The sequence below is a fragment of the Pelodiscus sinensis genome, chromosome 6 (genome assembly GCF_052426305.1).
Source record: "Pelodiscus sinensis isolate ZL-2025 chromosome 6, ASM5242630v1, whole genome shotgun sequence".
Taxonomy (NCBI): domain Eukaryota; kingdom Metazoa; phylum Chordata; order Testudines; family Trionychidae; genus Pelodiscus; species Pelodiscus sinensis.
Window position 1 is genome coordinate 129869428 of NC_143057.1, and position 114993 is coordinate 129984420.

Sequence of the window (114993 nt, forward strand, 5' to 3'; positions counted from 1 at the left end):
CCAGTCCCCTACCCCCACAGCAGGACCCAGCACCATCTACACCATCCCTGACAGGCGTCTGTCCAACCTGCTCTTCAATATCTCCAGGGATGGAGAGTCCACAACCCCCCAGGCAATTTATTCCAGTGTTTAAGTAGGAAGTTTTTCCTAATGTCCAACCTAAACCTCGCTGGCTGCAGTTTAAGCCCCTTGCTTCTTATCCGGTCCTCAGTGGCCAAGGAGAACAATTTTTTCTCCCTCCTCCATGTGAAACCCTTTTAGATACCTGAACACCCCTGTCATGTCCCCTCTCAGTCTTCTCCTTTCCACACTAAACAAGCCCAATTCCTTCAGTCTTCCCTCCTAGCTCATGTTCTCTAGACCTTTCATCATTCTTGTTGCTCTTCTTTGGACCTTCTCCAATTTCTCCACATCTTTCTGGAAATGCAGTGCCCAGAACTGGACACAATACTCCAAGGGTATGTCTACACTACCACTCTAGTTCAAACTAGGGCGGTTAATGTAGGCAACCGGAGTTGCAAATGAAGCCCGGGATTTGAATTTCCTGGGCTTCATTTGCATAAAGCCGGGCGCCGCCATTTTTAAATGTCCGCTAGTGCGGACTCCGTGCCGCGCGGCTACACGCAGCATGAACTAGGTAGTTCGGATTAGGCTTCCTAGTCTGAACTACTGTTACTCCTTCCGTGAAACGGAAGCCTAGTCCGAACTACCTAGTCCGTGCTGCGTGTAGCCGCGCGGCACGGAGTCCACACTAGCGGACATTTAAAAATGGCGGCGCCCAGCTTTATGCAAATGAAGCCCGGGAAATTCAAATCCCGGGTTTCATTTGTAACTCCGGTTGCCTACATTAACTACCCTAGTTCGAACTAGAGTGGTAGTGTAGACATACCCCAACTGAGGCCTAACCAGCGCAGAGTAGAGCGGAAGAATGACGTCTTGTGTCTTGTTCACAACACTCCTGTTCATGCAGCCCAGAATCATGTTTGCTTTTTTTTGCAACAGCATCACACTGTTGAATCATATTTAGCTTGTGGTCCACTCTGATCCCTAGATCCCTTTCTGCCATGCTCCTTCCTAGACCGTCGCTTCCCATTCTGTGTGTGTGAAACTGATTGTTCCTTCCTAAGTGGAGCACTTTGCATTTGTCCTTATGAAACTTCATCCTATTGACCTCAGACCATTTCTTCAGTTTGTCCGGAACATTTGAATTATGACCCTATCCTCCAAAGCACTTGCAACCCTTCTTAGCTTGGTGTCATCTTCAAACTTCATAAGTGTCCTCCCTAAATCACTGATGAAGATTGTCACGTTACTGGATCTTGAGGGGAGCAGCCAGATCACTGATGCACCCATAGGTGGGGGTGTTGGCCCCAAGAATGGTATAGAAGGGGGCCATGTGAGGTATTGAATAGAAGCTACTGTCTGCTGATCCTGTGTACGCTATTTATGTGAGTGTATAATGTCTGTGTGTGTAGGTAGGAATCTGTAATCTGTGTGAAGACTGAATATTTCTCTGAATGTGGTTGAGCATCGGGCTGAGCCTGACCTATGGACATGCTAATTAGTGAGGCCCTATGGGACAATGGCTCTCAATGGGCCAAGGACACACCTAAAGCAGGAGGGCGGAGGCCTAAGAGCTGCAGCAGAGAGAGGCTGAGGGCCAGGTGACCGGCTGCGGCCAAGGAGAGGCCAGGAAGGAGGTATAAAGAGGCCATGCGGGGGACTCCATTTGGTTCACAGCTCAGCACTTCATCCCAGAGGCAGCACTGCAGGGATCGAAGAGCCCGGAAGACCTGTGAACCCATCCTGATGCTAGGATGTGCAACAAGGACTTTTAAACCAGCAGCTGCAACATCTCTGCTAGCGCCTGCATCGAGAACTGGGAGATTCGATGCATGTAACGTACTATCCTTTAACAGCCTCACTCTCATGCTTTTCTTTATTGTAATAATAAACCTTTAGTTGTTAGATTCTAAAGGATTGGCCCAATGTGATTTGTGGGTAAGGTCCAGAGGGTAAATTGACCAGGGATCTGTGGCTGGTTTCTTGGAACCGGACAGAACTTGTTCGGGGTAGGTGGGATTGGGTGCTAGGACCCCCCCACCTGTGTATGAGGCCCAGGGCCATCTGGGGCACGGATATTGCTGGGGTGTCGGAGTGGTTTTGCTCAGGAGGCTTCAGGCAGGCAGCTGAAGCGCTCTGTGGGACTGGTTTGCGGCCTGTTTGGAGAGGTCACCAGTCTGGGGGCTGTAAGGAGCCCCAAAGTTGAGCAATTCGCCCTGAGCGGACGCCCTCAGCTGTGCCCAGACACGGCCCAGTCTGTCACAAAGATATAGACCAGAACCAGTCCCAAACCAGACCCTGCGGAACCCCACTAGTTATGCTCTTCTAGCCTGACTGTGAACCATTAATAACTTCTCTCTGAGTATGGTTATCCAGCCAGTTATGCACCCACCTTATAGTAGCCCCATCTAGGTTGTATTTCCCTAGTTTATTGATAAGAAGGTCATGCAAGACCATATCAAATGCCTTACTAAAGTCTTGGTATACCACAGCCACCGCTTCCCTCTTATCCACCAGACTCATTAGCCTATCAAAGAAAGCTATCTGATTGGTTTGACATGATTTGTTCTTTACAGATCCATGCTGGCTGTTCCCTAGCACCTTGTTATCTTCCAGGTGTTTGCAGATGAATTCCTTAATTACCTGCTCCATTATCACAGGAATCTCCCTGTGCTGACGGATGACACGAGGAGCCTGGAAAGCCTGTATTGGGTGGTTTAGACACAACAAGCCCTCGGCAGGGGGGTTAGACTCGATACCCTGGAGGGCCCTTCTAGCCCCATGATTCACCTGTCTGCTTTGTCTGGTTTTCCACTCCTGCAAGGAGCTCTACACGGGCATGGTCTGAGAACTGGTTAAAAGACAGGAAACAAAGAGGAGCAATAAATGGTAGGTCTCTACATAGAGAGAGGTACCTAGTGGGGTCCATACTGGGACCTAGCCTGTTCAACTTCTTTATAATTGATCTGGATACTAAACTGCTCAGGATAGTTAAGATCAAAGCAGACCATGAAGAGCTTCAAAAAGATCTCGCCAAGCGATGTGATTGGGTAACAAAATGGCAAATGAAATGGAATGTGGATAAATGTAAAGTAATGCACATCGGGAAAAATAATCCCAACTCTACATCCAATATGATGAGGACTAATTTGGCTACAACTACTCAAGAGAGAGATCTTCGAGTCACTGTGGAGAGTTCTCTGCAAACATCCACTCAATGTACAGTGGCAGCCAAAAAAGCAAACAGAATGTTAGGAATCTAAGAGATATTAAGACAGAATATCTTATTGCCTCTGTATAAAACCATGGTACACCCATATCTGGAATACTGTGTACAGATGTGGTCACCTCATTTAAAAAAAAGAGCTATAGGCATTGGAAAAGGTTCAGAAAAGGACAACAAAAATGATAAGGGGTTTGGAGCGGGTCCCATATGAGGAGAGGTTAAAGCGACTGGGACTTTTCAGCTTAGAAAAGAGGAGACTGAGGGGGGATAGGATAGAGGTCTGGTGTGGAGAAAGGGAATAAAGAAAAGTTATTTCCTTGTTTCTATAACACAAGAACTAGGGGTCACCAAATGAAATGAATAGGTTGCAGGTTTAAAACAAACAAAAGGAAGTTTTTCTTCAAGCAGCGCACAGTCAACCCGAGGAACTCCTTGCCGGAGGATGTTGTGAAGGCCAGGACTTTACTGGGGTTCAAAAAAGAGCTAGATATAGTCAAGGAGGTTAGGCCCATCAATGGCTATTAGCCAAGATGGGCAGGAGTGGTGTCCCTAGCCTCTGTGTGTCAGAGGCTGGGAATCGGAGACAGGGAAGGGATCACTGGATGATTCCCTGTTCTGTTCCCTCCCTCTGGAGCACCCGGCATTGGCCACTGGGCAGTGGATACTGAGCTAGACGGACCGTTACTCTGCCCCCAGTGCGACCGTTCTCATGGGCCGCCTACAGAGCGAAGCTAGTGGGGCCCCATGAAGGTATCTGCTCGTGTTTGAGCAGTTCCAGGACTGGGGCCAAAGGCTGTCGTTTCTTTGGGATGGGTGTGACATGGGGGGGGGGCTGTCTGCTCTGTGACCCGGGGTCCCCCTGCGCTGCTCTGTGTGATTCCCACTGACTCACGCACATGTGGATTAGCCCACCTGATAACAAGGCTCTTTCCCCAGGGGAGAGACAAAGGGAGGGAGGCGGAGATGAACACCTGGTTTGGAGCAGGGTCTGGGAGCCAGGAGTCTTGGGCTGGAACAATGAAGGAAACAGACTAATGAGGGGGCTGGAATCTAGGGGCCCAACGGCCCCATCTCAAGGGGGCTGAGGCATCCTGGCCCAGACTCCTGTAGACACGTCACGTCTGTGCTGGGCTGTATCCCGGAGAAGCAATAAACTCCCTCTGTTCTACTGGCTGGCAGAGTCTGTTCTTGCTGCAACGGGGCTGCAGGGTTGGGGGAACCCCGACTCGCCGTCACAACAGGACCTTTCTTTCCCTAGAGAGCCAGGGCCCCAAACAGCAGGAGACCCAGGTGCTCCCAGAACACAGAGGGCAGAGAGAGGGGGTCGCGCCCATCTTGGCCTTTCCTGGACTGAAATGATTCCGGGGTGTGGCCCGGGGAGAGCTGAGATGGTGGATTTAGCTCAGCTACGACGCCAGGTTTGTAACTCCCCACAGCTCCGGCTCCGGCTCCGGTGTGCAGCCAGGTTCACCCGGGGCCACCAGGAAGGGCCCATCTTTTCAAAGGTGGCCCCTGCTTGGGGGTGTCCAACTCGGGACACTTAAGACATGAATTCCAGAGGTGCTGCAGGTGAAGGCCACGGGCACTCCATGGGTGGCGGGTGAATGGCAGCTCAGGCAGACTAGCCCCTGCCCCCTTCCCCGCTGCAACCCAGAGCACACTCACCCCACCACAGCCCTGCCTTGGGCTGCCCCTGTCCCTCCAGCCCTGGGGCACTAGGTGGGCAGCGCACATGTACCCCAAGTGGCACAGTCCTCTCCCGCCCTGAGCCCCAGGAGGGTGGCACATCCTCCTCACCATTCAGCACCAGAGCACTGGGTGGGCAGGTGGCACATACACTGGCTCCAGCTGCCCAGAGTCCCTGGCTACAAGCTGGCCCCCACTCGCCCCAGCCCCAATACGCCCCCCTGCCCAGGGGAAGAGCCATGGAGTGCTGGTGGGAAGCAGGAGAGGCCTGGGGTGGAGTGCGGTTGGGGCCACACCAGGCTGTTTGGGGGGGCTCAGCCTCTGCCAGCCTTTAGTATCCACCACCCACGCTCAGCATCTTTTGGTTTAAATATTAACTGAGATGCTCGTGTAATCATGTCACCAGGGCCTGGAGTTTTATGGGAAAATCTCCAGTATTGTGAGACGCCAAATAAAACGGGTCTATGATGCAAACCAAATGGTGGGAGTTGGCAGCCTGGAGCGAGCCGGCACAAGGTCCAGCTGCGGGGGAGAGGGAAGGGAGGTGGCAAAGCCGTGAAGCGGGAAGGGGGAGAAGCAGGGTGGGCGGAGGGGTCAGGCCACGCTCGGGTTGGAAGCCGCACACGGAAGGTGACAGGGACAGCTGATGGACTGATAGGGCCCTGCGCAGGATTTTCACTGGGCTACGCAGTACCAGCTCCCGGACTCCCTCTACCATGTGTAGGGCAGCCAGATGGTTTCAACAGAAATACCGGACACACTGGCCATTGCATCCCGATCTACGTCACCGGCCAGTGCGATTTTCAAAATGTGTTTCCCGGACAGAACGCTCAGACTCTGGACTGTGCGGTTCAAACCCGGCCCCTGGCCACGCGACAGTGGCGGCTTCCAGCGTTTGAGTCCCGTGGGGCGGTGGAAAGAAACGTGGACACAGGCCAGAGAGCCCCAGTCAGCCCCCCCCATTTATCCTTTGCCGGTTGGGGCCCCCAAGGGTGCAGGGGCCACGCTGCAGCCGAGGCTCCTGGTACCCTGGTGCTGCCCCAGCTGCCACCTTCCCTGCCCCACTCCTTGGCCCCCCACGTGGCTACAGCCCCCCCATAGGATGTCACCCAAAAAAAGCCCATTGGACCTAGGGAAGAGGTTCCCCTTCCTCTTTAGTGACGTCACACTTCCCCCTCTCTTCCTCCCCGGTGACGTCAGAGGATCCCACTCCAGTGATGTCACAGGACTTCCAGAAGATTCCCTAGAGGGATTCCACGGGCAGCGTGTGGCAGGAGCCAATGAAAAGGCGCTGGGCGGGATGTGCAAGAGACAGACTGGCCAATGAAAGGCCGTTCTGGGCGGTCCCGGGTTTCTCCGACCAATGAGAGAGGGTGGAAGGCGGGCACTAGAGCTGATCGATACAGAGATGAGCCAATCGCGCCCTGAGGAGGAGCCAGCGCGCCGGGCGGTTCCCCTGGGCGGTGCTACAGGGAACCGCCCCCCCGTCCTGGCCAATGACAGGGGAGGGGTGTCCGGATTGGCAGCTGCCGCGGCCAATGGGCGCTCGGGGGCCGGGCGAGGCGCTGAGCGGGGGCGGGTCCGCACGTCAGGCCCGGCTGGCTCGGGGGGAGGCGGCGGCGGAGCCCAGCGAGCGCGGCGCCCCGGGACGGCCGGAGCGGTGAGTGCGGGGCCGCCGGGCCTGGGGGTCCACGTGCCAGGGGCCCCCCCCGCCGGGTGTCAGCCCCCCCCGCCGGGTGTCAGGCCCCCCCCGGCTAGAGCCCCCCCCTCGTGTCAGCCCCCCCCCCTGTCAGCCCCCCCGCCTGGAGCCCCCCCCCGCGTGTCAGCCCCCCCCCCCCCGCCCGGCAGGCCCCCCCCGCCTGTCAGCCCCCCCCCCTGGAGCCCCCCCCGGCTGGAGCCCCCCCGCGTGTCAGCCCCCCCCGGCTGGAGCCCCCCCCGGCTCAGCCCCCCCCCGGCTCAGAGCCCCCCCCGTGTCAGCCCCCCCGGCTAGAGCCCCCCCCGCGTGTCAGGGCCCCCCCGCCTGGAGCCACCCCCCCCCCCCCCGCGTGTCAGGGCCCCCCCCCCCGCCTGGAGCCCCCCCGGCTAGAGCCACCCCCCCGCGTGTCAGGCCCCCCCCCGCCTGGAGCCCCCCCCCGCCCCCCGGAGCCCCCCCCGCCTGAGCCCCCCCGCGTGTCAGGGCCCCCCCGCCTGGAGCCCCCCCCCCCCCCCCGCCTGGTGTGTCCCCCCCGCGTGTCAGGGTAACTCTTGGCTGGTGTTGCCCCCCTGCCTGGTGTCACCCCCCCGTGTGTCAGTGCCCCCCCTTCTCCCGTGTATCAGCCCCCTCCGTGTCAGGGCCCCCCCCACCTGTTGTCGCCCCCGCGTGTCAACCCCATCCGCCAACGGGTATGGGAGTGTCAGGGCCCCCCCAGGCACATACCTGGGATTGGGGGGCAGGACGGGGTTGGGTGTCAGGGCCCCCCAGGCACATACCTGGGATTGGGGGGGCAGGATGGGGTTGGGTGTCAGGGCCCCCCAGGCACATACCTGGGATTGGGGGGGCAGGACGGGGTTGGGTGTCAGGGCCCCCCCAGGCACATACCTGGGATTGGGGGGGCAGGACGGGGTTGGGTGTCAGGGCCCCCCCGGCACATACCTGGGATTGGGGGGGCAGGACGGGGTTGGGTGTCAGGGCCCCCCCAGGCACATACCAGGGATTTGGGGGGCAGGACGGGGTTGGGTGTCAGGGCCCCCCCAGGCACATACCTGGGATTGGGGGGGGCAAGACGGGGTTGGGTGTCAGGGCCCCCCCAGGCACATACCTGGGATTGGGGGGACAGGACGGGGTTGGGTGTCAGGGCCCCCCAGGCACATACCTGGGATTGGGGGACAGGACGGGGTTGGGCGTCAGGGCCCCCCAGGCACATACCCAGGAACGAGGGCTGGGGCTGGGTGTCAGGGCCCCCTGGGCACATACCAGGGAAGGGGTGGAGGGTGGGGGTCAGGGCCTCCCAGCCACGCAGTCCCCGGAGGGGAGGGTGACAGGTCTGAGTGCTGGGCGCTCCTTACGGCTGCCTGTTCCCTCCACATATCCATTGCAGTTGGCAGCGTGTTGCCCTGTCCTGGGCCCCTCCTCCCCCATCCCGGGGCTGCTGGGGGCCTGCTCTTTTTGGGAGCTGGAAGTGGCTGCCAACGGTGACATGCCCTGGGCTGCGTGGGAGGCTGTGGCAGGGAAGGGTTAACTCGTCACTGCGCTTCCATCCCTGGACCCTGTGTTCCAGCAGCGGTTCCGTGCGGGGGAATGACATAGCAGGGGGGCTTTCTGGGGGCTGGGCTGTGTGGGAACCAGTGATGATTCATTGGTGTAGTCATGACATTTCTAGCTGGATACTCCAGGCTGGCAGCCAGCCTGGGCACTGGTGGCTCTCCCTGCCCCGGTACAGTCTTGCTGAGGCTGTCTTGTCAGCCTTACCAAACTTGGTCTTGCTTGCTGGTATTGGGCTGCGGGTGACTCTGTTCGGCTGACATGCCCGCAATTCTGCTCTTCTGGAGTCGCATGGAGAGGTACCTTCTGGGCTATTATTTCTCTCATTCAAAGATTGTGATCTATGGCCAAGACGTAGGGTGAAGAAACTTTTGTGTTTAGTTGCACTCCCATGTATCGGTGTGGGGCTGCCTGTCTGTTCTCCTGGATTCCTTAGGGGTGTCTGGGTCTTTCCCTGGCCTGCCTTGCTGATCCGTGTGTAATCCGTGTCCTTTGTGTGCATGAAATAACAATTGTTCAGCCAGCGTGAAATTGTCCCAGTTCTAAAGAGCTGGTGGGTCTGGGTTTCTCTAGAATTCAGCCGTTTGTGTTGGATTCTGCCGAGGGGACAGAACGTTGCACGTTGTTTGGGGGGGGGGTTGTTTTGTTTCATTGTTTGTTTGGGAGGGGGGTTGCTAATTTGCAGACCGTTTTATATCCAAATGTACAAAGTGCTGTGCCTGGAAGTTCCAGTACTTCAGTGCCAGTCCCAGCCCTGTGTCAGCGCGGAGTTAACAACTGAGGAAAGTCAGGGACTTCCTGGGGGCAATGACTTAATTTCAGATGCAGTATTTTCTCAGGTGAGGCAGGAAGCAGTGAGCGTCAACTGTCTGTTACATGAGTGACAGCAAAGGTCGTTCTAGCTGTCTGGTGTGTGGAAAGGAAAATCTTTGTTTATTATCCCGCGTTTGGTCTTTTATCTGCGAGATCCTGCATGACAGGGGAACAACTCAGTGGTACTGGTAGCTGGCAGCCAGAGCAATAAACATATGCAGGAGGGTGACTTTGAAGAAGTTCTGTGCTATCCAGTCTGCAAGACGCATCCCTCAGGTGCCCCAGTGCTGGGCGCGTTAGAGATGCGTGGGCACTTGGGAGAGTCCCTCTCGGAAAATGTCCGCACGCCCTCAGGGAGAAGGGACGGAGCAATGACCGTAGCGTGCTGGCAGGTAGGGGACAGGCACTTGCTAAGCCTGGAGTCAAACGGGAGGACATGGAGGGCCATAATGCTTAATGTGTCTCTTTTCTGACTTAAAAAGTGTCACTCGCCCTACTTTTCTCTGTCTCTGATTTGTCCTTGGGGTACAGTGGCACTGACGCAGTCGAGCTGTGGAACAATTAATTTGTGGTGAAGCCGAGGGCTGGTATATTCCCTGCTCGAGGTGGGTCCACCCTCTTGCCTGCTGAACTGCAGAAGGGGCTGTGTCTGAGAAGATGAGGGTGACTGACCAGGTCTGGGGTAGAGCAGTGCCAAGGTCGCTCGATCTGTTGTGACACCGTTTCTAGATGAGGCGGGTGTCCGAGCTGGCTACGAGCGGGTCTCGCTCTGGGTGGGTTGCAGGCGGCGTTGGAAGGACTAGTGCTCGTTCAGTGTCAGGAAGCAGCAAGAAACCAATGAGGGAGAATTGCGGCTTGTCAAGTGACTTCATTGAATGGTTTCGTCCCCGTTCTGTAGCGGGGAGGGGACTGCGCACAAAGGAAAGCTTTTTCTTGGCAAGCAAGGAGGCTGCATTCTGAGCCACTCTGCTCCCTTTGAAGTCCTGTTTCCAGCCACTGGCTCTTCCCGCCTTCCCGTTTGAGAGCTGTGGCGGCTGCTCTCCGAGCGGAGCTCAGCTGGACTCCAGCGCTGTCGTGCTGGATGGGAATGCCTCAGTCTTCCTGGAGGCATCTCTTCCGCTGTCAGAATAGCCACGGGAGAGCGGGGCGCCTTGCGGTTCCTTGTACTCTGAGCGAGTCCTTCTCTTCTCTCCATCCTGGACCGCCGCGGCGGCAGAGCAGAAGCCAGTTTGGTAACTGTCAGCACCGAGGGTTGAAGAATTGATTGCCAGTCTGATGTTCAAAATAAAATTAGAGCCTTTAAAAATGAGCGCTTGGACTTTGAATATGTTTGTAAAGTTTCGGTAAGTCGGTTTACCTGTCTCGTGCGTGTGTGTTCTCCATCAACGCTCATTCATGACGGCAAACGTGTTACCAAGCAAAGAGCTCTCCATCAGCACCCATCTCTGTCCTGTGAACGGGCCTCTGACGTCAGCTGTCATCATGTCATGAGCACAGCATTAGAAGTTAGGGGGTGGGAAATGGGACGGCATCCTCCATCCAAGGAGGCTGCTGCGTTGCATGACCCGAATAGAGCGATTGGATCGGACGACTAACACCCAAAGGCATTCATCCGACCCTGGAGGCAGTGCTGTCCATACCATGCTACAGGCCAAAACCAAGGTCTTCAAAAGTGACCAGTGATTTGAGGCAGCTCCGTTTTTGGGTCGCCAACCTGAACTTCCTTTAAGGGGCCTGATTTTCAAGGCTGGGTGTTCAGTCATTTCTCACTCCAGTCCAACCCGCAGAGTTTCAGCTGGGAACCAGCGGTTCAGCCAATGAAATCGCCAGTCTGGTTTGAAAATCTTGGTCCACGGTGCCCCCCAGCTGGTTCAGAGAGCGTGAAGTGGGCATCTGGAATAGGATGTGAATGACTAGTCGACTAACCGCTGCTGCCCGTTTGCTGCCTCTATCAGAAAGAGGCAGCAAGGGTTGGAGGAAAGGTGGGGGTACTTCAAAATGGCAGGGCCGCGTGGAGCTTGAGGCCACACCTTGGGCTCCACATGGCGCTGCCGCTTTGAAACGCTGCGGGCCGCTCGGGGCCAGAGGTGTCCCCGGGCTGCATACAGTGTTTCAAAGCAGTAGCACCGTGGGAAGCCCGGCTGATCCTGGGTTCCACGTGGCGCTGCCGCTTTGAAACGCTGCAAGGAGCCTGATGCCGGGCTCCCCGCGTCGTTTCAAAGCGGCAGCGCCACGTGGAGCCCAAAGTCAGCAGGGGAGAGTCCCCAGCTGACCCCGGCTCCATGCAGCACTTATGCCTTTGAAGTGCAGCAACAGCCCTAAGGCATCGACTATTCGATTAGTCAGTTACTCGCTATTTAACATCCCTACTCTAGAACGTGTGATCCAGCAGAATCTGACCCAGGCGTTGTGGAACTAGGCAGCTGATTCGGGGAGGGTGGGAGGAGAGCGAATGTGGGGTTGGAGTCGTGTTTTATCAACGCGCATGTGCAGTGTTGCGCCAGGAATGTGGCTAACTCACTGAATGGCCTGCCAGGTTCTGTGGTGTTCTCCGAGGCTGCTCACGTAACCTGTGCTGGGCTGGGCTCCTTTCTGGGGAAATCGCTGCTGCTGCTGCTCTCTCTCTTGCAAAAGCTTCTCTGAGCGTGGGCAGCAGTCAGACACAAGACTGCAGCTTCAGAAGCTGCTGCGCATTCCCCCCCCATGCGGGCAGTTCGGAAGGCAGCCGCAATAGGACCAGAACCCAGTGATTACCCATGAGAGGAGGTTCTTGTGGGCTGCCGCTGTACGGTCTGGGGAAGGGCTTCCAGGTCACTGTCCAAGAGTAGAAGCTGGCTTTAGCATTAGCAGTTCTGAAAGGCTGCTTGGTAGAGGTGCAGTCACGCGGTGGTGGGACCAGAAACTAACACACTAGCCAGAAACTTAGAAGCTAACAGCCTCTTCAGTTACAGCCATCAGGGTCCAATTCAAGGCTTGCAGGCTCCCTGCTTCGGGGGGCAGGAAGAAAATAGCTTCCCTTTCTGTGGCTTGCTCTCCATTGGTTGGGTGCATGATGGGAAGTTTGTCTCCCTCTGAAGCGTCTGAGCTGGCCGGCTTGTCTGTCCAGTTTGTTTGCAATGCAATAGTAGCTGGAAGCCGCAGTGCTGGACCGAGAGCCCAGTACAGACCCAGCGAAAGGGCAGCTGCACCTACTGAAGGTCAGGCGTGGTCGTGGGGTTGTCATAGGCCTCACTGCAAAGGAGAGCTGGACGGCGGGCACTGGCCTGGGGAGGGGCAGCATGGGGGAGAGCCCAGAGGGGCTTGTCTGAAGATTTCGCGCATGGGCGATGAAGGCCGGCAAAGCTGGCCAGGCGGACACAGGAGCCGACATCTCGTTGGTGAATCAGAGATGATGGGTAGGGAGGAGAGACCCGTGAAAGGCCTTGAAAGTGAAGGCAAGTGCTTTATGCTGGCCAGAGAGCGGGGAAGCCGGCAGAGGGAGGTGGCCTGGCCCAAGCCAGGAGCCACGAAAGTTTCCTTGGCGGCATTTTGAATTGGTGGGAGCCAGGGGAGTGTCCGAGCCAGAAGGGAGGATGCTCTGGGAGTCTGATTGCAGATGCCGAGAGTTCGGACAAGGCTTTGTGTGTGTGCATGGAGAGGAAAGGCGGCGGATCAGAGGCCTTCCCGCGGCGGGAGCACCTGCGTCCCGAGGAAACACGCTTTCGGCTCGGTACCGTGGCTCATTGCGGGGTCCCCCTTGTACGTAGGGGGCCCCAGGCCAGTGTCGTGGGAAGGAATCTGGTAATGCCTGTGTGGGTTGCGCTGCAGGTGCCGCTAGCACAGGAGTGGGAATGCTGTGCGGGTGTATTGTACGCAAACGTGCTGGCATTTAGAAGCGAGGCTGGGAGAATGCTGTGGGATGCTCTTTACGCCCCCCTGAGGCCTTCTTGTGTGTCTAACAATAGAACGCCTACGCCACTTGTGTGCAGGCCTGCGATTCGGGGTGTGCTCCCAGTGACGGCTGCTGCTGCACACGGTAATTCTTGCCAGTATAACCGGTGAACAGGAAATCGGTTCGGCACTCGGGTCCTTCAAACTCGCTTCCCTGACTCGGCCTCCAGACCGTCGCCACTGAGGGAGCAGGGTGTGTCCACGCATGCGTACGATGCTCTGTGTGTATTTGGTGGGCGTCAAGGTGCATCTACACTGCACCGCAGGTCGAAGCAAGACGCAATACGCACGTTGTGGAGCGTATTTCCAGGTTATTTCGAAGTGCGGCCCTGTCTGCACAGCACGTGTTTGGAAATAAGGCGCTCTTCCAAAACGCCCCTTGCGCCTCGCAGAGTGAGGTTTCCAGGGCCGCCGGAATTTTGAAACAACGTGCGCGCTCAAAGGATGCGGAATAGCCATCGCGGGACGCCTCCGGTATCCCGAAATAGCGCTGCGGTGTAGACATAGCCGAGGGGCACAGATCTCCGTGTCTTTTAAAAGTTGGTCCCTCCTGCAGGCGCGGAGGTGTGCCTCTCCAGGGGGCAGGCCGTTGGGAAGAGACGTCTGAGAAATGTAAACTTTGCTGAGCCTTTGCCGTAACGCCTGCTCAGGTCTCTGAGCACGTGTGCGTCCCTCCAGCTGCTTTCGCCGTGAGCCTGACAGCCTTCGCGACTCAGCGTTTCCTGCCCCCGTCCCTTTCCTGGGTTCTGGGCCAGCGAGGCGTCCTATGCCTCGGGTCCGGCATGGCCATCTCCTTGCCAGAGACCGTGACTCCAGGGAGCTGACTTGGTTGCACGGGGTCAGGCTATGAGACCAGGCCATGCCTCGGGCTGCTGATATTTCTGACTCGTTGCAACGCTCTGCCTTGTAAGGATGTTAAATTGCAGTTACCTGGTGAATCGTGTGGTCGATAAGGGGCCGCTCTGCAGAGCCCCAGCCGGGGTAGTGCCAGGAGCCGGGACTGAGCAATCCTGGCTTGTACCGGCTCTGGGAGCCACCCGCTCTGCGGCTCTGCATTTCAAATGTAGTCAGAGCCACTGGGTTCTCACTCCACGTAAAATACAGCGGCGCGGTGTCCTGGACCAGCACGAGCTGGAATACTCGGTCCCGGCTCGCACCAGATCCAGCAGCCCCTCTTCGTGGAGGCCAGGGCTTGCCAGGGGCAGGTGTGTGGGTGTGTGTGTGTGGCGGGGGGACAGGAGGCACCTCAGAGATGGAGAGAAACCAGGTTTTAAGCCAGCTGCCCCCAGCACCAGCTCCTGCCCCCCCCCCCCCCCCCCCCGTCATACAGAGGCAGCAAGGGGGGGAAGTGAGTGGGGAAGTGCTCTCCCCCACTGTGCTCCCCCAGTAGTGGCACAGCCGCCTGCTCGCTACCATCCCTGTTCGCTGGTTGCAGACTCTCTAAGGCAGTCGCAGCCAGGCTAGCAAACACGTTATAAATAACTTCCCACATCACCCGAGAGCTGTGTCTAACAGCTTCATCCTTTGTCTCCTTTCCATACAAATTACAGCTCTGCGTGGTGAGAAGCGCTTCTCCCCAGCTGAGCGCCAATCGCTCCGCAGAACAAACCGTTCCGAGTTCCTCTGAGGTGAGCGACCCAGCGCCGAGGCAACGGGCCACCTCCCCTTGCTTTGGCTTTTGGGTCAAGTGCTGCTTGGGTTTGGCATTCAAAATTCACAGCCTTCCCCGAGGGACCCAGGCATGCCGAGGGTCTTACTAGCAAAGTCACGTGAGGCAGCCGCTCTTGGGAGAGGGGCTGCTCAGTTTAGACTCCCCTCCCCCGCGCACCCCCCAGCCCCGTTCCTAGGTGGGGAGAACTCAGGTAGGTAAGGCCGTGTCCTTGCGTGACCTTGTTAGTCATGGCAGCCAACTAATCGTGCTGTGCACCAGCTCCGCAGTTTGTACCCACGAAGTTCAGTACGCATCACAAAGGAGAGCATCACAATCCCCATGTCGCAGGTAGGGAAACTGAGGCACAGAAAGGAGAGCCCCAGGCCTGCCTCCCGATGCCCTGCTCTGACCACTAGGCCTGCTGAAATGTGTGGCAGGGTCCAGGCTTGGTCCCTTAACAGAAAACGAGTGAGGTGTAAGTTGGGCAAAGCCGTTCAGGTGGGAGTGAGGTGAAGGAGAGCTGGTCGGAGCTGGCGTTGGGAGGTCTGGGGAGGGTCTCCAAGCCTGCGGGGCGACCGTGGCGTTACAGGGCACTGTCTGTCTCCGTTCAGGGAAAAACCGTAAACCCCAAGGCCAGACTAACACGGCCACCCCTCTGACCCTTCCAGGAATAAAGACTCCACTGGCGGCAACATCGCGGTCATGGGAAAGGATTATTACAAGACCTTGGGGCTCCAGTCGGGGGCAAACGAAGATGAGATCAAGAAAGCGTATCGGAAGATGGCCCTGAAGTACCACCCCGATAAGAACAAAGACCCCAGTGCGGAGGAGAAGTTCAAGGAGATTGCCGAGGCCTACGACGTCCTGAGCGACCCCAAGAAAAGGGCCGTCTACGACCAGTATGGGGAAGAAGGTAAGGGCCTGGCGGGGTAGGGCCTGGGGAGCCGGTGGCGAGTAAGTACCGAGTTAGCAGCACGGGTTGAATTGTGCTTCTGTCAGCAAGAAAGCGCTTCTGCGTTAAACACCAGAGCAGCGAATATTCACGGGCGTGGGCGCGGTGTCCGGAATTAGCCCCGTGATTCATCCCAGCCTCGGAAACCAGGTCACTACTACCGAAGCTGGGAGAACAGGGCACCCAGCGGTGCCACCTCTCCTCCGAGCCAGAGTTGCTTGGCCCAATTCTCTCTGGGGCTGGTTGCAGCCAGCTGTCAGCCTGCGATCCCAACTCCCGGGCCCCGTCTGGCGCCCCAGCCCTCGTGGGACGGAGAAGCCGGTTGGGGCGGAAGAAGGCTGCCCGGGGAGCTAAGTGAAGGCCGTCGTACCACTCGGGAACGAAATGGGCGCCCCTGTGCTTTGCGCCCCGTTATACCGAAGGCTGACTCGCCCCGAGAGCGTGGGGATGGAAGGGGTCTCTCCTCCCGCAGCATCCCTCTCCGACTGCCCCTTGGTGCACATTCTCCAGCTACACACGCTCTCTCCCTGGGGCTCAGGGTGTCTGTGCCTGAGCTCACACTGCCTTCCTGTCCTTTGTTCTTGCTGCTTGCGGGTACAAGCTGACCTACATGCCTCGCAGCCTTTCCCGGTTTCAGAGGCTTGTTTGGAAGCCAAGGGGCTGCCTGTTGTCTCCGTGCTGGGAGCTGTTCCACCGCGTGCAGCCTTATTAGTAGAACTTGGCCGCTTCTGCCACCCTATTTGCCGAGGCCGAAGGGAGCAGGGAATAGCATTTGCATTAATCAGCGCACGAGTGTAGCACTTAAAAGAGCCCAGGTCTGGTGTAAACCGGCTGCTCAGCTGGCAGGAGGCTTCGTGGGCAGCTTTCCCGAGGCATTGCCGTAGAAGCGCAGGGGCCGAGGGCCTAGTGCGCCTCGGGGGCAGGAGGGGACGTCTCGCAGCGAGCCCCCAGCGTCTCGGCTCCTCGCGTGGTGCTGCTGGAATGGCCGGCGGCAGGAGTCTCCGGGTCCCCTCTGTGTGGGCGTGGGTGCGTCTGCATTGTGAGGAGAAGCCAGAGCTGCCCTGGGGAGCGAGGGGAAGGCCTGCTCCGTCCACGCCCCCGCAGCAGGGCTGTGGTCACCCCGAGGGCCCGGCGTGGGAGCTCCGTGGAGCGCTGGGGGGCCTGGTGTAGCTGAGCGAGGGAGAGGGGCCCCCTCGGGTGTTAGAAAATCTCCAGTCTGGCGGGTCTTGCTCTAGTCACTGGCCGCGGCGGAGCCAGTTAGCGCGGCCCTGCTGTGGCGGATGCTGTCGTCTGCCGCTAGACTTGCCTGCCCCCAGAAAACCCCCCATTCTCGGGGAGGGGTGGGCTGCTTTGGGGGATGGTAGCTGGGCAGGGTGGGAGTCGGCGGACAGGCAAACGGCTGACCTAAGGGGGAACTCCCTGGCTGCGGGAAAGTCCCGGCACCCGGCGACGCCTTAAGCGCCTCCCGGCCCGAGGGAAGGGCTGTCTGAGGCCAACAGCCCTGCCTCTCCCTCGCTCCCGGCCGGCCCTGCTCAGACCCCCAGCCAAAGCCTCAGCGATGCTCTACAGCAGAGGGGGCTGCAGCCCGGTGCCCGCTTCTCCCGCCAGCCTGCTGGAGAGGGCCGGACTCCGCCCATGGCCACGCCAGCAGGGAGGAGCAGGCTCAGGGAGGAGCAGACTGGGCTGCGTCTGGTTCTCCATCCCCCCGTCTGGGTGTCGCGTGCTGCGCCTCGGCGGGTCGGCAGCGGCTGCCCTTGCCTCCCGCTGGACGCCGAGGCTGCCATGTGCCCTGCGGAACCGCCCGGCAGCTGTAACCGAGCCCGAGTTTATTCTTGGTCTCGGCGGCTCGTGACCCGATGAACGTTCAGAGCTGCCTGGGGTTCGCTTTCTCCCCCGGCCCCGCTTGGGAGCTGCCGCGCGGGTCTCTCTTCCCTCCCCTTGGTCCGGCTTCATCTCTTCCAGCATGGGCTGGATCGGCCCCACGGCCCCTGCGCACGGCAGGGAGAGCACACAGCGCTATTACCTGGCCTTAGAGGACCCGGCTGTGTGGGGTTCCCCCCGATCCTGCACCCCGTCCGCAGGAAGACGAGACTCCTCCAGCCAGTAGAATAGAGTTTAGTGCAGTGGTCCCCAATCTTTTGGGGCTGCCGGGTGCCTTGTGCCGCGCACCCGGGGGCGGGGCCACCCATACGCTGCGCGCCCAGGGGCCGGCACCCCCACGCGCCTGGGGGCAGGGCCAGCCCCAATCACTCAGCGGGCACCGCGTTGGGCACCACTGGTTTATCGCTTGTCCAGGATACAGCCCAGCATGGATGTGACATGGCTACAGACATCGAGGCCAGGCAGCCTCAGACCCCTTAGGGTGGGGTCCCCAGGCTCCTGAACCCCCAGCACTCAGCTCAGTCTCTTCTCTTCATGTCTTCCCAGCCGAGACTGCCCAGCCCCCAGCCCCTGCCCCCAGCCAGGTGCCCGTCCCCGCCTCCCTCCCTTTGTCTCTCCCCCGGAAGAGCCTTGTTCCCTGCCCAGGCTGGGACTAGGTGTCTGGGCCCATCCCCATGTGGGTGAGTCAGTGGGAATGACCCATCACTGCGCAGGGGGACCCCGGATCACAGAGCAGACAGCCCCCCCCACGACGTCACAGAGGCCTGGGCTCTTGGGCAAGGTGGCGAAGTAGGACCGGGCTGGGCGTTTTCCCGTCACTTCCATCCCCTTCCTCGTTTGTACCGGTGGGGCCAGTGGAAACAGCCCGGCCTTCAGCGCCCGTGCACAGGCCTCTCGCGGCTCTCTGGGGCTTTCCCGGGTGCCGGCAGACTCTTCCCTGAGTGCTGGGCCATGGCAGCCCGCACAGGCTGCCTCTCCGTGCTCTGGGAGGGGTCCCGCACCCTGCGGGAGCAGCCCAGTAATCAGTGCAAGGTCAGAAACCAAAGCAGCCTCGTCCCTGAGCCCCTTGTGAAGGGCTCTTCTGGGGCCGGCGTGTCGGCACCTCCGGCCGCCAGAGCGCGGCTGCTCCAGCCGGAAGGGGAGACTGTTCCCTTGGACTCGGGGAGGAGACACTGACGCTGGTCCCCAGGCAGTACCTGGACTGGGAGCCCGCTGGCGGGGGCTGAACTCAAACATCGACACTCGCTGCCCGCAAGGCAGAGGGGCCTGGTCGCTCCGCGCTAGCCGGTGGGTTCACCCCTCTCCGGAGGGGGGGCCAAGCCCTGCATGCCCCATGCCGCCTCTGCAGGTGCTTCCTGGGTATGGGCGGCAGGTTGGTCCAGTGGGGAGGGCTCTAGCCTGGGCCTGGGACACTTGGGTCCCTGCAGAGGCTCCAAATGCGCTGCTGCCTCTCTCAAGGCTTCTGGCCAGCAAGGGGTCCAGTGTGCTCTTGGGCAAGTCCCTCAGCCTCCCTGCCGCCCTCCGTGGGTCGTGAGGGGCTCCGGTACGGCCACGACGGGGCTCGGTGCGTGCCATGAGCGGGGAGCCGGCCCTGCCGCCCTCCATGGGTCGTGAGGGGCTCCGGTACGGCCACGACGGGGCTCGGTGCGTGCCATGAGCGGGGAGCCGGCCCTGCCGCCCTCCGTGGGTCGTGAGGGGCTCCGGTACGGCCGCGGCGGGGCTCGGTGCGTGCCATGAGCGGGAAGCCGGCCCTGCCACCCTCTGTGGGTCGTGAGGGGCTCCGGTACGGCCGCGACGGGGCTCGGTGCGTGCCATGAGCGGGGAGCCGGCCCTGCCGCCCTCCGTGAGTCGTGAGGGGCTCCGGTACGGCCGCGATGGGGCTCGGTGCCTGCCATGAGCGGGGAGCCGGCCCTGCCTCCCTCCGTTGGTCGTGAGGGGCTCCGGTACGGCCGCGACGGGGCTCGGTGCGTGCCATGAGCGGGGAGCCGGCCCTGCCTCCCTCCGTGGGTCGTGAGGGGCTCCGGTACGGCCACGACGGGGCTCGGTGCGTGCCATGAGCAGGGAGCCGGCCCTGCCTCCCTCCGTGGGTCGTGAGGGGCTCTGGTACGGCTGCGATGGGGCTCGGTGCATGCCTCGGACAGACAGGCCTTGTGCGGACCCCTCCCTGCTGGCACCTGGCTGCCTGCCTTCCCACACCGGGTGCAGGAGGGCTAGAGCTGTGGCTTGGTGCCATGGCCCGGTGCCGTGGCAGCCCTGTGCCCAGAAGCCCGGCGTCCCGGCGTCCCCGCTGCGGCCTCGTGAGCAGGACCAGCCCCTCTGCTCACATGAGCCCAGCTCGTCCCTTCGGCTCTGTCCCGCAGCAGAATCAAAGTGCTGACGCCTACGTGTTGCTGCGACACGCGTGCGGCATTGGCACCGCGCCGTTGGGATGGGGGGCGGGTTGTCTGTCTGGAGCCAGGCTTGGATCTCTGGCGCCACTCCAACAGGCTGCTGCAGCCAGGAGGCCTGCTGTGCACCGGGCTCAGCCAGTCCCCGCCGACCCCCCGCCCGAGGCCTTGGGCAGCAGGAAAGCACGGTGTCTGCAGACAGAATTCAACCCGGCGAGGGTCGGTTTCAGAGCACGTTTGTCTGGCATGTGCGTCCAAGCCCGAGTCCCCTCTGCTCGGTGCTGCGGAGGCGGAAGGTGCGTGGCTGGCCGAAACGGAGCCTTCCTTTCCGTCTAGGCTGTTCAAGCCAGCACAAGGCCTGTGCATCCCAAGGCAAACTCCCCCGTCAAGACCAGCAGGTCCGTCCGTCCCGCTTGCGTCCCCTGCTGCTGGCGCAGGCTGTCAGCCCTTCGGAAATAGCCTGGCTGTGTAAGCCAAGAGCTGAAAATAGCCCGAGCTGGACTCTGAACCCCCCTTGGCCCTTCCACTCAGAAATCCGTGAGTCCAGTCCCAAGGCATGTGGCGGTCTGAAGGGAACATGGGACGGCGTCTGCCCTTGCCCCTGGCACCCTGCTGGTCCCCTGGCACCCTTGGTGGGTTTCTCCTGCGGCTCTGGCTTTGAGAGGCTGCCTGCCCTGCGCCCTGGCTGCGCAGAATCGGGGAGGGCAGGGCCGGAGAGCAGCCCTGCCTTAAAACCGTCTTCTGCTAGTTCCCCCAAGAAATACACCTGCAGCGTCGTTGCGGTCGGAGCACCGCACCGCTGACGGGCCTGGGAGGGGAGAGCGGGTCTTGTGTAAAACCAGCAGCCCTCGGCCCCAGCACCGAGCTCCGACGACGCACTCCGGGGGGTGAGCCCTGCTGCCGTTTGCAGAGTCCCTCCCCTCTGCGCTGGCGCATTTCTCCCAGGCAGGCGCGCTGGTGGCGGAGATGCTGCTCAGTGCGGCCCTGAGCCCGCGTCAGCCTGGGCGCCGAAGCCCTGGCGAGACCGTTGTTCAGAGCCTTTCGCGGGTGGCGTGTCAGAGGCAGCCGGGTCGGTCTGGTTCCCGGAGTCCGGTGGCCCCTTAAAGACTTAACACCAGTTAGGGCAGTGGTCTCCAACCTTTTACACCCAAGATCACTTTTTAAATGACAGACCAAGCCAAGATCTACCGCCCCGCCCCTTCCTTGAAGCCCCGCCCCTTCCTTGAAGCCCCGCCCCTTCCTTGAAGCCCCGCCCTCTCTATTCTCCTCCTCTCCATCACTTGCTATCCCCAATCCTTATACTGCTGCTTTTAAAAAAACAATTCTTCTGTAGGAAGAGGTTTTTCTAACACTTGGCCTGTCTAGACTGGACCAAATGTCAGAAAAAAAACCCTTCTTTTGGAAGCCACCTTATTCCTTGTGGAAAGAGGAGTATAGGGGTGACCATAAGAGCCTGTTAGCTCTTCCACTAAGAAAGTGGAAGAACAAACACAACCCTGGATGCAGAATAGCGATAGAAATGTAGCCGTGCTAGTCTGGTGTAGCTGAAACATAGTCCTGTATTTTGTTTCTGGATGCAGAAGAATTGTTCTGGGCTATCTCCAGAATCCTGAGAAACTCCTGCAGTCTAGCTGGACCCTTGCGGTGTTGAGACAGGATGTGTGGGCTCTTGGGTGGGAATGAGGGATTTGGGTGTGGGAAGGGGTGAGAGGTGCAAGCTCTGGGAGGAAATCTGGATACAGGAGGAGGTGGAGAAGGGGACACTGGCTCGGGGAGGGGGCTCCAGGCTGGGCGGTGTTGGGATACTAAGCGAGGGTATCATGGGGTATAACAGCTGGAGCTAGACGCAGCCTCCCTGGGCTGAGCGCAGGGCAGCCGGGCTGGAGGGAAGAGAAGTGGCTGCCCGGCCAGCTGGCCATGGGCTCAGCCAGGGTGCACCAAACTCCACGTGGGCAGGCGCAGAGGAGAAGCCACCGATCAGCTGGAGCGCGGGGAGCCTCTTTCAGCTGAAAGCCACAGTCGGCTGGGGTGTTTCAGCCCTCCCCACCTCCCAGCTCCCACCATTCCGCGCAGCTACTCACCTGTGTGGTTGCTCGGTGAGTAGCTGCTCCTCAAATGAGGAAATCTAATGTAAATACTGCGCAGGCGCGCAGTTCAGAGAGGGCTCGAGCTACTCTTAGAGCCCCTGAGATCTACCGGTAGCTCGCGATCTACTGGTTGGTGACCACGGATTTAGGGTATCAGCTGTCGTCCGCGACCACTTGCGTCCTCCGGCGCGGCTCACGCAGGCTTACCCCCTCATGACAGTGTGAGCCTTTGCGGTGTCCCGACTCCTTGCCACGTGTGTCCCTGCTGGCCGTGGCCACGGCGCCGTCCAGACACCGTGGGACATGCACTCGATCGCAGGGCATTTGGGACGTCGTGTGCTCCCCCCGGGAGTCTCAGCACTTCCTCGGGGAGCTCAGACTTGTCGTTTGTGTCGCTACGTTAGTCTGGAAGCGCCGTCACTGCCTCGCCCCCGGGGCGTTGGACGCCGGCCGTTCCCACGCCGCGCAAGGCACCCGATGCGCACGGGCTGAGCTGCTCCCTGCCGTGCGGCCGGAGGAACGCGGGAAGGTGGTTTGGGAGCCTCCCAAAACTCTCACTCATAAGGGTGTCTCCTTCCTTGTGCTGTCTGGGCAGCGAGAGAGGCGCCGGCGCTGGACACAGTGCGCCCTGATCCAGTGCTTGTGGGAGACAGGCGGGGACTCGCCCGCTGGGAGTGGAGAGGGCCGGCTGGCTGCTACGCCCTCTCCTTACTCCATGGCATTTTTATAACCTTCCCGTGTTCGGGCCCGTGGAAGGGGCGCCCAGTTACCGTGCGGGCGTGAGCCCTGGCGCAGGGTGGGGGACGGAATTGCAGCGCTGCGCCCTGGACCCTGCAGGCTGGTTGTGGCGCTCGCCTTCTAGCCAGGGAAGAGACGTTTGGGGCTGCCTCCCGTCTTGCTGGTTTGCCCAGTGGGAAAGGGCTGCAGGTTGTGGCTTGGGTGGAGGCCAGCAGTCTAGCCGGGAGGCCTGGCCACGCACTCCCCGTGCCTCGGGCAGGCTGCTCCCGGGGACTCTGTTAACTTTCTCTTTGCCTTTCTGTGCTCCAGGTCTCAAAACGGGAGGCGGCTCCTCCGGCAGCTCCGGCAGCACCTTCCACTACACCTTCCACGGGGACCCGCACGCCACCTTCGCCTCCTTCTTCGGCGGCTCCAACCCCTTCGACATCTTCTTCGCCAGCAGCCGCTCCCGGGCGTTCAACGGGCTGGATCAGGACGACATGGATGTGGACGACGACGACGACCCTTTCAGCGCCTTCGGGCGCTTCGGCTTCAACGGCATCAACGGCGTCCATCGCCGGCACCCGGAGCCGCTCCACTCCCGGAGGAAGGTCCAGGACCCACCCATCATCCACGAGCTCAGGGTGTCCCTGGAAGAGATCTACCACGGCTCTACCAAAAGGATGAAAATCACCCGCCGGCGCCTGAACCCGGACGGGCGAAGCACCCGGACCGAGGACAAGATACTGAACATTGTCATTAAACGGGGCTGGAAGGAAGGGACCAAGATCACCTTTCCCAAAGAAGGCGACGCCACGCCCGACAACATCCCCGCCGACATCGTCTTCATTCTCAAGGACAAGCCGCACGCGCATTTCAAGCGGGACGGCACCAACGTGGTCTACACGGCCATGATCAGTCTGAAAGAGGTGGGTCGGGGCGCAGAGGCCGTGGGGGGAGCTTGCAGGGGTTGGGTGGTCGCCTTGTAGGTCGTAGGTTGGTGTCCAATCACCGGAGCATGTCACTGTGACACCCGAGTTCTGCACTCAGAGGCTGGGCTGGGGAGCGGGGTCTCTGTGAGGTGGCAGGTTTGTGGGCGCAGCTGTCTCTCAACGCTTTGCATGGCACCCTGGTCCTCACTGTGCCGTGCTTGAGCTGAGCTAGCTGTTCTCAGCTGGTCTCTCCCTCCCAGGCTGTGCAGGCATGACGAGAGCCCAGCAACATGCAGATACCCGCTTTATGTCCACGGGTATCTGCATCCGCGGATGGATGGGGATATCCACAGCTCATTCGTATATCCGCGGATGGATGGGTGGGGATATCCACAGCTCATTTGTATATCCATGGATGGGTGGGGATATCCGCAGCTCGTTTTTGCAGCTGTGGACGGGGATATCCGTGGCTCATTCATGTATCCGTGGATGGATGGGGATATCCGTGGATGGGTGGGGATATCCGCAGTTCATTCTTATATCCGTGGATGGATGAGTGGGGATATCCGCAGCTCGTTTTTGCAGCTGTGGACGGGGATATCCGTGGCTCATTCATATATCTGTGGATGGATGGGGATATCCACAGCTCATTCTTATATCCGTGGATGGGTGGGGATATCTGCAGTTCATTCTTATATCCGTGGATGGATGGGTGGGGATATCCGCAGCTCGTTTTTGCAGCTGTGGACGGGGATATCCGTGGCTCATTCATGTATCCATGGATGGATGGGGATATCCGCAGCTCATTCTTATATCCACTGGTATCTGCATCTACGGATGGATGGGGATATCTGCGGCTCGTTTTTGCAGCTGTGGATGGGGATATCCATGGCTCATTCGTATATCCGTGGATGGACGGGGATGTCCGCGGCTAATTCTTATATCCACGGGTATTTGCATCCGTGGATGGGTGGGGATATCCGTGGCTCGTTTTTGTGGCTGTGGATGGGGATATCCATGGCTCGTTTTTGCGGCTCTGCATGCGGATGTGGATACAAATTTTGTATCCTCGCGGGGCTCTACGCATAAAGCTAGTTTTGTGCTTTGGAAACAAATGAGTCCTGGTCTCTGGCCCGTGGGGTTTGCAGGGGAACTGTAGTGGGGGCTCTGAGTCCGAGCGAGGAGCGTTCAGCAGGAGTGGAGAGGCAGGCCAGGGGAACCCGCGTGCGTGTGATGCATGGTTGATCGTGCTGCAAGCCCCGGTGGGCAGGTGCGTTTCCCATTGGAATGGCCGGCAGGTGCCGTTCACCACTGGCTTCAGACTGGCGCTGTCTGTCTTTGGGCGCGCTGGTGGCGGGCGGGTTGGTCGAAGGACAGATCACGTCCAGTCCGCAGATGCCTCCTCTAGGGAGAAGCCGAGCGGCTCAGTGGTGGCGCTAGTCCCAGAGCGCGCCCGTCACGCGGGGTCCTGGGGACGGCTCCCCTGCCTCCAGACCGGGTCCCCGACCCCCTGGCCCCCTTCTGACAACGGACATTGCTGCCCGACCCGGGAGGGGCCGAAGCCTGCTGCACTCTTCCGAGCTCCCTGCCCCGGGAGGGCTGGGGTCCGAGGCAGAGCCGAGCCTCGCTGGCCTGGGCGGGGGGCCCAAAGCCAAGGGCTCCAGCCGCAGGCCGGGGGCCAGTCCCTCGAGCCCGGCCGCCCAGGCAAAGCCCTCCGACCTGGGCTTTGGCTCCGCATGGAGGGGCTCAGGCTGGGGCTGTGAGCCCCAGCAAGGCTAAGCCGCACCACTACCGTGGGGCCGCAACCCACTTGGAGGGCCGGGCCCTGGCTGCTCTGGCAGCTCCCGGGAGCATTCCCTGGGCTCTGTCGGTCGCTCTCCTGGGGCCCGGTAGCCAGCAGCCTCCTCTCAAGGGAGCCCGGCCCCGCGGGTCCTTCCTGTTCCTCCAGCAAATTCTGTCCGGTTCCTGCCCGGGGCCGCCTGTGCCCAGAGCCCTGTAGCACAAAGGCAGCCACTCCCCGGGCACCCTCCCCCAGGCCCCTGTCGCTGTGCCTCTCTGCAGCCCTGCCGCCGCGGGAAGGGGGCTGGAGCTGCTCGTCCCCCCAGCGGGCGAAGGCTTGAACCTGGGAATCCGGCAGCCAGCTGGTTCCCAGTATCTCCTGGGTTGCCCGGGGCGGTGGGATCCGCCCTGGGCTAGGCGCCGGGCAGACTCCGGTCCTGCAGTCCCTGGGCTGTGGCCGCCCGTCAGACGCTGCCGGTTCCTCCCCCTCCAGGCAGGGCAGGGTCAAGCCCTTCGCTACGGAACCGTGGCCTTGGCTCCTTGTCAAACCGGCACCTCGGTGCCCCTCCCTGCCAGGCCTCGGTCGCCCCGGAGCGCTCGCGTGAGAAAACCGGGGCCGACCGGGGAGGCGGGAAGGGCAAGGCCTCCCCAGTCTCCCAGGCCAGGTCCTGCCGGACACGGGGCTCCTTATTCCAGGCGCGCGCGTCCGTGCGTGGCAAGCAAGCCAGCCCCGGGCGCCCGCTGCCGCCTGGCAGGGCCCTGTGGGAGGCGCATCTGAGAGGGCTTCCCCGGAGACGCGTGGGCGGCAGGAAACGGGCCCTTCTCAGATTCCCCATGCGGCTCAGTGGGCGGGAGCCGGGAGGCCACTGCACGAGTCTGAGGTACCCCAGCCTCCCCGGGCCTAGGTCTAGGGGCATCTGCCCGGCAGAGCTGGGAGGCGCTTCGTGGCCTCCAGAGTTGTCCTGAGGCCTAGTCCTGACCCCCACAAGCCGGGGCAGAGCGCCAGCCTGGCTGTGCTGGGAGCAGGCTGAGGGCCGGGGGGATCCCGACGGCTTGGCCCAGCATTTAGCCACGAAACTCCCTCTGCTCTCGGCCAGGAGGCCAGCGTCGGGGGGCCGCAGACTGTGGAGGCGGCAGTCCCAGGGTGCATTGCAGGCTGGGACTCGTGGCCATGGGCTGCACCTTCCGAACAGACCGGGTGGCCCCTGTCCTTGCCGGGTGGTAGGTGGGCGCGGGCTGTCATGGAGCGGAGCCGTTCTGCCTGGCCTCTCGGGGAAGGCCGGGGGAGGGGGTCATTCCCCTGCAGGGATTCTGTCCCCGGTGAGTGCCTGGGGTCCCTGGCATCCAGGGGCTGGCGGGGGAGGGATCCGTCAAAACCCCACGGAGCCCCACTGCCCGGCGGCCGCCTTCCTTGCATTGCTGGAGCCTGCGCGCTAACAAGCGTGTCCCTTCCCTTCCCCCTTCCCCAGCCTCCTGGGCGCGGGCGCTGGCTGCATGGAGAGCCCGTCCCTTGGAGCAACACCCACATGTGTTCCAGGGGCACGGCTCGTGGCCTCCTGCCCCCGGAAAGCCGGCTCTGAGAGGCGTCCCTTGGGGCCCTGCCTGCACGGGGACGGGTGGCGAGGCTGGTCGTTTCTGCGGGCGCATTCAGCCTTGCTGGGGAGGGCTCCAGAGCCTTGCGGGGGGTCTCCGGTCTCAGCGAGGCCACATTGCTCTGGGCTCTGCGGACCCTCGCCCGCTTCCCCTCCCATCGCCGCCCCAGCGTCCGTTCCCGTCCGGCTTGGGGCCAGCCTGCCTGGTTCCCTCGCCGCCCTGCTCGGAGACCGGCTGGTAGTTCATTGCCCCGGCCTCGCTGCCCTCGGAGCCGCGGTGTCTCTGGAACACACTCGGGACTCACTTCGGCTATTGGACCGTGGCCTCGGAGCCCCGGCCAGGTCTGTGCGAACGCCGCTCCGGGAAGCCGGCTGGTCGGGAAGGAGGGGTTGGTGACGCGCGTGCGGCCTGGCCGGCGGAGGGGTGGGGTTGGGAGGCAAGCGAGGGATGCCGCCAGCCACGTGTGTTCCCTTTACTAACGAGGCGAAACTCGTTAAGCGTGACAATGCCTGAGCGAGCCGCTGCAGCGAGCCCCCCCACTCTCCCCACCAGGGCATTTCCCCTCGGTCCTGGGCGCCCGGCGTCTGTCCCGGACCCATCTGCGGGGGAGAATGGGGAACCTCAGAGCCCCCAGACGCACTGGGGCTGTCTGCAGCTCCGGCCGCAGGCCCTTAGCCGTGGGGGGAGTAGCCAGGCAGAGGTGCGCGAACTCCCTGCCCGTGTCGGTCGGAGGGGTGCCTGGGAGCCTCGGCCTGCCGGGTCCTGCTGCGGGAAGGGAGAGGAGGGCCCAGCGCTGTCCCTTCCAGGAGGCCGGTGCTCCGGAGGGATGCCAGGCTCTTGCCTTCCCAGCTGGGTGGGCTGCTGGCAGGGGTGCCTGGCCTGCGTGCTGGAGATAAAGCCAGCGCTGGGCAGAGCTGCTGAGCTCAGGGAAGGGCGACAGCCGGGGAGCTGCAGAAAGGGGCGGCTGCCTCCCCAGGGCGAGGGCTGCCAGGCCCCCTGTGACCTCAGCTTGGCCTCTGGCTGCTGCCCCCTCCCAGGCTCCTGGGCCGTCCGCGAAGGGCGGAGGCGTCCCTGGGACTCGGAGAAGGACGTTCAGCCCCTGGCGCGCCGGGGCCCCGTTGATACGGTCCCGTAGGCCGCGGCCCGTCCGGAGAGCAGCTCCTAGCAGGAGGCTCCCAGGGTGACGGTCCCGGGCTGCAGGCCCGTCGGGGTGCCAGGCTGCTCGGGGCGGGCAGTGACCTGAGCGGGGAGCTGGCGCCTGCCCGTGGGGGTGCCAGGCTGCTCGGGGCGGGCAGTGACCTGAGCGGGGAGCCGGCGCCTGCCCGTGGGGGTGCCAGGCTGCTCGGGGCGGGCAGTGACCTGAGCGGGGAGCCGGCGCCTGCCCGTGGGGGTGCCAGGCTGCTCGGGGCGGGCAGTGACCTGAGCGGGGAGCCGGCGCCTGCCCGGGGGGGTGCCAGGCTGCTCGGGGCGGGCAGTGACCTGAGCGGGGAGCCGGCGCCTGCCCGTGGGGGTGCCAGGCTGCTCGGGGCGGGCAGTGACCTGAGCGGGGAGCCGGCGCCTGCCCGTGGGGCGCGTCTGCTGCAGCAGGGCTGCTTGTGACCCACGTGCACTCAAGGATTGGGGCTGCCCGACCGTGCCCAGTACTCCTGGGGGCCGTGCTGTGCCCAGCAATCCCAGCCGTCCAGGCCACGTGCAGGGCTGGGGCTGCCCTGGGCGCTCGTCCCGCACACCCGGCTCTTGCCTTTTATAGTGCGCTGGAAGTCAGCCCGTGCGTCACGAGGGCCCTAAAAACAGCTGCTGGGTCTTGATTGAATCCGGCCCAGTGCCCAGGCCCCGTGCCCCAGGACAGAGCCAGGTGCGCTCCCAGGGCTGGTCCGTCTGCCGCTCCCCAGGCCGGGGGCTCGCGTTAGAAACGCTTATCCCGGCGAGCTGGACTCGCTCTTCCTGTCGTGCGTGCGCGGCGCCAGAGGCAGGACCGAGGCACCAGGCACGACCGTGCAGCCCCCCGCAGGAGAAGGGTCCGGACCAGGGGTGGGAAGTAGAGCACTGAACAGTCGAGTAACCTCACGAGTTCTTATCGGTTACTCGACTTGTCGATAGTCCCCGGGGGCAGCAGTGCGGGGCGCCCGGCGGGAGCTGGGCCGCGAGGGGAGCCAGTTTCAAAACCAGCTCCCCTTACGGGCCGGCTGCCTGTCGCCTCGCGCTGCTGCCTCTGAGAAAGGCAGCAGCCCCTTTCTAGGGAGGGGCTGAGCCCTTGGACCAAGCACGAGTCGGAACTGAGCTGGGCTGCTGCCCGCCCGGCTCCTGATCCGCTGGAAGTGCAGAGCCGCAGGGGGGTCGGTCCTGGACCTGACGTGAGCTGGGCTCTGCCCGCCCGGCTCCTGATCCGCTGGAAGTGCAGAGCCGCAGGGGGTTCGGTCCTGGACCCGGCGTGAGCTGGGCTCTGCCCGCCCGGCTCCTGATCCGCTGGAAGTGCAGAGCCGCAGGGGGGTCGGTCCCGGACCCGACGTGAGCTGGGCTCTGCCCGCCTGCTAACACATTCAGTGGTGCAGGGGGGGTGGAGGGAAGTCCGTGTCGTCCCTAGAGCATTCGCCTCTAGGCTTTTGCTCCTCGGTTAGCCGGCTCCGCTCTTCCATCCCCAGTCCAGACAGTCGGGGGGTTTCCAGCCAGGCTCAACCCGAGCCCTGTGGTCCGGGGCCGGTGGCTGCGGCGCTCCGTGCGAATGGGGAGTCCCGAACCCGCCGCGTGGCTGGGACACGGCAGGGAGGAGGCGAGGGGGCTTCTATTAACGAGCCGCTTCCCGACCTACTGTGGGGTGTGGCCACAGGCCCTGCCGACGTGGCCCCGTGGGGGAGACCGATACTCGGATCTCCCCCCCCCCGGAGTTCTCGGATCAGACATGCTTGGGGCAGTAGGAGAAGTAGCTTGTCCTGAGCGAGTCCTGGGGACACCTGCCCCCGCTGGAGGGCTCGAGTGGCGTGACGAGCGGGTCCCGTTGTGAGCCCCCCCAGGTATTCTGGGTGCCCCCAGGCTGTGTCGCCAGGCCGTGGGGTGGGCGAGGGGAAGCGGGGAGCAACTGTGGGGAGGGGGCTGCTCTGGCCCCCGCGGCTCCCCGCTTGCAGCCGGTCTCATCCTTTGCTCTTCTCCCCGCAGGCCTTGTGCGGCTGCACCGTGAACATTCCCACGCTGGACGGGCGGGTCATCCCGCTGCCCTGCAACGACATCATCAAGCCGGGCACGGTGAAGAGACTGCGCGGGGAGGGGCTGCCCTTCCCCAAGGTCCCCACCCAACGGGGAGACTTGATCGTAGAGTTCAAAGTCCGCTTCCCGGACAAAATAGCGCCGCAGACGCGGCAGATCCTCAAACAGCACCTGCCCTGCTCCTAGGGTCCGGGCCGCCCGCCACGCCCCACCGCTTCAGAGCCGCCCCGCGCGGGGGCCCGCCCTGCCACGCCCCCTCCCCTTTCCGGACGGGCCGCTAGCCCCCGGCCTGCGCCTGCCTGTGCGGGCCTGGTGCAGTCCAGCCGGGCGGCTGTCACGTCGCACACTTTGAAGTCAGCGGCCTGGCTGGAGGCTGGGGGTGTCTCCTGAAGCGCCGAGCTCGCCCGCAGTGTACATAGGACCGGGGAGCCCTCCGGCGCTCCGCTCGCTGCTCTCGGGTTCCATGAGGAGCAAGATCCACGCGTGGCCGGCGAAGGCATCGCTCAGACGCAGCCTGGCGCGGGGCCGGCCTGGGACCACGGGCTCTAGGTTACTGGCATGCCGCCGTTTCTAGCGTGCCAGGGTTACACCTGCTGCCTCTCCCTGGCCCAGCGGCACGGCCCCTGCTGAAGGCCGGCACCCCGGCTTCCCCGCCTCCGAGCATGGACGCCAGGTGGAGTTGGGCCGGGCTGCGCCGAATGTGGAAGGCGGCAGGAGGCCCAGGCTGGGTGCTTTCTTGTTCCCCTGTGTTGGGTTTGCATTGCTGCTTTTCCTATAACCCCCCGGGACGTTTCCGGAGTGGTTCATCCAGCTGCCGGGGGATCTGCCCCACCCCACGAGTGAGTGGAACCAGGCGTGGCGGAGGCCAGGCGGAGCGTGGCTGAGGCTTGTGTGGCTGGCGTTTGAGCTGCACTTGAGAGGCGACGTCAGGTCGCTACTTCCTACCGGGCAGGGGGGATTCCAGGGTGTGCTCCGGGAGGGTGCCACGGGGAGCCTCCTTGCGTGGCTTGGTGGCCACGTGCCGCTGCTTTCTTAAACTTCGATTTCCAATGGGAGGATTTTTCTCTGGCACCCAGTTGGCCTGCCTTGCCAGTCACCCCGGGGCCGGGCTCTCCATCAGCGAGGCCACATGCCTGCCGCCAAGAGGTCCAGAGAGGCGCCACGTTTCTATCGGACACGGAGCAGACTCCGTCCGTTGCCCCGGGAGTCCTCTAGACTTGAAACGGGAGCTTTCCTCCCCGTGGCACGGAGCTCCGTCCCTGGTGGGCCTTGGCCACGCCCCTCTGGCACCTGGCTTTGGGGGGGTGCGTGGCCTTCACGCTCACGGCTTTCCCGAGGGATCGGCGGCGCGGGGCACAGCCTGGCCGCCATGTACAGCTGTACAGTGTCTGTGGGGTGGGGTTCTGTGCCAAGCCGTGGGTCTGGGGAGGTGGAACTTCCACGCAGCCGGTCCCGGCGCCGCCTTCTCCCTCTGGTGTCCCGTGTCCAGGCTGTTCCACCCCCCGGGCGGGGTCCGGAGCCCGGGAGCGGCCAGGCTGGGACCTGCTGGTTTTCTCAGTTTCAATGAGATCCTGAATGTTTTATAGTGGGGTTTTTTTTTTTTTTGTATTTTTCTTTTTTTTGTAATGTCAGTATTGAGAAAAATAAAGTATTTTAAACATAGCCGACTTGCCGAGTGCTGGCCGGGGGGCTCCCTCGGCCCTGGCGCTCCCAGAGTTCGCCGTGACGCCGCATCCCAGCCGCGCCCCGAGTCCTGCCCAGCGGCTGTGCGTACAGCGGCCTCCCTCAGGGACTCGGGCCTCAAGCCTTCGGTTCCCGGGCCTGCCCCTTCTCCCTGGGTGCGGGCCAGAGATTTGGGGCTTTGGGCGGGACGCTACCCTCCCGGGCCCGCCAGCCGCCCAGAGCCGGGCAGCGGGGTTCTCCGAGACCTTTAGGAGCCCGGTTCCTGCATGGGTGGGGGGCTCCCAGCCCTTTTCATGGCAGGAAGTTTGTCATCCCCCCCCCCCCCCCACCCGCTCATCGCTGTGGTGCTCTGGCCCTGCAACCCGTGAAGCCCAGAGCATGGGGCGCGGCCGGGGTGGGAGGGCAGGACGGGGCGCGGCTCCCGGTGGGTCTGAAGGGGCTGCCCCGGGACTCCCCTTCCCGTGTCTCCCCGGAGCCGAGCAGCCTGGTCAGAGGCCTTGAGGGAAGGGCACGGACGCTGGGCTAGCACCCCGGCTTGGCGGGACTGGGGGGTGCTGTGCAGCCCTCCGGTCGTTCACTTCCCTTGGCCCCGGGACCTGCCCCCAGCCAAAACGCCCAGGGAGCAGGGACCCGCTGGGGCACCTGGCAGACAGGCCAAGGCCGGCGTGGGCCCCGGGCCTGGGTCTCCCCGTCACCCAGGGAAACACGCCCAGCAGAGGGGGGGCCTTTGCTCCCCAGGCTGTCAAGCTCCTGCCCCCCAGCCCCCTGTGCGCTGAAACGGCCCGTTCGGCAGTGTGACTCGAGCAGCCCCGGCCTGGCCCTGCCCTCCCCAACCAGCCACTTTGCTCCGGGGCCCCGTGAGCCGCGTTCCCCCTTTTTGGCAGCCAGAGACGGGCGCAGGCAGCGTGGGGCCCCGGCCTTGGGGCTATTGCGGCTGCTGTTGTAGCAGCTGCCCCCCGTGTCCAAGGGGGGGGGCCATGTAAAACTGCCCAGCGTGGACCTTAGTTCCCGTCGCGCCCCTTCCTCGGGGGCCTGGCCCTCCCCCCCCGCAGCGTGGGGCGTGCAGCCAGGGGAGAGGGTCGGCCCGAGCCAGGGGCTGGGCTCCCAAGGGAACCAGGAGTCGGGGCTCCCTGGCGGAGCTACTCCCCCACTGACCGCCCCCCACGCCAGGGGGTGCCCTTCTGCAGTTTCCCGGCTCCCAACGGCCCTGGGCTGCCCCCGGGGGTCCCATCCCGTCCCAGAGGGAAAGGCACAGCTGGCTCCGCCACCCGCCCTTCTGAGGGGGCCCCAGCCGGGCGCTCGGGGGTCTCACAGGCTCTGCTCCCTGGCGGGCAAAGGGAGGCTGGGGGGGGCTCCCAGGGCATTACCCAGCGCTCCTGTGGGCTCGGCCCTGCCCGGGGCTGGCGCTGCGCCAGGGTCCCAGGCCAGCTGAGCAGCGCCCCGGGCTCCAGGCCCGCCGGGGGCCAGGGCGCACATGGGGGGTTGCACCGGAGAGCTGCTGGGCAGGGGGAAGGGCCGGCGCTGCCCGTAGGGTGGGTGCGGCTCCTGCTGCTGGAACCAGCCTCCCTGCCCATCAGCGGCCCGGGCAGCTCCGCCCCCTGGGCCGCCCCCTCCCCTGAAGCCGGGCTCTGGCCGTGCTACGGGCGGCTCCCACGTGCTCCCCAGTGTGAGAGCGAAGCCCTGCCACCCTCGGCCGTAGCCAACCCGCACCCAGTGTGCTCACCAAGCGTTTCCAGCCAGGGAGGAGTTTTGCCAGTGATGTGTGGAATGAATTTTGTTCGGTGCACCAAGGCCTGTGATGTGTGCACCACCCGTAGCGAGGCAGACCTAGCTGTGGACGCACGGCTAACCAGCCAGCCAGTGGCTGACTCTCCTGAGGGGCCGTCCAAGCACCCGGCTTCCAGGGAACCCAGACAGCCACAGTGCCTGGGCCTGCAGGGCGCCTGTGCCCATTGGGGTGGGGGGGCACTGCCCCAGGGGTGAGCACCACAGCCCTGCCACCCTCGGCCGGGCGCTCACAGCCACGCAGCCCCACGCTGTACCCAGCCTGCTCCCCGGGGCAGAGGGGCGCCACGTGGGCCGGGGCCCAGGCAGGAGGGCTGGGGGGGAAGGGGCAGTGTCTGCCCATGGTGTTTATCTGGCCCAGCCCAGCATCGCCCAGCTCTCCCGGAATGAATGTAGTTGCATGCACGAGGCGTGTGCGAATGTGCACCACCGAGACACGAACCCAGCGGTGGCCGCTCTGCTGGGCAGCAGCGCAGTCACCCTGGGGGCCCTGCACCCAGACCCCGCGTTGGGGAGGGCGGAAGGGGCCTGCTGCGGGCGCCTGGACGGGGCCGTTCACCCTGCTCTGGGCCAGGCAGAGCTGCTGGGACTCCGGCCGGCTGGGGCAAGTCTGCTTAGACCTCACCATGCCAGCCTGCCCGCCCTGACGCACGCTGCCCCGCCCGCGCCCGGGCTCACTACCGCCGCCCCGCGCCCGCACACCCCTCTGCCCGCCCCTGGGCCGTGCCCTCTCTCAACCCCCCCGCCCCGCGCCCGTACACCCCTCTGCCCGCCCCGGGGCCGTGCCCTCTCTCAACCCCCCCACCCCGCGCCCGCACACCCCTCTGCCCACCCCTGAGCCGTGCCCTCTCTCAACCCCCCCGCCCCGCGCCCGTACACCCCTCTGCCCGCCCCTGGGCCATGCCCTCTCTCAACCCCCCCGCCCCGCGCCCGCACACCCCTCTGCCCGCCCCTGGGCCATGCCCTCTCTCAACCCCCCCGCCCCGCGCCCGCACACCCCTCTGCCCGCCCCTGGGCCGTGCCCTCTCTCAACCCCCCCGCCCCGCGCCCGCACACCCCTCTGCCCGCCCCTGGGCCGTGCCCTCTCTCAACCCCCCCGCCCCGCGCCCGCACACCCCTCTGCCCGCCCCTGGGCCGTGCCCTCTCTCAACCCCCCCGCCCCGCGCCCGCACACCCCTCTGCCCGCCCCTGGGCCGTGCCCTCTCTCAACCCCCCCGCCCCGCGCCCGCACACCCCTCTGCCCGCCCCTGGGCCGTGCCCTCTCTCAACCCCCCCGCCCCGCGCCCGCACACCCCTCTGCCCGCCCCTGGGCCGTGCCCTCTCTCAACCCCCCCGCCCCGCGCCCGCACACCCCTCTGCCCGCCCCTGGGCCGTGCCCTCTCTCAACCCCCCCGCCCCGCGCCCGCACACCCCTCTGCCCGCCCCTGGGCCGTGCCCTCTCTCAACCCCCCCGCCCCGCGCCCGCACACCCCTCTGCCCGCCCCTGGGCCGTGCCCTCTCTCAACCCCCCCGCCCCGCGCCCGCACACCCCTCTGCCCGCCCCTGGGCCGTGCCCTCTCTCAACCCCCCCGCCCCGCGCCCGCACACCCCTCTGCCCGCCCCTGGGCCGTGCCCTCTCTCAACCCCCCCGCCCCGCGCCCGCACACCCCTCTGCCCGCCCCTGGGCCGTGCCCTCTCTCAACCCCCCTGCCCCGCGCCCGCACACCCCTCTGCCCGCCCCTGGGCCGTGCCCTCTCTCAACCCCCCCGCCCCGCGCCCGCACACCCCTCTGCCCGCCCCTGGGCCGTGCCCTCTCTCAACCCCCCCGCCCCGCGCCCGCACACCCCTCTGCCCGCCCCTGGGCCGTGCCCTCTCTCAACCCCCCCGCCCCGCGCCCGCACACCCCTCTGCCCGCCCCTGGGCCGTGCCCTCTCAACCCCCCCCCCCCCGCACCCGCACACCCCTCTGCCCGCCCCTGGGCCGTGCCCTCTCTCAACCCCCCCGCCCCGCGCCCGCACACCCCTCTGCCCGCCCCTGGGCCGTGCCCTCTCTCAACCCCCCCGCCCCGCGCCCGCACACCCCTCTGCCCGCCCCTGGGCCGTGCCCTCTCTCAACCCCCCCGCCCCGCGCCCGCACACCCCTCTGCCCGCCCCTGGGCCGTGCCCTCTCTCAACACCCCCACCCTGCGCCTGCACACCCCTCTGCCCGCCCCTGGGCCGTGCCCTCTCAACCCCCCCCCCCCGCACCCGTACACCCCTCTGCCCGCCCCTGGGCCGTGCCCTCTCAACCCCCCCCCCCCCGCACCCGTACAGCGCTCCGCCCGCCTAGGGCCGTGCCCCTGCACCCCGCTCTCCTCGCCCCCGTGCCCGCACACATGCTCTGCCACCCAGCTGGCCTAGGCCGGGTTCTTGGGGGTAAAACCGCCCCAGGCCCCACCCGTGGAAATGGCTCCTGTGCCCTTGGGGGCCATGGTGCTCTGTGCCCAGAGGCCCTGCCAGGCGCCCGCTCGCCAAGCCCGGGGGGGCACACGCCAACTCCCAGGTCCCTCGGGGCTCGGCTGCCCTCTGGCAGCAGACGGCGGGATAGAGCCAGGTCAAGGGGCCTGCAGCTTGGGGTTATCCCGGGGGGGAGCTGCCCGCCACGGCTCTCCACCCAGCGGCACGTCGCTGCTCCGGGCCGGAGTCGGGCCCTACCGACCAGTCCTGCGCCCAGGGCCGGCTCCGACCGGCACGCGCGTAACACGGCGCGGCGCTCCCTTTGGAATGAGTCGCCGGGGGGGGCACAGGACACCCGGCGCTTTAACGGGCATTTCGCGCTCGCCAGGGAGCAAGGCCAGCTGGTAAAATGACCTACGGCGCCGGGGCGCGGCGCCTGGGAGCGTGAGGACGCTGCCGGTGTGGGCAGAGAGCCTGACCCCGCGCGGTCAGCAGGGCCCCGGCCCGGACCGTAGCCAACCCGCACCCAGTGTGCTCGCCAAGCGTTTCCAGCCAGGGAGGAGTTTTACCAGTGATGCGTGGAATGAATTTTGTTCGGTGCACCAAGGCCTGTGATATGTGCACCACCCGTAGTGAGGCAGACCTAGCTGTGGACGCACTGCTAACCAGCCAGCCAGTGGCTGACTCTCCTGAGGGGCCGTCCAAGCACCCGGCTTCCAGGGAACCCAGACAGCCACAGTGCCTGGGCCTGCAGGGCCCCTGTGCCCATTGGGGTGGGGGGGGGGCACTGCCCCAGGGGTGAGCGCCACAGCGACACTGCCTGAGCCTGCAGCACCCTGGGACGTCAACGGCGCAACGCCAGGCCCGGCGGCTCTGGGGGGCCCTGCAGCCCCAGCCCAGCTCCTGGGGGAAGCACTGGAGGGGCCCGGCCACGCCCGGAGGGGGCTTGGCTCACACCCCGGGGGAGGGGGCAGGAGCCCCATGCAGCGAGCGGGGAGAGGTTTGACCCGGGCTGCACCAATTCCCTCTGAGCCCCAGTTCAGGGCGGCCCCACGGGCTCCGCCGCTCGCCCTCCCTCGCTCCCCAGTCGCCCTCCGCCACGGCAGCGCTGGGTCCCCATGGCCAGGGGGGCTCAGCAGGGCGGCTGGGTATTCCCCCAGCCCCTGGGGCACGTGGGGCAGCTCTGGGCCGGGGCGGGCGCTGCTAAAGGCTGGCCAGGGCCCCAGCTCTGCCATGCTGGGTGGGGGCGGCTCACTCAGCGGGTGGAGTCTGGGGATCCAGAGGCTTTAAAGAGCCGGGTGTGGGGCCGGCTGCAGAGGACACAGGCAGAGGTAGGGGGGGTGAGCCTGGAAGCCAGGCCTGGCCCCAATGTGGGGCTGGTGCGGCCCAGCTGGGCTCCATGCACCCTGCAGGGGAGCTTGGTGCTAGCTCTGTGCGGGGGGGCCCTTCCGGCCCAGCTGGGACGGGGGGCTGGACTCCGGCTCCATCGGGCCGAGGCTGGAGCCAGCTGCTGGGGAGACAAGCTGGGAGCCCTGGAGCCCTGTCGCCAGCGTGTCACCCTGGCTGGGCCGGGGGCCCCAGTCTGCATTGGCTTGGGGGGGGTTCTCCTTTGGGGCTGGCTGTGGGGGGGGCTCCCCTTTGGGGCCGGCTGTGGGGGAGGGGAGCTCCCCTTTGGGGCCAGTTGTGGGGGGGGCTCCCCTTTGGGGCCAGTTGTGGGGGAGGGGAGGCTCCCCTTTGGGGCCAGTTGTGGGGGGGGCTCCCCTTTGGGGTCGGCTGTGGGGGAGGGGAGCTCCCCTTTGGGGCCAGTTGTGGGGGCGGGGGGCTCCCCTTTGGGGCCAGTTGTGGGGGGGGCTCCCCTTTGGGGTCGGCTGTGGGGGAGGGGAGCTCCCCTTTGGGGCCAGTTGTGGGGGAGGGGGGCTCCCCTTTGGGGCCAGTTGTGGGGGAGGGGGGGCTCCCCTTTGGGGCTGGCCGGTGGTTGCTGGCCCAGCCCCCCAGCGAGGAGCACAGGGGCGCAGTGAGCGGGTTTGGGGCCAGGCAGCTGCAGGCCCTGGCCTGCCGGTTGGGCTGTAACCCCGTCACTTGCTGCCCCCCGTCCATGCTGCCAGGCCAGGGGGGTGTTCCAGGCACCCCGGCCGGCTGTGGGAGGCTCCCTGGGCTGTCTGGGGGCACCCTGGCTGATGGCCCATTCACACCTTCCTGGCACAATAGCCCTGCAAGCTGCTCTCCCAGGGCGGGGCCGGGGTGTCCTGGGCACACCCTGCCCTGCTGGGGGTGCTGGGGGGAGAGCAAGGGGCTGCAGGCAGCTGCTGGCATGAGACTGGGGGAGCCTGGTTTGGGGGGAGGGAAATGGGGGACACAGACTCTGGCAGGAGCCCCGAAGTCGGAGGGGGCTGGGAGGTGCAGGGAGCCCTGGTCCCTCTGGCACCGGTGGGTTTCCAGCAACCAGCCCCTGTAGCCTGGCCCTGCCCGGTGCCGCGGCCCTGCCCAGTGCAATCCAGGCCTGGCCAGAGCGCGCTGGCCCCCGAGCCAGGGCAGACGTGGGGAGGGGATCCCGAGGGGTCTCGCGTCCTCGGCTGCTCGGCGAAGGGCCCTCCTGCAGCCCAGCCGCCCCCAGGAGAGGAGCTCGCCCGCGGGGCTGGCACACGACTCGGCCCCCTTGGCAGGGCGGCGTGGCTTCCTCCCGGGACGTAGCCGGAACATCGGGAAAGCCCGGCTCCCCTGCGGCGGGCAATGCCACCGGGCGTGCCCCTGTCCCCACCCCCTGTGCCCAGCGCCCGCCACCCCGCAGGGCGAGGCTGCTCAGGCAAAGGGGGAGCCCGACGCCGGCCCCTGGCGCCCTGGGGCGCCCTGCCCGGACTAGCAGCCCCCCCTGTCTCCAGCGCAGGATCAGCCGGGCCAGGCGAACTGGAGGGAAGCGCAGGGGGTGGGGCTCAGAGGACACAGCCCGGGCGTTTAAGGCCTGGATCACCGAGCCCCGTGGAGTCCAACCATGGCTCGGTCCGTGGCGGAACAGCCACGCTCACCCGGCCAAGTAGCCAGCGTTTGGACACCACCCATTAGTCGGACCTGCCCCCGTCCACCCCAGGCCCACTCCCATGCATCAAGCCCAACCGGCGCATTGCAGACCCCCGGGGCAGAGGGCAGGCAGATCTACAGCAGCTGCACAAATCACCTGGGGAACTCACTGCCACACGGTGCAGCGGGACCATCCCTAGGCGCCTAGCCAACAACTGACCAGCAGGCCTGGGGAGGAACTGCCCCTCCTGCGCCTTCCTGGACAGCAGCTGGCTCTGGTCGCAGGTGGGGGAGGCTGGGCCGGGCTCTGGCAGCTGCTGGTGACTGACCTCCCCCTCCCTCCAGCTAGCGCTGGCGCAGTGGGGTCGGCGGCGGAGACGAGGAGCCTGCTCCGGGTGTGGAAGGGCCTAGCGGGCCGGGTGGGGCTCGGCTTGCCGCTGGCCCAGGAGCTGTCGCGGGCGGGAGCCGGCGGGAGGCGGTCGCTGGAGCTGCGCCGCGTGAAGGCCAGCGCCGTGGTGAAGCAGCACGTGGCCCGCCGAGAGCTGCACGCCGGCCTGGGGGACGAGGTCACCACGTGGATGTTCGGGCGGGAGCTGCCCGGCCCCTCCTGGCACTGGGGGGGCAGCGCCAGCCTGCGGGAGCTGCTGGAAGAGGAGTTCGACCGGGGAGACGCAGCAGAGCAGGAGGCGTTTCTAGCAGGTGCTGCATCGTTTGCTCTTCACTCAGCGCGCGCAGGCCTGGCTCCTTGGGGAGCTGTTCTGGATTCATGCCCTGTGGAAACGCTCTTACTCCGGATTCACGCCCTGTGGAAACCCTCTTACTCCGGATTCACGCCCTGTGGAAACCCTCTTACTCCGGATTCACGCCCTGTGGAAACGCTCTTACTCCGGATTCACGCCCTGTGGAAACGCTCTTACTCCGGATTCACGCCCTGTGGAAACTCCCAATTGAGCGCTTTGCTCCAAGGCTATGTCTACACTGGCATGATTTTCCGGAAATGCTTTTAACAGAAAAGTTTTCCATTAAAAGCATTTTTGGAAAAGAGCGTCTAGATTGGCAGGATGCTTTTCCAGAAAAGCACTTTTTGTGGAAAAGCGTCCGTGCCAATCTAGATGCACTTTTCCACAAAAAAGCCCCAATCGCCATTTTCGCCATCGGGGCTTTTTTGCGGAAAACAAATCTGAGCTGTCTACACTGGCCCTTTTGCGCAAGAGGGCTTTTGCCCGAACGGGAGCAGCATAGTATTTCCGCAAGAAGCACTGATTTCTTGCATGAGATTGTCAGTGTTCTTGTGGAAATTCAAGCGGCCAGTGTCGACAGCTGGCAAGTTTTTCTGCAAAAGCGGCTGATTTCCGGAAAAACCGGCCAGTCTAGACACAGCCCAAGTGTTGGCTTTGGACAGGGCTCAGGCGAACACTGGGAATAAAGCGCTCTGCTCCGAGTACGCCGTCCTGGGGAGCTCTTCTGCCTTAAACGTGCACCCAACCGTAATCTGAATCAACGTCGTGGTGGGGACGAGCCCCTTCTGTCCTGGCAGGAGGAGGTGGAGGGCTGGTGGCCAGATGGCTGGTGCTGCGGGGGCGGCTGCCTGTTCTCGGCAGCGGTGTCTGGCCGTGCGTGTGCCAAGCCCAGACAGACGCAGCCTCATCGGTCCAGGCCAGCCCCAGCAAACCCAGAGCACGAGGGCCGCTGGGCCATGGCACCACCCCCAGCAACATCCGCCCAGGGATGGCCCTGGCCCGGGCGTGGAGTGGGGCAGGGCAGGCAGCAGGGCGGGGAGCCCCAACTACCCTGGGGCTTTGGGAGAGGCTGTCGAAGGGCCGGGGGGCTGGACAGGGCAGGCTGAGCTCCCCCCCCCCCGCCTGGCGGGCCCCTCTGGCCAGTGCTGCCCCAAAAGTGCCACTGCCTGGCTTCTCCGGGGCCCAAGTGCGAGGGCCCCTTTGGCCAGCGCCGGCCCAGCCAGCGGCTCCGGCTCTGCCGTGGCACCAGCCCCGGGGCGGGGCGGGGAGGGGGGCACCTCGTGCCTATTTCCGCAGGGCTTTCCCCGCGTCGGGAAGAGGCTGGCAGAGCTGAGATTCAGCCCTGCCCCCGAGCGCCGGGGCAAAGCGCAGCCCCCCCCTCGTGTCTCCTGGAGTCCCCTGAGGCCGGGGACTGGCGCACGGGCAGGAACGGGCAGAGCCCGCTGGCAGGGAGGCGCCAGGCTGCGGCGTGGCAGGGCTGGCAGCTTCCCAGGTCTCCAGGCCCCGGCAGCAGGGAAACCAGCCAGTCCCGCCCGGGTCCTGCCCTCCCCGTCGCCGGCAGGAGGAGCCAGGGCTGGACGGGTCACCCTGCATCCGCAGCCCACTGCTCCCCCGGTTCCCGTGCCCAGGCCAACAGGCGCTACCGAGGGCTGCGGGCCGGGGGTGGGGTCGTCCCAGCCGCCCAATCGCCCTCCCCCGGGTGAAGCAGTAAACCAGGGGTGGGGACCCTCAGGCCTGGGGGCCGGATACAGCCCCTGGCTTGCCTGGATCTGCCCAGCCAGCCCCCCCTCAGGGCTGGAGCACACAAAATCTGCTGGGCCGGGCCCCCCTCGGTGCTTGGGGGGAGAGGAAGGGGGGAGGGGCTTTCTGCCTCTCAGACGGGGGCCACGGCAGGGAGGGGGTTGGGTGGTTTTTATATCTCGTGTGTGTGGCCCCTGACGGGTTTTTTCTGTGGGTCAGTGGCCCCTGCCCCCAAAAAGGTTTCCGACCCCTGCAGGGCGGGGCTGTGTCCCGGGGGGCACCTGGCAGGGCCAGACACCCTGCTCCGGCGCAGCCCTGGTTGTCCGGCACAGTTCGCCAGCCGCGGGGCTCCATGCTGACCCGTGTTCCCGCCGCGCTTTTCCATGTGTGCAGAATAAATGTTGTTCTGTGCGCCGAGGCGGGGGCGGCTGTGCACCACCACGACACACACAGGCTGCCGGCTGGGGGCGCTCGGCTAATCCGCTGGGCGGCACCCGAATCTCGCCTGAGCGGCCGCCCACGTACCCAGCTTCCTGGGGCCCTGCCTGACCCTGCTCTCTGCTTCTCCCCTGCAGGCCTGGAGGCTCCGGCCGCCTGCCCGGCCTCCCCCGCGGGCACGACCGTGGCAGGCTGGAAGAGGAAGGGCCCCGAGGCCCCCGCGGGGCGGCTGCCCAGGAAACCGCGCAGGGGAGCCCTCCAGGGCAGCTGGCCGCTGCCAGCAGCATCCCCGCGGAGCAACGGGCCAGGGGGTCCCCTTGATCCCACACGGGCCCGGCCACAGCAGAGCCGAGGGCAGCAGGGCCTGCGCGCTCCCACGCAGCGCCCCCTCCGGCCGCTCCCGCCCTCCCTGCCCTCCCTGCCGGCCCCCCTCCCCGGAGCCCCCCGGAGCCAGGGCCTGACCCGCTGGGCCTGCCCACGCAGCCCTGGCAGGTCTCTCTGCCACCCTCCCCCAGCCACTGGCCTCAGCCCCCTGTGCCCCACGAGTGTGCCCCCCTGCTCCTGCTCCCGGCCTGGGACCCACCTCTGCCCCTCCCACCCCTGCAGGCCCCGCCCCCGTATTTCACACCCCTGTTGCCAGTCCTGTCCCGGCACCCTGCTCCACCGCAGCCCCCGCCGGCCTCCCCCCTCCGGCCTCCCCCCGGCCTCCCCCCCGCCGCCACCTGCCACAGCCCCCGCTGGCCCCCCCCCCCTCCGGCCCCCACCGGCCTCCCCCCTCCGGCCTCCGCCGGCCTCCCCCCTCCGGCCTCCACCGGCCTCCCCCTGCCGCCACCCGCCGCAGCCCCCGCCGGCCTCCCCCCTCCGGCCCCCACCGGCCAGCCCCCTCCGGCCTCCGCCAGCCTCCCCCCTCCGGCCCCCGCCGGCCTCCCCCCCCACCGGCCTCCCCCTGCCGCCACCCGCCGCAGCCCCCGCCGGCCTCCCCCCTCCGGCCCCCACCGGCCAGCCCCCTCCGGCCTCCGCCAGCCTGCCCCCCCGCCGGCCTCCCCCCTCCGGCCTCCACCAGCCTCCCCCCGCCGCCACCCGCCGCAGCCCCCGCCGGCCTCCCCCCTCCGGCCCCCACCGGCCAGCCCCCTCCGGCCTCCGCCAGCCTCCCCCCCGCCGGCCTCCCCCCTCCGGCCTCCACCAGCCTCCCCCCGCCGCCACCCGCCGCAGCCCCCGCCGGCCACCCCTTGCCAGTGTCGGTCCCCTCTGTGGCCCTGCCAGCCGGCCCCTCCCCTGCCGCCGCAAGGCCCCCAGCCCCAGCCTGCCCTGCTCGAGATCCGCCCCTTGCTGGAGGCGCTCGGGTGGTCCCTCGCCAGCACCGCCCTGGCCTGATGGCGCGGGGGCCGGAATAACCCCCCCCGCCAGCTCGGGGCCCGGCTTTGCATCCCTCCCCTCGGCCAGGCCCCTGGCTCTTGGGACAGGCCCGGGGGGCCAGGGGTCCCTCAGCACGGAGGAGCTCGGGGGCTGCTCTGCTGTGGCTGAGCCCAGCTGCACCCCGCCGGCCCCCAGCCTTGCGCTCAGCGGCAATAAAGGGTTTCTCGCAGGCCTGGTGCCAGGGTCTCCTGCCTCCCCCCCGACTCGAGGCAAGTGGGGCGCTCGCTCGGCCCCAGGGGCAGCCCTCAGGCAGAGGAGAGGGGGCTGGACGCCCCTTGGCCAGCAGGCACCAAAGGCTGAGAGGGCGGGAAAGTGTTGGGAGCAGAGGGGAGGGGGGGGCTGTGCCCCTGGGGGGGGGGGCTGTCCGTGTTCCTGCAGCGCACACAGCTACCGGCAAGGGTGGTACAGGACGGAGAGGAGAGGGGGGGTGCTGAGCACCCACGGGGGGGGCCCTCTCCCACTCCGGCCTTTCCAGTACAGCAGGGCCCAGCTGCCACCCACCCCTGCTGGCACAAAGGGGGGGGCAGCCGGCGGAAAGGGGGGAGCAAGACTCCTGGGGCCTGCTTAGCCTGTGTGCCATGCCTGGAGGTGCCCCCTGGGCCAAGGGGTGCCCACCTCCCCGTGCAAACCCGCCTGTCAGACCCCTTGGCTGCCCGGAAGAGCTGAGCGCGTAACAGTCCCCTAACGCCGCAGCCTGCTGGATAAAGGGGCCCTGCCTCAGTTTCCCCTTCCATTACAGTACCCCATGATTGGTGCTGGGGGGGATGCCGAGCCAGGCAATGGGCTCTGCCCAGCATTTGCAGCCCTGTGGCCCCTTTCAGCACCCTTGGGGGCTGCAGGAGTCACTGGGGGGCATGTGCAAATCCTTCCACAGGAGTGCTCGTCTCAGAATTGCGGCTGTTCTGCCTCCGGGGCTGGAGCTGCAGGCAGGGGCCGAGCGCAGCCCTGCAGCGCCCCCCGGAGTTCACCCGCGGCGCTGCACTCGGTGCCCCAGAACTGCTCTGCAGACCCTGGCACCCTGGGTGGGCTCGGGGCCTGGGGGCTCTAGCTAAGCAGGGGGGGGGGGGACTGTTCCAGCCAGGACTGAGCTTCCGCAGCACCAAGGGGTGACTGGCCTTGCTCCCCGGCAGCACTCGCCTCCTGTGCCACTAGGGATGGGGCGCCCCCTTCGCCCCCTGGGGCCGGGATCTCAGGCCACGGCCCCTGGTGAGGAACGTGGGCGCAGGTCAGGCCACGGCCCAGCTCTGACTGGGGCAGCACCAGGTGCCTCAGAGGGACCTGGCCCCAGACCCCTGCAGTGCAGCCGGGGGCTAATCTCCCCCCCAACACATCTCCTGGCAGTCCCGGGCGTCCAGCCCTTCCCAGCCCCACGCCAGGCCCCCAGCCCCATTGGAGAACTGCCCCACCGCACGGGGAGGGGCTCCCCCCTTCACTAGTTCTGCGTCTAGGGCAGTAGGGCAGCCCGGCGGCATCTCCTCTGTCCCTGGACGGGGCCGTGGGGACCACAGCCCAGAAACGCGACTGGAAACCAGCCGCCAGCGGGAAGCGCGTCTGGGCAAGCCCCCCGGGGGCTGGGCAGGCCGCCGCGCCGGCCCCGAGTAAGGGCTTCCCTGCTACCAAGGGCTCAAGCCTGAGGTGGGACCCTGGGTTTGCCGGAGGGGATGGGCCTGGGGCGCCTGTCTCTGAGGGGGCTGCACGAAGGCTCGTGCCGAGGGCCTGAACGGGGAGCCCGCCCGGTGCAGGCCTGGTGTGAGGCCTAGGCCGCAGCGGCCCAGACGTGGCTAATACAGGCCCGTGCGCAGGACGTGGCGTGAACAGGGCTGAGCGTGTAACACGCTGACTGGTGCAAGGCCCTGGGCAGAGCACTCAATACACGGCCCAGGCTGGAAGCCCACCCCAGCGGGATGTGGACACCCCCTCGATAGGCAGCACCTTACAACCCCCCCATCACAGGGGCCCGGCTCAGGCCAGGGTCTACCACGAGGGCGTGCTGGAGAGGGGCGTGCGGAGCCACGTGCAGGGGCGGGTGGATCTCGGGAGCGCCAGAGCCGGCAGGGGATGAGCAATTGAGCTGCTCCATGGCAGAGCTGGGCGTGTTGAACCCGCTCTGGGAGACGCCCAGGGACGGAGAGGCTGCAGTTTTCCAGGTTCCTGTTCCATGACTTAACCGGACTCTTCCCGGAGTCTCACCGGCAGCTACCAGGTGAGCCAGCGCGGCTTGGTTTTGCCTTGGCGGTTGAGAGAACAATTCATCAGCTCCCTTCTGTTCACCATGCGTGTTCAGGGAGCTAAAGATTTATCCCGGCCCTGGCCCCAGCGTCTCCTCTCCCGACTGCCCCAGCCCGCTCTCGCTTTCAGTCTCTCCTTTGCTGACGTTTTCTAGCCCCGTAATCGCCGTGTAGCTAACTGGGAAAAGTCCCGGGGAGAGCTCTGTCCTTCCTGCTGCACAGTGCCCACCACTGGGCCCAACAGCCCAGCTGAGGGGGTGCGAGCGCCGAGGAGAGCAGGAGAATTACTTTGGCATCTATAGTAAAGTCTCTAAGAGAACAGCTGCAGTTCTGGATTACTTGAGCACCGGGCCGTTATGTTTCCCGAGTGTCACGAACGGCCCTTAGCACATTGAGAATTAAAAACCGGTTCACCCTTGGCCTTCCTAACTTCTCACGCAAGAGTGACACACAAATGGGACAGCCCCAGGCAGCAGACGGTCCTTAAAAAAGGAAGGGGCTCGCGACCCGTTTTGCCTAAAGCGTCTTGCAGTGATGCGCGTTCTTACGCCCGCTTCCATGAAGCCTGCGGAGCGGGTCAGACAACTCCCCCCGGGCCGCCTGCCGCCTTCAAGTTCTCAAGCAGTTCTTCCCCCTGGGGGTCGAAGCTAGCCCAGCTCCCCCGCTTGCTTTTCTGCCTTGTGAGACAGCGTCACCGGGGCGTCCCGCGACGTGCTGCACCAGGCAAGTCCAGGCAGCCCCATCCCCCCCCAAGCCCGGCGTGTCGGCTGATTTCGTGAGCTCACCAGCTGGGCAGGAGGCGGCAGTGATCTATGGTAAAGGCCCTACCACGACATCACCCTGGATGTTTACCTCTTCCAGCCTCATGAGCAGGCCTCCAGCCGGGGTGGCAAAGGGTGCAGCTGGAGCCCCGGGTGTGACATAGTGGGGGTACCTGGCTGGTTTCTATGCTGCTGGCTCTGGGGTAACCCCCACTGGCTGCCATGGGTACCACGACCCAGCAAAACAGGATGAGTCACTATGCAAAGGGACCTCTCAACCGGTATGGCCAGACACCCCCCATGGAGAGGAACAAAGGAAGGTGGATGCTGCCCTGGCTGGGGGGCAGGGCTGGAAGAGGGTTAGTTAGTTGCTGGCTGGGAGCATGGAGGAGACAGCCTAGGGAAAGGGGCTGGAGTTTAGGGGCCCAGTCTCCCCCATCTCAAGGGGGCCTGAGGCATCCTAGCCCAGCTCTGTGACCAGATTCCATCTGTGCTGTGCTGTATCCTGGAGAGGCAATAAACTTCCTCTATTCCACTGGCTGGTGCAGTCTGTTTGTGCCATCTCGGGGTGCAGGAGGCAGGGGACCCCCAACGCGCCATCACACCGGGCCCCTTTGAATTGCCGCTGGAGCACTGCACCAGGCACTCCGCACTGCGCTAAGGGCTGGAGAGGGGAGAGTGGCACAGTGTGGACAGTGCTAAGGACTGACTGCCCTCAGCCCCGCCCCTTCCACCTAAGGCCCCGCCCCTTCCACCTAAGGCCCCGCCCCCTGGAGGCATGGAGCCAGCCCCCCAGAACAGCCTGCGCCCTTCCACTCCACGTGAATTAGCCCAACGACGGAGAATTCCACACCAGCCTGGGGGAGGAACCCGGCACAGCTGGATAGAGCCCCAGAAATGTCAAACCAGCCAGGCCACAGAGGCCGTCTAGTGCAGCCCCCCTGCACCGGGGCAGGCCGAGGAAATGAAGCTCAGCCATGCCCGGGAGGTGCCTGCCTCGGTCTTACAGCCCTGCAATGCTAGAACTCCCACCGCCTCCCTAGGCAGCCAGTCCAGGGCTTAACTGCCCTTTGCATTAGCCAGTTTGCCCTCAAATCTAACTGCTGCTTAGGCTCCTCGCAGCTCCCCCCTCCCCAGGGCCATCACTTCCACCTGACACCCCTGCCCTTTGCACCACGCGCCCCACTGTCGGCTCAGTCCCTCCGGGCGCGTCTACGCCGCAGGGCAAACGTCGAATTACACTGCGTGGCTTCAGCTTCGTTGAGTGCAGAGCTGAAGACGAAATGGCTTCACTCGGCTTTTGGCACCGACTGCACAGCAGGACATGGAAGGAAGAGCCCCCCCCCCTCGTTCCTAGGGAAATGAGGGTTCCCAGAGACGGCGCGAGAAGTCCTCCAGCTCGCCGGTACTCCAGCAGAACGGCTTGCCGTGCGGACACGCGCTGTTACTCCGACATGAGGCCATGTGGACGTAGCCGTTGTGAACTACACGAACTACCAGCTCCCGGGCTCCTGCCCAGCCAGGCCTTGTCGCTAGGCCCGTTTCCTGACAGGCTGTTTCACCCCAGCACCAGCCCAGGCGGTAAGGAGAATGCCGGCTCGCCCCGCAGCCAGGCCAGCCTCTCTGGGGCCACACACTGCTCTCACCGCGGAGCGAGCGCAAACCTCGCAAGTGGCTTTGGAGGACGGTGTTCAACAAGCAATGCCCATTTTACAGCCGTTCAGCCAGACCCCATCTCCCTGGCTTGCTTGTGAGACTGTCACCAGCCGACTGTGTCAACAGCCCTCCCAGAGCAGCTGTCTCCCTTCTACTGCGTCCCTCCCCTCAGCCCATAGCCTGGCTCCCGGCCGAGCCCAAAGCTTGGTTTGGCACTGGCTGGCTCTTGGCAAACCCACGGGGGTATTACTGATCCCGTTATTAGCCCTAGGCTTCCTGCCTCCCTCGGGGCAGGGAAGGGCAGTGGAGCTAGACTAGCAGGCAGGCTGAGCTGCAGATCTGACCCCCAATTTAAATGCCTGCAGCAGTGGGGCTTTCACTGCTCCCCGGGGACTGGCCGGAAGCAGATGGCTCTCACCGGCAGCCTGCACACGAGATCACACCTCTGGCCCTGCTCCCCGCTATGCCCACACTCCCCCCGCCCACCCCTTTCTCCTGGGGGTTTGCAGCCTTCTGGTGCTACAGCCAGGATCGCAGGGCTCTAGCTTAGCGGAGGGCAGCGGCTCATTGTTGGGGGTCTCCCCTGCCACCCAGTGCTAACCCGGGGGCTCCAGCGGAGCGAGCTCTGCAGGGACACGGTTGTTCTCCATGGGTGCGCATGCCCCCAGGCCTGGCTCTGAACGCACCCTGCATTCGCCGTTCCCTCTAGGCACCCCCATACCTCTGGCAGGGCAGGGTAAAAGAGACTGCACACTGCTCCGTCCCGAGGCCCATCAGAGGAGCAGCCAAGTCTCATAACTCCGCCTCTTCCATCCGAGGCCCCACCCCTTCTGGGGCAGCCGCAGCCACCTCTGCAATTCGTGACTTGGCCCCCCCCCCCGAAACTATTCAACACCCCATGGTTAGATACTGCTTGTAAGAACATAAGAACGGCCGCACTGGGTCAGACCAAAGGTCCATCTAGCCCAGTATCCTGTCTGCCGACAGTGGCCAGCACCAGGTACCCCAGAGAGGGTGGATAGAAGACAATGATCGAGCGATTTGTCTCCTGCCATCCCTCTCCAGCCTCTGACAAACAGAGGCCAGGGACACCATTTTATCCCCTGGCTAGTAGCCTTTTATGGACCTAACCTCCATGAATTATCTAGCTTCTCTTTAAACTCTGTTATAGTCCTAGCCTTCACCGCCTCCTCTGGCAAGGAGTTCCACAGGTTGACTACGCGCTGTGTGACAAAGAACTTTCTTTTATTAGTTTTAAACCTGCTCCCCATTAATACCCATTGTGCGCGGGTGAGTTTATTTTCCAAACACTGGCTACAGGCTGACGCTGCCCGAGGGCCCCAGGGGGAAGGGCGGGGTGAAAAGGCCCAGGGCAGGGAGCCGGCTCCGCCACGGCTGTCACACAAAGGAAGGGCTGGGGCCTGCTGGGAATTTTATGGGATTTATTTATTTTTTTATAATTTTTGTGGTTTTTATACAGGCTAGCGTTGTACCCTTGGCTAAAGCTGCTGATTCTGCCACATAAACTAGAACAGAAATGTCTCCGAAATTAAGTCAGGTCCCTCCTGGTTAAGTCGCGGTCTCCTCCCGAGCGCACCCCGGGTTGTGTTTGCAGCAGACCCCTGCCCCAAGTCTGGTGCAGCCCCCTGCTCGGACAGAGGCGCGAAGCAGCCGAGAGTCCACAGAACATTGGCATTTCCCTGGACAACGTGGCCTGGGCTGCAGTTTGGTCCCGGGGCAGCGCGTTAGCCATAGAGGTCGTCGTCATTGTCCTCACTGTACACGTTGCCCCCGCTGCCGCCGCCCGTGCCTTGGCTTGGGCCAGCGCCGCCCTGGTTACCCGAGGGGAATCTGCACCGAGCGTTGGGAAGGGAGAGAAGAGAAAAACCAGTCAAGCGCCTCCCTGCCGCTGTCGCCTCGCCCCCTGCCCGCCAGGCCCGAGGCGCCGTGCCCCCTACCCGCCAGGCCCGAGGCGCCGTGCCCCCTACCCGCCAGGCCCGAGGCGCCGTGCTCCCCGCCCACCCTGCTGCCCCCGCGCTTTTCCAAGCGCCTGCCACGGAAGCGCAGCCCGGCGGGCCAAGCTGCGGGTTTACCGCTCAGGGTTTGGGACTTCGGCGAGGCCCCAGGCACTAGGACACAGCGCCCCCCTAACGCCCGCCCCGCCCGTTACCTGAAGCTGCCGAAGCCGCGGCTTTGCTGTAGAGTCTGTGCAAACATCTCGTATTTCCTGATGTCGTTGTCGCTGACGGAGCGGCGAGCAAAGCGCATGGCCTCCTCAAAGTGGTCCCTGCGGATCTCTGGCACCGGGTCGTCCTCCTCCACTTCCTGCAATGGAGCAGAGACACAGCCCGGCTCAGCCTGCACCCTAGCGCTCGCTTTGGGCCATGCTCCGACAGCCAGCGGGAGCACCTGGAAAGGGGAAACTGCAGCGAGGCGTAGCCTCACCCGGGGAAGGGTCCCCTTGTCAGACAGTGGGAAAGCCTAGTCCCCCTGCTCCCTCCAAAAGCCAGGAGCCTACCGCTCAGATGAGGAGGGTCAGCACCCCGCTCTGGGGCACACGCCGCACACACCACCCTGGGAGTGACCGGTGCCAGCGGCCTGAGACGCTGCCACACTCACCATGGCCGAAGGGTTGGTCTGCCTCTCGCGCTCTCGCCGGATCTCGTTCTCGATGGACTCGCGGATGGCCAGTTTGCAGGCCCGCTGGCAGATCTCTGTCAGGTCAGCTCCCGAGAAGCCATTGGTCATCTTAGCCAGGAAGTCCAGGTCCACATCCTGCGGGAGAATCGGGGAGACCCGGACTTTACATGGGACACTGCCAGCAAACACCATGGTGTCACCGGCCTTTAAGCTGACCGGCTGCCCTGCTAGAATTAGCCAGCAGCCTGAGAACCCCACAGCTCAGTTCTGGCAAAGGCAAAGCCGCCCTGCCCTCCAGGCCCCGCCAGGAAAGGCAGCTGGGTACAGCACGGTCTGGGGGCAGGGCTCGGGGCTCTGGTGCCAGGGCCAGGAATCACCTGGAGCAACATTAGGCTGCAACCGGCAAAGCGCTGAAGTCGCTGGCTCAGTGTGACAGGCCGGATTAACTCTGCTGGGGCCCAGAGAGTGGGAGGGGGCTGTGGGGTGTGGGGAGGGGGAGGACTCCTCCCATGGGAGGTGCAGGCTCTGGGGCGGGGCTGGAGATGAGGGGTTTGAAGTGCCTATAGCATCTCAGAAGAGGGCTCTGGCAATGCTCTCGCTCGATTTCCCTCCCCTGTGTGTCAGCAAGACAGAACCTCGTTCTTTTCCACCCGCCCGAGCTCTTCCCCTTCCCAGAATGCACTGCCAGCCTCTCCGACAGCAGTAGTGGCTGGCATTCGGACACCAAGCCTGCCTGCCCCCCGCAGGGTCTGGAGCAGCAGCCGCCTCGCTGCCATTCCCACCCCTGCCGTGGCCAAGGGCTCAGGACTCACCTTGGCAACGGGGGACTTGCGCAGGTTGGCCTTGAGGATGGCCACCCGTGACTTCTCGTCCGGCAGGGGGATGTAGATGAGCTGGTCCAGGCGGCCAGGCCGCAGGATGGCCGGGTCGATGATGTCTGGCCGGTTGGTAGCACCGATGATGAAGACGTTCTTCTTGGTGGACATGCCGTCCATCTCGGTCAGGATCTGGTTAATGACGCGGTCCGCGGCGCCGCCGCCGTCTCCGATGTTCCCCCCTCGAGCCTTGGCAATGGAGTCCAGCTCATCGAAGAAGAGCACGCAGGGCGCGGCCTGGCGGGCCTGCACGGCGCGCACACACACACACACAGCCGCTGTTATGTGCGCCAAGGCAGTGCCGGCACCACCCCAGAACTTGCTTTCAGCCCTGACTGGCCACGCCCGTGCTGCCGCCCTCGGAGAAATGCTAAGTGCGGCTGGGCCACAGGGCACTCGGGCCAGCAGCTCTGGGGCCACCCCACACCGACGCTCCATGCCCTGAGCTGGGAACAGGGTGTCTGACACTCCAGGCCTAGAGAAAAGCTGGGAAGCTTTCTGGCCGGACAGGCTCTCCTCCTGCATGAGATTCACTGCCCTGCCAGCCCCCCCAGCCAGGCCACCCGCACCACAAGACACACACACAACTCGGCAGGGGCTCCCGTTTCCCCATGGCGGTGGGCAGCCCCCGGAAGCCGGGCATACTGCTGGGCGGGGCTGAGGACTTGTAGGAACATGTGGAAGGGTGGTTAGTTTGGGAGGCTCGACTGCAGGTGGTGGCTAATGGCTTTTCCATGGCCTAGTTCCCTTCTGTTCTGGGCCTTAGCCTGCACCCAAGGCCATGATACCTGAGCATCTACCAGCCAAGAGGTGCAGGTGGTAGCAGGAACAAGCCCATTACACCTACAGGGCTCGCACTGCTGGGAGGGGCCGTTAATCTCCCTGCACGGTGACAAACTCAAGACAGCCCTGGGGCTCAGCACAGGAGACTCCGGGGAGATGCTCACGGCAAAGCCTTTCAGGGCACAAAGCCACTTACCTTGTCGAAGATCTCGCGCACGTTGGCCTCGGACTCCCCAAACCACATGGTGAGCAGCTCAGGCCCCTTGATGGAGATGAAGTTGGCCTGGCACTCGTTGGCGATGGCTTTAGCCAGCAGCGTCTTACCACAGCCGGGTGGCCCATAGAACAGGACCCCTTTGGAGGGAGTCATGCCGAATTTGAGGAATTTGTCGGGGTGCTCCACAGGGTACTAGAGGCGGGAGAAATCTTGCATCAGCCCTCAGAGAACTATCAGCCAGACCAAGGGGTCATACCCCGATTCTGCCAGCTGGGAGGGGTAAAGCTCCAAATCTTAGTTCTGCCCCTTGGATTCTAAAACCGGTTCCAAAGCTGTGACGTAGTGGGGGGGAACCTGCTAACTCTCCGGCTGCTGTCTGTAGCACCACCGAGCAGACAAGCGATGAGTCACTATGCAAAGAGGGTATCCCAACTGGTTTGGCCAGCTGACCCCCATGGAGAGGAACAAAGGAAGGTGGATGCTGCCCTGGCTGGGGGGCAGGGCTGGAGGAGAGGGAGTTAGTTCCAGGCTGAAAAGCAGGGAAGAAGGAACTGGGGAGGGGGCTGGGATCCCCCCCATCTCAAGGGAGGCACTGAGGCCTCTTAGCCCCAGTTCCTGTAACCAGATGACATCTGTGCTGTATCCTGGAGGAGCAATAAACCACCCTCAATTCTACTGGCTGGTGGAGTCTGTTTGTGCCATTTCGGGGTGCAGGAGACGGGGGACCCCCAACGCGCCGTCACAGCTGGGAGGGGTAAAGCTCCAAATCTTAGTTCTGCCCCTTGGATTCTAACACCGGTTCCAAGGCAACGTCCGTAAGAGCATTCGCCCTCACCAGTCCTGGGGTCTGGAGAGCCCCGTTTCGCCCCCAGACCAGGCACTGCCTGGCGAGGAGCAGAGCTCTGCAGGGATCACACTAGAGGGGAGAGGCTATGGCTCATTTGGCCAGGGTCCCATCAACTGAGACGGGCCAGGGGGTGGCTTTTGGTTACCCTGATGGGCTGGAGTCAAACCAGAGAACAAGAGGGGATAAGAGTCTCCAACTGATACTTGACAAAAGGGCAGTGATGGGTCTTCAGCATCAGCCCTGCAGCCCGAGAGGGGCACGCAGGGCCAGGCCTGGGATACCAGGGTCAGGGCCATGGGAGAAGAGCATTTCCAGAGTCTCCTCTCGGAAAAAGCTTCACACCACCTGAAAACCCTGGCTCCAACACCTCCCGCTCCCGCCCCAGCAGCAGGGACAGCCCAGGTGCAGGCACAAAGCCCTCAGCCGTTCTCTCACTCAGTCTCTGAGCAGCCGGGGTAACAGGAGAACCCTGGTGCCCCTTGACACCAGCGTTTCCACCACTACCACCGACCCGCGAGCTGCTCGTGGAGAAGGCAGAGAAGCGCGACGCTCCCCTGTGTGTGCCCAGCCCGCCCCTCACCCCACACCACCAGGCCCAGCGGGCAGCAAGAGGGAGGAAATCAGACACCGTATGACAGTGTTTGGGAAGGCCTGTGGGACTCACAGACAGACACCCCGGCCTAGATAACGTCTCCATGTGCAGGCCACCCAGGGATCTCTCAGGAGACGTTCTGATGAAGCAAGTCAGCGGGCAGCCAGGAATGGTGCGCACCAGCCCTCACCTGCACGAGCTCCTGGAGCTCTCGCTTGACATCTTCCAGACCACCAATGTCCTCCCAGGTGACCTGGGGCACCTCCACCACCGTCTCCCGCAGAGCTGAGGGGTTGCTCTGGCTCAGAGCCCACTAGTGCCAGGAGAGAAAGGGGGACGGGAGTTAACACACTGCCCTCCCGTGCTCTAGGGACGCAAAGAGCAGGGAGAGGCGTGAGCCAGCAGCAAAAGGAGCAGCTCTGCATTACCCTGAAGTCATCCATGGTCACGGCCAGGGAATTCATCACTTCAGCATCAATGGTTTCATCCTCCAAGTCTATGAGATCCATCTTCTTCCGGATGGCCTGCAGGGCAGCTTCGGAGCAGAGAGCAGCCAAGTCAGCACCAACATGGCCGTGGGTCTCGTTGGCCACCTGAAAGCCAAGCACCAGCCGTGACTTACCAGGACACGTGCAAACACGTTACACGGCAGAATTCGGGCCCCGCTTCTCTGCAGCTGGCCAGACACACAGTCCCGTCTGGGGGACAGGAACCTGCATGCTCTGCCGTAAGCTCCAGATGAGCAGGCAGGGAGACGCTATGCTCATACGAGGTACAGGTGAAAGCTAAGACCTTCATACGAGATTGCAGCTAGGACTAACTCAGAAAGGGGGCAAAACAGGATAGCCCTGGAGAGGAGCCTCGTTCCACAGGACTGACCCTGCAAATGCACTGCCCCGCTTCACCCACGCACGGCCAAACGCTTGGCAGCTCAGCCTGTGGGCCGCTCAACCCTTGGCTTCCGCGGAGCCTGCCAGCCGGAGGAGTCAGAGGATACGGTAGCACAACACTCCTGGAAGTGGCCTAGAGCAATTTGTGCCCAGTGGGGTGGGAAATCCCAACTGTACACACAGACGGACGACGTCTATCGCGAGAGCTCTCGGAAAAGCTCCGTCAGTGGCAGCAGGAGTGGGAGGGTCGGGGCATTAGGAAGGGGCCAGGAAGAAGCTAAACCTGCACAGTGCCACTAGATAAACCAATGGTCTGTGCAGCACCGTCAGCCCATCCCCCACCACACACGTTCCAGTTGGGAAGAGCACAGAAAAGGGCCGATGATGAGATGGGGAGGGAGAGGGGGCAGTAGTCCTGGGGCCCAGGGCTCCGGGCTGACACACAGCAGCAGCTGGACCCCAGGTCACACTGCGGGCTAGTTGGAGGAGGCTAGCCTCTATCCCCAAGGCCCATGCCCCTTCCAAGGCCAGAGCCAACCACTTCCCCCTGCCCTCCCCACCCCCCCACTGCCCAGTGAAGGCTGTCGCCAGACCTGGATGGCAGTGACTTCTGGTCACAAGCCATCTGGGTAGAATGAAGGCCAACAATTCCCTGCTCATCCAGCATCCTGCCCTTCCCGTCCCATGGATAAATGGCTTCCCCACAACTGCCACAGTCCATCCCTTCCGCGGCCCCTTTGGGAGAAGCCTGGTGTGCAGACACAGCGGCTCCCCCAGGCAGCCTGCCACCAACCTGCTCCAGATCAACATCGTCTGCCAGTTTCATGTTCTTTGTGTGGATCTGCAGAATCTCGAGGCGGCCGGTGGCATCAGGGATACCGATATCCACCTCTCTGTCAAAGCGACCTGGGGAGCACAGAACACACCTAGCTGCCCAATTCTCCAGTTGCAGCACTCCCCAACCCTGGGTCCCACTGGACAGCTATATGAGGACTACTCACGTCCCAGGAGGCAAACGAGAGAGACATGAGAGGGGAGAAGGACGCAGCTGTTAACATGATCTTGGTAACTAATTGACCATTCATTATCAGTGGGAAATAGGTCAATGGAGGGATGATAGGAGTTACTATAGAGAACTTTCTGGGTGTCTGGCTGGTGAGTCTTGCCCACATGCTCAGGGTTTAGCTGATCACCATATTTGGGGTCAGGAAGGAATTTTCCTCCAGGGTAGATTGGCAGAGGCCCTGGAGGTTTTTCGCCTTCCTCTGTAGCATGGGGCACAGATCACAGCTGGAGGATTCTCTGCATCTTGGGGCCTTCAAAGTATCTGAAGGCTTCAATATCTGAGATCTAGGTGAGAGGATTATTCTAGGAGGGGTGGGTGAGATTCTGTGGCCTGCACTGTGCAGGGGGTCAGACTAGATGATCATAATGGTCCCTTCTGACCTTAAAGTCTAGGAGTCTATGAGCTGCTCAGAGCAAGGGAGAGCAGCAATTAATTAGAAATTGGGATTGCCAAGGTCAGAGGAGCACTGTGTGGGTTAGCCATTTTTCTGGCATGAGGAAGGTGCGTGCTCCCCTCACCAGCACTGCTCTGTGTCGGACAGAAGCAGCCCCATGGCTCCCCGCTCTTCTCTGACCCCCCCTGCAATTTACCAACATCCGCCTGGAACTGTGAGCACCAGAGCAGGACACAGGGTTCTGGCACCAGTGCCAAACACAGAGTCAAAGAGCCTCGCTGCTCCAACTCTGGATTCCCCCGCTTCCGCAGGCCAGGGTCACACTTGGTCTGCTGGCCGCAGAGTCACACTGGGAGCTCAGGTCCCGCTGACTGGCCACGGTGCCAGCTAAGCCACAACGTGTGCTGTTACAGTGCTGGGGGAATGAGCCCCGATCCCTGACTGTCACTACTGCAATACACATTAGTAGTCACATGCAAAAACGGGAACATGCGGCAACTGCCCAGTGCCAGCAGACTGTGCACCCACATGGCTAGTTGTGCAATGAACGGTCCATTTGCCCATGCAAGTTCCACTAGTGTGCAATCTGGCAGAAACTGCTCATGCAAACTGGAGATCCAGGCTTGGCGCACAGTTCTGAGAATTCCCTGGACGCAGGACAATCGGGCTCGCTGCAAGTGAAAGGATAACCCTGCCTGCAGTGACCAGCGCGAGTGATGCCTTTAAAGCACCCCCAAAGCTCCCAGTAGAATTTCATTTAGTTCTGCACAGGAGTCACCATCACTACCGCATCCGCCAATTTCTGCAGTTGGTAACCCCGAGGCAGAGGGATGCCAAATGCTGGAGGCCAGAAATGAGTTCCCGGGAGCGCCTGAAGAGACGCATCAGCAAATCATCGGGCAGGTGCTAGTATCTAATCTGTCCCTTCACAGCCCTAACTCAGGGGCCGCCTGTCACAAGCAACAGCCGCCCTCACAAGAAGGCGGCAAGGGCAGTTACCGAATCGCCTGAGCGCGGGGTCAATGCTGTTAGGTCTGTTGGTAGCTGCCATAACAATCACATGTGCTCTCTGCTTCAGGCCATCCATAAGAGTCAGCAGCTGAGACACTATGCGCCGTTCCACCTCGCCATGCGTCTACGGAGAGAAAACAGCAGGTCAGCCAGAGGTCCACCAAGCAGGTCGGCAGCGCCGCAGCACCAGCAGCAGTTCTGGCAGCGCCCTGTTCCGTGCCAGCCCAGCCTTTGGATTCTGCCTAGCTCAGACTGAAACCCAGGCCCCAGGCAAGCAGGCTGCACCTACATGGCTTCGGCAGTGCTCTGCTACGGGCCCGCCCAGCGGTGCTAGCGCGGCGGGCGGGCGGGCGGGCCGCCGTTTACCTTCTCTCTCTTGGGAGCAATGGCATCCAGCTCGTCAATGAAGATGATGGCAGGGGCATTTTTTTCAGCTTCCTCAAAAGCTTTCCTCAGATTGCTCTCAGACTCCCCCGCCAGCTTGCTCATGATCTCAGGGCCTGGAAAAGAGCAGCCAGGTGACAGGGTTTGGGGAAGCAACAAGTTGCCCAGAGGGCCCGTGACTGAGCAGTTCCCTCCCTATCTGCAGAGGAAACACAACGGGGAGCAGCCCGGGCCGGGCTCACCCGCAAAATCCACAGCAGCAACTAAGCTGCTTTTTACACCAGCCTACAGAGTCTCCACCCAGCTACCTACATGCAGTTAGAACAGGGGTGGGCAAAAGGGCATCTGCAGGCCAGACCCAGCCCCCAAGCGGGTTGATCCAGCCCATGGAAACCCTGCCAATTAGAGCCTGGGGGAAGTGCACGACGTTTCCTCCACCCAGCGCTTAGAAGCGCTACACACTCTGGCAGGGCAGGAGGAGACTCCGCGCGCTCTCCTGCCCCCAGGCCAATCAGTGCCGGGGGCGGGACGTCTCCTCCCACGCCAGGGACATGGGCATCTAGAGGGAACCTGGGGGTGGAGAACCCAGAAGCATCCTGACCCCTGAGCTGGAACCACTAGCATCGGGCATCTTCACTGCTACTCAGCCCCTCTCTCTCCAGGACTCCCCACGTCTCTGCAGACTGCTGGGGTCCGTTTGGGACCAAGTGACAGGCTAAAGACCTCAGGGAGAGAGACCGACTCCCCAGCTGCCTGATGCTCAGAGGTCTCCTTGGGTGGGTCCCAGAACCGGCCTTCCAGACTAGCCCCTCTGCCCACTGTGAGCAGACCGCCCTGTGGCACCCTCGGCTACGGCTGTGACGCAATGGGAGCTTGAGCCTCCGAGGAAGAGCTAGTGCATTTACCCACAATGCCCTGCAGCCTGAGCTCACACGAAAGCTAATGGGCTGCCGGGTCACTATACTGCACGGTCTAGTCGGCTGCTTTCACCCGCCCAGGGCAGAGGGAGGTGCCACCTGGCCAAGAGCGAAAGACAAAGCCGTTCCTAAGCGCAGCCCCCCCCGTCCCCGAAATGCAAGGCGTGACACGCGGCCCCACGCTAAGCCAACAAAGACGCTGCAGTAACCAGCCACTGCTGGCTAGACCAACACCCCACCGGGGCAGGGTGGTGAATAAGGAGTTTCCCCCTTTTCTTAGGCTGAGACTCGTGCCACAGCCCTTGGGAAAGTGCCTTCCCGCAGCTGGGAAGTGAAGCAAGACCAGTTCTCCTCCAGCACCAGAGCAGCCACCCCCCTGGGGCTCCACTGCAGGCCCGAGGGGCAGCACGCTGGCGAGGCGGATGTCGTTTACAGCCAGCTCTGTCAAGCCTTCCGCGAGGAATCCAGGTCCTAGAGCTGAACACGCCTTTGCAACCCTTCCTGTGCGTGGGAGACGGTCGGTCACGGCGCACGGACAGGAGAGGGGTTATCCTAGCACGGGCCTGGGGCGTGCTCCACACAGCTCTGGGAGACAACGAGGTGGCTGCGCGGGGCAGAGGGAATTCTTGCCAACAGCACGGACGCCTCCTCTCACCCTGAGCTGCACACACATTTCAAAGGAGGCCACTTACCATTGATGAGGAAGAAGAAAGCTCCAGTTTCGTTGGCCACTGCACGGGCAATCAGGGTCTTACCGGTGCCAGGGGGGCCGTACAGGAGGATCCCACGGGGAGGCTGGGGACAAGGAGCAGGGCCTGTGTTAGGCAGGTCAGTTGAAACGTCGGCGTGGACTCCGAATCGGAAGGGCGCACTCACGCCAGGCTCTGGCGCCCGTCTAAGGAGCAGCAATCAGCTGCTCTGCACTGCCCAGAGTCCCCCCCCCCCCATGGGTGACAGGGCTGTCCCAAAGCAAGGCCGTGCTCTTCGCATCGCTGGCTCTCCGGGGCAGTGGCTTCTCGCTTTGCCTGCCACACCCAGAGAGGCGGAAGGAAGCTTCCTAGGCCGGCAGAGGGTCCCTAGTGATCAGTAAGGAAGGTCACAGGTTACCTCCCTCCCACCTCCCAGCCCCACGTGGGCTCCCAACCCCTTGCTGGGCCCAGGCGGAAGATCCCAGCGGCGCTGCAAGCCCCGGGCGAGGCTGGCCACTCAAGCACGCGCAGGGCGAGCTGGTCCGTCCCTACCTTCACGCCGATGGCTTTGAACAGCGCAGGGTGTCTGAGCGGAAGCTCCACCATCTCCTTGATCTGGGCCAGCTGCTTCCGGCAGCCTCCAATGTCATCATAGCCCACTTCATTCAGCGACTCTTCCTCGTCCTGCCAGCAGGCAAAGTCGTTAGTGCACACGGGGAACGAGACTTAGCTCACCACTCCCCTCGGCCAAGCAGGACCCGGGACCCGCAGGTGCTGGAGAACCCAGGGAGATCCCCACAGGGAGATCCCCACAGGGAGATCCCCGGAGGTTTCCTTTCCCCCCAAGGGGATTACAGAAGGGCACAGGGAACGGGTGCCAATGGATTTGTCTGTGACCGTGGCAAGTCCCAGTGTCTAATTCCTGAGCAGTACAACAGGGAGGTGCTGAGGGACAATGCTTGTAGGTCCCTGTCGAGAAGGAAAAGGCTGTCCCTGCTCAGGAGCGTCCATCTCACGCTGCAGTCACGGTGTGACCACAAACCTCCGCTGGCTGCTAGCCTGGGCTGTGGCCACACAGAGCCACCTGGGAAACGTACAATGTTTCTAAGATACCTCCCTGCACCCAGCAGCTGCCAAGGTGTCTCCTACCGCCAATGGCCTCCCCAGAATCACATCCAGAACTCCTACCACACAGGAGACAGCTGAGGCTTTTAAGGGATGTGGTTTGTATCAAGCAAACTGATGCTTGCCCCAGAGCCTGTCCCAGCACCACAACCACCGCACAGATCCAACAGCCCTGGCTTCTCAGCCCCCGCTGGACCCCTGCCAAGGGCACGGCACCAACTAGCCAAACGGAAGCGGTGCAGGAAGGGCCCGCAGGCCAACGGGGCCCGTCACAGGACAGCGTCCTCACAGCACCGCTCGAGCCCAGTGGCTCTGGCATCAGCCAAAGGCCGTGCTATGATGGACAGCTCACTGCCAAATGAAGCCACCCAACACTCAAGTCAGTGGCACTTCTCAGTTGTCGGGACTTGACGCACGTGTGCGATGGCGGGAACGCGCTAGGCACCGGGGCGAAGAGCTGTGCTGCTTGCGGTGGCTGCCAGGAAAGCAGCAGCAAGCGGGGCCTGTCCAGGGGAAGTCGATAAGAACGGATAACGGCCGGCACAGGGGGCAGCCGAATTAATCAAATGGAGGGCGAGTGGCAGCTTCTTGGGGAAAAGCTCTGAGCTCAGGGATAAAGGCTGCCTGCTCAGCCCCCCCACGCCCTGCAAGAGACCAAGCACGTAACCCGCTAGTCTTATTAGCTGGAGGTGAAAGGAGACAGGGAACCCCAATGCCAGGGATTAGCTCGGGGTGGGCAGTCATTTTCACGGGGGGGAAGGGGAGGAGAGAGACATCCCATAAATTATGGTAAATTGTCCTGGGCTGAACATTTCTATTGCATTCAGGGAGGGGATGCGGGGCCTGGGAGGGAGCTCTGGGCAGAGCAGGGGATTGGGGCGCAGGAGGGGATGCGGGGCCTGGGAGGGAGCTCTGGGCAGAGCAGGGGATTGGGGCGCAGGAGGGGATGCGGGGCCTGGGAGGGAGCTCTGGGCGGGGCAGGGGACTGGGGCGCAGGAGGGGATGCGGGGCCTGGGAGGGAGCTCTGGGCAGGGCAGGGGATTGGGGCGCAGGAGGGGATGCGGGGCCTGGGAGGGAGCTCTGGGCAGAGCAGGGGGTTGGGGCGCAGGAGGGGATGCGGGGCCTGGGAGGGAGCTCTGGGCAGAGCAGGGGGTTGGGGCGCAGGAGGGGATGCGGGGCCTGGGAGGGAGCTCTGGGCAGAGCAGGGGGTTGGGGCGCAGGAGGGGATGCGGGGCCTGGGAGGGAGCTCTGGGCAGAGCAGGGGATTGGGGCGCAGGAGGGGATGCGGGGCCTGGGAGGGAGCTCTGGGCAGGGTAGGGGACTGGGGCGCAGGAGGGGATGCGGGGCCTGGGAGGGAGCTCTGGGCGGGGCAGGGGACTGGGGCGCAGGAGGGGATGCGGGGCCTGGGAGGGAGCTCTGGGCAGAGCAGGGGGTTGGGGCACAGGAGGGGATGCGGGGCCTGGGAGGGAGCTCTGGGCAGAGCAGGGGGTTGGGGCGCAGGAGGGGATGCGGGGCCTGGGAGGGAGCTCTGGGCAGAGCAGGGGATTGGGGCGCAGGAGGGGTTGCAGGGCCTGGGAGGGAGCTCTGGGCAGAGCAGGGGGTTGGGGCGCAGGAAGGGATGCGGGGCCTGGGAGGGAGCTCTGGGCAGAGCAGGGGGTTGGGGCGCAGGAGGGGATGCGGGGCCTGGGAGGGAGCTCTGGGCAGAGCAGGGGGTTGGGGCGCAGGAGGGGATGCGGGGCCTGGGAGGGAGCTCTGGGCAGAGCAGGGGGTTGGGGCGCAGGAGGGGATGCGGGGCCTGGGAGGGAGCTCTGGGCAGAGCAGGGGACTGCTGCTCCTGGAAGCAGACAATTACAGCTGGCATGTCTGGGTGCGCCTCTTGTGGGGAGACAGAGACCGTGTCTCCATGCACAGTCCACACCCACGAGCACCAACCCTGCAGCTCCCCTTGGCCGGTTTCCAGCCAATGGGAGCTGTGAGGCTGGTGCTGGGGGCAGAGGCAGCATGCAGAGACACTGCACCCCTGGTGGGGGTGGGGAGGTGAGGAGACACCCCAAGAGCAGCGGACGCTTCTGGCGGTTGCATGGTGCCACGGCAGGCAGCCTGTCTGAGTGCCCCGCTGCGCTGCGGGACTTTTAGCGTCCTAGAGTCACAGCAGGGAGACAGAAGTGCCAGGCAGGCTGGCCCTGGCTCAGCTATAGTGTCAGGAATTAGGCAGATACTCGGCTGTCAGACTCGGCACAGCATGGACAGCCAAGTCTGCAGAAAGCTCCAAGCCAGCTCTAGCTAGCAGCAGCAGTGTAGCAAGGGGAGCGCAGCATTTCAGGCCTCAGGGCAGCATTGGCTGGCTGAACTCAGGCCCTACATTCTCCCACAGGAGAGTTCAGAGCACCCGCGCCTAGTGACAGGTGGGGCCCATACACCTAGCGCCTTCAGTGTTTCCTGTCCTAAATGCAGAACGGCCAGGACTTTCCAAGAGGAACTAGTGCTTTGGAGGGTCTCCAGTTTTGGATGTCCAAACCGGGCCACGCCACTGTACAGGGGCCTGAGTTACAGGACACACCTTCCAAAAACAAGACCCCTGTAAGAATCCCAAACTGGGCACCAAAGAACTAGCACTAGACAATTTGGAAGGCTTTTCCAATGGCCACATTCACACCTTTCCCTGCCAGGAGAGTTGAATGTGATCAGCCACCTCGTGTACAGTCCCTGCTACAGACCACAGGATCTGCAGGAACAGAACACGAGGGGCGTGGGATTATCTCTTTGACTGGACCAACTTCTTCTGGCAAGAGACAAGCTTTCGTGCTTCCAGAGCTCTTCCTCACACTGGGGAGAGGGATTCCGGCCCGGGCTACCCTGGGAAGTTACGTTGGAACATACTAGTTGCTCTGGAGTGTAAAAATCCACACCCCTGCACAACACAGTTCACTTGACCGATCCCTCATGCAGAGTCAAGAGAATTCCCTCCTCTCCGAGCTACCGCCCTTTGGGATGATGGGCTGCCAACGCTGACCCAGGAAGCCCCCCCGGCAGAGGCGGTGTCTGCACTGCAGCACAACAACAGTGCCACTGCAGCGTTTCAGCGTAGGCCAGCGCAGTGTCACAGAGCGTTACCACAAGGCAAGCGGCCTGCAAACACCTCTGCAGTCGTAGGACAAAACACGAGGGTCAGTGGGTCCCAGGTTGCCTTAAGCCAGGGTTCTCAGGACGAGGCTTTCGGTGGCCTCCAAGCGCGGCTGCCAACTCTAGCAAGTGGCTGCTCTCACTGTCCCCAAGCTACTGAATTAGCTTTAGGAAAAAAATATCGACGCCCTCGGGAAAAGGGATGTTAACAACCAGCCATCACTTTGCACAGCACACAAGCAGCCCTGCCACGCACAGGGACAAATTAAGCCCAGGATGGAGGGTTGTGGGAGGGAGCGGGAACCAGGAAGGCTGGTGGGTGGAGGATTGGGGGAGGTGGTGGTGGGGCTGGAGCCTGACGTGCTGCAGCCAAAGCCTGAGCCACCAGAGCCAGGGCCCTGCCCCACACAGCCGGAACACAAACCTCCTCGGCCAGGACCTGCTGGGGCGAAAACCCAAAGCTTGCGGCCCTCCGCCCTGGGAAGGTGGGGAATTCCCTGGCTGCCTGGCTTCTTCAGTGTAGTGCCCCAGTTGTCTCAGGGTGGGGGTGGGAGGGCAGAGCCCAACTCCCACTGGTGGCCCCAGCAATGACCATCGAGACAGTGCATGCAGGAGCAAGAGGGAGGTGCAGCGAACTCCTGCCCCCAAACAAAAGCCCAGGGGCTGTGGCTGCAAGAAAAGCCAGCGACTGCCTGCTGCCGCCATGGCTGCATCCTAAGCCATTAATCCACGCCGTGCAGCGCCTCGCACAGCTCGGAACGCACACTGCCAGATCAGACCACTGCACGGCCACGGCCGCTCCGAGAGGCTCTGAAGGGATGCGAGAAACGTGCACAGCAAGACAGACACCCGAGATCCCCGCAGCTTGCCCAGAAACGAGTCTCTCCTGCCCATGGGATGTGGGAGAGCCCTCGCTCAGCTCACCTCTCGCTTGATGGGCTCCCCTTCACAATGGATGACCGTATCTGGAGCCACTATGCAGTAAGGGCTCGGGTCTGTCTCCACCACTTTGAACTCCACAGCACGCATCCCTCCGCGCACGAGGAAGATGTCCCCTGGAAGAACCAGCACGTGTCAATGACCTGCAGCTACCAGGGCATGTACCAAGTCAGAGACCTCATGCTTCCCGAGAGTCAATGGGGCAGGCTGCCTGTATCGGATCAGCAAGAGAGGTGCCGGGGCTGCCCTGTATCAAGGCTGGGTGTTATGTCTGAACCCAGCATGCCTGGTAACAGGCAGTGTGCAAACCGCCTGTCGGGGGGGCAACGAGCCCAAAGCTCAGATCAGGAATGCGGTCAGCGGCATTCTCCACTCAGAAGACAGTGAAACCAGCACAGGTAAGAACTGGGCTCCAAAGCAGCCACCCCACGCTCCACAAGCCAGGGTGCAAAGCGTATCATGCTTGCCCTCAGCATGAGCGAGGAGACAGGGGCCTGGCTTGCCAGAGGTGGCGCAGGCTAGGCATGTTAAAATACGTTTACACATGGAGGAGCAGCCCCCCACCTCGGATACAGAGGCAGCAGCACGGGGCATAGGCAGCTCCATGGGAGCCGACATGCGCAGGGAGCTAGTTTGAAAGCCAGCTCCCACCTGCCCCACACCACGCTGCCGCCTCTCAGAAGCGGCGGGGGCGAGGAGGGGGACAGGCGGCTCTGTGGGAACCAGCACGTGCAGAAAGCCAGCTTAAGCCAGTTCCCCAGGCGTGCCGGCTCCCTCCTGCCTCCCTGTGCTGCTGCCTCTGATACAGAAGCAGCTGCATGGAGCGGGGAAGGGGGGAAGCGGACAGGAGCTGCAGACAGGGGAGTTTGAGAGGGAGTTTGGCAGAGGGAGACCTACGATGGTCAGGAAGACCCGCAACACCTGTGTTAGCACTGCTTCCGTCTCCTCCACCTGCGCCTGTAGCCAGACAGAGCACCTGAGCATGGATGCCTCTACGCAGATCCTGGTGTGGTTTTGCAGGGACTGTGGATTGCAATTCCCACTTATTGATATCCAGGCTGGGGAGCTCATCCAATGTGAACGGTGTCTGCTGGTGGAATCTCTCAGACAGCAGGTGGCAGAGCTACAGGAGGAGGTGGCTAGGTTGAGGAGCACCCGCATCCATGAGCAATTCCTGGACCGTGTTCATTAGGAGACAGCTGAGGTAGCTGTCCCGGTACACAGGACTGGGGACACACCACTGGTGGAGGAGGAGACGGCTCAGGGTGGACAGTGGCAGCTGGTTACTCCTGGCAGCAGGCACTGCTCCACTCCTGCTCCGAGCCCTCCCGCCGTGGTACTAGGAAACCGTTATGCTCTTCTTTATACAGGAGATAAGCAATCACCCCCTACACCGGAGGAGGAGAAGCCCCGTACCCCCAAGGCTGGGAGGTCTGCTGCCACCACTCCGAATAGGAAACGTAAGGTAGTTGTGGTCGCAGACTCTCTTCTGAGGGGGACGGAGGCGCCCGTCTGTCGCCCTGACATTTCATCTCAGGAGGTGCTGTCTGCCGAGGCCCGTATCCGAGAAGTTACGGAGACATTGTCGAGGATTATCCGGCCCTCTGACTACTACCCCATGCTACTCATCCACGTGGGCACTAATGATACTGCGAGGTGTGACACGGAGCGGATCAAGAGTGACTACAGGGCTCTGGAAGTACGGGTGAAGGAGTTTGGAGCACAGGCGGTATTCTCTTCGATCCTTCCTGTCGCAGATAGGGGCCCAGGCAGAGACAGGTGCATACTGGAGGTGAATGCCGGGCTGCGAAGATGGTGTTGCCAGGAGGGCTTTGGCATCCTCAACCATGGGATGCTATTCCAGAAAGGACTGCTAAGCAGGGATGGCGTCCACCTTACGAGGAGGGGGAAGACCCTATTTGGACCCTAAAGGAGGGCTTTAAACTAGGTTCAACGGGGACAGGTGAGCAAAGCCCACAGGTAAGTGGAGAACATGGAGACCTGGGAGATGGGTTGGAAATGGGAGGGAGCGTGGGCTACAATGGCAGAGAGAAAGGAGGGTCAGGGCAAACTGGGAGGCAAGGTCAAATCAGGATCTTAGATGCCTATATACAAATGCGAGAAGTATGGGAAACAAGCAGGAAGAACTGGAAGTGCTAATAAATAAGTACAGTTTTGACATTGTTGGCATCACAGAAACTTGGTGGGATAATACACATGATTGGAATGTTTGTATGGAAGGGTACAGCTTGCTCAGGAAGGACAGGCAGGGAAAAAAGGGAGGAGGGGTTGCCTTATACATTAACAATGAACACACTTGAGCGAGGTGGAGATGGACATAGGAGACGGAAGTGTTGAGAGTCTCTGGGTTAGGCTAAAAGGGATTAAAAACAAAGGTGATGTCATGCTAGGAGTCTACTGCAGGCCACCTACCCAGGTAGAAGAAGTAGATGAGGCTTTTTTTAAACAACTAACAAAATCATCCAAAGCCCAAGATTTGGTGGTGATGGGGGACTTCAACTATCCAGATAAATGTTGGGAAAATAACACTGCGGGGCACAGACTGTCCAATAAGTTCTTGGACTGCATTGGAGACAACTTTTTATTTCAGAAGGTTGAAAAAGCTACTGGGGGGGAAGCTGTTCTAGATTTGATCCTAACAAATAGGGAGGAACTGGTTGAGCATCTGAAAGTGGAAGGCAGCTTGGGTGAAAGTGATCATGAAATCGTAGAGTTCACAATTCTAAGGGAGGGTAGAAGGGAGAACAGCAAAATAGAGACAATGGATTTCAGGAAGGTGGATTTTGGTAAGCTCAGAGAGCTGATAGGTAAGGTCCCATGGGAATCGAGACTGAGGGGAAAAACAACTGAGGGGAGTTGGCAGTTTTTCAAAGGGACATTGTTAAGGGCCCAAAAGCAAGCTATTCCGCTGTGTAGGAAAGATAGAAAATATGGCAAAAGACCTCCTTGGCTTAACCACAAGATCTTGAATGATCTAAAAATAAAAAAGGAGTCCTATAAAAAATGGAAAGTAGGACAAATTACAAAGGATGAATATAGGCAAACAGCACAGGAACGCAGGGGCAAGATTAGAAAGGCAAAGGCACAGAATGAGCTCAAACTAGCTATGGGAATAAAGGGAAACAAGAAGACGTTTTATAAATACATTAGAAGCAAGAGGAAGACCAAGGAGAGGGTAGGCCCACTGGTCAGTGAGGAGGAAGAAACAGTAACAGGAAACTTGGAAATGGCGGAGATGCTCAATGATTTCTTTGTTTCGGTCTTCACCAAGAAGTCTGTAGGAATGCCTAACATAGTGAATGCTAGTGGGAAGGGGGTAGTTTTAGAAGGTAAAATAAAAAAAGAACAAGTCAAAAATCACCTAGAAAAGGTAGATGTTTGCAAGTCACCAGGGCCTGATGAAATGTATCCTAGACTACTCAAGGAGCTGACAGAGGAGGTTTCTGAGCCTCTAGCTATCATCTTTGGAAAATCATGGGAGACTGGAGAGATTCCAGAGGACTGGAAAAGGGCAAATCTAGTGCCCATTTATAAAAGGGAAATAAGAACAACCCAGGAAACTACAGACCACTTAGTTTAACTTCTGTGCCAGGGAAGATAATGAAGCAAGTAATTAAAGAAATAATCTGTAAACACTTGGAAAGTGGCAAGGTGCTAGGGGACAGCCAGCATGGATTTGTAAAGAACAAATCATGTCTAACCAATCTGATAGCTTTCTTCGATAGGATAAAGAGTCTTGTGGCTAAGGGAGAAGCGGTGGATGTGGTATAGCTAGACTTTAGTAAGGAGTTTGATACGGTCTCGCATGATATCCTTATCAATAAACTAGGTAAATACAACTGAGATGGGGCTACTATAAGGTGGGTGCATAACTGGCTGGACAACCATACTCAGAGAGTTGTTATTAATGGTTCACAATCCTGCTGGAAGGGCAGAACAAGTGGGGTTCCGCAGGGGGTCTGTTTTGGGACCGGCTCTGTTCAATATCTTCATCAACGATTTAGATATTGGCATAGAAAGTACGCTTATTAAGTTTGCAGATGATACCAAGCTGGGAGGGGTTGCAACTGCTCTGGAGGATAGGGTCATAATTCAAAATGACCTGGACAAAGTGGAGAAATGGTCTGAGGTCAATAGGATGAAGTTTAATAAAGACAAATGCAAAGTGCTCCACTTAAGAAGGAACAATCAGTTTCACACATACAGAATGGGAAGCGATGGTCTAGGAAGGAGTACGGCAGAAAGGGATCTAGGGGTTATAGTGAACCACAAGCTGAATATGAGTCAGCAGCGTGATGCTGTTGCAAAGAAAGCAAACATGATTCTGGGCTGCATTAACAGGTGTCTTGAGAGCAAGACACGAAGAGTCATTCTTCTGCTCTACTCTGCACTAGTTAGGCCTCAGTTGGAGTATTGTGTCCAGTTCTGGGCACCGCATTTCAAGAAAGATGTGGAGAAATTGGAGAGGGTCCAGAGAAGAGAAACGAGAATGATTAAAGGTCTAGAGAACATGAGCTATGAAGGAAGACTGGAAGAATTGGGTTTGTTTAGTTTAGAGAAGAGAAGACTGAGGGGGGACATGAGAGCCGTTTTCAGGTATCTAAAAGGGTGTCATGAGGAGGAGAGAGAAAACTTGTTCATCTTGGCCTCTGAGGATAGAACAATAAGCAATGGGCTTCAACTGCAGCAAGGGAGGTTTAGGTTGGACATTATGAAAAAGTTCCTAACTGTCAGGGGGGTTAAACGTTGGAATAAATTGCCCAGGGAGGTTGTGGAATCCCCATCTCTGGAGATATTTAAGAGTAGGTTAGATAAAGGTCTCTCAGGGATGGTCTAGACAGTATTTGGTCCTCCCATGAGGGCAGGAGACTGGACTCGATGGCCACTCGAGGTCCCTGCCAGTCCTAGTATTCTAGGAAATCGGTTTGGCAGGAGCCAGCTCCCACATCCCTCCCCTCTTTCCCCCCCCCTCCCCAGCATAGGGGAGCAGGCAGCTATAAACCAGCTCCCCACAAGGGGGAGAGGTGGCTCTGTGGGAGCCAGCTCCCTATGTGCGCAGCCTCCCGTCCCCCCACCTCTGACTCAGACGTTGCAGAGCTGAGGAGGGTGGTAGTGCGACCCTGGGAATCTGCCCAGGATGAGAGTGTCGGCCACGCTAAGGGGCTAGCAGTGGGAGGAGAGGAAACCCAACTCCAAAACGCCAACGCAGTGGCCAGAGGAAACCTACTGCAAAAGCTCCCGCCGTCACACTTGCAGGGAAGGAAACGGGAGGGGAGGAAGGTCACTCCAGCCAAAGCTCCAAGCTTGTTTTCTTGCCTGTGAAGCAAGGGGCTGCCAGAGTTCAAGTCCCAAACCTGGGAGTGCAGCCTGCCACCTCTCCCCTGCCTCTGCCCATCTCCCCCTAAAGGGTGGCATCTGGCTGGCCTTCCCCTCTCACCCTCAAGCAGTCAGCACTGGCCAGAGGAGGGGGACTCTTAGCCGATAGCACCAGGAGGACCCAGGGAAGTGGGTCCCAGAGCAGTACAGGCCCCTGTCCAGAAGGCACTGAAGCCCCATGCAGTGCCCCCCCCCAGGGTTGAAACCTGACTGGCCAGATAGGGAAGGGACTGTGCCAAGCTGCACTGAAGAGGCCAAGGGCTCCGAGATGGGAGGGGCCATTGTGAGCGTCTAGTCGGACCTCTGGATCAGACTCAGCCCCAGTGCCCCCAGGGCCGGACTGAGCGCACTGGCTTGGCAGTGACGAAATTCACCACAACCGTGTCTCAGCTGTGCCAACGGTTCATGGCCCCCGACCCTTCCTTCCCATCTCAATTCAGTAGCCCTTGTGCCTCGGTCTGCTAGAGCCTTCTCTTAGCAAGATGCTGCTCCCCATGAAGGCACCTCCCTGCTTAGCCATCCCAGGGCTGCACAGTGCTTTCGGGCAGTGTCGCACTAGGAGTGGATCGTTCACCATGGGCACCAGTCCTTTTGCACAGCTGCTGCTTTCCAGGATAGAGTCCCCCACGCTCCCACATTGGCCTGTGTTCTTTGGTCTTCTACACACAACTTCAGATTCGGGCCTGTCAAAATGGACACTGTTTGCTTGCACCCAGCTTCCCAAGAGACCCAAGCCTCTGTTTCGCTGCCCTGCAGACGCACCCTTAGTCACAAAGGTATCAGTCAGACTCAAGCTACCCTAATGCCATGTACAGATCCAGGCAAGTTTCTGGAGCTCGCCTCCTCCTGGTCAGGCTCATGAAAGAAGAGTAGCACAGCCTTTACTCTTCCCCCTGGTTTCAGGAGCTGGCGTCATTACCTTTCCTGATTGGTCTGTACGCTTCCAGGAAGTAGGGCTTGAGGTAGACCTCAAACAGATTCCCTGTGATCCCTTCCACGGTGTCATCAATCGGTAACACATGGATGCGTTTGCCATACTTCACATCTGGGCAGGGCTGGATGCTGAAAGACAACAGATCTCAGTAAGCTACAGCTCCTGCTATACACAGGGCATAGAAAGGGAAGGAACCAAACACTCCCAATGCCGGGATGAAAAGCCCAGCGAGCAGGCACCCTGCTCTATGAGGCACCTAGCTTAGGGCTTGTCCTTCTCGCTGCTCATTTCTCTGTTCTCCACCCTCCCACTAGGGCTGCTGGGGAAGAGAGCAGTCCCTGCTCTTGTTCTTTCAGTGCTGCCTTCCCAACCAGCAAAGCTAAGTGGACAAGTACCTGGCCATGCCCCCAGTTGTCACTAGTGCGTTCCGGGGAGCTGGAATACTCAACAGCTAGAGCCCTGCAAATCCGTGGCTATCCACTTCATGGCTGCGGATGTGGATGCAGATATCTGCGGCTCACTTTTGCCGATATGGAAGCAGATATGAATTTTGTATCCATGCAGGGCTCTATCAACAGCTACTCTTTATTTCAACGAGAAGCCTGCTGCTGGCAAGACTAAAGAGAGGCAGAGAAAATCCCTCTTTTCCTCACAACACCAGAAAATTGAGCTCCTCTTACTAATAACTTTGGCACAAGCTTTTGAGCACCTGGGAAATGAAGATCTCACAAGAATCCACAAGTGACCAGAGACCTGTCAATTTCACTTAGGGGACACTTGCACCTAGAGCGTATCCTGCCATTTACCTGAGCGTTTTAGCGCCTTACTTTGCATGGCACCTTTTATAAATCACGGTACCAAATGCTTTACAGAGATAGAATTAAGATGAAGAGCAAAGAGAGAGACCAAATGGCCCAACAGCAGGAGGAACATAGAGCCCAAGATGGGATAAAGGCATGACTCAGATTTCAGCAGAGGCAAGGCCACAGTAAAAAATGCAACAGGAAATGTCAAGGCTAAGGGAGAAGAACTCGGAGAAGTCAGAGGTAAATAAGGTTGCCAGATACCTTCACAAAAAATCCCAAACATGGCAGGGAAAAAAAATTGGTTAAGATGGAAAAAAAAAAAAGCCACACCACAACGAAACACCCCACAGGAGACCAAACCTGTTGAGCATTTAAAAAAAAAGCGCTGCACCTTTAAATTCCCATGCTCTTCCCCCGCTCAACATGGCAGGGGAAAAATGTCCCCACCAGCCTTCTGTCTGAGAAAAAACAGAAAATACTGGACATTTTACACGTCCGGTATTCTCTGGGGTTTTTTTTAAACCAGACAGAAGAGACAATTACCGGACTCTCCGGGCGAAAACCCTAGAGGTAAAGGAGGATTCAGAGGGGTCTGGCCTTTGGGATCAAGTTAAGACAAGTGACTGGGGGATGGAACGAAATCTGAAGGTGAGCCACGGGACACAGATCAGGCAGAGACCAACGGACTAAAGGCGACACGATTAGCTGCTGAGACAGGCGATTTGGAAAGTGTTAGGAGGTAAGAGATTAAATGATCTAGGGGAGGAGTTACTGGGTTATGGGAATGGTCACGTCATAAGAAATGGTGACAGCTGTAAACATGAGCTACACACTCTACTTAATACCCTTTCTAGGCATGTAATAGCGGAGTCCATTAATGCTTATAGGTTAATGCTATAGACTACATGCATTTCCCCCCGCAGCCAGTACGTTTTTTAAGAGGCTGGCCAGCAGCCCAGGTCAGTCCCAGCTTGCGCCAGGTGTGGGACCTACCCCTCCTGTGGCTCTGCATTTAAAATGTATTAGTAGCCAGGCGGGCAGGCAGCTCAGCTCAGCTCCGGCTCACGACAAGTCCAGGAGCTCAGCCCCACTCCTGGACAGGGGCTGCTGCCACCTGCGCTGCTGCTTCTGGTTTTTAAACTAGCTCCCCTCACAGACCAGCTTCCGCCTGGCACCCCACCTGGCTTCCACGCTGTTGCCTCTGATACAGCGCAGAGTGGCAGGGGACTCCTCAGGAGTGGGGCTGGAGCACACTGGCTGCCGGCCCCACCCCCAGGGACTATAGAATAGTCGAGTAACCAAAAAGAATTCATGAGGTTAACTGACTATTCAATGAATCGATATTGAACATCCCTAACCCTTACAGCCCCTCTTTACTGAAGTCCAGTATCATAGCTGCGCAAAGCTGATCAGCCCGGATTTCTCCTTTTCCCATGAGCTGCTGCCATTAGAAAGCACCTCCATTCTCTGCAATGGTTGCAAGGCAAATGTTTTGCAGAGTCTGAACAATCTACTAGCTCTCACTCCTGAAAATCCCATGCAAGCGACAGGAGTCTCAGGTGTCCTCCCAACATCTAGGGAACGCTGGGTTAGCGCACCCAAAGGGACACTGAGTTAGAGCCGCGTCCAGGTTTTACCTCTCTTAGGTTATTTAGTTCATGTCCCTCAGGTCAATGCAAGACCGTTCTGATGATGTCTGTTACAGGGCATGCACGCTCCACTTTTTAGTCTCAAGCAAGGGACATGCACATTGGCATGAGTTACTAACTGCCCACATTCAAATGGGAAGGGTCTGTATGTTTCTATTTGTGTCTGCTTATGTTACAGGCAGTCCCCGGGTTACGTACAAGATAGGGACTGTAGGTTTGTTCTTAAGTTGAATTTGTATGTAAGTCAGAACTGGTACATATTGTAGGGGAAACTCTAGCCCCGTGGTCCCCAACAAGGTGCCCGCGGGCGCCATGGCGCCTGCGGGGGCCTTTGGCGGCACCCGCCAAGTGCTCAGGGCTGGCCTGGCCCCGGGCGCGTGGCGCTTGGGGGGGGGGGGGGGGAAGAGTGCTAGCGCCAGCCCCGGGGCGCTTGGGGGGGGGGGGAGAGAGCGCTAGCGCCGGCCCCGGGGCGCTTGGGGGGGGGGAAGCCCTAGCGCCGGCCCCGGGCGCGCAGCGCTTGAGGGGAGAGCACCAGCCCCCGGAATGCAGCTATGGGGGGGCCCCGCCCCCCCGGGCGCCCGGCGGGCGAACGGCCACGCCCCCTGGCGCCCGGCAACCCCAAATGGTTGGGGACCACTGCTCTAGCCAAACATTTCTCCAGAGCTCAGTTTTATTCTCCCACACTTCACTTCCCTCAGTCCTTTATTCTCAAGCTGAGGTGTCTGCTGAGAAAAGCCGCTTCGCGTCTCCCTGGTCTGCTGGGGGGGGGATGCTAGCTTCGCGTCTCCCTGGTCTGCTGGGGGGGGATGCTAGCTTCGCGTCTCCCTGGTCTGCTGGGGGGGGATGCTAGCTTCGCGTCTCCCTGGTCTGCTGGGGGGGGATGCTAGCTTCGCGTCTCCCTGGTCTGCTGGGGAGGGGCGCTAGCTTCGCGTCTCCCTGGTCTGCTGGGGAGGGGCGCTAGCTTCGCGTCTCCCTGGTCTGCTGGGGAGGGGCGCTAGCTTCGCGTCTCCCTGGTCTGCTGGGGAGGGGCGCTAGCTTCGCGTCTCCCTGGTCTGCTGGGGGGAAGCAGCTAGTGTGGGGTTGCCTCACCCCGTTTGTAAGTAGGGATCCGATGTAAGTCGGATCCATGTAACCCGGGGACTGCCTGTATTTGATTGTTTCACTTTTCATTCAGCTTTGACAATGAGAACAGATTAGTCACTTTTACTTTTGTTTCCAAACAGTATCAGCTTCTGCTTCTCATGCAGAAGTTCAATGCCTAAGCTGCGGACACTAGGAGACACAATAGCCCTTTCCACTGAAATTACCATTACCGTTTCTATTAATAATCAGACTGTGAAAAGACAAGGTCTGAAAGTGTGCATCAGTCCAACTTTACATATAGGGATACGAGCGACCTGCGATGTGGAGTGGGATTTTCAAAGACAGCGGATTTCGTGATGGAACTTGTGTATCTAAATCACCTGAGCTCTTTCAAAAACCTCTCTTGTAACCCCCAGGATACACGTCCCCGTACAGTCTTTATGAGCACTCCTAGTTAGATTCCAGCTGCAGGACACTCTCCTTCAAGAGGCACTGCTGCTGCAAACTCTCCTGAAAGGAAAGCGACCACTTGCTACAATCCCCATCTCCATTACTGACTGAATTTGATCAGAGCCACCTACACAAATTCAGGAAGACGCCCCCAGCTAGCAAAGCAGACCTCACCTGATCACATCACCAAGGCGCACTCTCAGGTTGTTCCGAACAACCCTATTCATGCGAATCTTCTCATCTGAGCAGGTATCATCAGACAGGACAATGCAGACGGCTTCTCTCCTCTTCTTGCCTTTTAGCAGAACTGTGTCTCCTCTGAACAGCTGCAATTCATCCATTTTTGCCTGTGACCAGAGATAGCATTAGCGCATGCATTTGACAAGGCTGGAGAGTAAGTGTTTGGAAGGAGCCATAAATAGACATGGGACCCCCCAATTGCCAGTCCCATAGCAAGGACAGGGCCTCCTGCTTGAACACTAGCATCATTCGAGAACAATAACTACTGCTCCCAAGTCTCACAGGCAAGAGCCCCATAAGAAACCATTTTCCATTTTTACCCATCACAGCCTAAGTGCCGTTTCTTCAGGGCATTCATGTAGCATGTTCAACATGGGCTAAGAGTGAGTGTCAGGGGACAAGACACTGAACACTCGCATATTAACTACACAGTTCTTACTGGATTTGACACACACCTGGGACAGTGACACAACACTGTTGTCCTCATTGATGGCTTCGTCAACAATTAACCGATTGGGCCTGTTCTTCTGCTTTAGGATTGCAGTGGATAAGTCATCCGCTTTAGAACTGGAAAGAAACAGAACTGCTGAGTCTGGGCAACATTGCTCCTCCCTTTCCGGACAAAGCCTGCTTTGGTCTCCACCATCTACTTGTTTGGCTACCTTCCCACCTTCTCTTTCGCAAACTAAACCTGCTGGTAAGACAAAATACAGAATCTTGTGGGGTGAAACCTGTTCAGTTCTTCATGGAGAGCTAAGTCAGAAGGCAGAGTTATGTTCAGTAAGAAAGTGATTTCAGCTCATTTGGTAGCCTTGAACTAAAATAGAGATGAAGATATTTAGGAAAACAGGATCCTGGAGCAGCCCCTTCCTGGAATGGCTCTTGCCTAAAAACAAAGACACTGTAGCAAGATAATCACCCATACTCATATGCAAACTGTGAGCTTAAACTCACACAAATGATCAGGAGGGTGGAATCTCTCAGGTCACAAACCCCAGACAACACCCAGAGAGATTTACAGGGCAATGTTACATTTCCGATGCATTACAAGAGTTTAGCCCTTTGAGTGTCAGGTAAAATTAACAAACCTAATCACGTGTTTATGAATGCTTTTAAGTGTCCGTGAACACTGTTTTGTTTGGATGCAAACATATCCCTGTAGCATTCAAACACAGAACATATCCACTTTACGCTAAGACATCCCAAGAAATGCAACAGTTTATTTGCATTTCCTAAACTGAATAGCAAAAAACGGTTAAGAGGCAGATTTGTAAAGTGTTTTGTTTCAATGTCTAATACACCAAACAAGAAGGACTTATGGGTTTTTTCAAGTAAGAATTTGAACAAAGTGACCCTTCAAGAGCCTGCAGAAGTTCCAACCTGTTCTGTACAGCATCACCAGAGCATGCTAACTGCTCCCTTCTTAACAACTGACTGGCATAACTGGACAACTGAGACACACCAGACAAATGATAAATATTAAGAGCAGGTTGGCTTGCTTCCAGCAAAAAGGCAACACTTAGCTTTATCCTTAGTAACATGCCAATATTAACACAGGACAGGAGCAGGCCTCAGGCCCCCGCCTCCTCCCGGGCTGGCAGCATTGCTGTGCTGAGTGCAGTGGGTCTTAGCCCCCCAGGCTGGCACTTAACTAAGGCTAAATCTACACTGCCACTTTATCACACTGCAACTTTCCAGCTCAAGGGTGTGAAAACACTCCCCCCCCCAATGCAGCAAGTTACAGCGGTGCTGTCAGCCACTCCCCTCGCGGAGGTGGTTTACACGGAGCGCTGGGAGAGCTCTCTCCCAATGCTCCTGCCGTGGCTACACTTTCAGTTTAAAGTAATGTGTGGCTGCCTTGAAGTGCAGACAAAGCCTAACTCCCTTGGGGTACGGAACAACAGTTTAAAGCGAACAAACCCCCGGGGAAGGTGGTGAGCAGTGCAAGCTAGCACAGTGTTTGACATGAACAGTCCTACGGAATGGTGCCTGGGGATGACCACTGCTGTGTTTGCATGTCCATTGGCTCTTGCAGAAAAGTGTTACAGCAGCACGCAGGCAAGTGGTAGGTACAGGAGACCCTCACAATTTTGTGCCTTCACAGAGCTCTCCTGTTCTCAAGCCCTAGCCCTTCTTGTCACCACCCTGCCCTGTCCCCTCCCATTGCACCTCATCCTCCAGCCTGGGGGGCGGGGGAGAGGGGGGTGCTGCAGAGCAGCAGCAACAGTCCAATCCCCTCCCCCACAATCACCATGGGGAAATGGAGCACCCACTCTGCTTTCCCCCCCCCCCCCCAGACTGTCAGATTTCACCTTTCACCTTGGTGTCAGGAATGCAGCATTGGCCCCTTCCCTGCCACTTCAGAAGAGAGGTCCCAGGAATCACACTAGGGCAGTCGCCTTATGGGGGAACGGTTTTGAAGTCTGTCTAGAGCACAAGTATACCGTGCCAACCAGTGACAGCTAAGAGGGAGATTCAGCATAGCCCGAGAGACAGCACTGAAATCACCCAGGAAGGATAGGATCCTCTGGGTGAAACAGCAGGTTACAAGGAGGTGCAAGGTCCTCACAAAAAGCACCGTCTCTTGGAGATGACTCAGCTTTAAAGCTCGAGCCAAGGGAAGCCCTGGATGGACGTCAGAAACTAGGCCTTGGCTTTGCCACTGAAAGAACTGACAGCAGATCTAAGAAGGGCCAGTACAACATTTTGAAAAGTAATATATAACCTCGGAGCAAAAGCAGCACTGATTCTACAAGGCAAGGAGAGTGGGGAGGTTAGTAGCAGAAGTCTGGGGCTCATAATAGGTCTACTGTTGCATATTTATTAGTGAAATGGAGGAGGAAACGGGACAGAAAGTTGAAACTATAAACAAGTTGTTCTGTGAATTAAAAAGCTATGGAAAACTATGAAACTTCTGATGGATTTAAATACAGTGGGGGAATGAGCAAAATAATGGCAAGTGACATTTAGCTAGGGTAAATATAAGTTAATCCACAAGAGGCAAAAGGTCTATTAAAGTTTTGAACGTGCAGGGCTCTCAGAGAAAATGCAGTCGAATGCCGGGGTTCCCAAACTATGGTATACATACCCCTGAGGTACACAGGACAAAGTGCATCATGGCAGATTTTATTCATCATTTTATTCATTGCATTTTCAAAATAGGCTGCTCAGAAAAAAAATCTTTAAAAGTCTGGGAATTTGTTATATAAAAGATGGTAGTTAATTTATTTCAAGATTTACCAATGTGAACAGATTTGCTGACAGAGAACCCTCTCTGCCAGTCACCCATCAGCATGGAGTCAGGTGCCCTGCAACTGTCCCGTCTGAGTTCAGAACTTATTCAGGTTTTTTCCAGTTCTATGAGTTGCGCTACATGGTACAGAGCTGTAAAAAGGGGCAGAGTGCTAAAGACAGGTAGCATTAAGAAAACACACAATATTAGTGGGGAGGAGTACACAGGCAGCTGGTAGAGTGTCTGTCCAGTGTGCTGCAGCACTTCCAGCAGAGAGAGGCTTGAGGGCATGAAAAATAGAAGATATTATTTCAAACAATGGTGTAGGCTCATCTAGCATAGCAGGCCAGTTTCGGTCTCCTCACTTCACAATGAACAGGTTCAAAAAAAAGAAACAAAGGTCATAGAGGGCTACATGGTAGTTACAGATAAGAGTGAAAAGGTGAAAGGTTACTTAGAATTTGACAAGTTCCTTAAGACTACAGAGAGCACAGCAAAAATAGATCAGTCCCTCTTTTTCACATGGGCCCACAAAAAAGATAAGTCATGTTAAGATTTACTGTACTTTTGAGGGGCTGGGATTAAAATACAGAGTTCACAGCATGCTTCAGTCTCTCTCAAATACAGTTCAAATACCAGGATGTTTTCCCCAATACAGAGGTGCAACTGAGGTGAGAAATCCCAGCACTAATACTCCCCCAAGCCGTAAAGACTGCTTCCTCTCCTTTACAAAGGGAAACCTTCCAAGTCTCCTGTCTGCCAAGAAAACAAGCTTTCCAGTCTATGCCACTTAATCATTTCCCTATGGTAAAGCTCCTGCTGCTTTAATGTGTGATGAAACCTGAAGCCCATGTACAGTGGTACACAGCATGAACGGGCAGGGACACAGAGAAACCTGCAGTGCTGATTAGCATACTTGTGACAACATAATTCTCAGGATGCAAGTACCAACTATGCTTGCTTCTCTGAGGTCCCAGCCGCACTAGGAAATTGACTTGATGCTCACAATTCATGCTAACATAGATGGCAAAGTTACATGCACCCGTGATGGAAACTGCGATTGAAACTCATGTTTCCGCAATGAATCTGAAAGAAGTTTTGGCCCCTCTACACCAGTACTTAAACTGGTTAAGCACTGATTCAGGTACACCTGCTGCTGGCAGACTCCTAGGGATAGGCCCGTTTCCTAACACACTGAGCCAGAACATTCGTGCTGCAAGTAGTGCTTTTCCCCAAGTAAAGCACAATCAACAAGCTGCCTGAGGATGGCAGCCATCTTGCTGAGATGTTATTTGGGACAACATAACTAGCGCCCAATGCCAGACAGTCAGTTCCCATTTAATACTGAACATAAGAATGGCCAGACCGGGTCAGACCAAAGGTCCAGTGTCCTGTCTTTCGACAGTGGCCATGCCAGATGCCCCTGAGGGAGTGAGCAGAGAATCATCTAGTGATCCCTCCCGTCATCCAGTCCCGATTTCTGACAAACAGAGACTAGGGACACCATCCCAGCCCATCCTGGCTAGAAGCCATTGATGGCCTTAACCTCCATGGATTTATTTAGTTCATTTTTGAACCCTAGTAAAGTCCTGGTCTTCACAACCTCCTCTGGCGAGGAATTCCACCGGTTGACTGTGCGCTGCATGAAGAAATACATCCTTTAGTTTATTTCAAGCCTGCTGCTGCCTGTTCATTTATTTCGGTGACTCCTAGTTATGTGATGGGAACAAGAAAATAACTTTTCCTTCTTCACTTCCCGGTGACCCTGAACTAGTGGGTTCAGTTACCGGATTCCCACGTGGCACGATCACAGGCAGCGTGTGCAGGACAGCTGCGAACGGGAGCCCGGAGGGGAAGGCTCCTGAGCGGAACCGGGGCAGGGTTAGGGACACATCGGTCAGGACGCTGCGCTCGAGCCCCTCGCGGGAGGCCGGCGGGGCCCAGGCCCGATGTCCGCCGGGCCCCAAGCCGCGTGGGGGGCCAGGCCGGCGGCTCTCGGGGGGGGGGGCGGATCCCGGGGAGCCGCGCGAGGCGCACGGGGGGAGCCGGCGGGGCGGGGCCTGGCGCAGGGCTCGGGCCGGGCCGCCTCCATCTTGGCACCACATGACTCGGCATTTCGGGCGCAGGCGGAAGTGGCGGGCGCGCGGGCCTTGCCACGAGCCCGGCTCCCCGCCGCGCGCCGCCCCCCCCCCCCCCAACGGGCCGCGCGGGGAGGGGGCGGGGCCTGCGTGACACAGCGGGAGCGGGCCCGCGCGCCGGGCCGGGCCGAGGCGCGAGCGGCCCGCGGGCCGGGCTGAGGCGCCGGGCGGGCCGGGGGGGGCCCCGCACTTACTCGGGTCCCGAGGCCATGGCGGGCAGGGCGGCGGGCGGCGGGTCTCGGTGTCTCCCCGGCGGGCTGGGCTCGGGCTGGCGGCGGCTCCGGGGTCTGGGCTCTGACTGAACCTCACAGCCGACTCATCGCCAGGCAAGCCCCGCCCCGCGCCGCCGGCCCTGCCTAGCAACGAGCCGCGCCCGCCAATCGGAAATTTCGTTCGGCAGCGGAGCAGCCAATGGGAAAAATCGCCCGGCGCTGGCCAATCCGAAAGCTCCAAGCCCGCCTTCGCCGCCAATCACAGCGGCCGAGGGAGCGCGGTGCCTCTACCCGGCAACGCGGAGCGCACGGCCAATCACAAAAATACACCAATGGGAAAATGGAGCCGGCAGGGCCCGCCCTCATGCCTATGCTACCTAGCAACCTCGCTGCCATTGGCTGAGACTGAAACATCCGGGACGGGCCCAGCCAATCAGGAAGGGAACTAAGGTGAATGACAGATCACTCTTAAGCCCTACGGGAGGCTAGAACGGCCGGACTCCGCCCCCTTCAGCTGGAGAGTCGCCCGAGCCGCAGCCAGGACCCCGCCCCCAGTCCCCGGAGGCTCCAGCTGGGGGCAGCATCGCTGTGCTGAGTGCAGCGGGTCTCAGCCCGCCCCCCCGGGACTGGCAGCATCGCTGTGCTGAGTGCAGCGGGTCTCAGCCCCCCCCCGCCCCCCCGGGACTGGCAGCATCGCTGTGCTGAGTGCAGCGGGTCTCAGCCCCCCCCCCCCCCGGGACTGGCAGCATCGCTGTGCTGAGTGCAGCGGGTCTCAGCCCCCCCCCCCCGGGACTGGCAGCATCGCTGTGCTGAGTGCAGCGGGTCTCAGCCCCCCCCCCGCCCCCCCGGGACTGGCAGCATCGCTGTGCTGAGTGCAGCGGGTCTCAGCCCCCCCCCTCTCCCCCGGGACTGGCAGCATCGCTGTGCTGAGTGCAGCGGGTCTCAGCCCCCCCCCCCCCCCGGGACTGGCAGCATCGCTGTGCTGAGTGCAGCGGGTCTCAGCCCCCCCCCCCCCCCCCCCGGGACTGGCAGCATCGCTGTGCTGAGTGCAGCGGGTCTCAGCCCCCCCCCCCCCCCCGGGACTGGCAGCATCGCTGTGCTGAGTGCAGCGGGTCTCAGCCCCCCCCCCTCCCCCGGGACTGGCAGCATCGCTGTGCTGAGTGCAGCGGGTCTCAGCCCCCCCCCCCCCGGGACTGGCAGCATCGCTGTGCTGAGTGCAGCGGGTCTCAGCCCCCCCCCCCCCGGGACTGGCAGCATCGCTGTGCTGAGTGCAGCGGGTCTCAGCCCCCCCCCCCCCGGGACTGGCAGCATCGCTGTGCTGAGTGCAGCGGGTCTGAGCCCCCCCCCCCGGGACTGGCAGCATCGCTGTGCTGAGTGCAGCGGGTCTCAGCCCCCCCCCCCCAGGACTGGCAGCATCGCTGTGCTGAGTGCAGCGGGTCTCAGCCCCCCCCCCCCCGGGACTGGCAGCATCGCTGTGCTGAGTGCAGCGGGTCTCAGCCCCTCCCCCCCCGGGACTGGCAGCATCGCTGTGCTGAGTGCAGCGGGTCTGAGCCCCCCCCCCCCCGGGACTGGCAGCATCGCTGTGCTGAGTGCAGCGGGTCTCAGCCCCCCCCCCCCCCCCGGGACTGGCAGCATCGCTGTGCTGAGTGCAGCGGGTCTCAGCCCCCCCCCTCTCCCCCGGGACTGGCAGCATCGCTGTGCTGAGTGCAGCGGGTCTCAGCCCCCCCCCGGGACTGGCAGCATCGCTGTGCTGAGTGCAGCGGGTCTCAGCCCCTCCCCCCCCGGGACTGGCAGCATCGCTGTGCTGAGTGCAGCGGGTCTCAGCCCCCCCCCGGGACTGGCAGCATCGCTGTGCTGAGTGCAGCGGGTCTCAGCCCCCCCCCCCCCGGGACTGGCAGCATCGCTGTGCTGAGTGCAGCGGGTCTCAGCCCCCCCCCGGGACTGGCAGCATCGCTGTGCTGAGTGCAGCGGGTCTCAGCCCCCCCCCCCGGGACTGGCAGCATCGCTGTGCTGAGTGCAGCGGGTCTCAGCCCCCCCCCCCCGGGACTGGCAGCATCGCTGTGCTGAGTGCAGCGGGTCTCAGCCCCCCCCCCCCCCGGGACTGGCAGCATCGCTGTGCTGAGTGCAGCGGGTCTCAGCCCCCCCCCCCCCGGGACTGGCAGCATCGCTGTGCTGAGTGCAGCGGGTCTCAGCCCCCCCCCCCGGGACTGGCAGCATCGCTGTGCTGAGTGTAGCGGGTCTCAGCCCCCCCCCCCGGGACTGGCAGCATCGCTGTGCTGAGTGCAGCGGGTCTCAGCCCCCCCCCCCCCGGGACTGGCAGCATCGCTGTGCTGAGTGCAGCGGGTCTCAGCCCCCCCCCCCGGGACTGGCAGCATCGCTGTGCTGAGTGCAGCGGGTCTGAGCCCCCCCCCCCCGGGACTGGCAGCATCGCTGTGCTGAGTGCAGCGGGTCTCAGCCCCCCCCCCCGGGACTGGCAGCATCGCTGTGCTGAGTGCAGCGGGTCTCAGCCCCCCCCCCCCCGGGACTGGCAGCATCGCTGTGCTGAGTGCAGCGGGTCTCAGCCCCCCCCCCCCGGGACTGGCAGCATCGCTGTGCTGAGTGCAGCGGGTCTCAGCCCCCCCCCCCCGGGACTGGCAGCATCGCGGTGCTGAGTGCAGCGGGTCTCAGCCCCCCCCCCCCCCCGGGACTGGCAGCATCGCTGTGCTGAGTGCAGCGGGTCTCAGCCCCCCCCCCCCGGGACTGGCAGCATCGCTGTGCTGAGTGCAGCGGGTCTCAGCCCCCCCCCCCCCCCAGGACTGGCAGCATCGCTGTGCTGAGTGCAGCGGGTCTCAGCCCCCCCCCCCCCAGGACTGGCAGCATCGCTGTGCTGAGTGCAGCGGGTCTCAGCCCCCCCCCCCCCCCCAGGACTGGCAGCATCGCTGTGCTGAGTGCAGCGGGTCTCAGCCCCCCCCCCCCCAGGACTGGCAGCATCGCTGTGCTGAGTGCAGCGGGTCTCAGCCCCACCCCCCGGGACTGGCAGCATCGCTGTGCTGAGTGCAGCGGGTCTCAGCCCCCCCCCCCCCGGACTGGCAGCATCGCTGTGCTGAGTGCAGCGGGTCTCAGCCCCCCCCGGACTGGCAGCATCGCTGTGCTGAGTGCAGCGGGTCTCAGTGGGGACCCACTGTCCCCCCAGACATGGCACGGAAGGGCTCTCCCTGCTCCACGACTTTCTTGGCTGTCTACAGCTCTCCTAGCCTCTCCCTCCACTTGTAGGTAATGCAGACGACTAGGAATAGGATCAAGACTGCATTTCAGTTAGAACCACTTAACAATTTGCAGCAGAGAATCGGGGCCCCTAGCCACAAGGGTAACGTTCTCTTCAGGTTCTCAAGAACTGTGCAGCCTCTTTTCACTCTTACGTCCATTCTTTCTATATGCCCAGGCGAATCGTGCTCTGACTCTTCCCAGACCTGCAGCTAGTCTCTTCGAGGTCTGCCGGGCGGAGGTATTTGCAGAGGGTGCTGTTCAGCAGTGCCTCAGTGTGATTCTCTCAAAAGTCCCGTGTCACCAAATCCTCTGTCCTTTTGTCTCCTCTCTCACTGGGCCCATCATCCCTGCTGTGCTGGGGCAAAGGTTGCTGGTCTCTGAGCCTTTAGGTTTGAAAGTGGTTTCTGGGGTCAGCTCAGACTAGCTTCAGGGTTAGCCAGAGCTGAGTCAGGTGATCTCAGCTCTGGGAGAGGCCAAAGGTGATTCTGAGAGGATGAGTACACCTGCTGCTGCATCTGTTGAACAGTCACTAAGTGTCACCATGAATATTCAGTTTCACTCTCCAGGCAGGATCTAGGTCATCCTGTGTGATGGTTCCCAGAAACAACAGCTCTCCCTTGTCTGTAATATTAGTCACCTCCCTTGGTACAGCAGACAGCTGCCAAATGTCCATGTTTTGTGCATTTATTTCACCATGTGCCTCTGGCTACACATACAGTTGCTGGGCTATGTACTTTGCCACATCTTGCACATTCATCTGAAAGATGTTCTAGTTTGCTTGAAATTGCCTCAGGGATTTTATGTGTTTTACCCCAGCAGTCTGGGTATGCCTACAGCGTCGACGCTAGTTTCGGGTTTTTCATGTTGCCTCCTGCCTTTTGTTCTGCTGTTTGAGTGGCTGAGACAGTTTTGCTATCTGTACAGCTGGGGGTAGATTTAATGGAGTTTAATCATAGTTGCTGTGAGAGGCTGTCTGTTAACTCAATAAACCAGCTTGTAGCTGATACTTTCATAGTTGCAGTTCCCCCCCCAAAAAAATCACACTTTTTGGCCAGTGGACACCGAGCTCTTATATAACATTCAACATTTCCTCTGGGTTCTTGAATTCCCTGGTAAAAACATGCTCTTCCATTAGCCATATTTCTCTAAGGCATTAAGCAGCATCAAACAGCCAAAACCATTTCATAGTCATTTTTGTGACTGTCTCTTGTAAAGGCAGATATGCTCTATCAATCCTTTACCGGCATATCTTTCATAGCATAAGTTAAAGAAGATACCTAAATATCTCCAGTTTCTTTAGGAAATTTTGTAACAATGCAAAATCTTGCTTCCGGTGTGTCCATTCTGAAGGTCTACCAAGGCTGAAATTCTCTAGGACCTTGAAGAATTGTAGGTTGACGAGCTCCTGCAATTTCCGTTGCTTTGTTTCTTCTGCTTCTGTTCGCTAGCCCTAATTTACTTTGACATCACATACACAGCAGGGCTGCTACTGGCAGGTCAGGTTCTTGTACCAGACATGGACTATCTACAGCACTTCCTTTCCAAAGCGATATACCAGAGATGTGCTGAATTTAATGCAGGATCAGCAACAGGGCTACGTCTAGACTGGCATGCTTTTCCGGAAATGCTTTTAACGGAAAAGTTTTTCGTTAAAAGCATTTTCGGAAAAGAGCGTCTAGATTGGCAGGACGCTTTTCCGCAAAAGCACTTTTTGCAGAAAAAGATCCCTGGCCAATCTAGACGCGCTTTTGCGCAAAAAAGCCCCGATCACCATTTTCGCGATTGGGGCTTTTTTGCGGAAAACAAATCTCAGCTGTCTACACTGGCCCTTTTGCGCAGAAGTTTTGCGCAAAAGGGACTTTTGCCCAAACGGGAGCAGCATAGTATTTCTGCAAGAAGCCCTGATTTCTTACAGTAGGAAGTCAGTGCTTTTGCGGAAATTCAAGCAGCCAGTGTAGACAGCTGGCAAGTTTTTCCGGAAAAGCGGCTGATTTTCCGGAAAAACTGACCAGTCTAGACACAGTCCAGGTGTGTAACCCAGAGTTTTCAGAACCCAAAGCAGTGGCAACTTAACTATTTCACGCAGGAATGTCAGGAATCAATCCGTGGGAACACAGTGCCTCTGGCTGACGAAAAATTAATACAAGTAAGCATGCTCTTATCTAAAACTACTATTTATTAGATTTCAGCACACACAGACATAAGCAATAGATTTAGAACATCCCAAATTACTTACAATCTGAGATGAGATCAAGTAATTAGCAGCAGGTTAGCAATGGCCGGTTGCTTCCCCACCACAGTATTAGCTAAGGATTTTGTAACTAATTTTTACAAAACACGTAGCTCATAGTGATGCCCTTTGGGTCATCACTTTTCCTAATTCAATCAACTACTCATCAACAAAACATTCCTACTAACCATAGCCATAGAAGCTGCTAGATTAAGGGCATCCAAACTCAAGGTCTCCATCCACTTGGTTTTCTTTTGAGCTCACAATTGGTTGGCTCTTCTCTCCCCTCGGATTAGGATTAGCAGAAACTACAAGCCTGCAACTAATATTTGACCTTGGCACTGGCACGAGGTCCTTTGCCAGCACCGCTACATTGTGATGGCTCACACCTCTTCACCCCCGGGCTGGCGCAGCTGTGCCAGTGAGTGTGTGTAGCATACCCTGTGCCTCTCCTGCTGTTACCGCCAAGCCCCGCCTGGGAAAGGCCGTCACTCTGCCCTTGCTGCTGCAACTCCCTGAGCCAGGGCACATCACTGGCAACACCAGCTCATGGCTGGCCCGTGGCAGGGGAAACCAGGACACAGTGCAGGGAAGGTGCTGGCCCAGGGCTATCCCGTCACGGGCTGCAACACCACAGCTGGTCTGTGCGGGCTTGGGGGCTTGGCTCTGTTCCTCTCCCAGCCCCAGTAAAAGCCCTGCCACGAGTCGCCTGTGCAGCCAGTGCACCTCACAGTTCCCAGCCGGCTGTTCCTTCCGTCAGGCCCCGTGGCACACAAATGACAGCTTCTCTTCCGGGCCGGTTGTGAGCGCCACGTCCGCCTCCTCCAAAAAAGGACTTTTGGCCCAGCCCTGCATGCAGCAGGGTGCTGGGAGATCTACCCCTCCTCCACCAGCCTCCTCCCTCAAAGAACAGCAGCTCTCCCCCCCAGACCTGCTTTCATCTCCCCAGCAGGCCCAGCTCTCCAGCCGGTGAGTGAGCCCTTCCCAGCCAAACCAGTTACGGGCTGTCTCTGGGGCCGAAGCAGCCAGGAGATGGGACCCACTGGAATGACTCAGGCTCACTACAACACACCTCCTCCAGCGCTGTATTCATCAGCACAGCCCCCTCCGCTCTGACCCTGGGGCTGGAGGAGCAGGCACCTGGACTTTGCTATTGGGCAGGGTGAACGGGAGGCTGCGAGGACACTGGCCCCACGAGAGGGGACTGGCTGGGTCGAGGCCGTGGATTCGTTGTTGCACACGAACCACATTGTTCCTGGAGGACAAGGGGGGGCACAGTGCGTTTGTGCACCAGCTGCTCTGCCTGTAGCATGAAGCTGGCTGTGGGGCAGACAGTCGGACAGGGAGAGCAGGAATTCTACTCTCGGGCATGGGGTGCATGGGCCCAGGCCTGCACTGGGGGAGGGGCGGCTGTGCTACTTTCCTGCTGGCGGGAGGACCCCGATCTCAGCCACACCCCATACTGCCCAGCGCCTGCGCACCCCGACAGCACGGCCCAAGCCCTGCTCATGCCCCACCAGCCCCCAGGAAGGGGAATTTCAAGGGGAGTGAGGGACATGCCCAGGCAAGAGAAGGCCCAGCCATGTGCCCAAGATGAGTCATGCTGAGGGGAGGGCCAGCGCTGGGCTGGTATCCCTGACACCAGCTCCCCCTTTGCCACAGCTCAACACCCCCCTCTCACTTCCCTTCACCTCAGTCCCTGCTCAGCCAGGACCCCAGCCCGCCCCTCCTCCCACCCTAGCCCTAACCCTACCCCACGCCCTGGGGCTGATCTGCCAGCCATGCCCCCCACAGCCAGAGCATCCTTAATGCCCCCATGTGCCATCCTGGGAATCCACCAGCCAAGCCCTGTGGTCCTCCCCCACACACTGGCCTCACGCCCCAGGCCAACCCCATGGCTTCAGGTCTCTCAGGCACCAGCTCCTAGCCTGTATCTGCGGCAGCAAGAAGTGCAGCTCTGGCAGGGGCAGGAACAGCAGGAGGCAGCCTCGACAGACGGGAGCCCGCGCGCTACACAGCGGCATCTCCCGTCAGCGCCCAGCCGGACACGCGCGTTCCACCGCATCAGAGCAATCGGACGGCTAACACGCCCCCTCCCCCCCAAAGTCAGCAGCAGCAAGACACGCTTCAAAAGCCCCATGTGTGTGAACCCCCCATAACAGCACCACGCCCGCTCCTGCCCATCAGCCTCAGAGAAGAGGAGGCTTGAGAGAGACCTCGGGAGGCATCGAGTCCAGCCCCCTGCCCAAAGCAGGACCAACCCCAACGCCACCATCGCAGCCAGGGCTTGTCAAGCCAGGACCGAACAACCTCTATGGATGGAGATTCCACCCCCTCCCTAGGGAACCCAGCCCAGCGCTTCCCACCCGCCTAGGGAAAGAGTTTTTCCTAATCTCCACCCTAGACCTCCCCCACTGCAACTAGGGATGTGAAATTGCAGTTAATTGACTAGTCAAGTTGTCGATGGAATTAGACTAGTCGAGAGGCACTTCCACAGTCCCCCTTTGAAGTGTACAAGAACCCGTGCTGGGTCCCCGCCGGGGCCCTTGGACCTTTCGAAGGAGGAATGCTGGGCCCCAGCAAGGGCTCTTGTGTGTTTCAAAGCAGAAACGCCCTCATGGGACCGAGTCCCCTATTGACCCTGGGCTCCACGCGGCGCTGCTGCTTTGAAACGCCGAGGTGGTGTTTCAAAGGGACAGCACCACACAGACGAGCCCGGGATCAGCTGTGCGGTGCTGCCCCTTTGAAACGCTGCCTTGGCGTTTCAAAGCAGCGCGCCGCACAGAGCTGACCCCAGGCTCCATGAGGTGCTGCCCCTTTGAAACGCCGTGGTGATGTTTCAAAGCAGCAGTGCCGTGTGAAACGGGGTCAGCTCCTTGCAGTCCTGCTTTGAAATGCCAAGGCAGCGTTTCAAAGGGGCAGCGTCGCACAGAGCCCGGCTACAGGCTCCGTATGGTGCTGCCGCTTTGAAGAACCCCTTCTCCTCCCCCCTTTGCTGCCTCTATCTGAGAGAGTCATGGGGGGGGGGGGGGGAGAACTATCAGATAAGCAGCTGCTCTAAACCCTGGCCCAGCTGCACCATACCCCAGAGGGGCACAGCCCCCAGGTGTGACAGTGGCACCCCCTGGCCAGGCTGGCTCGGAGGAGCTGTTCCGAGGGAAACTTGGCAGCAGGGAGGCCCCCAGCAGACCCAGCCTCGGGGGGGAGGGGGCAGTGGGAGCTGAAGGCAGGCCTGGTAAGGCAGCAGTGCCCAGCCTGTGCACATGGGCTGCTCAGCCAGAATCAGCCTGGGACTAGGAAGTCAAACGTGACGGCAATGAACCCCTGGAGACACTTCTCCAGGCTAGGAGTGTTCTCGGCTCAAGGGAAGCTGGGACGCTCTAGGAGGTCTGCTCTGGTTCAAACAGCAGCTACTTCATTCAGGGCAGGCCGAAGGGCGTGATACGTGGGTCAGACCCCACGGCCACAGGGTCCCTGCTGGCCTTGGAACCTCTAACAGCCCCCCAGTCAGGGACCCCCTGGAGCCCCCATCTGTGCCGCGAGGACCCTCCCCAGGCAGGGACCCCCTGGAGCCCCCATCTGTGCCGCGAGAACCCTCCCCAGGCAGGGACCCCCTGGAGCCCCCATCTGTGCCACGAGAACCCTCCCCAGGCAGGGACCCCCTGGAGCCCCCATCTGTGCCGCAAGGACCCTCCCCAGGCAAGGACCCCCTGGAGCCCCCATCTGTGCCACGAGGACCCTCCCCAGGCAGGGCTCATGAGCCAGGCTGAGCTGTCCCCACCGAGCCAGCCCTGGCTCTCCCTGCAGCATCAGGTGTCCTGGGGACAGGAGCCTGCCTGCTTGGCCCCATCACTCTGAATCTGCCCAAGCTCTGGGCAGAGCGCACCACCCACTCCCAAGGCCTGGGTGAGACCCTACGTCCTTCCATCGCCCTTCGGTGCCCTCCCCTTCGCTGCAGGTCCCGCCGCTGAGGGCGGCTGGCTCCATCAGTGCTTCAGGGGGCGCGTTCAACCTCCCCGAGGCTGGATCTCCTCAGAACCGACTCTCAGCTGTCCAGCCCCCCGCTCTTTTGTTCTTTGGCAGAGAAGCAAAATATTTACAGGCGAGGAACATTTAACCTGCCGGAGCCTGCAGCCGTCCTCACGCACGGGAAACGGCCCCGCGACAGCAAAGGGCTGAAACGGACACAGGGGAGGTCCTGGGGATTAGGCGTCTCCCCAATCCCACCCGATGTGCAGGGAAGGGGAACAGGGCCCGGGGCACCTCGATTTAGGGGAGTGTGGGGAAGGGAGCAACTCCATTCACTCTATGAAGGGTTCCCCCGAGGGCAGCCCCTGCCCGGGGGGGGTCTCACCCCCTTCCTTCGAGGCTTGGGCAGTGACCCCCTCCCATTGCTTCCCAGAACTGTGCCCACCCCCAGGCTCGCTGCAGACCGGCCAGCCAAGCCCTGGTAACACCCCACCTCACACTGAAGGGCAGCCCATCCCACGCACAGCCCTACACATGGAGCTGAGCCGGCCTCCATGCCAGACTCCGCCCTGCCTCCCTCACAGCCCCCCAGAGCAGCCAGGGCTGATGCCTCCTCTCCCCAGGAGAGGAGCTGAGCCGTAGCTGAGCAGTTCCCTCTAGTTAGCACAGCTCTGGCCTCCCCGCTCCAGGAGTGACCACAGCCGCTGGGCCAGTCCCATGGGAGAACCCGCTCTCTCCACCATGAGACCTGCCCCCAGGGGAAGCTGCTTCGGCTCAGACCAGAAGGCAGCGCGGGTGCCTGCGTTGAGAGCCAGCTCCAGCTCCAGATCATAGGAGCGTAACCACCAGCGGGGAACAGGCGTTGGAACGACAGCCGGCACTGGCTCCACTGGGCGACGACATGCTGAAACGCACCTGGTCTCCGGTGGCTGGCAGGCAGGCAGGCAGCCCCTCCGCACGGTCAGAGGGCACAGCGCCCCGTGGCAGACCCGGCTTCACTTGTAACGTACAGTTCGAGCGCCCCTAAGCCGAACATGCCGGCCTTAGGCTACTCCCATGTCCTTTTTATTAGAAAAATAGCTGCTTGGTGCTTCAGTGCCTTGGCTAGGAAGAGTTCTTCTGCCCCAGAGCCATTCCGAGTCCAGGAAAAGCCATCAGAGCAGAAGGCCGCCCCGCTGCAGGGCAGGAAATGTTAGCAGCTGTGTGACTGTGGGGAGTGGGACAGGGCCGGCTCTAGGGATCCTGGCCACTGGTCCTCACATAGTCCTGCAGATCCTTAGCAAGAGCTTCGTCGTGTGGCCTGTTCACCTGCTTTAGGCAGGACGCCAGGTACAGGGGGTAGGGCCTGGAAGAGACGAGGGCGCAGGTTAGGAAGCGAGGGGCACCGGGGCAGCGGATCACCCTGAGAGCCCACGCAGGGACAGCGCCACCGCTTCAGAAGCCTGCCCCAGGCACTGTCAACCCCCCCCCCCCCCAAATCCAGGCTGAGCTGCCTCCAGAGGAGGGCACCAGGTGCATCCCACACGCTGCGGCAGCTTCAGCTCCCCTTACGGGCCAGGCCGGGGGGAATTCTGGCCACATCCCACCCTGCATCCCCCCAGCCAGGGCTGCAACACAGGCCATGTCCACGCCAGAGTCATGGTGCTGGTTGAACATGCTCAAATCCCAGCCCCCACCCGGCAGCCACAGCTGGCGGGGTGATTAACGAGGTTCAGCAGCAGGCAGGCAGGCCAGCACAGGGGAGGCAAGGCTGCACAGGCTGGGGGGCACACCAAGCAGAGAGTCCAAGGCCAGAAGACAGGCACCGTGCGGCACAGCCCAGGCCAGAGAATGCCTCGGGCCAACACCCTCGGGAGTCGGTTACAGGATGGGCCGGCACGGGCAGTACACAAGATGATGTGCCAGGGCCCGCAGGGGAGCAGAGAGCCCTGAGCCTCGCTGGGCAATTGGAGAAGAAAACCGGAGCCACGAGCGCTCGGTGCGCACACGCTCCCCCCCCCGGCTGGAGGAACTAAGCAGCGCACAGCGTGCTGCCTGCCGGCTCTTCCCGCTGCTCCGTTGCCCAGAACCCGGCCAGTGGAGCAGCAGGAACCACGCCCGGCACAGGGAGCCCGAGAGCAGCGGGGGGCAAAAGCAGACCCGGCCGCCGTCTTGCCCGCGAAGGACCCGCTGCAGCCATGGCCCAGTCCCTGCTGCTCCGCTCCCGCCTTGTGCCACCCGTGCGACCGGGCACTCGCACCGGCCAGAGCGCCCCTGGGGCTGCTGGAGTTCACCCAGGTGCCAGCAGGCTGGATCCTGGCCAGCCAGCCCAGACCTGCCCGCCGTGCTCCTGGCGAGGCCTCCGTTCCACACTCGGCCCAGGGGCCATTGACTTACAGCATCTGGCTGCGACATGGGAGCGACTGTTACAATAAATAAACCCTGTTACAGACACTGGGGAAAAAAGTTCTGCCCAGACTCTGCCTCCTCCCCCACCCCCTGCTCACAGCCTGCTCCTGCCTCCTCCCCCGGTCAGACACCCTGCTCCTGCCCCCCCCCCCGGTCAGAAACCCTGCTCACAGCCTGCTCCTGCCCCCCTCCCCCTAGTCAGACACCCTGCTCACAGCCTGCTCCTGCCCCCCTCCCCTAGTCAGACACCCTGCTCTCAGCCTGCTCCTGCCTCCCTCCCCCTAGTCAGACACCCTGCTCTCAGCCTGCTCCTGCCTCCCTCCCCTAGCCAGACACCCTGCTCTCAGCCTGCTCCTGCCTCCCTCCCCCTAGTCAGACACCCTGCTCACAGCCTGCTCCTGCCTCCCTCCCCCTAGTCAGACACCCTGCTCCTGCCCCCCCCCCCCGGTCAGAAACCCTGCTCACAGCCTGCTCCTGCCCCCCTCCCCCTAGTCAGACACCCTGCTCACAGCCTGCTCCTGCCTCCCTCCCCCTAGTCAGACACCCTGCTCTCAGCCTGCTCCTGCCCCCCTCCCCCTAGTCAGACACCCTGCTCTCAGCCTGCTCCTGCCCCCCTCCCCCTAGTCAGACACCCTGCTCTCAGCCTGCTCCTGCCCCCCTCCCCCTAGTCAGACACCCTGCTCTCAGCCTGCTCCTGCCCCCCTCCCCCTAGTCAGACACCCTGCTCTCAGCCTGCTCCTGCCCCCCTCCCCCTAGTCAGACACCCTGCTCTCAGCCTGCTCCTGCCTCCCTCCCCCTAGTCAGACACCCTGCTCTCAGCCTGCTCCTCCCTCCCTCCCCCTAGTCAGACACCCTGCTCTCAGCCTGCTCCTGCCTCCCTCCCCCTAGTCAGACACCCTGCTCTCAGCCTGCTCCTCCCTCCCTCCCCCTAGTCAGACACCCTGCTCTCAGCCTGCTCCTGCCTCCCTCCCCCTAGTCAGACACCCTGCTCTCAGCCTGCTCCTGCCTCCCTCCCCCTAGTCAGACACCCTGCTCTCAGCCTGCTCCTGCCTCCCTCCCCTAGTCAGACACCCTGCTCTCAGCCTGCTCCTGCCCCCCTCCCCCTAGTCAGACACCCTGCTCTCAGCCTGCTCCTGCCTCCCTCCCCCTAGTCAGACACCCTGCTCTCAGCCTGCTCCTGCCTCCCTCCCCCTCCCTCTAGTCAGACACCCTGCTCACAGCCTGCTCCTCCCTCCCTCCCCCTAGTCAGACACCCTGCTCTCAGCCTGCTCCTGCCCCCCTCCCCCTAGTCAGACACCCTGCTCTCAGCCTGCTCCTGCCCCCCTCCCCCTAGTCAGACACCCTGCTCACAGCCTGCTCCTGCCCCCCTCCCCCTAGTCAGACACCCTGCTCTCAGCCTGCTCCTGCCCCCCTCCCCCCAGTCAGACACCCTGCTCTCAGCCTGCTCCTGCCCCCCTCCCCCTAGTCAGACACCCTGCTCACAGCCTGCTCCTGCCCCCCTCCCCCTAGTCAGACACCCTGCTCTCAGCCTGCTCCTGCCCCCCTCCCCCTAGTCAGACACCCTGCTCTCAGCCTGCTCCTGCCTCCCTCCCCCTAGTCAGACACCCTGCTCTCAGCCTGCTCCTGCCCCCCTCCCCCTCCCTCTAGTCAGACACCCTGCTCACAGCCTGCTCCTCCCTCCCTCCCCCTAGTCAGACACCCTGCTCTCAGCCTGCTCCTGCCCCCCTCCCCCTAGTCAGACACCCTGCTCTCAGCCTGCTCCTGCCCCCCTCCCCCTAGTCAGACACCCTGCTCACAGCCTGCTCCTGCCCCCCTCCCCCTAGTCAGACACCCTGCTCTCAGCCTGCTCCTGCCCCCCTCCCCCCAGTCAGACACCCTGCTCTCAGCCTGCTCCTGCCCCCCTCCCCCTAGTCAGACACCCTGCTCACAGCCTGCTCCTGCCCCCCTCCCCCTAGTCAGACACCCTGCTCTCAGCCTGCTCCTGCCCCCCTCCCCCTAGTCAGACACCCTGCTCTCAGCCTGCTCCTGCCTCCCTCCCCCTAGTCAGACACCCTGCTCTCAGCCTGCTCCTGCCCCCCTCCCCCTAGTCAGACACCCTGCTCACAGCCTGCTCCTGCCCCCTCCCCCTGGTCAGACACCCTGCTCTCAGCCTGCTCCTCCCTCCCTCCCCCTAGTCAGACACCCTGCTCTCAGCCTGCTCCTGCCCCCCTCCCCCTAGTCAGACACCCTGCTCTCAGCCTGCTCCTGCCCCCCTCCACCTAGTCAGACACCCTGCTCTCAGCCTGCTCCTGCCTCCCTCCCCCGGTCAGACACCCTGTTCTCAGCCTGCTCCTCCCTCCCTCCCCCTAGTCAGACACCCTGCTCTCAGCCTGCTCCTGCCCCCCTCCACCTAGTCAGACACCCTGCTCTCAGCCTGCTCCTGCCTCCCTCCCCCTAGTCAGACACCCTGCTCTCAGCCTGCTCCTGCCTCCCTCCCCCTAGTCAGACACCCTGCTCTCAGCCTGCTCCTGCCCCCCTCCCCCTAGTCAGACACCCTGCTCTCAGCCTGCTCCTGCCTCCCTCCCCCTAGTCAGACACCCTGCTCTCAGCCTGCTCCTGCCCCCCTCCCTCTAGTCAGACACCCTGCTCACAGCCTGCTCCTGCCCCCTCCCCCTGGTCAGACACCCTGCTCTCAGCCTGCTCCTGCCCCCTCCCCCTGGTCAGACACCCTGCTCTCAGCCTGCTCCTGCCCCCCTCCCCCTAGTCAGACACCCTGCTCACAGCCTGCTCCTGCCCCCTCCCCCTGGTCAGACACCCTGCTCTCAGCCTGCTCCTGCCCCCTCCCCCTGGTCAGACACCCTGCTCTCAGCCTGCTCCTGCCCCCCTCCCTCTAGTCAGACACCCTGCTCACAGCCTGCTCCTGCCCCCTCCCCCTGGTCAGACACCCTGCTCTCAGCCTGCTCCTGCCCCCCTCCCTCTAGTCAGACACCCTGCTCACAGCCTGCTCCTGCCCCCTCCCCCTGGTCAGACACCCTGCTCTCAGCCTGCTCCTGCCCCCTCCCCCTGGTCAGACACCCTGCTCTCAGCCTGCTCCTGCCCCCCTCCCCCTAGTCAGACACCCTGCTCACAGCCTGCTCCTGCCCCCTCCCCCTGGTCAGACACCCTGCTCTCAGCCTGCTCCTGCCCCCCTCCCCCTAGTCAGACACCCTGCTCTCAGCCTGCTCCTGCCTCCCTCCCCCGGTCAGACACCCTGTTCTCAGCCTGCTCCTGCCCCCCTCCCCCTAGTCAGACACCCTGCTCTCAGCCTGCTCCTGCCCCCCTCCCCCTAGTCAGACACCCTGCTCTCAGCCTGCTCCTGCCCCCCTCCCCCTAGTCAGACACCCTGCTCACAGCCTGCTCCTGCCCCCTCCACCTAGTCAGACACCCTGCTCTCAGCCTGCTCCTGCCTCCCTCCCCCTAGTCAGACACCCTGCTCTCAGCCTGCTCCTGCCCCCTCCACCTAGTCAGACACCCTACTCTCAGCCTGCTCCTGCCTCCCTCCCCCTAGTCAGACACCCTGCTCTCAGCCTGCTCCTGCCTCCCTCCCCCTAGTCAGACACCCTGCTCACAGCCTGCTCCTGCCCCCCTCCCCCTAGTCAGATACCCTGTTCTCAGCCTGCTCCTGCCCCCACCTCCCACCCAGATCCTGCACCCAAGTGGGGAGAAACATGTGCAGGTGCTGCTCTCCTCCCCACAGGAAAAGGGGTAGCAAAGCCCAGGGCAGGACAGCAAGGGGGCACACGGTGGAGAGAGCCCCTCCCCCCTCCTGGGTGTGGCGCGGCTGCCCAGGGCAGGAGGTTAGATCTTGGCACACCACTCGGGAAAGGCTGCTGACCTGTTCCAGGAGGCACATCCCTCCCTGTTTGAAATACGGGACAGTTCTCCAGGCGAGCGTGCCGAGCTCCCACGACCAGCCATGGGCGCCGCCTCGGCGAGACTGCAGTGCCCACCAGTGCACCTGGCCCCCTGCGTCGACTGAGCTAGTCCCCTCCGCCCTCCCCTTGGGAGCCCTCCTGCCTAGCTTCACGAGTCTTGCTACGCGGTGCATGTCCCAGCTCTGGGGAGCAGAGAGGAGCCAGAGAAGGACATGCTCCAATTTACCGAGGCCCTTTCTGCAGAGTGGGTCCCAGAACCGGGCCTGCCATCGCTGGGCTGCCCCTGGAAATGCAGCTGGCTACAGCAGGGAGGGCATTGCCATCTCGCTGTCAAGCCCCACCCTGTTCCACACTGGACCCGCCTGCCGGGGCTCCACGCCAGCTCCTCCCCTCTGCTGCAGGCATGCCCTCCCGAACTCGCCGGCTGGCTTCCAACAGGGCAGGGAGCCAGGAAAGCAGCAGGAGCCATGCTAGCCCAGCGTGGAGATCGGTCACGTGGGGATCAGTCCAGGCTCTGGCTGCAAGAAATCCACCCTGACTGCCAGCTGAGAAGCAGGAAGTCACCCCCTCCCCTCTGAATGATGTCACCACGATGTAATACCAGGCTGTTAAGGGGACCCCGACCTAAAGGCGCCGCCATCCCCAGTGCTGCTAGGTGGGCTGTGCCCACAGAAGCTCACACTACTAGTTAAGTCTCGGCTTGACAAAGCCCTGGCTGGGTTGATTTAGTTGGAATTGGTCCTGCCTTGGGCTGGGGGCTGGACTTGACCTTCTGAGGTCTCTTCCAGCCCTGTGATTCTAGGATAGGTTTGTTAGTCTAAGGTGCCACAGGACCAAGTTTTTGTATCAGAAGATGGTTAAAGACAGCTTCACCAGCCTGCCCTATAGTCCTGTGGTTACGGCTCCCACAGCCGCGATTGTCGGTCTGTTCTCGGTCTGGTTCGTTGCTTGCTGCACACGTTAAATACATTTCTGCCGACTACAGAACTCATTTTGCTCGGTGTAAATCAATGAAGCTGGTGGGGTCGGAGTGGTTCGGAAATCCTGTTGCAGTACGACTGGTTAGTAACATTGTCATTAAGTAACTGGCTATGGTCGGGTTAAGGCAGGATCAAGTGTCACTCTATAAAACAGGGTCCCAAAGAAAGTTCTTTGGGAACCAACCCCAGGACACAGCTCCAAGATGAGAGCTGCCAGACCCCAGCCCTGTGCCAGTGGCACCGCGCAGAGACCGGAGTCCCCCGGATGGACCTGATCCTGGACACAGACAGTGAGCACGTAGGACGTTACTGTGCAAGACTCTTTCCCTGGTAAGAAAGCCCATAAAGTTAAGCCCGGAGTCACAGGGAGTGGGGGGTTGCCGGGAGCCCAGCGAGCGGAGCCAGGTGCCTTGCGCTGTGAGCCCTAGGAAGTGGGCATAGGCGGGTGCCCCCAGAGTGTAACAGAATTCTGTGCAGTAACACCTGGCTCCCCAGGGTGGCTCAGTCGGGCAGTAACAACGGAGGCCGGGGGCACGTGCTGAGGTGATGGCTCGAAGCCGCCTGCGCCGGCACTGCTCCAAGTCAGAGCTGGACACAGCCCGTTGCCTGCATGGGCTCTGGCTAGGATGTGTCTGCCCCCCATGTGGTGCAGGGGGCTCAGCTCCCAGGCCCTGCCAGGGCTGGCGGGTTCATGAGCAGGGGTAGCCCAGACAGGCCAAGTCTTGGTCTACACAAGCTGCCTAGTGCGCCACCACACTGTAGGGGTGTGAAAGGTTAACTGGCAGCAGCCCCCTTAGCAGGCGGTGCCCACTGGTTCTGGCTAAGTGGGGGGACCTGGAGCAGTTTCCTGCCTGCCAGAGGGCAGGGGGCTGCTCTGGTCGTCTGGGCCCCTGCCAACGGGGCCGAACTGGAGCAGTCCCTGCCCGTGGTGGTGGAAGGGGGGCACTCCAGCCCGCCCGCCCCCTTTCATTCTACATCCCTGCCTCAGAGCCCTGGGGTTACCTCGACCTGCCTGCCCTGGCGCTCGCTCTCCTACTCCCCCAGCCACCACGCACCCCACACACCTCCCCAGGGCGTCCTGCTGTCCATCCGCCGGGGCAGCGTCCGTGTGGAGCTTCTGCCAGAGAGCAGCTGCTTCCTGCCGTCGGTTCAGCTTCCAGAGCACTTGCAGCAGGTGAGAGGTGGCAGCAGGGTCACCTGCAAGGCAGAGGGAGCTCAGCCGGCACTGGGCACCGTGTGCATCAGAGGCGGCTCGGGGGGGTCCTGAGCCAGGCAAGGCGGCAGAGTGAGGAGAACAGGGGCAGGGAGCTTTTCCCAGCAGCGCTGCTGCCCCAAGTTCCTCCCCAGGGCCGGCAGGCCTGCACCTTTCACAAGGGCAGCTTGCCGCAGGCACCGAGGGCCTCTGCTGAACTCAGCCCGGCCCGGCCCAACCTTGCTTGATGGCCCAGCAGCTGAGCGAGAACCTGGGGATGGTCGGCCCAGCTCCACGGTCCCCGGGGAAAGCATCACAAGACTCGGCCAGGCTCCTCGGGTTACTGGCTGCTCCAGAGCAGCCTGGCTTCCTGGCCCCTCGGTGCCCAGCCACCGCAGGCCACGGGCTCCCCCCCGCACATGGCACCTCCCCTCACAAGCGGTGCCTGCTCCCAGGGACAGGCACGCAGCCTGCAGGAGGGCCAGAAGAGCAGGGCAGACAGGCTGCTCCCAGGGGAGACTCGTGGCTGGGCCCAGAGACAAGAACAAGGGCTCTCCAAGCTGGGATTCCCATGGGCTAGCCGTGGCTCCTCGAGGGGCCTGGGTTGCATGGGATCCCTGTGTTGCTCCCGCAGCGGGGCCGCTGGTTCGCCCTGCCGTCTGCCAGCGCCTCGGGCTAGGTGTCCCCCAGAACGGGCTTCTTCCCCCCCCACCCGAGGGAGCAAAGCAGCCTGGGCTCCGACTACGGAGCCTCTCCCCCCGCCCCCCAGCAATACCAGCCTCTGGTACCTGGGCAAACTTGCAAGCTGTGCTGGAAATTCATCAGCGCTTCTTTGTCCCGGCCCAGCCCCTGGAACTGGGAGCCTCGTCCAAGGAGCGCCAGCAGCCGGATCTTCTGCAGCACCTTGGCCTCGGGCAGGGCGTCCTCCGGCGTCTCCTCCCAGCTACGGAGGCTGGCTGCCACGGAAAGAACGCCCCACGGGGCTGAGCGCTGCACCCTGCCAGGCTGGCAGCACCAACTCCCCTCCCCCGGAGCTCTGCGGGGGCGCTGGCTCCCAGCCCCAGCCAAACCCTGCAACGTGACGTTTCCTGTGGGGCTCTTATGGGCACGAGGGGCCCCGCGGAGGCCTGTCACACTGGGCGGGACCTCCCTGAAGGGAAGGCCAGGCCAGGCCACACGCAGGGCAAAGAGGGACCAGTCCTGTGCGGGATCGGCTGTGGCTTAGTGACGGCCAGAGGTTTGGGCGCCTGAGACTCCTCCCCCTGGGCCAAGAGGCTCTGCAAGGCGAGAAGCTGCCCCTCGGCTCTATGGGCAGGACAAGACTGGCTCCCGGGAGGGCCCCCCCCTTTGCGGCAGAGGGGGCAGAGCGGACTCCCCAGCAAAAGCTGCTCATCAGCCTTGGAAGGAAGGGTTCCGCCGGCCTGAGAGCAGCTCCCCTCCCCGCACAGATCCAACGGCGGCGGGGGCGGCCAAGCCCCGTTCTCTGACACCCGCGAGCTCTCCTGGAAAAGCCACTTCCCGGCCAAGCCCAGGTCTGTCCCCAGAGCCGGATTCTCCCCTCTCCTCAGGGCAGGGCGGCTGCCTGGCATCAGCAAGTGGGGGGAGAGCGACAGAGCAGAGCTGGATTTCCCCCGCCCCATGGGCCAGGATCTGCCCACAGCTCAGTGCTGGGGACAGGCTTCCCTGCAAGGGCGGGGGCTGGGCCGGGAGCCCGCTGTAACCACCCCAGTGCTGCGGAGCGCTAGCCCAGCTCTCCCCACATCCAGAGCCCCCCGCCCCCCGCCCCCACCAGGCTGTACTGTACCTGTGCTCACCAGCTGGACTCTCAGGAGGACGTGAAGGCACCTAAAGGGAACGGCCCAAGTCATTCCAACGCCATTTCCCATCGGCGACGTCGCACTGAAGCCCCCTGACAGCAGAGGGCCACAGCTGAGCCCCAGAGCCAGTGTGTGGGGGCCCCCCGCCCCCCGGCCAATAGCAGCGCGTCGCCGCTCCAGGTGGGGGAGGCAGCACGCCCCAGGCCAGGGCGCAAGCTGCTCCGTTGTAGGGATGTTAGCAGCGATTAGGTTGCTAGTTTCCGTAGTTGGCGGAGTTTCCATGGACTGCTCGGTAAGCACGTCCGCCTTCCGCCCTGGAAACGGACCAGAACCCCAGCGGGGCTCATGGGCATCTCAGAGCAGCCGAGCCGCACGGAGCCCGAGGTCAGCGGGGGCCCCGCAGCAGAGCCCAGGCTCCACGCGGCACTGTCGCTTTGAAATGGCGCGAGGAGCCGGAGGCCAGGTTCCCTGCAGCATTCAAAGCAGCAGCGCCACATGGAGCAGCTGAGCCCGGGCTCTGGGCAGCTGCCACTGAACTGCCCCTCTCCTTCTCCCCCGTGCTGGGGGGAGGGGAAGTGACTAGTCGACTACCCGATAGTCGACTACCCCTTTACTTTCCTGCTGCGCTTCGTGCCAGCCAAGCGCCCTGGCTGGCTGCAGCAGGCACCCCCCGCGTGTCACCTGGTAAACTGCGTGATGGCCTCCTTGCTGTCCCCCAGCCTGGTCCAAGCCTGGCCCTGGTGCAGGTAGGCAGCCGCCCGCCACACGATGCAGCGCAGGGTCTCCCGCTGCTGGGCCGGGATGCCAAGCGACGGGGAGCCCGCCCTGCCTGGCGCCTCCCCTCCCGCGCTGGCGTTCAGCTCGATGCGCAGCGTCTCCGGGATCAGGTCCTCCGTTCGAGTGATGATCTCCTCGCACACGGCTATGGCGTCCTTGTGCCGCTCCAGCTGCTCCAGGGCGGACGCTGCTTCCAGGAACACCTCCGGGATCCTGGGCAGAGCCGACCGGCCATGCAGGGGCACCTGGCAGGGAGAACCCCAGCGTCGCCCTCAGAGCCCGCGCTCCACAGAGCCCCAGCACGCGCAGTGTGACCTGGGGGGCAGGGCGCGTCACCCTGACCTTGGGGGGCACCTTGCGGGGCCCGGTAGCAGCCGCTCCGCAGGCTGAATTAGGAGCGAGGGCTGCAGGGGCCCTGTGCAGGGGCTTCCGAAGCCAGCTGAGATGTGGGGCACAGCCCTGGGGGCAGCTCTCCCACGGGGCGTGCCTGGACAGGGCCGGGGGGCGGACCCGAGGGGTGCCGAGCGCTCAGCTGCCGTGTGGTGGAGCAGCCTTGGGGTGTCTCACAGAAGAGGCCCAAAGCCAGAGACCGGCTGGAAAACACGAGGGCCAGCTACGGTGTAGTGAGCTTTCCCCCCGCCCCCCGCTCTCGAACCCTGGGCCAGGCCGCTAGCCTGCACTCTGCCCCCTCGCTCCATGCAGCATGGGCTGGAGAGGCGAGGGCTCCGCCCCTGCAGAGTTCGGGGAGCGACGGAGGGAGCTGCCCTGCCCAGTCCCAGGATGGGAAGCCAAGCACTGCAAGGCCCCACGTGGACTCCTACCTGCTGCTGCGGCCCCTCCTGCAGCAGAGCCAGCAGATCCAGGTAATGCTCCACGGCCTCGGCCATCCTGCGGCAGAGAGAGACGTGAGGTGTAGCCGGGGCAGCAGCCAGAGGACCCAGGACTGACAGGGACTGACTCTTGCCTGGGGCACTGGTTCCCGTGTGGGCTGCTCCGTCACCCCCGAGGTGCCGGGAAATGGCTCTACCCGCAGCACGCGAGGGAGGGAGCCGTACCTGCCCGCCTGGAGGCATCGCTGCGCCAGCAGGTACTTCACTTCCGTGGGGTGGCTGCGGCTGAGCAGAGACGCCAGCGCCGGGGAGTGAACGAGGAGCTCCGTTCGGATCAGCAAGCAGGGGTTGATGGTGATAGCCTCCTGAGCGGGGGTTTCCAGAGCCTGCGCGGGGGGAGGAACAGACCCCATGGGAGATCCCCGCGGGCACTGAGCCACCCCACAGACGTCGCAGCCTCTGCGCTCACTCAGAGCGGCCAGGCTGGGTCAGAGCAAAGGCCCATCCAGCTCAGGTCCTGAGCCCACAGCGGCCAGTGCCCGGTGCCCCAGAGGGAGCGAACAGAACAGGGAGCCATCCCCCATTCCCAGACTGACACGGAGGCCAGGGACCATCCCTGCCCAGCCGGCTAAGTCATCGATGGAGCGAACCTCCATGAGTCTAACTCCTCCGCACCCTGTCAGCCTCCCTCTCCCTGCATGCAGCCGCCGCGGGCCGGAGACCGAGCCGAGCCCGGCAGTGTGGAGAGGACCCAGGCTAACTGCCGTGTCGGGGAATCTAACAGCCACCCAGAGCAGAGCGCCCTGAAGGTCAGTGGTCCCGAGCAGTTTCTGCCCGCCGAGGGCCCAGCCGGCCCTGTTCTCTGCTGTCAGGGGCTAGGGGGAAGCTATCTTCAGTCCCAAAGGGGCACTTTAAGAACATGGGGGCGCAAAATGAACAGTGCACTAAGCTGAGACCAGTGCCAGGGAACCCCCCGGGGCAGGGCCCTACACTGACACACTATCAATCAGCTTCCTGCTCACACTGGGCAGAACGGACCTGGCTCCCGCAGCTGGTCAAACAGCCCCACCCTCGATTACCCATCTGCTGAGCTGGGTGCATCCAGCAACGGGGTGCTGGGGGCCCGGCCAGGAGCGACCTCCAATGGGCTTTAGCCCCCAGACCGACCCCACCCCACCGCAGGGGGAGAGGTCAATCTGGCTGGCGGTGGAGGGTGCTGGAGGACATCACAGCTTGTGACCCCTCACCTGGGGAACAGACAAACCTTGTACAGCAGAGTCAGGGCCTCCAGCTCCGCATCCGTCTCCCCCAGCTGGCGGTACACCAGCGCGGCCTGGGACAGGGCCGAGACGCACTGGAAATCCACCTGCAGCGCCTGCTTCAAGTGCTGCAGGGCGGTCTGAGGCTTGCCCTGGGTGGGAGGGGAGACAGTCAGCACAGTCGCTGCTCTCGGCACGCGGCTAGCACCTGACCAAGAACTTCCCAGGGAACTGGGGCAGAGGAATCAGAGGCCCAGGGCAGCCAGCACCCCCTGGGGCTGGAAAGCAAAGTCCAGGCATCTGGCAGTGTCGTTTCAGCCACACCTGCCATCTAGGACACATCCCTCGCTGGCCCAGCAACTCCTCCCTCTGCCCCCACCTCCCTATCCCAGTGGCAGCTGCCAGGTCAGGACACGGTGAGGGCCAGTCCATGCCCCCACCAAGCACAGCAACAGCCCTCTGGGATGGATCTGGGGTAGGAAGCGGCAGACTCTCCAATGCCAGCTCTGCTCTGCCCTCCCCTCCCCTCCAGCCCCACCGCTGCCTCTGGGCTTGGCTCGCAGGCCTCACTGCTGCTCAGCACGTCTCAGAAAGCTCCCACGCTGCCCTATGGCTGTGGGCCTTCCTCCCTGCCCCCCTGTGCCACTCTGCTTCCCAGGCCCCGGACAGCACAGCCCCAGCCCCGCACGCTCCCACTCCGTCGCAGGCATCCGATCCCCTAAGTGTTTGTATGCGCCCAGTCTCCTCCCACCTCTGCCAGCCTGCACAGGCACACCTCGGGCCCCGGCCCGGCACCCTCCCAAGCCCTGCTGGAGGATCAGGCCCCAGCTTACCATCTGCTGAGTGCAGCGGCCGAGGCAGGTGTAGATCTGGGCCAGGACCCTCTTGGAGCAGAAGCCGGATGCAGCGGCTTGGAGCAGGGAGAGGGCTGCAGGGAGATTGCCAGCCTCCAGGCCCTGCAGACCTGGCACACGCAGGCGAGAGGTTCACTCCGCCCTGCCCCTCTGCCATCCCAATGCCTGCAACGGCCCCCACACGCCCTGCCCCTCTGCCATCCCAATGCCTGCAACGGCCCCCACACGCCCTGCCCATCTGCCATCCCAATGCCTGGAACGGCCCCCACACGCCCTGCCCCTCTGCCATCCCAATGCCTGCAACGGCCCCCACACGCCCTGCCCCTCTGCCATCCCAATGCCTGCAACGGCCCCCACACGCCCTGCCCCTCTGCCATCCCAATGCCTGCAACGGCCCCCACATCCCCTGTCCCTCTGCCATCCCAATGCCTGCAACGGCCCCCACACGCCCTGCCCCTCTGCCATCCCAATGCCTGCAACGGCCCCCACACGCCCTGCCCCTCTGCCATCCCAATGCCTGGAACGGCCCCCACACGCCCTGCCCCTCTGCCATCCCAATGCCTGCAACGGCCCCCACATCCCCTGTCCCTCTGCCATCCCAATGCCTGCAACGGCCCCCACATCCCCTGTCCCTCTGCCATCCCAATGCCTGCAACGGCCCCCACATCCCCTGTCCCTCTGCCATCCCAATGCCTGCAACGGCCCCCACATCCCCTGTCCCTCTGCCATCCCAATGCCTGCAACGGCCCCCACACGCCCTGCCCATCTGCCATCCCAATGCCTGCAACGGCCCCCACACGCCCTGCCCCTCTGCCATCCCAATGCCTGCAACGGCCCCCACACGCCCTGCCCCTCTGCCATCCCAATGCCTGGAACGGCCCCCACATCCCCTGCCCCTCTGCCATCCCAATGCCTGCAACGGCCCCCACATCCCCTGTCCCTCTGCCATCCCAATGCCTGCAACGGCCCCCACACGCCCTGCCCCTCTGCCATCCCAATGCCTGCAACGGCCCCCACACGCCCTGCCCCTCTGCCATCCCAATGCCTGCAACGGCCCCCACACGCCCTGCCCCTCTGCCATCCCAATGCCTGCAACGGCCCCCACATCCCCTGTCCCTCTGCCATCCCAATGCCTGCAACGGCCCCCACACGCCCTGCCCCTCTGCCATCCCAATGCCTGCAACGGCCCCCACATCCCCTGCCCCTCTGCCATCCCAATGCCTGGAACGGCCCCCACACGCCCTGCCCCTCTGCCATCCCAATGCCTGCAACGGCCCCCACACGCCCTGCCCCTCTGCCATCCCAATGCCTGCAACGGCCCCCACACGCCCTGCCCCTCTGCCATCCCAATGCCTGCAACGGCCCCCACACGCCCTGCCCCTCTGCCATCCCAATGCCTGCAACGGCCCCCACACGCCCTGCCCCTCTGCCATCCCAATGCCTGCAACGGCCCCCACACGCCCTGCCCATCTGCCCCACCCAGCGCTGCTGCTTCAGCGCGGCCCCGCCTGCCTTACACCCGCCTGCCAGCTCCCCTGACCCCCACTGCACCACGCACAGGCCACGGGGACCTCCCAGCCACTGCCATGAGGGATGCCAAGAGCCAGGCTCGCTGGCAGGCAGAGACCGAACCCAGCAGGATTGTCCATTCCCCTGCAGCGCCTTTGCCGACATGCCCTGGGAGCAGGCAGGCAGGGTCAGCTGGGCCGTGCTGGGCTCGACAGAGCCATCAAGGAGCTAGTGTCCGACCCCCCTCAGGCACTAATGGAAAGGCTCCACTTGCGTCCGGGCCACTTATTTCTTGTGCCCCATGTCTGCACTCAGCCCCTCCCACAGGGGGTCCCTCCTGCCCAAGGCTGCCGCCCAGTTCCCTCTCCTCTGGGGGCACAGCCACCCGGGAGCGTTCAAGCCACAACGGCAACCCCAGGCAGAGCTCGGTCTGGGCCGCCAGGCAGGGCTGAGCCAGAAATCAAAGCGGAGACATTCCAGGGACACCTGAGAAGATCCTGGCTTGATTCTTCAACTCGAACGCCACCAAGAGCCGGCAGGGCAGGAGGCCGGCGGGGCAGGAGGCCGGCGGGGCAGGAGGCTGGCGGAGCACTCCGCCCCGCGCCCGGCTGCCAGGGGGCGGTTGGCACTGGAAGGGGAGGCGCAGCAGCGCCGTGGAGCTGGGCAAGGTACTCTCTAAGCATACCTTGCAGGAAGGCAGCCGAGGTCCACAGGATCTCTTTCAAGTCCTTGATGCTCTGCACCACGAGGGGCGAGGCGTCCTCCTCGACCGGCACACTCCATGCCTTGAGGAGCGCAAGGAGCTCGTTCTCATCGCCATGGGCAGAAGGCTCCGGGCCCTGTAAAAGGCACAGGGCAGAGATCATCGCTGGGCTACTGGACACTGGAGAGCCCCGAGAAAGGGACTGCATTGGGCCTCCTGAGCCTTTAGACCAGGCTAGGCAAGGGACAGCCCACAGCCTGCACCCAGCCTGCCAGGACAGGCACCAGCCCCACAGCTCCCATTGGCCGGGAATGGGGAACTGTGGCCAAAGGCATCTGCAGGGGGAAGTGCCTACAAGTAAGAGCAGTACACGAAGCCACCCTCAGGAGCTGCGGCCGGGCATGCTGGACACATCCAGGAGCAGCATAGGATCACGGCAGCAGAGGCAGGGAGCCTGCCTTCAGTTGCTGCCCCGTCAGCCAGAAGCGAGTAGCACCTGGCCAGAGCCTGCCCCACAACCTCCTGCCCCAGCCACACGTTCATGGCCTGCCATACAGCCAGAGGAGCCAAAAAGACTGCCCCCTTGTGCTTCAGACTGTGAGCTCCCTGTGCCCAGACCCTGCCCCACAGCAGCCTCTCTCTGGCCTGCAGCCAAGGGCTTCCCACCTTCCCTGGCAGTAGATCGGACCCATGGTCCCAAGAGCGTGGCATCCTGCCTCATTGCCTGGATGAGTTCCGTATGTTCCAATGCTGCCCTTGGCACGCAGCATCCATGTGCAACCCATTCAGAACACCCGAGGATCCCGGGGCCAGATCCCTCATCCCACAAGCTGCGCAGGCACACGCCTGCTGGACTCCCCAGCTCACCCCGGCCAACACAGCCCCTCTGCTGAAAGACCAGCCCCCTGCTGCCTCTCCAAGCAGCAGGAAACCGTTACTGCTGACTCATGGTCAGCAACTCACGCGCTTCAGAAGCTGCAGCTCTGCGCATGAGCATCCCTTGCAGTGTGTTTGGCAACCCTGCCAGGAACCCGACTGCTCTGGGTGTTACAAGCCCAGAGCAAATAGCAGCTCTCAGAGCCATTTTGTGCACCCTGAAAGTTGGAGCGTCAGGGCGAGAATGCATGCTGACCGGGGAGTGCCCTGACGGGCTTTTGTTGACAGTGTTTTACGACAAACGTTGATCCCAATCTGGGGCTGTCAGACCTGTGGCCGTTAACTGAAGCCTGCAGGGAAGCACTCTCAGACCCCCTTGGCCATACCACAGGAACAAGCTGAAAATCGACAAGCAGGCCTGGCGTGTCCCAGAGCGGGGAGCACACACCCAGCCAGCTTGTAGGAATGACGTGGTAACCAGATTCATGCTCCCGGGCGCAAAGGGATGCCTGCAAGAGTCAGAATGGAATCCTCTGCCTCCAATTAGAGCAGCCTCTGGCCCCACGGGGGGTGGGAGTTAGCAGCAATAGGCAAGCAGGCAGTTTAGAACAGGAGAGGAGAGCAACCTACAGCACAACAGGAAATCTTCCATACACCAGCCCACGGCTAGACCCCAGCCCTCTGGGGCAGGTGCAGTACAAGCACCTGGAGAGGCCACCCAGCCTTACCTTGGGGTCACTCAGGAGCCGGAAGAGACCAGTGACGCTCCCCAGGCAGTTCGCTGCCAGCCACACCGCCCCCTGCAGAGCACCCAGTCGATGCAGAGGCACGCACAGCTCTTCCGTGGTCACATCCTGCAGCACTTTCTGCCAGAGCTCCTCTGTGCTGAGATCCTGCCCAGACACCCCACAAGCCTCCAGAACTAGAAGAGAACAGCCACAGGGTACACGTCAGTCTGCTCAGCAAGAGATTCCATCCCAGGACGTGACAGCACCTTAGCGCAAGAGAGGCCTTGCCTTGGGAAGGGACCAGGCAAGCTCCCCTGGCTCTAGGAGAACTGCCGACCTGCTACAGTCCAGAGGAGAACCCCAAGAGCAGAGGGGAACCAGAGCTCTCCCAAGCAGAGGAGGGACTGAAGGGTGCTTCGGTTACACTGTTGGAGGTTCGACTGTACCCCAGCCCAACGTCAAAGCCACAAGTGTAGTTTTGCCAACTCCTACTAAACGCGGGTCTGCCCAGAGAGGCCACACTGGAACGCCGTGTCTCCCTCCCCGAATCGCCGCTCGTTTCTCCCGGTTCCCTCAACCCCAAGTTGCCACACACAAACGAGCAACGCGCCTTTACACTGGGCGCTTTGTGGCACTCGGTGTTAACAAAGGGAGCAGCAAAGCTTTAAAGCCCCAGGTCCCCAGACTCCTACACTCGGAGAGCACTGCAGCTGCCACCTTCACTCCCCCCTAGCCTCAGACAGCTGCCAGTGCCATTCACGTCAGGCACAGAGAAATCACCCGCCTTAGCCATCACCCCCTCCGGCCTTGCTCCAGCCAGCCTCCTGACCTTGCCACTCAGCCACATGGGGCATTTTCCTTACCTCTAATGAGCCCATGGCTGATTCGCTCAGCTTCTCCCTCCACGAGGCCATCAGACTCACTGATGGCGAAGAGCAGGGAGTTGTAGAGCACAGTGAGCTCCAGAGAGAGGCTGGGGAGCGCGGCTGGCAGCCCTGCAGTTAGAGACGAGCACAAGAGGGCAGCTGGATGCGTGCCCAGTGGAGTCTGCACAGACAGCAATCCCTACCCAAGGCCCCGCGCGGGTACAGCCCCACAACAGGGAACGGCCGCAGGCAGGGGGAACCAGTGTCTCCCACATCTGGAAGCAGCAGGCTGCCAGGCCCGTGCCTCAGTTTCCTCCCAACACGTTGGGGACTGGGGTGTTTGACCCTCCAGGCGTTTGGGCTCGCGGGGGCGTCGCACCCCTCCGGCTGTGGGGGGGGGGGGGGGAGTGACCCGGGACAGCGGGTTTATCTCCGGTCCAGGAGCCCCCTGCGCTGCCGCCCCCCAGGCCCGGCGGGGAACGCTTCCGTGACGGGCGGCCTCCGACACACGCCCCGGGGGAGGGGGGACGGGGCAGGCCGAGCCATAGGGCCCCCCCCCCGCGATTCACCCCCCGCCCCGCCCCGCCCTACCTTGGATCTTGCGCAGCAGCGAGTCGAAGGCGAGTCGGCAGCGCCGGGCTCCCTGCTGCGCCGCTCGGCCGGGCCCCGAGGAGCGACCGGCCTGCAAGGGGGGGCTGTCAAGGGGGGGCTCGACCCACAGCCCCCCGCCCTGTCGCTCCCGCCCCCCCCCCCCCCCCGGCCCCGGCCCCGGCCCCCCGCCCTGTCGCACCCAGCCCCCCCGGCCTCCCCCCCCCCGCCCTGTCGCTCCCGGCCCCCCCCCGGCCTCCCCCCCTCCGGCCCCGGCCCCCCCGCCCTGTCGCTCCCGGGCCCCCCCGGCCCCCCCGCCCTGTCGCTCCCGGCCCCCCCACAACCTCCCACCTCAGCCCCGCCTACCCGCCAGCTCCCGGCCAGCCCGTCGTTCTCCTCGGTCCAGGCGCGCAGGCAGCCGGCGCCGGGGGGGGGCTCGCGCCGGGCTCTCTTGCTGGCGCGGGGCCGGCTGCGCTCGGCGGGACGCGCCCGGCCGCGGGGCTGGAGCCGCTGCGCCATCGCCCCCTCGGCCCGGCCCCGCCCCCTCGCCGCCCATTGGCGCCGGCGCGTGGGGACGGCGGCGGCGATTGGCCGCGGCGGGCGGAAGCGGCGGTTGCTAAGGGAAGCGGCGAAGCGGAAGATTGGACGTGGCGCCGTGCGTCTCACGTGCGGGCGGCGCGCGGCGGACGCTGGCGCGAGGCGGGCGGGGCCCGCGCACGGGCTGGCGCTACGGCGGTCGAGCGGAGCCCAATCTCTTCCGAACGCAAAGCACACTCCCTCCCCGGGGGAGGGGCTGCGCTGCGCGCGCCGCCACGCACGCGGGGGCAGGGCTGCGGACGCTGCGCCGATTTGCAGAAGCAGAAGGAGCGCAGGGGGCGGGGCCCAGCTGGAGCTGACGCGGATTGGCCCCAAAGGCGGGGGCGGGGCTCGCAGGAGCTGGTGTGGAGCGCCCCATTGTGCGCTCAGACCCCCCGCCCCGCCCCACTGACCTGCACCCCCCGCCCCTCTGCAAAGCTCCCCCCGCCCCACTGACCTGCACCCCGCCCCTCTGCAAAGCTCCCCCCGCCCCACTGACCTGCACCCCCCGCCCCACTGCAAAGCTCCCCCGCCCCACTGACCTGCACCCCCCGCCCCACTGACCTGCACCCCGCCCCTCTGCAAAGCTCCCCCCGCCCCACTGACCTGCACCCCCCGCCCCACTGCAAAGCTCCCCCGCCCCACTGACCTGCACCCCCCGCCCCACTGACCTGCACCCCGCCCCTCTGCAAAGCTCCCCCCGCCCCACTGACCTGCACCCCGCCCCTCTGCAAAGCTCCCCCTGCCCCTCTGATCTGCTCCCCCGCCCCTCTGCAAAACTCCCCCCGCCCCTCTGCAAAACTCCCCCCGCCCCGCCCCACTGACCTGCTCCCCCCGCCCCTCTGCAAAACTCCCCCCGCCCCGCCCCGCCCCACTGACCTGCTCCCCCCGCCCCTCTGCAAAACTCCCCCCGCCCCGCCCCACTGACCTGCACCCCCCGCCCCTCTGCAAAACTCCCCCCGCCCCGCCCCACTGACCTGCTCCCCCCCGCCCCTCTGCAAAACTCCCCCCGCCCCGCCCCACTGACCTGCTCCCCCCGCCCCTCTGCAAAACTCCCCCCGCCCCGCCCCACTGCAAAGCTCCCCCCGCCCCTCTGCAAAACACTCCCCCCGCCCCACTGACCTGCTCCCCCCGCCCCACTGACCTGCACCCCGCCCCTCTGCAAAGCGCTTGCCCCCTTCTGTGCCCAGGGCCCCCCCTTTCCCACTCCCGTGCTGTGCATCCCCCCACGGAGCATTGCCAGCAGATCTCGGGAAGTGATTATTCCCCTTTATTCAGCTCTGGGGAGGCCACATCTGGGCTATGTCTACACTGGCGGCTTCTTGCTCAGGAACATCTTGTGCAAGAAAACGTCCACACTGTCGTGTGCGAGCTGTGCTTCTGCGCAAGAGCACCCATGGCGGTGTGGACGCTCTCTTGCGCAAGAAACCCCTGCCGAGCGTCCACACTGCCCTCTTGCGCAGGAGGGCTGCACCTGTCAGAAAAGAGCGTGGCTCTTGCGCAAGGAGCCCTCTCTTACCAGCCGGACTGTACATTTCCTTGCGCAAGCGCGGGCGGGCAGTTTGGACGCTCTGCAGATTCTTGCACCAGAACGGCTGTACTTGCGCAAGAAGCCGCGAGTGTAGACATAGCCCTGGGGTGTTGCGTCCAGTTCTGGCCCCCCACTACGGAAATGACGTGGACGCACTGGAGAGGGGCCAGCGGAGGGTGACCAGAGCCTGAGGGATTTGGGTTTGTTCAGTCTGCAGAAGAGCAGAGCGAGGGGGGATTTGAGAGCAGCCTGCACCTCCCTGCAGGGGGGTCCCAAAGAGGCTGGCGAGAGGCTGTTCTCAGAGGGGGCAGGTGGCAGTGGGGGGGTCTAGGTGGGATATTAGGAAAAACTCTTTCCCTAGGCGGGTGGGAAGCGCTGGGCTGGGTTCCCGAGGGGGGGGGGGGATCTCCATCCCTAGAGGTGTTTAGGTCCCCTCTTGATCAAGCCCTGGCTGGGCTGATTGAGTCGGGGTTGGCCCTGCTTTGGGTATGGAGGGGTCTCTCCCAAGAACTCTGCCGGCCCTGGGAGTCTATGAAAAGCAGCCCTCTCCAGCCAGCCTGCTGCCTCCACTCCCCACCCCTCGCACGTACAAAGTGGCCCAGTCTTGCTTCCATTGTGGCTCACACTTTATTTGCAACGATCAGTTTTGCCGCGGCACCAAACCAGACCGAGGGCAGGCGGCTCCTGCCAGTGCTAACAGTCCCATGCCCATTCTGTCACCTCCCCTTTTCTGGCAAGGCGGGTAACAGGCAATCGCCTAGATACGGGAGTACCCCGGAGCGGGGCTCAGACACCGCGCCCATTACCTCAGTGGGAGCAGTGAGGCAAAGCAACAGCCGCACCCAAAGCAAATCTGCCCCACCACCTAGTAATTATAGAATTACACTAGAACCTTTCATTTCTAGCACCTCCCAGACAACTCAGCCCTGCTGCCCCCCAGAGGTAGCTCAGTATTATCCCAGGTTTAGGCAAACTGAGGCACAGGAAGTGAAACAATTTGCCCAGATCGTAGCCAGTCAGTTCCAGCAGCAAGAACAGCAGCTTCCCGTTCCTCCGCTCGGAGGAGTCACCGACAGTCTCGGACAGTCGGGGCGGGCCAGAGGGGAGTAGATGAACAGCCGCTGCCAACTGGCTCCCTTGTGGCTCTTTTCTATACATCTCGACTCCCTGGCAGAGACTCCAGAGCCACTTCCAGGCCGAGCTGCTCCAGCAGAAAGCAAAGCGACGGCTCGGCATCCTCAGAGCACTTTGCAGCCGAGCTCTCTGTAAATGGCTCCATTTCCCAGGCGGGTTCCCAGAGCCACGGGCCCAAAGCTATACAGCTGAGTCCCAGCCGCGTGTGCTAGCCACTGGCCCACAACCTCCCTGGGGACAGAGGGCAGGGAACACCCAGCGCCCTACTCAAAGGGTGTTGGCATGCTGGCTTCTCTAGCCTCCTGGCACGTTAACCGGAGTGGCAGCCGCGTGGCTAGGTTGAGGTGTAGTAAGTTGAGGGCCTAACACAAAAGCCCACCTAGCACAGGCCTGGACAGCACTTGGTACCGACTGCAGAACAGTCCAAAAGGTGGCACCTAGCACCAGGTCCTGTTCTGCACCCAGGCCTTCTGCCAGTGAGTGGTACCCTCCCAGCCCCGTTCCTGCCGAGCCCTGTGAGCAGGGCCTGCCTTGCTCCCAGCTGAGCTGGGCTTTATATCAGCCAAGTGTTGTCCACTGTCAGCCAGGCCTGTGCTACATGGGCTTTTGGATTAGGCCCTCATCTCGCTACAGGGGGAGCTGGGGAAAACTACAGAACTAGGAACAGTCGCATAGAAACAGCCTGCCTATAGTCCCTGGTGTGTCACGTTGCTGCTTGGCTTCAGGTCCTTGGCCAGCGGCCTTCTCCCCCTTTCTACAGTGACCTGGAAACCAGGCCCCGCATCCTACCTGGGGCCCCTTGGCACTGCCGCACTAGAACGACTCCACGAGCCCCTCTCCGGGGCCACTGTGCACCCCACTAGCCGGGAGATGGGTCTCTGGAATTGGCTTTTGAGGGGGAAACAGAGGCAGGGTGATTTGCCCAAGGTCACACCATCTGTGGCGGAGCAGGGATCAGAAATCGAGTCCCATGCTCCCCGGCCTGTGCGCAAATTCACTAGCCCAGCCCGAAGCCACAAGACTACTGGGGTTTAAACATTTTCAAGTCAGATTCAGCCTCAGCCTAAGCTGGAAGGGGAGACAAGTTCAATAGGGAGGAGGGGCAGAGTTTGGTGGCTTTCATGGAGCTGCTGCGTTCTCCTCCTGCTCAGCCGCAGGCTCATTGTGTGACCAGGCCCCACTCTCAGGGCCTCGGTCTCCTCATCTATAAAATGGGGATAATCCGGAGGAGGCTGCTAAGTGTGTGGAGAGCTCCAGTGACGTGCACCGTGCCCCTGACAGATGGAGGTTGGCTGGTGCCGGGGGCAAGGGGAATGCAAAGCCCAGAGTCCAGGGACATGGAGGCTGCAATAGATTTCCAGCCCACAGACGTGCACTGCAAGGCTGTTCAGACCAGCAGCTATTGGCCTGCATGAGGGAAACGCAGGCGAGACGGTGGGGTTCCCTCCCTGGCTTCAGCAGCGTGAGCTGCCTGGAGCTCTAACACTGCCTTCAAGTGTGGTGAGCAGCCACGGCCTGGTCCCACGCCCCTGCGGCTCTCCCTGGCCAGCAGAGAACCGCTAGGTCCCAGGAACCCTGCCTAACAGCCTGCTCAGCTTCAACCTCGGGAGGGCAAGCCCCAGGCCCTCGCAGCTCCGTAAGCCGGGCCGTGGCCCCGAGGCAGGGGAGCAGGGCCCAGGACTCCCCGTCACATGGCACAGCCAACTGAAGTCAATTCACAGCTCTTCCAGAAACGCCCCCGCCCTGCGAAGGAGGGGCCCATCTCCTGACACCAATGGGGGGGGTTAAGCCGCCAGCCAGAGCAGCCGCCTCCCCGCGCTGGAGCCCCGAGGCTGAATCTCCTGCAGCACCCGGGGGTTTCGGGAAGACTTCCAGCCTTGTGGGCAGGCTCGCCGGGGCCGGACCTCGACTCGGGCGGTGCCGTGGGGCAGCAGGCGCCGAGCTGGCAATCCTGCGAGGTGATCTGCGCCGAAAGCGTCGGAGCAGCACTCGCCAGCCACACGGCACGGCCAGCGGCTCGGCCCGCCCGGCTTGGCGCTCCCTTCCTGCTTCAACCAGGAGCCTTGAGCTGGGCCCCGTCACTACCTGGCTGGCAAGCTGCTGTGCTGGCCGGCCTCCCATGCGGCCTGGGCTTGGGCGCAGAGACGCAGGCACCCACCGCAACAGGAGCCAGGCAGCGGCTGCTACAGCTGAGGCCTCTCTCCGGACACAGGAACGGCTGAAGCCAGGGCTCAGAGGGTTGTATGCCCCGGCACAGCTCCCCTCCTTGCTGTGTGCGTGCACACGCACACACACGCACACACGCACGCTGCATGCACAAACAGGTGCGCACACGCACACACAGCAGGGCACGCCACTCGCACATGCACACACCCCCAGCAGGGCACACCCCCCCTACA

At 62.2% G+C, this 114993-nt stretch overlaps 3 protein-coding genes across 6 annotated transcripts; 1 reads left to right on the plus strand and 2 right to left on the minus strand.

Moving 5' to 3' along the window:
- The first annotated feature begins 6511 nt into the window (after window positions 1-6511).
- Window positions 6512-31801, plus strand: DNAJB5 (DnaJ heat shock protein family (Hsp40) member B5). 4 transcript variants are annotated; one of them, XM_075932821.2, is made up of 4 exons: window positions 6512-6635; window positions 15279-15523; window positions 22965-23563; window positions 30092-31801. In XM_075932821.2, the coding sequence occupies exons 1-4, from the start codon at window positions 6514-6516 to the stop codon at window positions 30323-30325; spliced, it is 1200 nt and encodes a 399-aa protein (XP_075788936.1). In that variant the 5' UTR covers window positions 6512-6513; the 3' UTR covers window positions 30326-31801. The 4 variants fall into 4 exon arrangements, with proteins under 4 accessions (XP_075788936.1, XP_075788938.1, XP_075788939.1 ...); XM_075932823.2 differs by lacking the exon at window positions 6512-6635 and adding an exon at window positions 8322-8515; XM_075932824.2 differs by lacking the exon at window positions 6512-6635 and adding an exon at window positions 8928-9055.
- A 17639-nt stretch (window positions 31802-49440) lies between these two features.
- Window positions 49441-80789, minus strand: VCP (valosin containing protein). The gene is made up of 17 exons (XM_075932825.2): window positions 80631-80789; window positions 75522-75633; window positions 75001-75173; window positions 70824-70966; window positions 64493-64623; window positions 59873-60004; window positions 59324-59426; window positions 57697-57830; window positions 57319-57454; window positions 55653-55765; window positions 54398-54562; window positions 54160-54282; window positions 52510-52722; window positions 51468-51776; window positions 50635-50790; window positions 50186-50340; window positions 49441-49866 (listed from the first exon to the last, which is right to left on the minus strand). The coding sequence occupies exons 1-17, from the start codon at window positions 80645-80647 to the stop codon at window positions 49761-49763; spliced, it is 2421 nt and encodes an 806-aa protein (XP_075788940.1). The 5' UTR covers window positions 80648-80789; the 3' UTR covers window positions 49441-49760.
- A 5261-nt stretch (window positions 80790-86050) lies between these two features.
- FANCG (FA complementation group G) lies at window positions 86051-109917 on the minus strand. Its single transcript, XM_075932826.2, has 14 exons — window positions 109720-109917; window positions 109357-109447; window positions 108763-108894; window positions 107900-108093; window positions 106278-106431; window positions 104063-104193; window positions 103235-103381; window positions 102196-102356; window positions 101962-102028; window positions 101045-101385; window positions 100351-100391; window positions 99335-99502; window positions 98419-98551; window positions 86051-91438 (listed from the first exon to the last, which is right to left on the minus strand). The coding sequence occupies exons 1-14, from the start codon at window positions 109870-109872 to the stop codon at window positions 91327-91329; spliced, it is 2025 nt and encodes a 674-aa protein (XP_075788941.1). The 5' UTR covers window positions 109873-109917; the 3' UTR covers window positions 86051-91326.
- Between the last annotated feature and the right edge of the window lie 5076 nt (window positions 109918-114993).

Excerpts from the sequence above, each read along its gene's own strand:
- DNAJB5 (XM_075932821.2), top strand. The coding sequence starts at position 6,514 with ATGGGCGCTCGGGGGCCGGGCGAGGCGCTGAGCGGGGGCGGGTCCGCA. Across the intron at positions 6,636-15,278 it reads GCCCCGGGACGGCCGGAGCG|GAATAAAGACTCCACTGGCG; the intron begins GTGAGTGCGGGG and ends TGACCCTTCCAG. Across the intron at positions 15,524-22,964 it reads CGACCAGTATGGGGAAGAAG|GTCTCAAAACGGGAGGCGGC; the intron begins GTAAGGGCCTGG and ends TCTGTGCTCCAG.
- VCP (XM_075932825.2), bottom strand. Across the intron at positions 57,831-59,323 it reads TTTCTTCTTCCTCATCAATG|GCCCTGAGATCATGAGCAAG; the intron begins GTAAGTGGCCTC and ends GCTCTTTTCCAG. Across the intron at positions 50,341-50,634 it reads AGACCAACCCTTCGGCCATG|GAAGTGGAGGAGGACGACCC; the intron begins GTGAGTGTGGCA and ends GCTCCATTGCAG.
- FANCG (XM_075932826.2), bottom strand. The coding sequence starts at position 109,872 with ATGGCGCAGCGGCTCCAGCCCCGCGGCCGGGCGCGTCCCGCCGAGCGC. Across the intron at positions 109,448-109,719 it reads GGCTGGCCGGGAGCTGGCGG|GCCGGTCGCTCCTCGGGGCC; the intron begins GTAGGCGGGGCT and ends CCCCCCTTGCAG. Across the intron at positions 108,895-109,356 it reads GCTGCTGCGCAAGATCCAAG|GGCTGCCAGCCGCGCTCCCC; the intron begins GTAGGGCGGGGC and ends CTCTAACTGCAG.